The 144,179-nt window shown below is 34.9% G+C and overlaps 1 protein-coding gene across 1 annotated transcript; it reads left to right on the forward strand.

Moving 5' to 3' along the window:
- Positions 1–56,346: 56,346 nt before the first annotated feature.
- Positions 56,347–114,333, forward strand: LOC149550991 (uncharacterized). Its single transcript, XM_089786551.1, has 4 exons — positions 56,347–57,120; positions 74,368–74,915; positions 75,296–75,365; positions 113,492–114,333. Exons 1-4 carry the CDS (start codon positions 56,619–56,621, stop codon positions 114,022–114,024), a joined length of 1,653 nt encoding a protein of 550 aa, XP_089642677.1. The 5' UTR covers positions 56,347–56,618; the 3' UTR covers positions 114,025–114,333.
- Positions 114,334–144,179: the final 29,846 nt, after the last annotated feature.

Genomic DNA, 144,179 nt, shown 5'->3' on the forward strand with positions numbered 1-144,179 from the left:
TATTTTATTTGAATACACACAATTCATTCTTTTAGTGGCTCATAGTAGGAGTCATGGTTAAATAAACAAAAATAAATAAATGCAAAGAGAAGTATAGAACTTATGAAGAGAAAAATAAGAAGGTGAATCATTAAAAATTGATTAAGGTAAGCGAAGGAAAATCAAGATCGAAAGGCAAAGTAGGCGAATGATAAACATGCAAAAATGATAAATAAAGAGGCAATCATAAAGGATAATGAATAGATTGAGAAGTAACAAAAAAGGCAATGCCTTAGAAGGGAATTCATCCTAGAGGCTTAAGGATGGATGTGTTACTGTTCGTAGCAAAAAGTGGAGATACTAAAGAAGAACATCGTGGCATAATTTAGGTCAAAATGGTATCTATGGAGAAAGATCAAATCACCCACATGTTGGGCCTTACTTTCATAAATAATTTACTAGAGATACAACATTATAAGCACCAAGGTTGACCATTTTAATGAAAACTACCAAGAAGATAGGTTCGCCAAAGAGATAGGAAGAATCCAGTAAAAAATCAAGAGGGTTCCCAATACAGGAAGTATGGACTTCCCTCAAGGCAAGAGCCTACACCACAACGGTAAATTGTGAGCCTCTTATGTGGGAGGTCTTGGTTTCAAATCTACTCAAAATTAATGAATAATACTAATAATCAATTAAAACACATAATAATTATTAATCTTGGCTTCAGCCTCTTACCGATCAAAAAAGATAAAGTATGGACTTCGCTCAAATTCTAAGGGTAATAAACAAAAAAGTGAATACGATTACTTGGTAATGAATAATCCAACATCAGAGAGACTATGGAATGAATGTCATCAATAGGTGTGATCAATTTTTGGCATAAAAGTAATATCTCTAACCTTGATTATGCACTTTGGCTTTTAAAAACTTACAAAGGGGAGGTAAGTATTACTAAACTTCAAAATAGTTTTGTTTTTGTTGAATGTTTAAATCTACACATTAAAAATTTTTTTTTTAAGGAAACTACTATTTCTTGCAGAGGATTTTTAATTGCCTTTTTTGAATGACATTCAAATTTTGATTTGTCAAGTATCATGTTCCCTCAACTTATCACTAGGTTGAATTTCTAAAGTTTCTTGTAGAACTTATGAATATAATCGTATTGGAAAAGATTGGGAATATGTTGGGGGGCTTTAAAGCACTACTAGAAAATTTATCACCGTTAAGACTTTCCCACGCATAAAACATTAAGGCCAATTAAGATTATCACTGTTAACTCATTTTATCATTTGTATTCGTCTTTCTTTAAAGGAGTGATTGAATATATTTAAAAAATTGTTGATTCTAAAGTTGTGAGAGATTTCTATTCTATTGAGTTGAATTATGATATCATACAGAAAGAGTTGGGCTTTGAATTTTTAGAAAATGGAGGGTTTAGTTTGTTCCATAAAACTTCTATCTCTAAAGAAGGAGAAATGATTTTTCCCTCTAATTATAAAATATTTGAAAAGAGAAAACATGGTTTTGATCATAAATTGAAATTATTATGTCATGATGTTAATCCTTGAAACAAACTTAGTATTGTTAATAATGAGAAAACTTTAGAAGGTAATATTTTCAAAGCAGACATGAATAGAGAAGATCCTATGAAATTGATGAAGGGTCACTCCACCCTTACTAACTCATAACAATATGTAGACAAAGAGAAGATGAAATGCTTCATAAAGCATACATTAATACTTGAAATTCATTGCAATATTCTCCAAATGAGAGAACTCCAAATTCTTACAATATGAAAGAGCTTCCAAAAAGAAAGCTTCTAACTAGCTTGCACACCAAGAGCTTCTACAAGAAGAACTTCCCAACTAAGATCTTATACACTAAGATCCTTCACCTCCAAAGCTTATATTCAAGAAGAGATCACACCTTGAGAACTTCACTACAAGAGCTTACACTTGAAGAGCTTGATTACAAATGCTCATATGCCTTGCTTAAATAGGCACTTATCACCCAAGACATTAGAAACACAACTAATGTGGGAGAAAAGGTAAATACAATTACCTTAAAAAAAATATTAAATTCCCACCCAAATACAATTAAGCACCACCATGTGGCCCAATTATAAAATTACATTTCTTTTGTGGATCACAAAAAATATTAAATGCATGATTTAAGGAACTTTGTACAAACTTCTAAGATGCCACCTACACACCTTGATAAATGGAATGAAAACTATTTTTCTTATTTTTCTATTTATGCCACCTATGCACCTTGAAAATAGAAATTCTTCTTTCTCTCCTCTTTTTCCCTTTTTATTTTTCATTATTTTTCCTCTAATTTTCGTCACTTTCTCTCTCCTCCAATTTTTTTTCTCTAATCTTGCATCAAAAATATATCTCTATCTTGCCAAAGGTTACTTCTATAGAAATAAAAAATTATAGAGGAATTTTTTGTAGGTTGGAGAATGATCCAATAGAACATATATTACAGGACAAATTGGGTAAGAAGTTCATAAATACAAAGTTATCTCATACAAAGATAGGCAACCCAAATTATAAGACGTGAACAACTTTGACAGTAAGATTGAACATAATATGATAGCTCTTAGCAACATGATGATAGACATTGATGTAATTTGTGACAAAGTATATAATATATTGAAACAACAAGAATTTATAAAGAAAGACTTAGAAGCAAAGATTAAAAACACAAATGAACTTTTAGATCAAATCAAGATTGAGCAAGAAACTGCAGTATCAAACTCCTTCCTTGATCTAGAACCTATTTCATTAAGAATAAAGCTAGTAATGAAGTTAGTAACCAAGTTAAAATAATTAATATAGCTAGAAAACTCTCCAATAGTTCTAATATCAATAATGAAGAGGAGCTAAACATTAAAAAGTGAATAGATCATAATGCTAATAAATCAATAGATCCTCAATTAAAATTCACTAGAACCTAAAGTGTCTAACAATGTAATTGTGTCCAAACCATTTAATGTACAAGCTCAATACTTAGATAACCTTCAAGATGGATTGAATACCATTGTAAGCAACCATGAAAAGGTAAATAAGCTAAATAAAAATCATAGAAAAAACTCCAATCTCTCCTTGGTTCTAGCTTCAAAATCTACTTTTGATTATGAGGTCACAAATGGAGAAGATTTTTTTGAGGATTTTGATTCTAAAGATGAAAATAGTGAAGTCACAATTTTGGAGAAGAGATTGCTAATAGCAAAAATCTTGGAAATTGATGACTCAGAATCAAAAAATGACTAATCTTATCAAAGAAGTGTGTTAATTTAACTTTTAATAAATATGATTCTCAAATTACCTTTAAATATTAATAATAAAATACTATTAGATTTTAAGATTAAGATAAATAAATCTCAAATAGACATTATTCAAAATTCTTAATGATAGTTTATTATGGAGTCAAATAATTGAACATCAGTGGCTCAAATCTAGATATTAAAAATATAAATTCACTTATTATTAGTATAAAAATAACAATTCTTATATGCCTATTGAGTCACTCTATTCAACAAAAATTGTAAATGTACCCTCAACATTTATAATCTCATTAAAAGTAAAAAGGACTTCAAGGAAACTAATAACACATTTAATATGACATTATATGTCTTACCTATCAACAAAAATATCATTATTTTAAATATCAATCCAATTTATCTAACCTCCTCTATTAATCTGCCTAAAAAGTTATGATTTTCCTTTTTATGTACGATATGTATTTTATCTAACAATGATCTTGGTCAAGATGTGTTGAGTTTTGCAGCTACAATCAAATAAGGCGAGGGTTGGACTCTTATTCACATTGTAGCGGTACATTTCTATCAAATGAATAATCTAGTTACAAATGATTTCTAATAATATGACTAATTGAAATATTTTAAAAAAATCATAAGCAAGGGTATGCACTAATATAATTATCTAAAAGGGGGTATGCCTCCTTAAGCCTTGTATATTCTACATTTTGTAATTTGTGTTGGAATTATTTAGAGTAACTAAGAGGGGGGTGAATCAATTATCCAAGGTCCAGATGTACAAATAAAACTTAGTAGACCCATATCCATAAAACTTTATTATGCATACATCCATTAGATCATACAACACTTAAAATTTGTAGGTTATTGTCCTAGCTCAAAACAACTTTGCAAAAATGTAAACATGAAACATAAAATATTCAATAACACATTTGACAAAAGGATTTTACGTGGAAATCCAATTTGAGAAAAACCAGCAGTAACATGCTACTAATTTTCACTCTTCTAAAGTGATGCCATGTGAAAGGCCAACCCTGCTAAAGGTTACAATACACGATGTTAAATATGACCTAGTTAGAGGATTTCAATCACCCTATTAGGAGTGAGCCTTGTTAGAGGACTTTAGATCATTCACTTGGAATGTCACCTGGTTAAAGGATTTACAAATGACTATTAGGTCAACCTTAATCCAAAGGATTTACCCTAGATTGATACAATGATTAGAAAGTAACAATAAGGCTTGATCTGATAACAAATTTCAACTTACTTGCAAATCACAGATCTCTATTTAAGTCCTCCATTTGGCTTGGCTTTCACACACTTTAGCTCTAATAGCTTGTTCACCCTTCAAGAATTCATACTCTTAACCCTTCTTGCTTAGCATGCCAATTGTACTCTCTTCTATTCGGCCACTAAATGAAGCAATACCCTAGACTCCTTGTCTTTCTTAGGTTCTTGCACTTGACAACCTTAGCTTCTAACCAACTCTCTCTATAAATAGAGATTTAAGATCTTTTTTTGCTTAACCACAATCGTCCATTTTAGGGTTAGGTAGGATTAGGTAGGATACAATGAATCTAACCACTTTTCCATTTGGTTCCTCTAGAAACTTCTTCCTCAATCTTCCTTGAATTCACCAAAAAATGGTTTACCTTAAATTTTGTGCCACTAGCTCATCGTAGTTATCTTCCAAACGCTTCACACAATTCAAGAAAACAAAATAATCAGCTCAAATTCCTCAAATCTATGATTTAACATGAATACTGGCACTCAACATCAATATGTTGTCACTCAACTTCCATACTATTCTTCCACTTGGTGAACACTAAAGCTTATTGATGCTCAGCACCAACTAAGATTTACTCAGCTTACACTGTGTTCACTCAACATACACTAAATCTTCACTTTTCTCGACTTGCATTAACTTTGCTCGGCACCTGTTGTGCACTCAGTCAAGCTTGGCAAATACAATTCTTCTTACTTATTTTTCTAGACTTAATCAGCGTATCCAACCTTTGCAGCCTTAAGTAGATAAACAATAAACTATATCATAATTGTCTTAACTGATATTTGTGCTCTTTTTTCATACCATAACTCAACATTTTCTCTAGGTGCTCTTGTTATCTCATTTTATCAAATCCTCTTCATCAATCAAACAAATGATAGTGCTCAAATCAACTAAGTAGTTATCTTACCACCAAGTAGCAGGTTTGACATCAATGACAAAATAATGATTGAAACACATCCTCATACTTGTATCAATCTTTTCTCAACACTTTGGTTTCAGGACTATGTCCCAAGAAAGACTAGAGGTTGTCTTCTCTAATCTTTCTTACTCATGTCTACATGGAACGAAGACTTTGTTTATTAATTTAATTAATAAAAATTGTTTGACCTCGAATTTTTACCGATAATTTAAAAAAGTGTCTTATTTGAATGATTTTTTACAGAGAGGCATAAAATTTGGATCTTTATTTCAAATATTCAAATGGAGTTTCTACAGTTCAAATATATTATTTGTTAATTAGCTTGCTAGAAAAAATAAACTTGTATAAGTATTGATTGGGAATTAGAGACTCATTTTTCATTTCATTATTTTTTAGAGAGGAGCACAAGCGTTGAATCTTTATTTTAATTATTTTGACGAGTTTTTTTTAGTATCAAGTATTAACTAAGAGAAATATTTAAATGAGTTTTCACACTTCATTATTATTATTTATTAAATTGGTGGAGCAAATAACTTATAGAAAATATCATACTAAATTGATAAAAGTTCCTCTGATTATGAAAAATGGCGAGCAGAGTAGTCTTTAATTATGCGAAAAATACAAACTATGCGACAGACGACAAAAAATCATATGAACAAAACTGGAAAGTCAAAAAATCTGGAAAAATTGAAAAGATTGCAAAACCTAACATTTGTGTGGTGCCACATCTATTACTAGATTTTTGAAACCCTAGCAAGGAGAGGAAAAAATTGGGCAGAATCCATCATACTATTACCCCCCTCATTATCAATCCTCCTGCAAAAATCAATTACACTGTTGAAATATCAAATTCGTTCATAGTTCTAGGTGTGCAAAAGGATCTGTAATAGCAAGACGTGAGCCAAGTGATCTTCAAAGACTCAGGGGTAGATTCAGCAGAAACCCCAGCTACCCTAGCTAACAATGTAAAGAGGACAGGAAGCAAAATTGTATCAAATGTGGTTGGGAATGCCAGCAACCGAACCACGGGGGTCCCAAATCAGGTAACTCTATTCTCATCACACTGGGAGAAAATTAATCATGAACCCTCTAATATTTCCAAATTCCCAAGATCATAGAGTATTTGCCCTATCATTTTTTCCACAAAAAGTTTGGATAATCAAATAAGGTTTTCTACCTCACTAAATATTCAAAACATAATAAAAATGAGCTATTTTCTTGGCATATAGGATTTCTTTTTGACTTCATCGTGGATCCTTTAAATTTTCATAAAAGTCAACCTAGGAAGAATGAGCTTTCAAGACTTCCCTCTTCTTATGCTTCACCTATTACATATATTTCACCTTGTCACAGAACCCCTAGTTCCAATCTTTTAATTTATTTGAACATTCAGCCCAGTTCGACCCCTGATCCTTATTCCTACATCCTAGAGGATAAATTAGTAATCATGATAGCGAAGACCGCTGGAAAGAGTGTCAAAAGGTTGGTTTATTTGATTTCTGGAATGGGCCAAAGTGTGAAATGTTTAATCTTATAAATTGGTTATAGGAATTCTGCAAGAACCAGGTAAGTATTTCTAATCACTCAAATAGATTAGTATACATACATTGTAGTGATGAATTTGTCAAAAAATATTTTATTTATGTCTCTGATTGTTATTTTAAAGGTTTTGCTGTGAAATTCTTTGAATGGATACTGGATTGCAAGGAAGAAATACTAAACTTCTTGATTCCAACTTGGATTACCCTTGAATCCCTTCCTACAAAACTTTTGCATGTAGAAATTATTAGAAAAATAGGGCATTCTATTAGTGATCTGATTGGTTTGGATGCATCTTTTAGTTACTGCAATAATATTAAACTTCCGATCAATTGTAAGGTAAATAATTTGGAATTCAAACTTATTAAAGTAATTACAAATATAGCTATATATAACCTAAAATTTCATAGATATGAAGTTAAAATCTTAGAAATTAATAAACTAAACAATGATAGGAAAATCACATTCAAAAAGTTGCAATTAACTGCAGATCTTAAGAACACTTTCTCTATGATGAATATAAGGAATCAAAAAGAGAACTAGAGGGTATCTGCACATAAGGAAGATCAATAGAAGATTTACTAGGATACAACAAGGAAATCAAAGCTAGCTCTTGCGAGGGGGGTAATTAGTATAGATAATAAAATAAGGTCAAACTCACCGATAAAGACCATAAACAACCCATCTCCAACCCTCAAGGAAGTATAGAAGAAAACAACAAAGACAACTCAAGAAGATAAAAAGAAAGAAATTCAAAGCATAGAAGAGGACAAATAGTCAACACTTGAAATCAAAATGAGGAATATTGATGGAAAAAATACAAAGGAAGGTAAAGGTACCAATCCTATTTCAAAAGTATAGACCTCATGTTTTAATCTAAGCCCCAAAGAGCTCAACAGAGATAAAAGGAAAAGTAATCAAGATATGGCTAACATCAGACAACAAGGATTAGACACTAGCAACAATAAATTCAAGGGAAGATCAAGAAAAGTCATAAAGAACAAAAATAAAAGAATAATACATGAAGAGGAAAAGTCATCAGAGAAACTAGTGAAACAACACAACAAGACAAAAAGCAACTAGACAATGTGGATAACAGCATAGAAGAAATAGAAAATAACCTCTTATTTATGGGTGAAGATCCAGAGCAAGGGGAATCAAAGTATACAGAAGATGAAATGGCAACTCCACAGAAACAAATAGAAGATCCTATGAAGGAAAATAGTATCACTAATAAAGAGAAAATCAGCGGGTTTTCCAAATTTTGGCAAACTCCAGCAACCAGCTCAGAATTCTTTGATCCCTTTGGCAGTGATCATAAGGTAAAAAGAAGTGAATAGAGCAACAATATTTTCAAGAATTTCTAAACAAGGATTTGATATGGGATGAAGACTTGGAAGAGGCAAATCTAAACAAGGCTGAAAAAGACAACTTGGATTCACTGGCTGAGGAACTGAACAAGTATTTAGCTTTGAAAATTTAGAAAAGAGCAGTGATGCACTGAAAGGGAGTCTGATACAGTGAGTGTTAAAATTAGGAGGAGACAACTATACTTGTGAAGATTTAAAAAGAGATTTGTTAAGTATATAAGGTAATGACAAAAATAAGAGGGTCTTGCAAATAATCGAAGATACACCAATGATAATACAAGACAATGACCTTGAGGGGATAGCAGAGAAAATATTACAAGATCTAGAATGTGAAGAAAAAGAAGAAAAAGAAGGTAAACAATCTAAAATAATGTTAAATGCATAGGAGAACATAGAATAGCTGGGAATTCAGATGAATCAAGAAGGTATAAACACTCCTAAGTATGGCAAAGTGAAACCTAAAAGAGGCATGAAATCCCTAAAGGAACTCGGAGATGTAGATGGTTAGGCAAAAGATTAGTCAATTATTTTACCCAGGGAAGGGGAAGATCCTTCCCAAGGAAGCATGAAGATCACCACTTGGAATGATAGGGGCTTAAACACACCTAGCAAGAAAAGACTTCTAAAATAAAACTTAAAACTATTTGAATCCGATATTATAATACTACAAGAAACAAAGTTAAATAAGGAAGAAGGAACTAAGCTAGAAAAAAAGATAGGTAGTTAGAACATTAACTTACATGAATCTAGAGGAGCTTCAGGCAGTTTAGGCATTATTTGGAATCCCAAGAAAGTGTTCCTAGATACTCATATAACGAACAACTATTAGACGAGTAGTAGAGTCAAAAGCATCAAAACTAACCTTCAGTTCATTTTAGTAAACATATACGGCCCAATCTATAACACTAATAAAAAAACTTTTATGGGATGAAATCGGCTTATTTATCAACAATCATAAAAATGAACCCATCCTCTTAGGTGGTTACTTCAAAACCATCTTAAATATAACTGAAAAATGTGGTAGTATCCAACAGGCTTCCCAAGCCTCTAAAGATTTAAAAAATTGGTGTGATCTTAACAATCTAATTGGCATCCTGCTTAATAATGGGAAATACGCATGGAATTATAAAAGGAAGGATTTTTCTTATATAGCTAAGAAATTGGATAGGTTCTTTCTCAAAGGAGAACTAAGTGATTTTAACTCCAAATCCACTATTCTTCTAATAGCAGGATCTGACCACTATCCTATTAGGATTGAATTTTTTGAACCTTTTAAACCAGTTAGAAATCCTTTCAAGTGCAAAAAAATATGGGTCTTAGACTTAAACTTTCTAGAATGCATTAAAGAATGGTGGAATCAAGGGAATTTCAAAGGATCTAAAATGTATATTTTTGCCTCAAAAATGAAAATGCTTAAAGAAAACATACTCAAATGGAACAAAGAGCACTTCAATAATATATTTAAAGAAAAATTAGAGTTGCACGAAAGACTAAAGGAACTAAACTTAGAAGTAATCAAGAAGGGTATGAATAATGATAACTACTATCTAGAGAAAGAATTGCATGCAAAACAAGAAAGCATATTGGCAAAAGAAGAAGTCTTTTGGAGACAATAGTCAAGAGAAAAATGGCTAGATAGAGGAGATCAGAACACAAACTTCTTCCATAACTCCACCCTCCACAATAGACTCAAAAGTAAAATAGTTAAAATCAAAGATCCTCTGAGATCTACTATTGAAAATCAGGACAAAATTGCCGAGATTTCTATGAGTCATTTTCATAATACATTAAATAATTATGATAGGTCAAATAAGGTAGCTCAATCTAAAATGCTCGAAGCCATATCTAAAGTAGTTTCATTAGAAGATAATAAAATGTTAAACAAACCTATCACCTTGGAAGAAGTCAAACTGTTGTTATTCAACATGCATCCTGACAAATCCCCAAGTCTAGACAGATTCCAGACTTTTTTCTACCAAAACTGTTGGGACATTATTGGCATAGATCTTTGGAAAGCTGTTGAAGCTTCAAGAAATGGTGGATCATCATTGTCTGAAATCAATTACACATTTCTTACCTTGATCCCTAAAAAGGAGGATCCTAAAAACCCCAAGGATTTTAGACCGATAGCCTTATGCAACCCTATCTATAAAATCTTATCTAAAATTTTAGCAAATAGACTTAAACTAATTCTCCCTAAAATTATATCTGAAGAACAAACTGGTTTTGTTCTAGGTAGATCAATCCTAGATGGTATACTAATTATCCAAGAAACACTTCATTCAGCCAATAGGAATAAAGTGGCAAGCATGTTCATGAATTTAGACATCCAAAAAGCATATGATATGGTTGACTGGAGGTTCTTATGTAAAACCTTAGAAGCCTTTGGATTTTCACACTAATGGATTAACTTCATATATCAATGTATCTCCACCACAAAAATTTTAGTCCTTATTAATGGTACCCCCGAGGGTTTCTTTGAAACCTCAAGAGGTGTTAGAGAAGGAGATCCCCTTTCTCCTTTCCTATATATTATCATGGTTGAAGCCTTTGGAAGAGCACTTACCAAGGATCATTATGAAGGAGAGATAAAAGGTAAAACTGTAACAAAAAATATCCCTAACATTACCCACTAACAATATGCAGATGATACCATTATGCCAAGTGAAAGTACTACAAAAGAGACTCTAAACATCAGGTCTATCATCCAACAATATATGGCAGCCTTAGAACAAAAAGTAAACATAGCAAAATTTGAAATCTTTTTTATTAACACTAAACCTGTAATGGAAATGCAGATCTGTGGCATTATGGGGTATAAAAGGGGCACCTTCCCTTGTAAATACCTAGGTATCAAGTTAGAAAAAGGCAGTAAATCCAATAAGGCATGGCAAAGTATTATGGATAGACTACAAGCTAGGATAGGCGGCTGGAAAGATAAATGGCTTACAAAAGCTAGTAAAATCACCAAGGTCAAATCAGTGTTATCCACTATCCCAACATATCCGCTCTCTTGTCTCCCCCTACCTAAACATATCAATAAGAAGCTCATAGAAAAATTTAGAGGTTTCCTCTGGAATGATTGTGAGAAATCCAAAAAATTGGCTCTCATCAGATAGGAAAACATTTGCAAATCGAAGGAGTCTGGAGGTTTGGGTATAAAAAACCTAAGTTGGCAAAACAAAGGGGCTAAACTGACCTGGCGCCTCTTTGAAGAAAGGGATAAAAAATGGGTTAAAATTATGTACAACAAATATCTTAATGTTGTTGATCCCCTTTCCATCTTTAGAATCAAGACTCTTCCCAAAGGATCTGAAAGTTGGAATTTTATAGCTAAAAGGCAAGCCTTGATTTGCAAATATCTCACTTGGAACATTGGAAAGGGGGATGAAGACTTATTTTGGGAAGATTCATGGGATGGGCTTCCCCCATTAGATAGTATGGATGTTCTTGTAAGCATCAAAGAAAAATTAGTTAATCTTTGGGGAACCAAGGTCGGTGATTATAAAACCAAAAAAAATTGTGAATGGAATTTCTAGCTAGGTATGGAAATATGTGGATAACATAGATCTAGAACCAGCAGCAAAAAAGGCATATGAAAAGATAATCCAAAGTAGAAAAATTAAGCAATTAGAAAGGAATGACAATCTCGTTTGGGCAACATCAAAAGATGACAAGTACAGTGTGAAAAAAGGATATAAAGCTCTCATTCACTCCCAAAATGGGAAGAAGTGGAAATCCCATTTGATCTCTATTGGGATTCACCATGTCTACCAAAAGCAGGTTTCTTTTATGGCTAGCATATCAGAATAAGATCCTCACAGTCGATAGACTTCACAAATTGGGTATTGAGAGCCCTTCAAGATGTGTTCTATGTAGACGAGATAGCGAAGACATTGACCACATCTTATATAGCTATCATGTACACAACATTGTTGGGAATGGCTTAGATACATGCTGGGCTGGAACGCTCCCATGCCTAAATCCTTAGTTGATTTCCTCAAAGGATGGCCTACAGACATCAGTAAAGGGATCTATTGCAGAATTTGGAGCATTTTCCCATCTATCCTCATGTGGGAGGTATGGAAAGAAAGGAATAGAAGAATATTTTGTGACCTGGAAATGCAGCCAGATGAGATTATCAAATAAATAGAAGCATGTATAGTGGAGACTTTAAACTCTCACCTTAGGAACTCCTAGAAAGAAGAAGGATCATTTTCAAGCTGGGATGGGTCAATTAGAGATGGTTAAATCTTATTAATCCATGCTTACCTATAAAAAGAAGAATAAAGAGGCAAGGGATAACTATAGATGGACCCCTCCTCTGATGGGGTGGGTCAAGCTAAATTTTGACGAAGCCTCAAGAAGCAATCTGGGGTTAGCAAGTGGATGTATCATCACCAATGAGTGAGTCAAATGGATTGCTAAAATGGCTAAACATATAGATCCAACAACTAATAATTTGGTTGAGCTAGAAGCCTTGCAAGAAGGACTCCAGCTCTATCGAAACCTAGGCTTATCCAAGATTATTGTTGAACAAGATTCTCAGATTGTATTAAATGCAATTAGGAAAACAGCAATGCCCAATTGGGTATTAAACTCAAAACTAGAAGAAGTTCTCAATATTCTGAACTAGTTCAAAGATACTCAAATTTGTCATATTTTCTGGGAAGGTAATAGGAAGGCAGATCAGTTGGCGAATAAGGGTGTTGATGGTGAAAACTTGGTAGTCATCAATGTTCGGTAGTCTTTTCTAGAGCCCCCAACTCTCGTAATTTTTATCTATATTTAACTATAAGAACTCTTCTTAACCTCTTTTTACAATTTACTATTACTAGAATATGATTTAGTCCTTCCCTGAAGTTCCTCCTTAGTTCCCTGGTCGCTACATTATCAGCATCCACATCTCTAGTGAACCTTTTTAGTACACTTATATAATCTAACTTTTATATCCCTCTTTAATTTGTCCTTATCCAAATATAATCATATATTTTTGCTTATAAAGCTAACACAAGGGATGCCAAACAGTTAATATGAATATAACAAATTAATTAAAATCTTTAAATAGAGTATAATAGGGTCATTCAACTTAGATGTTGTATTCATTAGAGTGTACTGATGCAAATCATTATAAGTATGCCAATTGTATATCAGTCGACTACTCTTCATCGGTTCTAACTCTAATCACTTGATTTTATATCCCCTTTTTTTTGTTTGCACTCCCTTGTCTTTCCAATTATGGTGTTTTCCTCTCCTTCATCATTAGTTTCACAGTGTTGTCATGTAGGTGGCATCAGCCAATGTCGACATGTTTCCAAGTTATTCTAGATCCTTCGCATGTAGTTCTATACCTTTTATAACCTGTTCTTGTATCGTCACTTTCATCTGGCACCTGTACTATCCCTTGATGGACACCAATATCTATGTTTTCCACATCTTAGAAGTTTGGACTATGGCATTTCACGGTAATGTGAAACCTAAAAGATGGAGTCAAGTGTTAAAACTGGTGGACGATATGATGAGAATTGTGATGAATTGTGCCCTAAGAGAAGGATTTTTCAAATATGATTTCACATGGAGAACAAATAGAGATATTATAGGGGCTTTCATTGGGTGTCTGGCTAGAGCCAGAGTAGACAAATGGGCAATGGTCAGACTCTATCGAAATGTGTTTGATTCAGTTTGTTGTGTAGGGTTGGAAGAAGCCATTAAGAGTTTAGATGAGAAACTCTAAATCCCCCTCCCAGAAATGTACATGGCACATCCTCCTGGGAGTTTCCATTTGGCCATAGTTCCAAGATGACCTTCGTTGGTTATTCGTGAACATGCAACTTTTAATTTGGTATGGCCAAAGATGGAATCTAGCATCCAGCTTCTCCTTAGATGGAGAGGGATAGTAGAGGATGAAGGAAAGGTGTGGCTGAAAAACTACTTGGACATTTTCAAGTCTTATGTTCACTCGGGCGTGGAGTTGGAGAATCTAGATGTGTTGGATTTTTGTACTCCCAACATTGAAAAGTCTAGCAAGGAAAAGAGCACCTTCGAATTACTGCCACACTTCCAATCTGATAACCTCAATGATATCACTGAGATTATTATGGTCTTTGGGAAGTAGTAGCATGAGATTTGTACTAAATATGGATTACTAACTTTTGAAACCACAGTAGTCAAGTTGAGGGTTTTTCCTTGTTTCTGCCCTTGGCTTTATGCCCTGGTTTATTCTTTTGTCGGGCCCTTTTCATTTCTTCCTATGATCTATAGGTTTTGTTCTCTAAGTTTCCTAGATGGTGTTGATTAAGATTAGTAAGGAATGTAATTAAAGATGTTTATTTTGGAAGAATAGTAAGGATAGCATGATATGTATTATGTTTGTGAATTACATTAAGGATTAATACTGATTTTAGTTTGTATCAACTAATGTTGGTAGCTATCTCAGAAGCTGGTCAATATGCTAGCTCATAATGTGCAAAAGCTCAAAGATCCCCAAATCTAAATCATTGTTAAATTAGAATGATATTAATATATATTAAGATTATATTAATGATGAGTTTTACTTTGCCCTTGGCTTTCTTTGTTTGGCATTATTTACTCTTTGTTATTATTGCTTGAGATGAATCTTTATTTGCTCATCAATTTTGGGGTATATCTCAGTTGAGATAACAGTAATGTGTCGTGTACTCAAAAGTTAAAACTCTTATCGTGATACGTAGATTGAGTAGATTGGAATAATCTAAAGTAATCTGGAAGGCCAAGTAGGATGGTAAAAAGAATAAGATGCAGAGGATACCCCAGTAAAAACAACTACTAAATTTGAGTTTCATTTTGGCATTACCTAAATAAGTACTAGCAGGACTTTTTTACATAAAGAGAAAGATTTAATCAACAAAGCACAGTATTCGTAATTCATTATACTAGAACTAGTTTTAGTAGAGTTTGGAATAATTGTATTTATTTCTTGTTTTTGTTTTAAAATGTTAGGATGTACTTCTCATTAGGAATAAATATGAGAGAGTACAACCACTAATTAAAATGAATATTGCATTAATGTCTTAGATGGATAACCAAAGTAATTCAGTAATATACTTCTACGAATTTAAGATTTTAACATTTTTTTATTTAACAGTTCTAACATTTGTTTCAAGTTGTATTTATTGAGATAGTAGGGCAGTAAGGAGATAGCATCTCAGGCAAATAACTTAGAAGAGGTTTCTACTAAGGGTCTAAGGCTTTGTTCGAACCATTCTCCTCGGATAAAGGGCTAGGACTGATAGAAATATCTTCAAGATCACATAATTTAGAAGAGGACTCATATCCTCCCCTTGTATTGAAAATAAAATATTTGTAAAACACAATTGGGGTATTCCCCTTTTAACAATGTAATAATATAGGACTATGGTCTTGGGCAAGATTGGAGGTTTCTGTTCTTTTCTATCAGTGCTTGTTTGAATGGAGATACTCTGTTGTATTTTTATTTTTTATTAATTTAATATAATCAAAGGCTTCAGTCATTTACCAATTAAAAAAACCTGTAAAAAAATATCAATTGAGAGATAAAAACCCATTTTTATTAGGTTTTTTAGTTTATTCTTCTTCTTCTTCCTTGGAGTGGGTATTGATCAGAGATAAAGGACTCACTTTTTATTTAATTGCAAAAATAGATGATTTTTTTTTTTTTTTTCAGATAAGGGTGTAATATTTGGATCTTTATCTCAAATATTTAAATGACTATCTGCAATTCATTGTTATGATGGAACAAACAAACTTGTAGCACTAATTGATTAGGAGGTAAATACTAACTTTTCATTTAGTTGCATATATGTTTCCGCATTTCATCTTTTTTATTTTTTATTAGCTTGCTAGAAAAAATAAAAATTTGGAACATAATAAACTTGTAGGAGATATTTTATTTTGTTTTCAATCTACTGACTTTTCACTTTTCATTCAATTATTGAATTTTCTTTATTTTATATTCTAAATGAGATATAAAAAAAATTGGAACAATTTTATAGGCAAATCCTCTTGTTAAAGAAAGGTTGGAAGGTTGTGTCATTGTTCACTCGTGAAAACTCAACATGACACCATAAGACCCAAAAACATAAAAAATATAAATTGGGTTGATTATTATTCCTATGGTTTTTTATAGTTATGAAGTTTGAGGCAACAATACTCGATTTCAAAAGAAAATAAACAATATTGGCCAAAAATTGTGGTACAAAAAAATATAAGTAGAAGGAAGAGTGTGGATGGAAAAAATATATATAAAATGGATGAAAAAATAGGACATTAACATGTAGGAGTGCCTAAACACAAACACATAAATTTAAAGGTATGTAAGAGAGCAAGCTAAATATATTATGTGGCAAACAACTTAATATAAAATAGAAATATTATGTTAAATATTTTAATGCTACATGAAGTCATAAGAGAATTTACTATTTTGGAGAAATGTAAGGTGAATAGGTAAAATTCTAGAAATGAGCTCAACTAAGAGCTACTCACACCATTTGAGATTGAAAACAAGAAGATACAAACTATTGAAAGAGGAGTAGACCAATGAGATTTTGTTCTCCTCAACACAATTATTAGAGGCGAAGTGACACTACATCATGAAGTGTAAGGCATACGAGGAATAGAATTACACATAAATTATTTTTAAAAAAAGATATTCAATGATGACCTTGTCTACATAGAAAAATGAAGCAAAAATGACAAGCTCCTTGATCAAAATCCATAGAAAAAGAAGCAATGCCAATAAAAAAGTTAAAAACCATAAGGTTGTTGACTATTACATATATTTCACACAATTTCAATTCCACATATGACCATACAAAAAAAAATTGCATAAGAAAGGAAACAAAATGGATAGAAAATTTGTTGATTACTTAAATAAAAATTAGCTCACATCAACTTAGATCTGAAACTAAAAGATGTATAATTGTTGCTATTGAACTCAAGAAATGACAAAGACAAAATGATGTTACATGATGAAATGTTAAACTTACAAGAATATATAGATCAATTATATTAAGACTCTAAATGTGAAACCTTAAATAATCATTTAGAAGAAGAAAAGATAATAAGAATTTGCCTTCTCCAAGGTGGTGCAAACTCGACTTTGATGGAGCGGTCATAACTAATATGTAGGTGGGAGGAGGTATTCTAAAGGATCATCAAGGGAAACTCATAGTGTATTATGTTGGGCCTCTAAAGGATCATACAATCAACTAGGCTAAGGACATGACTATGCTATGGGGTTGAACATTGCCAACTCCATGAGAGTTACTAGGATTGTGGTGGAAGGAGACTCAAAAATTATTGTGGACATTGTCAAAGGCAGGGGGAGTGTGAGTTGGAAAGTTAGTGCAATCCTCAATGACTCTAACAACCTTTTAAATTGATTCCAAAGCTACACTATAGGACACATGGTTGTGATTGGGTTACATCTAGAAGGTCTAAGATGTTGGAGGGTGGATAATCAATTGTCGAAGGAAATTCAAATCCTTTTAAGGAAGGAAGAACACAAGGCCAAAAATGTTAACCATGCAGGACACCAATAATATTATTGAAGTGAGTGTAAATAAGGGTACTAATACCTATGGTTACATTTTCCACATTATATTAATGATGGTTATTCACTATTGGGACATTAGGGATGATTTAATGATGACATGGGGTGTTTATGGTAAGAATCCTTCGTCGATTTTATATCTCCAGTATTTAATAATGACAAGGTATGCCAGGTGTTGGCATTATGAATATATTTATTATGTTTTCATTCCCAAGGCTAATACTTATAAAGAAATTAGGGTTCATATCATAAGCAACCAAAATTTTGAAATCTCACACATGAACAGTGAGATGGGACACCTAATGAGAGGGTACTTTCCCAAAGGTCATTATTACAAAAATAGTAGTAATTACGACAATCATCAAAAGACATTTTTGGGCTTTAATATTTTACAACTTTTTGCTTTCATCTATAAACATTCTCATCTATAGTTTTTGTTAGAAAGAAAAGTCCACCAAGATAACTAAGAGGGGGGTGAATCAATTATACACTTAAAAAAATTCTCAATATCTTTATTAATTCTAAAATGTGCGAACAATAGATGCAACAACTATAGAAATATAACCATACACAATAATAAAATATATGTTAACTAGGAAATCCCTTGATTAGAGGGAAAACCCCAGTGGGAATGACGCCCAGAAGATGATGTACTAGCATAAAAGTTCCTTGTGAAAGAATGGACTCTATTAGGAGCCAATGAAATACAATCAGTACATGTGAGCCCTATTAGGAGACTTTGAATCCTTGTTAGAAGATTCCAACCTTGCTAGGGGTTATGCCAACCCCATTAGGAGTTGAAAGGATAACATATAAACCCATTGTCGAAATAGCCTTTGACTACTTCACTAAACAATCTCTAGGATAATCTATCTAGGTTTTGCACTGACTAAACAACAACTTCATTTCCACTATGATTCTTTTGAAGCTCATAGTTCATCCTCAACATCAATATTTGCTTTGATTAAATACAAATTTGCATCCAAGTTTTCATAACCAAACATCACAATGCATGTAACCACATATGATCTCATTGATGATTACAACCAAGGAAATAATATTTCCTCTATACCAAGTCCTATAACAAGTATTGGGGTGAACCCACAATAGTGGTTTACACCTTTTTGCCTAAATTGACACTAAACTGTAATTTTTTAAGAAAACTTTCGCTTTCAAATGCAAATTGTCATTTAACTTTCACCCTTAAGGTTTTCTCAATTTACATTGATAATATAGTACATCATTAAGATATTACATTACACGTCACATTATAACTAAACTCATTCCACAATATTTTTTACAATAGTTAGCTCACAAGAAAAAACACACTGAACAATCTTCACAAGTCAGCTCAAACTACAAATATGATTTTTCCATTTGGAACATCACATTTTGAATATTTCTCTAACCATCCTCTAAATGTACTTAACCAAATTCCATCTCAGCAAAAAGATACAGTTGATTTACCAATACCCGCTTTCTAGAAACTCTCTTTGAAATCTAGCTCCAAAAGACATCGCATAACTCTATCATAACTACATATCTCTTTCTATGCACTTAACTATAGCATCTATAAGAATCTTTGAACATATTTCTAAGAGTTCACATCCCAACTCATTGACCGTTGACCGTGACAAATGCATCTTCCTCTACAACTCTAAAAATCTTCACATAATAAGGTATATGTTGACATCAATGACAAAAACTATCATGTGTGCAACACGTAACCACTAAATCATGCCTCGAACAATGCTATCATACAAGATACCATCAACATTCATGCTAACAATCTCCCCCTTTGGAATTGATGGCAATAGATATGAAAAACATCCAAGTACCATAAATACCATTTTTTTTCTCACCTTCTTTTACTCCCCGATTCATGTTGCCCATGAATGCAATCATATAGTAACCAATATGCATAAGGAAGGTATTGATCTCTCTTGGAATTAAATGATCCAACTCATCGATCATTATCTTCAACATGCTTTCCTTATTCCAAGAAATCAACGTAGTTGGTTGGAAATTATGATTTCTCATAAACAGTTTAAATGTTGTTCCTTGGCCAACATTGTATTCTGATACTCAGTCATCACTAGGTTACTCATTTGCTACTAAACTTCTTGCTCGACATAAACACTGTCACTCAGTCAATGATGATGCTCAGTCAATACTAAATTTTCTTGGCTTGTTCTGACACTCGGTCAACACTAGCATCACTTGACATATACTTCAAATTCTTTAGTCTTTTACTCTTTTTCTTGATCAAACCTATGTGTTTGATCTGTCTATGAACATACTTTCAAGTCTTGAACATTATTGTCTTCTCCACTTGTAACATGATTTAAACAATCTATCTATCTTGTCAAAGTCCAACTAATCAAATGTCCATTTGTAGTCTCCTTTTCATAACTCAACCTATCCTCTAGATTCTTTTGTTATGAACAATCTTCTCAAATCCTCTTCATCAATCAAATAGATACGAGACTTAGATCAAATAGTAAACTATCTCATTAATAGGTTTGACATGAATGAAAACATAACAATTGTTCCAATTGTAATTTCTAACAACCTCCATCTTTGGCATTGATGGCAACACCTCTAAAATATTTCTAGAATACTTCAAGTTACCATTCAATCCAAAACTTGTACATTCTCGAGCAACACCTTCAATGTATTAGATATTCATTGATATTGTTAATTTTATTCTGATTCTGATATGTATTGGAAATACAAGAGAGTAACTAAAAGGGGAGGGGTGAATCAATTACTAGAAAAATAAATCTTAGATCCCTTAGAAAAATGCAAATAGATAACTAAATACTGTTGAAGCTTGGTAAACACACAGAATGTTGTAACTCGATAATAACTGGATTAGCTCAGTAAATGACTAAAACATAAACTTTTAGATGTTATATATGATTACCATTACTTTAACTTAGTTGCAAACACATAAAAGAAAATAACATGAACATATTTAACACCAGGATTTAATGTGGAAACCCAATTTGGGAAAAACCACCAATTGCAACTAGTTACTATTCTCACTCTTCTAAAGTGAGCCCTGTTAGAAGCCAACCCTATTAAAGGTTACAAAACACACTGTTAGGTGTGAACCTATTAAAGGATTTAATCATCCTATTAGGAGTGGCCTTGTTAGAGGTCTTGAGAACAATTCAATGGATTTTTGTCACCTTGTTAGAGGATTTGCAAATAGCTATTAAGCCAACTCTGTTAGGAGATTTAGATCACTACTACAATGGTTAGAGAGTAACAATAAGATGACCTAATTTTAATGCAACTAATTTGTTGATTACAAATCTATGTTCTAGCTTGTACTTGATCCTTCCTAATTGAATATATCTTTGCTGCTCTACAAGGATATTGTGCTTATCCTTCAAATTTGCTTCCTCTTCTCATCATTAAATCTTCAATAACATCTTCATGAATTACACACTTTGAAATTACAACTTGACCTTATACTTGTATCTTCCACTTTGTCAAGTCGGCTCAAATACAACTTAGAATAATCAATATTCATCACTTTAGTCGACTGGAATCAATATATAAATCAATTAAGCAAAATAAGAAAATCCTTTGTTAGCCCACCCAACTCAGTAGAAACTAACTCAGAAATGATTTCCTTTGTTAACCAATAGAAGCTCAATTAACACTTCAAACTTGCAAAAATCCTTTGGCAACTGAGTGAACTCGATTAGTACTAGTTCCATCCAAATTTCTTTCATTAATTGAGTGAGCTTAGTTAACACTCACTTTCTGCAACTTTTCTTTTGACGCCCGAGTGAACTCGGTAAACACTACCTTCTAAACTAGGCAAACATAAGAATGCTCGATAGACACTGAGAACTATCTTCACTGCCCAAGTGAGCTCAACATATACTGACTATTAATGATATAACATTTGTGTAACATCAAAGACAACACACAATTGATTAATTGTATCCAACAATCTCCCTCTTTGGCATTGATGGCAACACAACATGTAGCATAGTGAAATTTTGGATTTTAGACTTGAGATCTCCCTCTGTCAGTATGATCTCTTCCTTTCATTGGATTTTGTTTACAATAGTTGCTACCAAATTCATTCAGAACTTTCTCCCTCTTTCAGAAAACTTCTACTTTGAAAAACTTCTCCCTCTTTCGTCTTTGGTTCCTTACTTTATTCTAGTTCCAAAAACCTCTCATAGATGTGACAATAAACTTCTCCCTCTTTGACAACACATGCCAAAGAAAATAATTTTGTAAATACCAATGTACCTTAAGTATTGATTCGTCTGCAATATGGCCTTGCTAATTTTGCACCAACTGATTGATCTCTAATAGGTTTAGGTTGATGCATGCACTAAGCTTCATTTAGTGGATTCCAAATAGGGGAATGACCCCTAGCTTACCTCTTAGATACAGAAATGCATCCTTGGGTAATGGCTTGGTGAATATGTCTGTAATTTGTTCTTTTGTATTCACATATTCCAATTTGACTTCTTTATTCTGCACTAATTCTCTTAAGGAGTGATATTTTATAGCAATATGCTTTGTTTTGGAATACATTACTGGATTCTTTGATATGTTGATTACACTGGTGTGATCACAATATATGACAGCTAGATCTTTCATTTCTACCTTCATTCCTTCCAACAATTGTTTGAACCAAATTGTAGACACCTAAAAATCCTTTAGAAAATAAAGTATTTTTATTTTCTGAAAAATTCCCGATGACATCATCATTTATTAATTAATTAATTATTTAATTAATTAATTAATTTTTATGCCATTAAATCCTTTTATCTTAATTAAAAATATTTAATTAAGGAATCCCTCCCAAAAATGTTTAAATCTTATTTAAACATTATTTCCTTATTTATTAATTATTTAATTAATAAATTGACCAAAAATCCTAAAATAAATAAAAAATTTATTTTTTTCCCAAAAGTTGGCCAATTTCCTTATGACCAATAACCTCTTCCAAAATCTTCTAATCCTTCTTTAATTTTGATTAAAGGCTAATCCCATCATTTCCTACCCCTAATCCCAACTCAAAATATTTAATTAAAATTAAATATTAATCCTCATGTTTATTAAAAAAGTTTTAATAAATATCTCCTCAACCCAAACCCTTGAAATAAATAAAACTTTATTTATTTCCTAAAAATCTAATTTATCCTCATCCTAAGAAGTTCTAGACTCTTCTAGAAAGTCTCCATCCTCATCCTAGGAAATTCTAGACTATTCTAGAAAGTCTTTATCCTCCTCCAAAATCTAGACTCTTCTAGAAGATGTCTTTAAACCTAATCCTAATCCCCTCCTAACCTTGTCACATTCCATAAACATGGGTTAAGACTTACTAACCCAAGCCAAAGCTAACAAATATCTCCTCCTTCACCCACCCTCATTAAATGCCATCCACTTGCCTATCCCTAAGCTAATCCTAAACCATCCTAATCCATCCTCTAATCATTTGCACAAGCCTAAGAAAGCTTAAAACCTTCCTAATCAAGTCCAAGTCGAATTTTCTCTCATCACCCTCAAAATATCTCAACCATAAAACTTTATGAAGTCCACTAGGTCATAAATGACTCTTACAAGCCCTTTTATTGCTCTTACAAGTCATTATGAGGGTCTTTATGAAGATTTTATCTCTTGAGCCTCCTTTGTTGACTCATCCTTGCCCTTTCCTCCATCCTCTCACCATGTGACATGTGTCACTCCTTGATTGGCTATAAGGAAGCACAATCCATGTGCTCTCCTCTCATGCAATCTGAGCCTTCCATAAGCTTTTTCCCATCCTTGCATCTTAGCCCTCAATCCCTCAAGCCTCTTGCCTATAAATTGGATCCTTCCCCTTTACAAAATAACACAATCCATGAAGTAAAGTTATAATGCTATTTTGAGAGCCAAATCCATACTAAAGCCATTTATCCACACCAAAAATCCACAATCATCCATTGAAGCCTTTGGAAGCATATTGAGCATACATCCTATCCATTTAGATAAAGCTACTCAACAAGAGAGCTTCTTATTGAGAGAGTCCATTAATGGCTCATATTCTCAATTGAGAGCTCATCTTAGTCTATCTTGAAGTTTATGAATTTTGTTTAGTTTGTAGAAGCTTTATTTAAATTTGGTTTCTATTAGCATACTAACATTGCTCATATACATTTTGGCACGCCCTGTGGGACCCCGCATGGGTCATCTTCATTAGCTTTTTTAGTCAAGTTTTGTATGTCATTTGCTGATTTTGGCTAATTTTTCTTGTTTTTGTGATTGGTAGGATTGTATAAATTGGTTTTGTAGGTCCACATGAGCATGAAGAAGACAAAGGAACTCATAATCTATCTCATAGTGTTTGTAGATTTTTCAAGCTTATAGGTGGACAAAGAACTTGAAATTCTTCTTCTTCTTCTTGTCTATATTCTTCTTATTCCATCTACTTCTTCTTCTTCTTCTTGTGGGAGATCTTGGCCATTTTTTTTAAGAAAGCAAAATCATACACACTTCTTTTTAGTGCTTAAAATGAACCCCCAAATCATACTTAAATCCATTGAAAAATTAAAAATTTGCAAAAAAGAAAAAATCTTTTAACAAGTGAAACTAAACCAATCTAATCATTTGCATCCTTGCAACATCAAGGTTTTAGATACATTCATGCAAAATTAGGAACACTTCATTTTTGGGAATTTAAAAAGAACTTCAAGTTTCCATTTCAAAAGGTTCAAAATCAACACTAAGTGCACACTAAAGTTCTTTTAAAAAATCTCATAAAAACTAAGAGTCCTAAATGGTTGCCAAAAATTGTCCTAAAAGCTTTGTTATTTGTTCCAAACAAATGTCTTATTGCAAAATCTTGAATGTTTCTTAGAATTTTCATGCATCAAAACAATCTAGGAATATCATTTTTGGGCTTAAAATATGCAAACTAGAACACAAAATCTTGAATGAAAACCAAATTCCAAAGAGTCATTTTCACTTTTGAGTCCAAAACAATCTTGAATGATCTAAGGTTAAAACAAAGCACTTCAAAGTTCTTAAAACAACACACAAAATCTCAATCTTGAATGTTCAAAAGAAAACACTTGAATGTTTAACCACTTTTCTTTGAATGCATGTTGCTAAAATCACTCTTGAATGCCATGGATTAAAATCAAATTTTCCTTGAATGCATGGTTAAAACAACAAATCCAATCTTGAATTCTAAGGATCAATTAACTATTGCAATATCAAACACTTCATTTGGAGCTTCTAAAAATTGAACGAAACAAATCTCTTTTCCACATGCAATCTAGGTAAAGTTTGATTTTTGGACATTTAAGAAACCTTGTTAAGTTAAAATACAAATTTGCAAAAATCAATTTGAGTAGTTCCTTGGACTCACCTCTTTTCTAATCACCCATCAAATATTAACCATTGGTTGCAATCTCAGCGCCATTTATGAGGATGGGTCTACTTGAAAAAGGTGTTAAATGTTCCACAATCTAACTCACTCACTTGGTCTTTGAATTTTTGCTTTAACTTTATCAAAATTCTTAAATGATCAAAACTCTAGATTAAATCGATCACACTTCAAGTTTGGGCACTAAAATTGAACAACAACTGACGTGGAGAGCCTCCGGGCGCGTGCTTGAAATCGAATCTCACACACTTTTGTTTTGGGCTTAAAACAAACTCACACTCAATCTTGAATGCCTTAAAGAAAATTAATCGATACTTGACGTGGAGGGCCTCTGGGCGCGCGAGTTTGCTTTTGTTGACCCTAACTCTTCTTATTGTTTTCATTCTTCGATCGATTTACTTTTGTTGGCGCTTCAAGTTGGAATAAACATTGTATCTTAAACATGAGTGCTTGCAAAGTCTAGATCAGAAAACTTAAGCGTCAGTTGGTAAAAGAACAAATGTGTTTTTTAGCCCAAGGTCATCCAAGTCTTCTCTCCCCTTGTCGTCTTTCGAGGCCATCTTGGGTGCATAAGATTAGGATCCAAAACCTTGTTTCTTTTTAGGAGGCTTGCTTGGGGATTTCATCACCCCTTGGACGACCTCAACTCCAATGTTCTGGCGGAGTATAAGAATCGGAAGGTGAATCGAAAGACACCTCTCTTGGGATCAAGATTTTGTCACTCGGGCTAAGCCTCAAGGAACTTTATACCCTTGAGAAGTGAAAGAGGAGAAGTGGGTTACCGCTCCTCTCGGCTGTGTGACATCTTTTTGGTCTCATCTACGGATTTGGGCCTCACGTACCTTGGGTATATCGAGGACTCCTTAGCTAAACCAACTGTCAGCCTTGTAGACAACCATCTAGGATGTTAATGTGTTTGAGGTGACTGATCGAAACATTTGTAGAACATACACACTCCTTGGCGCAAGTATCACTTTCTGAGAATCAAAAACTTCTATCTGGTTGTTTCTATCTATTGCTTGATCTTTTATTTGTTGAATGAATGTTTGCCAAACTTGGTCAATCCTAGCTTAGGGCATACTTAGCGTAGTCACTGCCTATTCCAGAAGTTGAATGAGTTGAAGCAAAACAACCAAGATCTCTCAAAGCCAAGCAAATTCAGAAATTGATGTCAGAGCAACTCAAACCCAAACAGAAGTTCCACAAGGTTAAACTCAAACCATCTCTAGCATACCAAGAACTTTCAGCCAAGAGAAAAGAAATAACACCAAGCCCACGAATTGCCAAACTCCACAAAGTAGAGGCAAAAGCTACTGACGAAGCACTTCAAGAGGCCTGGTTAGAGCGCACCATCAAATTTAGCCAACATCCAGGAGTTAATCCTGCTTATGCCTTACCAACTAGGCATGATTTCTATGATTAGACACCCTTGTTTCTCCACATCTTCTTGGATAAGCTTCACTTTAGAGTCATTTTTGTAGAAAAGCCAGCCATCTTAGGTTATCCCCTTAAGCATTATTAGCTCATCCATCTCATTTAGAATCAAACCATCTAGCCAGCAATCAAAACGTCACATCCAAGCCTTCACAATTGTTGTCACTTTTGCCAAAAGTTTGCCACTCCTAAAATCTTCCAAATCCATCAATCTCACCAAGGTTATCCCTTTGACAGAGCTTTGTCTAGGGTGATCCAGCTTTGTCACTTGTTATCACTCATCACCTTAAGCTAAAGGTTGAGATCCACAAGTGGTCAATCTCGTGTCCTTCCTAAAGGATCATCAGTCTATCCTTAAGTTGACACAATCACCACCAAGCTTACACATAGGAAAGCAGACCTTTCGTGCTTTGGCAACATATCTTTGAAGTTAGAATCTCCAACCCAATCCTCCTTAGGTTTTTTCGTATAGCTTTGCCTTAACCTAGGAAATCATTTGCATAGAGAAGCCTTCCCCCTTTTGCATCCATCAGCATTATTGCATCTCATCCCTAAGAGCATTTTTCATGCCACCAGTCACTCGCTTAGCCAAGAAGAAAGAAACAATGGAGCCCTATCATTTGGATCGAACAGCCTCACCCCCCTTGAGCACTCAGCCATCCTTCAGCCCAGAGAAAGCTATGCCATCACGTACTGACATTGAAGCTTTCATGAACCAACCAGGAAATGCAGTATTGGTAAATGCCATTATAGACAAGAACAAAGAGACAATCATGGCTAATTTTCGAAGGGAAAATGTAGGAACCTTTGACTTTGGAAGACCCCCTCCATTATCAGATCCATCTCACCCATTGTTTGGGCAGCTACCACCACCCATAGGCTCTTATGATCCAAATTATCCTCAATATATGCCAAAAGAAGAGCCTCCAGCCAATCCATATGATCCAACAGAACCAAACATACCATCATCCACCCAAGTTGAAATCTCCATGCCGCAAGCCAACCCAGCCACCACCACTCCATCCTTGGTTCATACCTCTCCGCTCCAAACCCCCTTTACCCAAAATAGCTCACCGTTCACCCCCTTCACTATTGCTGCTGCTGCTCCCCAACCCAGCCTTCCAAATCCACCCATCTCCCAAATCAGTGCTAGCATCTTTGGCCAACCTCAGCAATATACAACAGGGATGCCACCCATGGGGCCAAGTAATCAACCTTTCATCACCCCCAGCTTGTTCACTGCAGCCCAACACACAATCCCATCATTTCCATTAGGTCTTGGGAGCTCAATAGCATTAGCCACAAATCTACAAGCTACTACCCTCACTCCACAAAGCTATCAAATCCCACAAGCTACTACCAATTTTCTACCAAGCTCCCAAGTGACCCCAGCCCCTGCCACCACTCTACCAAGCTTCCAAATCCAACCACAAAGCTATCAAACCCCATCAGTTCCATTCCCAAGCTTTCAATTCCCACCACCTCCACCACCAACTAATCCATTACCTCCAATTACCAACTACTTTTCAATGCCACTTCTAGGAGGTAATCCACCACCCCAGCCAACCACCAATTATTTGCAGATACCATCCCAAATGGGGGCACAACCCACATATATTGGTCAAACCCCACAAGCCCCCCAATCCTTTCCCCAAGCCTCTCAACCATCTTATACCTTACCTCCACAAAGCAATTCATTTATCCCACAGCCAGCTTATGTTCCTCAATCCCAACCTCAAATCCCATATCAACAGCAAGCCTCGCAGCACATGCAGCAATATGCGCCACCTCCCCCTCAGCAACCTATCATCCACCATGCAGCTGCCTAAACAATGTACAATCCCTATCAGCAAATCCCTCATAGCCATCCATATTCAGTGGCCCCATCCAGTACATACCTACCTCAAGGCACTCCTACATTGGGGGCACCCCAGCCATCACCTATCAATTCAGAATGGGAGCAAATGAAGATAGCTCTGAAAGCCATCCAAGAAGGGAATGATCCGAAGACATTCAAGTTTGAGAATGTGTGTCCTTACCCATTTGACAGAGCCATTACCATGACACCATTTCCCAAACACTTTGAGGTACCCAAATTTGACAAATTCAGAGGAAAAGGAGACCCTGTCACACATATCAAAGAATTTTACATGCACTGCCAAGATGTAGCATACAATGATGTCTTCCTCTTGCGCCTTTTTCCCAAAAGCTTAGCTGGACCAGCTCTTGAATGGTTTTATAGAATCCCCTATGGTACAATTAAAAACTTTGCTGAATTATCTGAGGCATTTGTAGCCCAATATGCCCATCTTGTTGAAACAGAGCTATCAATAGTTGATCTTGTCCACACCAAGCAAAAAGGTGGAGAAAGCCTTGCCGAATACCTGCAAAGATGGCAAACCCTTACCACCCGCATATCCTGCACCTTGCCAGAACGCCATGTTGTGAAAATGTTTATTGATAATGCCCATCCTAGCTTGGCTCACCACATGACCATGAACTGTTTGCAAACCTACAAAGATATCAAAGAGAAAGGAATGATCCTTGAGCAAGGACTCATCAAAGATGGTGTGGTCAAGCTTTACAAGGAAGCCAACCAAAATCAAACACATTCCAATGACAAGTCTAGGTATTGGAACAAAAACAAGCACGTTGCAACAGATGGCGTCACTGACACCAGACATGTGAATATTGTTGGTCCTTCTCACAACCAGTCCAACCCACCATATCAACCAAAAAATCAACAAGCTATCAACTACCAACAACAGAATAACCAAAGCTATCAAAACCACACTCCAAGACCCAACTTTCAAGGGTCTAGCAATCAAGCTAATGCCATCAATGTAGCTGCAGGACAAAAGCCTAGATTCCAACCTACACCTAGAAACTATACACCCCTTGGTGAGCCATTGGATGTCATTTTTGAGAAATTAGTCAAAGAAAACCTCATCAAATTTCCTCCTACCCAGCAAATTGACCCAAGCCAATCCAAAGCTGCATGGTACAAAGATAATGAGTACTGCAAATTTCATAGGGTAAAAGGTCACACTACCCTCAGATGCATGAAACTGAAAGACTATGTGCAGGACCTCATTGATCGGAAGGAAATCACTGTTGGTGCCCAAACCTCTCCCAATGCAGGCTTACAGATCTATCAAAATGCTTTTCCTCCACACCACAACCAAAATCCTGGAAAAGCACCTATCCAAACCAACAACAACAACACCAACAACCGTCAGCCAAACCAATAGCATGGGAAGAACAATGACCACACTTCATCCTATATAGACTATGGTAGCCTTATAGGTTGTATATCCGAGAAAGAGCCTTCCGTCAATGTTATCAATATCCAAGGACCAAACAATGAGTGTGCAATCACCACTCGAAGAGCGCGATTTAACATCGCAGGCCCACCTGTTACACCAACACCATCAGCTCCATCAAAAAGCCAATACAATATCTTGGAACACCTTGGGAACATGCCAGCCCAAATCTCCATTTTAGACCTTCTTCGCACTAGTCCTATGTACAAGAACATCCTTGACAGTGCTCTCATAGAATCTCGTGTCCCTTCTGATATCAATGCTACTGATTTTCGTAATCTTGTTGGACACCTCTCATCCTCATGTGCCCTATCGTTCAAATCCACCGACATACCCGTGGTCGACCCAGATCACACCCTTCCGCTTCGCATAGCCATCATGGTATCCAACTTTGCTGTAAAAAGAGTAATGATAGATAATGGATCAGCCTTGAATATTTGCACACTAAAATTCATAAAACAAGCTGGGTATACTGAGGCAGATATCATCAGTGAGGTTATCACCATCAAAGCTTATGACAACTTGGAAAGAACCACAGAAGGAACTATTTTGCTGCCAATCAAGGTTGGGCCAGTCATCCAAGAGACACTCTGCCATGTTATTGATCTAAACCTACCATTTAACATCCTCCTCGGTCGCCCATGGATTCATGCCATGAAAGCCGTTCCATCCACTTACCATCAGTGCATCAAATTTCCGCATCAAGGCACTGAGGTAACCATCCATGCCGATCCAGAACCCTTTGCTTACTGCAATGCGGTTGAAGCTTCATATACAAACCATTGCCCTAGAATTGATATCGGCACATCCATCGCCAGCTCATCCCACACTTATAATGACCCAGAAACCATCCTTGCCTCTACCCTGTCTACCGTGAAGATCAATAACAAAGGTTGTGGAGAGTATAGTCTGTCAGATGCATTTGCTGTCGGGGCACTCCCACTTGATCCACATGCCCATGGACGACCGACATATCACAAAGCTAAGGAAATTCCACCTCCTCGATACAAACAGTTTGGCCCAACAACCTTTGTATCCTCAAAAATCCCTCTTCATGAGGAGCTCACTCCAGATATCAACAAATGGTTACATAAGGATGCACCTCAAAGAAATCAAGCACGCCTTGATCACTTCAGCCAAAAGTATCCCCAAGAACATAAGCTCATCACTGACAAATGGAACTATCAAGGTGGTGGTCTAGGACCAGAAGAAAGAGGCATGCAGTGCCCCATCGACGTACACAAGTGGGAATCGAAGTCAGGTCTTGGCTTTGGCATACCCACAACTGGGGGCACCAATGAGAACGGTCACGCTTTTTCAAACATTCACCGCGACCTTGTTGAAATTGAAGACATTCCTGAGGAAGTTGAAAAGAGAGCCTACGACGATATCCTAGACCAAATCTCCCTCGGAGACTCTGTTCTCCAAGAACTATCCATCCACCTCATTGACCTACCACTCGCCCATCCACAACTCATAGATTGGGACCAACCAAGTGTCATACACATCGATGAGTTCACATCAGAGGAGGCACTTCTAAGATTCATGGGAGCTGAAACTCCTCACAAGAAAACAAAGCCAGATTCTGCCTATATCTACAAGCTAGATCCCAAGGGGTATTTTGGAGAAAATCCCCAACCTAGTTCCGATACACCCAAAACTAGAACTAAGGTGAATCTGAGACTAGCTAAGGCAACGAAGAGAACCCCTCAGCAAGAAAATCCAGAGCCACAAGAAGAACATGAGGATTTAGCATTGCCTCCTCAAGATAATCGACCAGAGGTGTCTTCTATTCTAATTGAGGATACTCAAGAAGTCAACATTGGTTCTTCAGAGATCCCCAGACTTGTTCACATTGCTGCATCCCTATCACAAGACCAAGCTGACCTCCTCTTTGAGGTCTTAAGAGAGAATATTGGCCGATTTGCATGGTCATATCAGGACATGCCAGGACTTGATCCAAAGCTTGTAGTTCATCATCTTGCAGTTGATCCAAAGATCAAGCCCGTCAGACAAAAGCTTAGAAAAATGCACCCCAAGGTGGCATTATTGGTCAAAGCTGAATTAGAAAGAATGTTAGCTGCTAAGGTTATCCGACCTATCGACTACTCAGAGTGGATCTCCAACATGGTCCCTGTCACTAAACCTTCCGGTGACATCAGAATCTGCACTGATTTTAGAGATCTTAACAAAGCTTGTCCAAAAGATGATTTTCCCTTGCCCAACATAGATATGATTATAGATCTTATAGCTGGACATGAAATTTTGTCCCTCATGGATGGATTTTCTGGGTATAATCAAATCAAGATTGCAGAAGAGGATCAGCATAAGACAGCATTCACTACCCCTTGGGGAACCTTTTGCTACAACATGATGCCTTTTGGCCTAAAGAATGCTGGGGCTACCTATCAAAGAGCTATGACAGCCATTTTTCATGATCTCATCCATAGCATTTTGGAGGATTATGTGGATGATATCTTGGTCAAGTCTCATACCTTCATGGATCATCTTGCTGACTTGGAGAAAGTCTTTGATAGGTTAGCCAAATATCATCTCATGCTGAATCCCAAGAAATGTGTCTTTGGGGTCACATCTGGCAAGCTTCTAGGCTTCATAGTTTCTAAACGAGGTATAGAGATCGACCCCAAGAAGGTCAAGGCTATCTTAGACATGCCTCCTCCCCAGACACTGCGACAACTTTGCTCTCTTCAAGGAAAGCTCCAATCTGTTCGGCGCTTCATCTCCTAGCTTGCAGATAAGTGTACACCATTTTCACATTTACTAAAGAAGGATGAGAACTTCAAGTGGGATCCTTTATGTCAGCACAGCTTTGACCATCTCAAGCAGTATCTCATCAATCCCCCTATCTTGGTTCCACCAATTCCTGGTCGTCCCCTAATTTTGTACATATCAGCAACACCTACTGCTCTAGGGGCACTTCTAGCACAGCTTGATGACTACAAAAGAGAAAGAGCCATCTACTACATCAGTAGAACCCTAGTTGGTTATGAACTCAATTACACTCCTATGGAAAAAGCTTGTTTGGCAGTTGTCTTCTCAACTCAAAAGCTTCGCCATTACATGCTAAGTCATACCATCCAACTAGTCTCCAAGATTGACCCTCTCAAGTATATGCTCTCTAGAACAGCACTTACAGGCCGTTTGGCCAAATGGGTTATGCTCCTTAGTGAATTTGACATCCAGTATGTGGATAGAAAGGCAATCAAAGGGCAAGCTATAGCAGATCACCTAGCTGATGCACCTCTAATAGATGCTTATCCGTTGATCACAGAATTTCCAGATGAGCATATCTGTCTAATTGAAGAACAACCCCCATGGAAACTTTATTTTGATGGCTCATACGCATCTCATGGATCAGGGGCAGGAATATTGTTGGTCACACCTCAAGGAGATTACATTCCAAAAGCCTTCAAGCTACAATTCCCTAGCACCAACAATATAGCTGAATATGAGGCCCTCATAGCAGGATTAAAGATAGCTGTAGAATGGAACATTGTTGAGCTACAAATCTTTGGCGATTCTCAGCTCATCATCAAGCAAGCCCTAAATGAATATCAAACCAAAGATGAAAAGCTATTACCCTACAAAGAGCTAGTTGATCAGCTAACCCAACATTTTACAAAGCTTCAGTTTACACAAGTGCCTCGAATACAGAACAAAGCAGCAGATGCTATGGCTACTATAGGCTCGCTCTTGGAAATTCCCCAAGCAGCTACACAGTATGAGTTTTTAGTGGAGCAGCTCCTCACACCCGCCTATGCGAATGAGGATTCAAACCGTGTTTGTATCTTGGTTGGTTCCCAATCCCCTTGGTACCATGAGATTCACGCTTACCTTAACGATGGTATCATATCCCCTCACCTCACACGTACCCAATGCCAAAACCTCATCCGAAAATCATCCCGCTATGTTATCATAGCCAATACCCTATATCGTCGGGGTTATCACGATACTCTCTCTCGATGTTTAGACCAAAATGAGGCCGCGATGGTGTTAAAGGAAGTACACTCTGGACTTTGCGGTGCCCACACGAGTGGTATTGTCCTAGCACGACAAATCCTTAGAGCAGGCTACTATTGGCCTACCATTGAAGAATACTCCTGTGACTTTGTCAGAAAGTGTCTCCCATGTCAGCAACATGCAAATCTTGTGCACGCTCCAGCACAGGATCTACAACCTATTGCACCACCTTGGCCTTTCGCTTGTTGGGGCCTTGATCTAGTTGGAACTATCACACCCCTCTCATCTGATGGACATAAATGGATAATAACAGCTACAGACTATTTCACTAAATGGGTGGAAGCAGTCCCCCTTGTCTCAGCTACAGGAGTTCAGGTCTCCAAGTTCATCTTGTACCACATTGTTTGCCGCTTCGGCATCCCATCCACCATCTTCACTGACCACGGAGGTAACTTTGAAAATCTCAACATGGAAGAATTATGCACTTCCCTCCGCATCCATCACCGCTTTTCTAGCCCATATTTCCCACAAGGTAACGGCCAGGCAGAGGCAACTAACAAAACCCTCCTCAAAATTCTAAAGAAAGTTGTCAATGATTCCGGCCGTGATTGGCACCTACAAATAAATCCAGCCCTATGGGCCTATCGAACTTCCTTCCGTACATCCACAGGCACAACTCCATACTCCCTAGTCTATGGTGCCGAAGCAGTACTACCTATAGAGGTTGAACTTCCCTCCTTGCGCATATCTTTGCAAGGGCAAATATCAGATGAAGAATATAGAGTAGCTCGGCTCACCTAGCTAGATCTCTTAGACGAGAAGCGACAACAAGCCTATGATCATCTCACAGTCTATCAAACTCGTCTCAAAAGGAATTTCAACAAGAAGGTGCTTCCACGACACTTTCAGCCAGGTGACATGGTCCTTAAAGAAAACATGAAAGTCCAAGTAGATCGAGAAAAGAAAGGCAAGTTTGAACCTACATGGCTTGGTCCTTATGTTGTCACTGCTTCCTTTGGCTCTGGAGCTTATCAGCTATCTACACCAGAAGGAGAACTCTTGAATGATCCTACTAACATCATTCATCTCAAGAAGTTCTATGCTTGAAGATCCTTGGTATACCAGGCTTTTGAAAAATACAAAAGAAAAAAAAATAGTAAAGAGAAATAAGCGTCCAATGGTGAAAACTTGGCAATTCAAGCACCTTGGATAGGTACCTTGGTGAAAACTGGTAATTCAGGCGCCTTGTGTACTAAAGACTAATCCATTATCTATCACTATCCTATCCCTCATCCATTTACCCACCATCCCATAAGACACACTTGCTTGTTCCCTTGGTGTTCCAACCAAATATCCAAAATCTGATGAAGCTTGTAAATACCTCCTGTACAGCTTGTAAATCTTGTACCAAAGCTTGTATTATACTTTGTAAATCTTGTACCATACCTTGTATATCCAAATCTTGTCCAAAGCTTGTACCATACTCCAAATTGTAGATAATCTTGTATCCTAGCTTGTATCCTATCACATGCACCCAAAGAATTCCATTTTCCTTAAGCTTTTCACAAACCATCTACCTATCCACCTATCACCTATTATAGACATCCCATCCTTCACAAACATTTCCATCTCACAAAAACCAAAACATGAACAAACTTGTACATTTGTAACATATCTTGGTCCATCAGCTTGTACATCCTCTTTAACTTAGTACCATTGTATCTATCCAACGTTCATGTCAGTTCGTCCTTGATCAACATCTTGCACCCATCACACATCTTGGTTAGCTATTCCAATGCATCCTTTAGCTAGATTTCCTGTCACCAAAGTGTTATCTTTCTTAGTTCAGCTTGCCAGATGCATCACTCATCCAAATCCACCAGCTTCGGTGCTCTCCAATAGGTCCTTGCAGGATATAGCTTTCCTCATGTCTGATCTTGGTCCGTTAGTGCCTTGTCCTACCCATCTCGTTGGCAAACGGCTCTCTTTTGGATTTTCACTTTCTTTTGATTTGGGATCTTCCCTTTTGGGTCTTGAAGTATCTTTTCCAAGCAATCTCCTTGTTCCCTCCTCAAGGTTGCCACGATCTTCCATATCATGGTATGCTACGAATGGGGCAATTAGAGCGTAAGGTCTTGATCAGGTCTTTCGTTTGTTTTTCTTTTCTGCTTGTGGGTTCTCCAGTGTCGTTTCCACGCTGTTTCCTCTAGGATTCATGTGTGATGCTGGGGCAATCCTTGTGTGTTTTTTTTTGAGTTAGTTTGTCAGTCCTTTGGATGGTTGGTGAAAAGGCCTTGATGTTCTTGGTAACCTTGGCAATTAACCAATAGTCCTATAGCAAATCTAGTGCTCAACTACATGGTGGTACTTCTCTTTGAAGTATCCCCCCGCTCAAAAAGCTTCAATGGTTTTCCTTCATCTCCATTATCCCCCATCCATATCCAGCATCTGTCTCTCCTACCCCAGCTGATGCATCAGTATCTCTTTGAATCAATCATCACTCTTAGCTTTAGGGATCCACAATCCTAGTCTTAGGGATCCACCAATCCAAATCAATCCACCAAGCCTCATCTTTCGAGATCCACAATCCTAGTCCTAGGGATCTCCGAAACCCATCTTCCGCCAATCTAACTCTTTGAAATCCTGTTGCATCATCCTTATAATCCCCTCATCCATCTCCCTATCCTGGATTCTTTTTTATAGCGCTCCGCTCCTTCATCCTCTGCAATCCCTGAGATCTTAAGCTTGCTTCCTCTTGTGCCTCTGATTCTCCCTTTATCATTCTCCCATAGTAAGAGTTTGAGCTAACTAAACCTCTTCTCTTAATCCAATTTGAGTCTCCTTGCTCATCCCAGATTCTTGTATTTTTCAAGAAGCCACCAAGCCTCGCTTTCTCTCCCCGCTGCCTTCTTGAGGGGGCATCTCATAGTCCATTCTCTCCTCTTCTGCTCTAGCCTTGGGCATCTTATTTTCTTATCTATGATGTCATGCCACTTGCGGCATCACATCAAAGAGGGGCAAAATGTAGCCACCTAAAAATCCTTTAGAAAATAAAGTATTTTTATTTTCTGAAAAATTCCCGATGACATCATCATTTATTAATTAATTAATTATTTAATTAATTAATTAATTTTTATGCCATTAAATCCTTTTATCTTAATTAAAAATATTTAATTAAGGAATCCCTCCCAAAAATGTTTAAATCTTATTTAAACATTATTTCCTTATTTATTAATTATTTAATTAATAAATTGACCAAAAATCCTAAAATAAATAAAAAATTTATTTTTTTCCCAAAAGTTGGCCAATTTCCTTATGACCAATAACCTCTTCCAAAATCTTCTAATCCTTCTTTAATTTTGATTAAAGGCTAATCCCATCATTTCCTACCCCTAATCCCAACTCAAAATATTTAATTAAAATTAAATATTAATCCTCATGTTTATTAAAAAAGTTTTAATAAATATCTCCTCAACCCAAACCCTTGAAATAAATAAAACTTTATTTATTTTCTAAAAATCTAATTTATCCTCATCCTAAGAAGTTCTAGACTCTTCTAGAAAGTCTCCATCCTCATCCTAGGAAATTCTAGACTATTCTAGAAAGTCTTTATCCTCCTCCAAAATCTAGACTCTTCTAGAAGATGTCTTTAAACCTAATCCTAATCCCCTCCTAACCTTGTCATATTCCATAAACATGGGTTAAGACTTACTAACCCAAGCCAAAGCTAACAAATATCTCCTCCTTCACCCACCCTCATTAAATGCCATCCACTTGCCTATCCCTAAGCTAATCCTAAACCATCCTAATCCATCCTCTAATCATTTGCACAAGCCTAAGCAAGCTTAAAACCTTCCTAATCAAGTCCAAGTCGAATTTGCTCTCATCACCTTCAAAATATCTCAACCATAAAACTTTATGAAGTCCACTAGGTCATAAATGACTCTTACAAGCCCTTTTATTGCTCTTACAAGTCATTATGAGGGTCTTTATGAAGATTTTATCTCTTGAGCCTCCTTTGTTGACTCATCCTTGCCCTTTCCTCCATCCTCTCACCATGTGACATGTGTCACTCCTTGATTGGCTATAAGGAAGCACAATCCACGTGCTCTCCTCTCATGCAATCTGAGCCTTCCATAAGCTTTTTCCCATCCTTGCATCTTAGCCCTCAATCCCTCAAGCCTCTTGCCTATAAATTGGATCCTTCCCCTTTACAAAATAACACAATCCATGAAGTAAAGTTATAATGCTATTTTGAGAGCCAAATCCATACTAAAGCCATCTATCCACACCAAAAATCCACAATCATCCATTGAAGCCTTTGGAAGCATATTGAGCATACATCCTATCCATTTAGATAAAGCTACTCAACAAGAGAGCTTCTTATTGAGAGAGTCCATTAATGGCTCATATTCTCAATTGAGAGCTCATCTTAGTCTATCTTGAAGTTTATGAATTTTGTTTAGTTTGTAGAAGCTTTATTTAAATTTGGTTTCTATTAGCATACTAACATTGCTCATATACACAAATATTGTTAGAATAATTGATTGCTATTGCTACCTATTTTGCCTCTGCTATGGATTGAGATGTACAATTTTGCTTCTTGCTTGTCCAAGATACTAGTCTTTTACCAAGAAAGAATGCTCCACCACTAATGCTTTTTCTGTCATCAATACTTCCTACCCAATCAACATCAGTAAACACATTTAAGTCCAAATTGCCTCCAAATTTGTGCCAAAAGTCATATTCTTCAGTACTTTTCAAATATCTCATGATTCTCTTGATTGGCATCATGTGATTTTCTCTGGGATTTGCTAAGAATCTTGCCACCATATTGACTGCTAAAGCAATATTAGGCCTTGTGTGTACAACATACTGTAATTTTCCAATCATTGATATGTATGTGCTCTGATCTACTTCTTTGGAGTCATCATTTTTGGAAAGCTTATGTCTAGTAGACATGGGAGTTCCAACTGGTCTTGAATCTTCCATTCCAAACTTCTTTAATATCTCCTTGATAGACTTGGATTAAGTGATGTAGATACCATTTTTGTTCTATTGTATCTATAATCCAACAAAGAATTTTATCTCACCAAACATGGACATCTCAAATTCTTTACTCATTTTTTCTAAAAATGCTTTACATAAGTCATCATTTCCTATAAATAGGGTGTCATCAACAAATATCTCTTTCAACACGATTTTCTTGTCTGGTCCTTCCTTGATATATAGACTACTGTTATCATTTGTTCTTTGAAAACCAATCTATACCAAGTAATTATGTAGTCTTTCATACCAAGCTCTAGGAGCTTGTTTGAGACCATATAATGCTTTGTGTAGCTCGCAAACCATGTCCTTTTTGCTAGGATCTACAAAATCTTCTGGTTGCTCAATGTAGACTTCCTCATCAAGAATTCCATTCAAGAATGTAGATTTGACATCCATTTGATATACTTTAAATCCTCTATGTGTTGCATATGCTAGTAAAGTTCTAACACCTTCTAGCCTTGCCACAAGAGCAAAAGTTTCACCATAATCAATACCTTCTTCTTGAGAATAACTTTTGCACAATAATCTTTCTTTGTTTCTTGATACATTTCCATCTTCATTTAGCTTATTTCTAAATATCCACTTTGTACCAATTACATTTTTGTCCTTGGGTCTAGGAACAAGAGTCCAAGTTTTGTTATTTTCTATTTGTTCTATCTTTTCATTCATTGCTTCAATCCAACTTTCATTGTCTAGAGCATCTTTAACACTTCTAGGTTCAAATTTAGCAAGTAAACATGTACCTTTTAATTTTCCTTTTGTCATTGTTCCATCTGATTTGTCTCCAATGATCTGCTCAGGTGCATGATGTCTTCTGACATATCTTGCTAACATAGCCTCTTTGGTCTTTGAATGAGTTTCACCATCTTCTTCTTGAATTTTAACTTCAAGCTTGGGTCCTTCTATTTGTGACTCGGGTTCATTAGGCTCAGTTTGAACTAGGTCGGTAGCCTCTAATTGTGACTCGGGTCCTTGTAGCTCGGGTTGCACTATCTACAACTCGGTAACTATTGGAGTTTCTGGGGACTCGGGAGATGAAGCTTATTTTCTCTCAGATAGATTTGGCAGGGTGTAAAGTTCATAGTAAACAAATCTTTTGTAATCTTTAGGTTCCTTGTTGCTTTCTTCTTCACTCTTTTTTGCAAATTCATCAATTCTGACATGTGCACTTTCTATAATTTTATGAGTATAAAAATTCGAACATCTGTATGTTTTACTTCTACGGGAGTATCCTAGAAATATGCCTTCATCACCTTTTACATCAAATTTTCCTTTTCTAGATTCTTTTAATATATAACATTTGTTGCCAAATACTTTTAAGTAACTTACACTATATTTTTAGTCATACCATAGTTGATAAGGTGTTTTGTTTGAATCTTTCTTCAACTAAACTATATTCAAAGTATGAACTGCAGTGCTAATAGATTCCTTCCAATATTTGAGAGCAACATTCTTTTCAATCATTAATGTTCTTGCACAGTCCATGACAGATCTATTTCTTCTTTCAGCTATACCATTCTGCTATGGTGTACCAGAGGTTGACACTTGTCTTTTGATTCCTCTTTCAATGCAGAAATTATTGAATTCATGGGAGATGAATTCACCACCTCTATCTGATCTTAAGCATTTCAATTTCTTTCTGGTTTCTTTTTCTACTCTTGCCAGATACCACTTGAATTTTTGAAAGGCTTCTGATTTTTCTTTTAGGTACATTATTGTCATCATTCTAGAGTAGTCATCAACAAAAAGAATAAAAAACTTTTCTCCACTATAGCTTGCTATTCCAATAGGTCCACATAAGTCAGTGTCAACAATTTCCAAGACTTCCTTTGATTAATAGTCTTTTCTCTTGAATCTTTTTTTTCCCATCTTACCAATTTGGCAATTCTTGCATAGACCCATGTCAGGTTTCTTCAAACTAGGAATACCTCTTACTCTTCTATGTTTGCTTATTTTGACCAAATTATCAAAGTTCACATGACATAGCCTTTTGTGCCATAACCAACTTTCTTCTACTTAAGCAATAAAACATGAACAATCACTGAGATCAAGATAAAATAGATTACCTTTTGTTTGTTTGCTAGACCCAACCAAATTTCCTTTCCCATCCAACAATTTGGCCTGTCCATTCATGAATTCTACCTTGAATTTGATGTTCAATTGTGCCACACTTAGTAGATTATGCTTCAGTCCTTCAACCCAATAAGCATTGTCACATACAAGTTCTTTAGTCAACAAGATACATCCTTTTCCTTTTATGTAACAAGGTTCACTGTTTTCAAATCTTACACTACGTCCATCATAATATTCCATATGCTCAAATTTTGTTTTGTCACCAGTCATATGATGTGAACAACCATTATCAATAATCCATATATCATTTTTGGTAATATGAGAGATAAGTGCCATCTTATCCCCTTCATCATCAGATTCATCTTTCACAATAATATATACCATTTCATCTTCACTGTTATCAGAATCTTTAGCTATAAAACATGATTTCTTACATTTTTCCTTGTAGTTCTTATAGTTCTTGGAGTCCTTTCCTTTATGCTTGTTGTTTTTCTTCTCATCCTTGATTTCCTTATTTAGACACCTAGCAACAATGTGACCAACTTCTTCACAAGAAAAGCAACTCAAAGGAACTTTACCTTTTTACTTCCCTCTTCTTTTGGAGTATTTTCTTACAAGAAAGGCTTCAACAACTTCAAGATCACTATCTAAACTTTCTTCTAATGTTTCATCTTCTCCACTTCCTGATTGACTGGATTTTGACTTTTTACCCTTTTCTTTGATTGTGAGTTTAGTTTTGAATGCGAATTCAATATTCTTTGAAGCAGGAACATAGTTATCATAGTTATCTAATTCAAAAGCTGTCAGTCTTCCAACTAAAGCATCCAAGCCTATTTTATTATTTGGATCACATCTCTTTTCTTGAATAGCAGGCACTCCAATTGTATAAATAGGAAGAAGAGTTTTGAGTACTTTACTTACAACAATTTCCTCCTTAATGTCTCTTCCAGATGCTTTGATTGTACTTATACTGGTCTTGATTCTTTCTACATATTTTGCAATGTTTTCATCTTCTCTCATTTTCATTTGATCAAATTGTCCTCTAAGGCTTTTTGCTTTGGCTCTTCTTACATTGTCATCTCCTCCATAGATATCTTTCAATTTTTTTCACATTTCAAAAGTAGTTTTGCAATCCTTTACCTCATCAAATTCAACATAACTGAGAGCAGATGCAATGTCAATCATCATGATATTATGATTCTTATTTTTAGTAATATCTCTAATTGATAAAGTTCCAGTGGGAATCTTGTATTCAACATCAAGATACTTGCAGCTTGAATCACTGATAGTAGCTAGATGTAACCTCATAGGTCCTTGCCATGCTACAAAATTGTCTCTCTTTAGTTTGGGAATCTCTCTTTTGTAGGACATCCTGATCTTTAGCTTAGGTCCTTAAAAACCTTCTCTATAAGCACCAAAAACTCTAATGCTAATTATTGGAAATATAAGAGGAGTAACTGAGAGGGGAGGGGTGAATCAGTTACTATAAAAATAAATCCTAGATCCCTTGAAAAAATGCAAACAGATAACTAAATACTGCTAAAGCTCGGTAAACACATAGAATGTTGTAACTCGGTAATAACTGGATTAGCTCGATAAATGAACACATAAAATTTTAGATGTTATCTGTGATTACCATTACTTTAACTTAGTTGCAAACACATAAAAGAGAATAACATTAACACATTTGACACCAGGATTTAACGTGGAAACCCAATTTGGGAAAAACCACCAAATGCAACTAATTATTGTTTTCACTCTTTTGAAGTGAGCATTGTTAGGAGCCAACTCTATTAAAGGTTACAAAACACACTATTAGGTGTGACCTTGTTAAAGGATTTAATCACCCTATTAGGAGTGGCCTTGTTAGAGTTCTTGAGAATAATTCAATGGAATTGCCACCTTGTTAGAGGATTTGCAAATAGCTATTAAGCCGACTCTGTTAGGAGATTTAGATCACTACTACAATAGTTAGACAGTAATAATGAGATGACCTAATCTAAATGTAACTGATTTGCTGATTACAAATCTCTGTTCTGGCTTGTACTTGATCCTTCCTGATTGAATATATCTTTTCTGCTCCACAAGGATATTCTGCTTATCCTTCAAATTTGTTTCCTCTTCTCATTATTAAATCTTCAGTAACATCTTCATGAATTACACACTTTGAAATCACAACTTGACCTTATATCTTCCACTTTGTCAAGTCAGCTTAAATACAAATTAGAATAATCAATATTCATCACCTTAGTTGGCTGGAATCAATAGATAAATCAATCAAGCAAAATAAGAAAATCCTTCGTTAGCTGACTCAGCTTGGTAGAAACTAACTTAGAAATGATTTTCTTTGTTAATCAATAGAAGCTAATTTAACACTGCAAACTCGCAAAAATCCTTTGGCAACTGAGTGAGCTTGGTTAGCACTGGTTCCATCCAACTTTCCTTCGTTAATCGAGTGAGCTCAGTTAACACTCACTTTTTGCAACTTTTCTTTTGACGCCCGAGTGAACTCGATAAACACTACCTTCTAAACTAGGAAAACACAGGAATGCTTAGTAGACACTGAGAACTGCCTTTACTGCCCGAGTGAGCTCGACATATACTGACTATTAATGATATGGCATTTATGTAACATCAAAGACAACACAATTGATTAATTATATCCAACAATGTGTAACTCTAATATGCAACTCATAAGTTTTGATCTATCATATCAGATCTAGCAATACCTCAAGTAAGTCTTATAAACTCCCTCTAAGTAATCTCTCCCTCTTACTTAAATATTTCTGCCAGCTTCATTATCTCCCTCTATCATGTTCATCTTCTTCTACTGATAACCTCTCTGATAATCTCTCCCATGATCTCTCTCTCTCTTCATGGTAACTTAGGTAATCTATAATCTCTCCCTCTTTGACAACAATGCCAAAGACACTTTCAACTTTATCTCATGCATCTTTCTCATGTAGATACTTTCATGTCAGTTCTCAATTCAACATCATCTATCATCTTTGTATGACTGATCCATCATTTTGTTCTTCTCCCTTACTACTACCTTAGGCATTTCCTAAAGTAGAACTATCTGCATCAATTTGTAAGATAGTATGATCAACACGTTTGATGTAGAGAAACATCTTTGCTTAAGTAGCTTTGTTTAGGGGAATCACCCCCATTTTACCTCTAAGATATTCATGAACATCTTTAGGTAAAGCTTTAGTGAACATGTCAGTAATTTGTTCTTTAGTATTCACATATTCCAATTTCACTTCTTTTTCTTGAACTATCTCTCTCAAGTAATGATACTTGATAGTAATGTGCTTTATCTTTGTGTACATTACATGATTCTTTGATATGTTAATAGAACTTGTGTTATCATAATAGTTAACCAATGGATCAATAATTTTTTCCTTCGTACCTTTCAACAATTGCTTGATCCATATGATATTTGAACAATTTACTACTGTTACCACATACTTAGCTTCAATTGTTGATTGGGAAATGTAGTTATGTTTCTTGATTCTCCATGAAATCGGTCTCTTTTCTAGAAAGAATTCACCTCCACTTGTGCTTTTTCTATCATCAACATTTCATGCCCAATAAGGATCAATAAATACCTTCAATTCAAATCTATCATTCTTCTTATAATACAATCCACAGTCTTTTGTTGCTTTCAGATATCTCGGTATCCTTTTCACTGCCATCATATGGTTTTCCTTAGGACTTGCAAAAAATCTTGTAACTATCCCAACTGCTAATTCAATATCAAGTCTTCTATGAACAACATGTAGTTTTCCAATCATTGTTTTGTATTGTGTCTAGTTCACATTAGTAGAACCATCATTCTTAGATAACTTGTGTCCAGTAACCATGAGTGTACTAACTGGTTTTGAATCTTCCATCTCAAAAAATTTCAATATCTCCTTGATATATTTGGATTGAGTAACGAAGATACCTTGCTTCATTTGATACACTTGTAAACCAACAAAGAATTTGATCTCACCAAACATTGACATTTCAAATTCCTTTATCATTTCATCAAAAAATTATTTACATAATGCTTCCTTGCCTCCAAATATGATATCATCAACAAAAATTTCAGATAAAAATACCTCATAATTCTTGCCAGTCTTCAAATATAGACTATTGCTATCATTTGTTCTTGCAAAACCAATCTTCACCAAATAGTTATGTAGTTTTTCATACCATGCTCTAAGGGCTTGCTTAAAAATGTATAAATCTTTGTGCACCTTACACACCATATTTCTCTTGTTGGGATCCACAAATCCTTCAAGCTATTCTATGTATACTTTTTCAAGTATCTTATTCATAAATGCAGATTTGATATCCATTTGATATACCTTAAACCCTTTATAAGCATAATATGCAAGCAATTTTTGAACTCCTTATAATCTTACTATAGGGTAAAATGTTTCCCCATAGTCAACACCTTCTTCTTGTGCATATCCTTTGCATACCAATCTAGCCTTGTTCTTTGTAACCTCACCATTTTCATTCAGCTTGTTCCTGATTACCCACTTGGTTCTAATAACATTTTTGTCTTTAAGCCTGTGTACTAGGGTCCATGTTTTATTCTTTTTTAATTTTCTCAATTTCTTCATTCATTGCTTGTAGCCAATCTTCATTATCCAAAGAATCTTTCACAGATTTGGGCTCAAACTCACAAAGTAAGCATGTGTCACTTCCAAGTCTTTTTCTTGTCATAATGCCAGATTCTTTTTCTATAATGATTTATTTAGGTGCATGATGTCTACTTACATATTTTGCTAACACGAGCTCTTTTCTTCTTTGTTCTTCAACATGTTCATCTTGAAAAATGATTTCAAGATCATTTACTCTCTCTTGTTCAGGTTCAGCTTCATGTTCTGCACACTTGGCATTGCCTTTTTGATGTTTAAATTCCTCTGTTTGTGGCTCGACATCATTTCCTTATTGCTCAACACCCACAGTTTGTTGCTCAAAATTTGGCTATTGTAACTCAACATTCCCAGTCTACTAACGATCTACAACTTTGTTTTCTTTTTCAGGTGGAGTGCTAGGAGCATTATCTTTCACATATATGAATGAACTATAGTCTCCAGGTTCTTTCTTACATTCAACTTCATTATTTTATGTATATTCATCAATTTTCACATTTCCACTTTCCACAACTTTGTTAGTGTTAGAGTTCAATGAAGTATCCTAAGAATATGCCCTCATCACTTTTAGCATCAAGTTTTCCATTTCTATTATCTTTAAGTATGTAACATTTGCTTCCAAAAAAATTGAAATACTTAACATTAGATGCATATCCATGCCACAATTCAAAAGGTGTAACATTTGTACCTTTCTTGACTTGCACTCCGTTCAGAGTATAAATAATTGTACTTACAACTTCTCTTCATTATTTTCGTGACACATTTTTCTCCATCATCAATGTTTTAGCACAGTCCATGATTGATCTATTGCTCCTTTCAACCATCCCATTTTGAGGAGGGGTCCTAGGCACTGACATATGTCTTTTGATTCCTCTTCCATTGTAGAATATGTTGAACTCATTAGAAATGAATTCACCACCTTTGTAAGATCACAAACACTTCAAACTCTTCCCTATCTCCTTTTCAACTCTAGCCAAATACCACTTAAATAACTGGAAAGCATCAGATTTTTCTTTAAGAAGTATCACAATTGTCATTCTAGAGTAATCACTGACAAATAGAATGAAATATGTGTCTCCACAATAGCTTTGAATGCCAATGGGTCCACATAAGTTAGTATGAACCAATTCTAAAATTTTATCAAATGAATATGTTTTGCTCTTGATACTAAACTTTTCCATTTTCCCAGTTGACATTGTTCACACATGGCATTGTCAGGTTTCTTCAATCTTGGCAAAACTCTTATTCTTTTCATTTTACTAATGCTAACTAAATTATCAAAATTTACATGAAATAACCTCTTATGCCATAACCAAATATCTTCATGTTGTCTAAAAAAACATGTCTCATCACATAAATCTAGATAGAACAAGTTACCTCTTGTTTGGTCACCACTTCCAATCAGTTTACCATCAGCATCAAATATTTTGGCCTTTCTATGATGGAATTCAACTCTATAGCCTTATTTTTTCAACTGTGAAACACTCAATAGATTATAGTTAAGTCCTTCAACCGAATAAACATTGTCACATTTGATCTTATCAGTTAGTTGTATTGATCCTTTACCTTTCACAAGACATGGAACATCATTACCAAATTTAACATAGCTACCCTTGTATGGTCCAATGTTACCAAATTTACTTCTGTCACCAATCATGTATTGATTTGAACAACCACTATCAATTATCCATCTATCACTTTTATTCACATAAGAGATTAAGGCAGTTTCCTCATGTTCATTAGAATTTTCTTTCATAGCAACATAAATAACTTCTTCATCATTACTTTTAGATTCAGTACCAATTTCCTCTTTAGGAATATAATAATATTTTTTTACCTTCGTCTTTGTAGTCCTCGTTCTTCTTGCTATCTCATTCATCTCTTCTTTCTTTGTAACTGCTTTCCTTTCTCCCATCCTTGTCTTCTCTATCAGGACATCTTGCAACAATATGATCAACCTTGTTGCATGAAAAATAGATTATAGAAAGTTTACCTTTGTATTTGCCTTTGCCTCTTCCAAATCTCCTAACTATTAGTGCTTCAAGTTCATCATCATAAGTATCACTCTCACTTTTCTTAAGTTTTCCTTTTCCTTTCTTGCTAAGAATCAATTGTGACTTAAAAATAGATTCAATAGTGGTAGGAGTGTAATTATTAAAATTAGACATCTAAAAAGCAGTAAGCCTACCAATTACACCTTCTAGAGTTAGGGTATTACCTAGAGTACATCTCAGTTCTTGTATTGTATAAACCCTAATAACATAAATAGGAAGTATAGTTCTTAATACCTTGCTTATTATTGTTTCATCCTCAATCTTTCCATTGGCACCTCAAATAGCATTAACAACCTCTTTGATTCTTGCATAGTACTGGCCTATGTTCTCACCTTCTCTCATTCTCATTTCATCAAACTTACCTCTTAGACTTTTTGATCTAGCTCTCAAGACATTTTCATCTCCTCCATATATGCTCTTCAGTTTATCCCACAATTATTTTGCATCCTTGCACTCCTTTATGTCATCAAACTCAACACAGCTTAGGGTTGAAGCAACCTCCAACATTGCCTGATTGTGCTCTTATTTTTCTTTTAGTTGTTGAGTAGTCAGAGGGACTATTGTAATATTCAAATATTCACTATCTAGAAAATCTAATGAAGCATTAACAATACTAGCTATATGTAGTCCCATCAACATTTTCCATGCAACAAAATTCTCTTTGTTCAAATTTATACCTGCTTTTTGTACACCACAAACTTTAACTTTGAGTACCTTCAAACTTCTCTCTACAAGCACCAAGGCTCTGATACCAATTGTTAGATTAGAATAATTGAGGAGGGGGGGGGGAGGTAAATCAATTATCTAAGGTCTAGATGTACCAATGAACAAATAATCACTTAAACAACTTCAGATCGTGTCATTCATAACTTGGTCTCTACAGTCAACTATCAACAGCATGTCCACTGTCCTAAATATAACAAACTTGTATAATGTAAATATTAATCAGTAAAACACCATAAATAACCTCCACATGAGTTTGAGACTAGGATTTAACATGGAAATCCAATTTGGGAAAAAGCACTTGCAACATGTCACTAATTTTCACTCTTCTAAAGTGAGTTATGTTAGGAGCCAACCCTGTTAAAAACTACAAAACACATTGTTAAATGTGACCTTGTTAAATGATGTATTCACCTTTAGGAGTGGCCTTGTTAGTGGACTTTAGATCATTCTCTTAAAATGACACCTTGTTAGAGGACTTACAAATGGTTGTTAGGTCAACCTTGATTAAAGGATTTCAAATATTGTTTACAATGGTTAAAAAGTAACAACATGTTTTGATCTGTTAAGTACAAATCACTTTGCATGTACAAATCTCTATTTAGTTCATGAGATGATTTACTGTCTAGCCTCCATTTTCATCTTTGGCTTTGATTCGCTCGGAAACCCTTCAAGCAATTTATTTTTTCTCATCTCCTCTCAACCTTCTGCTTAGATTCGCCAATCAATAACATCAGCCACTGCTCCAATCTTCGAACTCTCGAGAACAACTTGGAACACACTCATGCACCTTCTTCGCATACATAGAATTTTCCCTTGTCCCTTCTTAGATAGGTAATTCTAATATTTCACCGCTTAATCAACACCGTATATCTTAGGGTTCATGATTAGATCCATCAAATACAAAGTATCTAATCACCATTTTGTTTATCTCTTATTTTTTAGAATATTATCTTGGAATCCATTCCTTAGGTCATTTACCTAATCCTCTCTTGGAATTAAATGATCCAACTCATCAATCCTTAGCTTCAAAATGCTTTCCATGTTCCAAGAAATCAACTTAGTCGGCTGGAAATTACAATTTCTCATAAACAATTTGTTTATCTCTTCTTTTCTAGAAAATTATCTTTGAATCCATTCCTTGGGTCATTTACCTAATCCTCTCTTGGAATTAAATGATCCAACTCATCGATCCTTAGCTTCAAAGTGCTTTCCATGTTCCAAGAAATCATCTTAGTCAACTGGAAATTACAATTTTTGATAAACAATTAAAATGTTGTTCCTTGGCCAACACCATGTTCTAACACTCGGTCATCGTTGGGTTACTCGGTCACTACTATACTTCTTTCTTGGCACAAACACTATCACTTGGTCAATATTGATGCTTGATCAAGACTAAATTTGCTTGGCTTGTTCTAGCGCTCAGTCAATACTAGCATCACTTGGCATATACTTCAAAAAAATTTAGTCTTATGCTCTTTTGCTTGGTCAAGCCTATTCATTTGATCTATCTGTGGACACACTTTCAAGACTTAAACATTATTGTCTTCTCCACTTATAACATGATTTAAATAATCAATCTATCTTTTTTAAAGTCCAACTAATCAAATGGCCATTTGTAGTTTCCTCTTCATAGCTCAACCTATCCTCTAGATTCTTTTGTTAAGCTCAACCTATCCTCTAGATTTTTTTGTTATAAACAATCTTCTCGAATCCTCTTCATCAATCAAATAGATATGACACTTAGATCAGATAGAGAACTATCTCACCAATAGGTTTGACATCAATAACAACATAACAATTATTCCAATTATAGTTTCCAACAACTCATTGTACTTGTGTTATCACAATGTATGATAATAGGCTTAGTAAACTCAATTCCAATGTCTTTTATCATTTGCTTCATCCAAGTAATCTAATTACAATTATTTGCTACTACTACATACTCTACTTTTGTTGTGCTCTGTTAAATTCAATGTTGTTTCTTGCTCAGCCAAGAAACCAATCTTCCTCCCAAGAAGAATGCTCCACTACTGGTGCTCTTTCTATCACCCACACTTTTTGCCCAATCAAGACCAGTGAACACAAACAATGTGAAATCATGTGATTTTTCATACCATAATCAAGTGTTCCTTTCAAATATTAAACATTTTTTTTTACTATTGCAAGGTTTGTCTCTTTAGGATTTGCTGTAAATCTTGCCACAATGTCAACTACATCTCCTATATCATGTCTTCTATGTTTAAAATACTGCAATCCACCAACCATAGATATGTACTTTGTTTGTTTTGCACTAGGGGAATTATCTTTTCTAGATAACTTACATCTATTTACCATAGGTGTTCCAATAGGTTTACAATTCTCCAATCCAAATCTCTTCAACAAATCTCTAAGATACTTAGCTTGTGATATGGATTTTTTAATTTTATTTTGCACAATCTACAATCCCAAGAAGTATTTCATCTCTCTAATCACACTCATCTCAAATTATTTCTTCATTTTTTCTGAAAATGTTTTGCTACCTTCGTCATCACCTCCAAAAATCATGTCATCCACAAATACTACAACAATTAGAAAACCATCTTCATTCTTTCTCAAGTGCAAGTTGCTATCAACATTACCTTTCACAAATCCCAACTTTGTTAAGTGTTTATCCAATCTTGCATACCAGGCTCTAGGTGCGTGTTTTAGTCCATACAATGTCTTTTTCAATTTGCAAACCATATCCTTTTCATCTATTAAAGGAAAACCATTAGGTTGTTCAATGTACACATACCTCTTCTTCAAGTTCTCCATTCAGAAAAGTTGACTTAACATCCATTTGATGTACTTCAAATTTCTTGTTAGTTGCATATGCCAAAAAAAATTCTTACAACTCGAATCTAGCAACATGTGCAAAAGTTTCTTCAAAGTCAATTTCTTCTTACTGTGAATATCCTTTACAAACTAGTCTTGCTTTGTTTCTCACAACTTCACCTTGTTCATTCGTCTTGTTTCTAAATACCCATTTAGTTTTGATAACATGCTTATCTTTAGGTCTAGGAATGAGTTCCCAAGCCTTATTCTTTGTAATTTTCTCTAATTCCTCTTTTATATCTTCTATCTAATAGTCATCTTTACAAGCTTCAACAGCATTTTTAGGCTCAATTTGAGAAATTAAACACAGCTCTTCACTAACCTTATTTCTTGTCATAGCTCCTTTGTTCACACTTCTAATGATCTATTCAACACGGTGATTCTTTGCAATATTCCTTTTAGGTGTTGCTCAATTCTAATTTTTGCTCTAGTTTCTTCTCTCTATACTTCTTGTAATCCAGTCTGCACATCAATGTCAATTTCATAAAGCAATTCCTGCTCTACATTTTGATTGTTAGTCTTCTGATTAGTCTCTTTAGAAGAATTATAATCAAGTATCATTTCTTGAATTCTAAACCTTTCACAACTCTCACATTAGCACTTTAAACAATAGTCTTCAATCTTTGATTAAAGCATCTATATGCTTTGCTTTTCAATGAATAACCAAGAAACATTCATTCATTGCTTCTAGAATCAAACTTTCCAATATTTTCATCCCTCTTAATATAGAATTTACTAGATTCTAAAGTATTTCACTATAGGTGTATGTCCAAACCATAGTTCATAGGGGGTCTTACCAACACCTTGTCTAATTTATCTATGTTTGTAGTGTATACTATTGTGTTCAGTACTTCTCTCCAAAATATATGTGCTACATTGTTCTCAAACATCATTGCTCTAATTACTTCTATTACTGATCATCCCTTCTTTCTGCTATCCCATTCTACTGTGGAGTTTTGGGGGTTGAAAGTTGTCTCTTTATACCATTATCCTCAAAAAATTGTTAAATTCATTTCAAATAAATTCTCCTCTTCTATCAAATCTCAAGCATATAATCTTCAAACCATATTCATTCTCAACTCTACTCATAAATATCTTAAATTTCTCAAAAGCTTCATGTTTATCTCAAAGAAATGAAACCCACACCATTCTAGTGAAATCATCAATAAGAAGCATGAAGCACCTTTCACCATAAAAAGCTCTTTTTCTAGAGGACCACTCAGATCTGTATGTACAATCTCCAACTTCACTAAAGTAGTAAACATCTTGCTTGGAAATGAACTTTTCTTCTATTTTGCCAACACACATTTTTTGCACATCATGTTAGTAGGTTTCACAATCTTAGGAAAATATCTAACTACAAATGTAGTATTGACCTTCACAATGTTATCAAAGTTGATATGAAAACATCGCTTATGCCATAACCAACTATCATCCACTTTAGCAACCAAACATGTCATTTTAGTAGGGTTTGACTAAAATAAATTATCTCTTGATCTTGTACCAGTGCCAACCAATTTACCACCATTATCCTTGATAATGCAAGTCTTCTTTTGAAACTGCAATGAATATCCCTTGTCACCAAGTTGTCCAACACTCGAATGATTATGTTTCAATCCATCCACAAAGTAAACATCCTTAGTGTTAGTCTTTCCATCACGAGTTATAGAACAATTTTCTTTTATGTGACACACTGCATTATTTCCAACTCTAACTATGCCTCCATCCTAACTATTGTATTCAACAAATTTGTTCATAGCTCTAGTCATATGATGGGAACAACAACTATTTATAATCCAATCAGACTTTTTTCTTTTCTTTTTCTTCTTCGAGGCTTTCTTCTTTAATATCAACAAATCCTATCTCATCATCACTATCTTTTAGAAAGTCCATCATCTTAAAATTAAATTCATCATCCTCATCATCACTATCCTATAGAAAATTCTCCATCTTAAAATCAAATTCATCATCCTCATCAACATAGAAGCAATCTTCATAAGTCAACTCAAATTGCAAATCTGATTTCGCCATCTAGAACATAGCATCTTGAATATGTCTTTGACCATCCTTTAAATGTGCTTAACCAAATTCCATCTCAACAAAAAGATACAATTGATTTACTAGTACCCGCTTTTGATAAACTCTCTCTGAAAGCTACCTCCAAGAAACATTGCATAACTTTGTTGTAAATGTATATATCTTTCTGCACACTTAACTATAGGATCTATAAGCATCTTTGAACATATTTCTAAGAGTGCACATCCCAACTCATTGAATGTTGACCACACCAAACACATATACCTCTACAACTCTAGAAATCTTCGTAGAATAAGGTATATGTTGACATCAATGACAAACATTGTCATGAATGCAACACATAACCACTGAAGCATGTTTCCAACAATGTTATCATACTCTCCCACAAAGATACCATCATCATTCATGCTAACATTTTCATTGTACAATCACTGGTGGAGCCAAGCTTAGTATTGATCCTTACAAAATCATCAACACTATTAAAAACAATTTGAAGGTGATGTTTGTGTGCAAAGGAGGAATTTCACCTCTCATGGATTGCATGGCTAGTGGGCATGACAAAATTATTTCCAAATGATTTTTGTCAACTTGGGTTGAGAGAAGAGTTACGATGTAGGGCATAAGTTTTGAAATAAATGAAGAGGTCATTTCGAAGGCTATTGGGCTCTCCATAGAAAGGTGAAAATGGTAGAAAATGAGCAAAACATCAGACTCTGATGCTCTCAACCAGTTCTTCAAGTTGCATGACAAGGAACCTATTAAGAGGCAAGGAGGGTTTAATAGGGAGGACCTTTTAGGTATTTGGCCACAAATTTGCCACATTATCATCAAGTATTTCACTCTGGAAGGTAAGTTAACAATGTTGTACTTCTATCATCTCCCTTTCCTCAATCATTTGCAGAATAAGGACCTCATTCCCATTTTGTTCTTTTTTCTTCACTCAATTGAAAGTAATCTTGAGGCTATCCATAAGGACAAGGAAAATGTGATTTTGCATCAAGGCCTCATGTTTAGGTTGTATACTTTCCATTATGCCCTATGTCCCCTTGTTAATGTGCTTGTCACTACTTTGCAACATGCTAACCCTAGGCTCTATCCATGAAATTGGTCCCTCTCATGCTAACATTAGTAGGAAAAGGGCTAAAATTGGGTCTTCCTCCCCCTAGACTTAATGAAAGACCAACACTAAGATCACTAGGTTGCCTAAAAAAAGAAAAAAAGAGGTTTCCACAGTTAATTCTGGCGACCACATTAAAACCCTTGGTGCTTATAGGAATTGCCAAAGAAAAATGCAAGTAAATGCAAGTACACCCTGAAGAAAAATGAGTCCATGGAGTTTGACAATTACGTTGTGAAAGCCATTGATGAGCCTTCCACCCACTTTTTCAGCAAAACCCATGACTCCCCTTCCCTTGTTGAGGAAATCCCCCATGTCGCCCCTCTGCAAAATTGACCCCTACCCCCAACTCCTCTCCCATGCAGGGCTCTTTTCAAGAGGATGCTAAGATAGAAGCCATTGATTCCAAAGGTTGGCAAGATGTTGGGGAATATCAAGAACTAGTTGGTGACTCTCGAAGGTGTGGTCAAGGAGCTAAAGAAGGAGGCAGATGGGTTCAATAGGCGGCTCAAGGACTCCAACAAATTTGCCATCAAAGTCATGCACACTTTCTCTATCACTCTTTGCATGCTGCAAGAGAAAATCACTAGCACCAAGGCCAAGACAGACAAGGACTACAAGAAATTGTTTGAGTTCCTTAAGGAAGAGCTGAATGCTACACTACTTTCCAAGTGACTGGGTGGAAATGATAAAAAATAGTTTCTATGGTTTATGCTTTAAAAATAAATAAATCCGTAAAAGCCTTATGATTGTTTAAACTTTTTCTTTAAAAATGGAGTTACCTGCCTTGCATGGCAATGCAATTATATTTACTTTGAGTTTAAATACTTTTATGATAACACTTTTAATACTCTACTTTATGGGGCTTATTATGTTTTTGATAAAAGAGTAGGATTGCTCTCTTTGTTGTGATTGTGCTAACTATGGTTAATGTGCTATTAATACACTAGTTCTATTGTTCCATAGACCAATACCCTCTTTATACTTTTATTTATCAAAAAATAAAATAAAATTTAATAGATATTTTAATTTTTTGTTTTTGTTTAAGCTTACATATTTATTTATTTAAACATCTATAAATTCCATAGACTATTCAACTTCATAGACCTTACATTTATATTAAACATTGATCATTATCATTTTAACCTATTCATAGACCTTACATTTATATTAAACATTAATCATTATCATTTTAACCTATTTTAATAGATATTTTGAATCTTTTCCATCCCCTAATCTTATAGAAAATTTGACCTTACAATCAACGACTAAAAACCTTCACTCTTTCATTCATTTAATTGTGAATTAAAATTTTCTTTCACATTGCACAAACCAAGTAACACAAACCAACTTTAAAACCAACGGTCCCCATTAGCTAGAAGGTAGTGGGATCAAATCTCTGGGGCCCGTTTGTTTGCTGGAATAGGGAAACGGGAATAGGAAAATTGGAATAAATCTATTCCAATTTTGGCCCAAAATGAGAATAAATCAAATTCCAACTTGGAATAGGGAAACGGGAATAGGAAAATTAGAATAAATCAATTTATTCTCATTTTGGGCCAAAATTGAAATAGATTTATTCTAATTTTCCTATTCCCGTTTCCCTATTCCAAGTTAATTCCAGCAAACAAACAGCCTGGGAGTTCCCGGTTATTGTCAAAGGCCAACACGTTGTAAAATGCAATTTTTCATACAGGTAATAGCCCTGTGTAACTGGAGTCTTTCCAGAAACCATTTACTAATATTTAAATTTACAACCTATTAAAGCGAAACTCTAGAAATGGGAACCTTACGAATTTGAAAAACCTCGCAGGAATCAAATTCAGCTTCTCCGCAAGCAGCTCTCCTTTCTTGATTTAATCTCATGACCTGTGGTCAAACGAATGCAATCGAAGCCCAGGGAATTCTAACTGGAGACCTTGGGAAGAATATACCCAAAGATTTAAGACCGAGATTGCGACCATGCCAAACATGACAAATGCTTCCGGCGTTTCTGTAAATAGGATGGCTGTAACGTTAGTAGAATCCAACGGAACGCCTTCTAAAACGACTTCCGCTGAAATTGAAGATTCTGAGTCGGCGCCTCTCAAAACTGGGAATGAAACTCCTCTCGAGGCTTTGAAGCCCTGGCGGGAAATGCAAACGACTGGAAATTTAACCGCCGTCTTACCTGGAGCGAAAGGCGAAGGCCTGCCGTATGCTCCTGAAGGTTTTCCCGGTCCGGAGGACAAGTGGGTATGGAAAGTGGGGAAGAGGATAAATTCCGAGGGCTACTTGATTGACAGGAGCTTAATTGTGCCGAAATCATTGCAGGAAGGTACCAGACAGCTCATTTTTAGCAGCAAGGGTGCCGTGGAAAAGTATATGAGGAAGAAGTTTCCAGAGGTCGATCTGGAGAGTTTTTTCGCTTCGTTCGTCTGGCCAATGCGGCTCGCTGGTCAGCCCAAGGAAAATGGCGGACAAGGTTAGCTGTTTTGTGGACTTTTTTCTCATTTCGATACATTTTGATTGGCTTTGGACGGCCTATTTGAAACTATGAATTTATTCTAGTTGCTAGGACTGTGTTGTGCTGTCTAAATTGAAATGTGAATTGGTCGCTCTTATACATTTGTGCTGTTTAGGAGCAGTCCTTAGGAGTTTTCTCATTTGTTTGCTTTTATTTGACTCTGGAGGATCTGCAAAATTTGTATTGGTGACCTTCATAGAATTGCACTTCCCTAGTAGTTATTGGGAGTTGTACTCGGATTTTTTTTCCTTTGAATTGCCGCCTTATTAGATTTGAATCTGGTGCTGTCAAATAAGTTCACATTCCAGTGTTTAACATTATCAGATTATCAGATTTTCATAATCTATTTGAAATGTATATTTTTATTTCTAGATTTGATTGTGTATGTTTCTTTAGCATTCTGTGATCCATCATCAGGATGCGAGAATGCAAGAGTAAAATTTAAAAAATGATGAATCATGAGTGTGATCTGAAACGTTGATGCTAAAAGAACTTCACAATCGAATTCAGAAATAAAATTATACACTTCAGTGGTTGTTTCTAGAATTCTCACAGTTGAGAGCCTTATTGCATGTGTTTTTAATGTGGTTTCCTTATTTCATTCTTAATTTTTAAGTATAAAATTGTGATTATAGTCTAGTTGGTGACAGTTGGATGCCTGATTGCATTTTGGTTTTGGTTTGGTCATGTGACTCATCCTAGACTACCATATTGCTTTGAGATTTGAATGGAGTTGCTCTCATATAAATGCAAATATTAGTAGTTATTTGAAGTTTTATAATTTTGCATTAATTTGGCTTCATGGTTTCCTATTCTATTTTTAATGTTGTCTGGTGACTGCAACTTTCATTGCCTTGATGCAATTTGATTTTAGGGATTTGTCATGTGACAACCACCTTATTGCATTGTGATTGAATATTCGTTTTGTTATTCCATGACCAGTCTTTTGGATTTTCTTCTGCATTTAGACATGGCTTGTTGCATCGAGATTTGAATTGGACAAATCTCTAGTGTATTCATTGCTGCATTTCCATCCGCTGCATTTTAATTCAGTATCTAGAAAAACATGTTCCAGAGCAATTGTTTGTTTGGCTCAGGCTGCTAAATACAAATATAATCAACATGCCAAATATAACCAGCCTATAGTTTTCATGTCTGAAATGAAAGGCAGATTTACATATAGTTAATTGCACTTGAATTGTAGTCTTCCAGAAAGCATCTAATAGTATTTAAATCATAAACTTATGAAATTGAAACTCTGGAAATAGGAAGCTTATGAATTTGAATGCAACAAATATTTTATAAGTTGAGTTCTAGAAAAACCATGCAAGAAACAAATTTAGCTTTTCCGCAAGCACCTCTCATTTCCTGATTTAATCTCATTACCTGTAGTCAAACACATCCATTTGAAACCAAGAAAATTCAAACTCCAGACCTTGTGGAGAATATAAACAAAGAAATAAGGCCTATATTATGACCATGCCGAGCATGACAAGTGCTTCCGGTGCTTCTGAAAAATATGATTGCTGTAACTTTAGTAGAACTCAATGGAACACTTTCTAAAGTGTCTTCCATTGAAATTGAAGCTTCTGAGTTGCTGCCTCCTAAAACTCGGTGTGAAATGTCTCTCAGAGGCTTTGAAACCCTGGAAACTTCTCTCAGAGGCTTTGAAGCCCTGGAAGGAAATTTAACAGCTGTCTTACCTGGAGTGAAAGGCATAGGCCTGCTGTATGATCCAGAAGGGTTCCCTGGTGGGGAGGACAAATGGATTTGGAAGGTCGGGAAAAGGATGAATTCCATAGCTACTTGATTGGCAGGTACTTAATTTGGCTGAGGTCTTTGCAAGAACGCACCAAGCAGCTCTTTGTTTACCAGCAAGAGCACTGTGGAAAAGTATATGAGGAAAAGTCTCTAGAGGTTGATCAGCAGAGATTTTGCTTTGTTCGTCTGGCCAATGTGACTTCTGGTCAGCCCATAGAAAATGGCATGCCAGGTTAGCTGTTTTTCGGACTATTTTCTCACTTTGATGCATTTTATTTGGCTTTGGAGGGCCTATATGACATTACAGATTTAGTCTGGGTGCTAGGACTGTTTTATGCTACGTTAAATTGAAATAGAATTGGTCATTCTTATTCATTCGTGCAATTTAGGAGCAGTCATTAGGAGTCTTCTGCTTTAATTTGACTTTGGAGGGCCTGAACAAAATTGACAACCTTCGTAGAATCTCACTTTCCTAATAGTTGTTGGGAGTTGTCTAACGTTTCTAAATTATTTGACTTTGAACTTTTGCAGTTCTGTTTTATCATATTGAGATTTGAATCTTGTTGCTGTCAAATAAGTTCGCCCTTTAGTAGCTGTTTGTAGAATTCCTATATGTTTTTGTTTCGAGGGCCTTACTGCACCACATTTTAATGCAGTTTCCTTATTTCATTGTTTATTGTAAAATTGTGATTATAGTCTAGTTGGCGGGACTGTTGGATGCCTGAGGCATATTTTGTCATTTTGTTAATCTATGACAATTCTTTTGGATTTTCTTCTATTTAGATATGACTTATTGCATGGAGATTTAATTCTGGCAAACCTTTAGAGAATTCTCTGCTGCATTTACATATGGTATTATGCTTTGATATTTGTATCTGTTCACTCTATATCCCTCCGGATTTCTCTACTACATTTTGATTTGGTATGGAAAAAAGTACATTCATGAATAATTGTTTGTTGGGCTCAGGATGCAAAATACAAAAAATAATCAACATGACAAACTTAACCAGCAGCTTTTCATTTTCATGTCTGAAATGGAACATCTAAAACCAGTGGAAGTATGGAGTATCATCAGAAGCAACAACAGGAGTAGCAATGGCAGCTGGAAGAGAAGGATCATCAAATTTTTACCCATTGAAGTGATTTCTTATTGTTCGTTTTTCTGTCTCAATCTCAGTAATCGTAGATATTTTATGAGCTTGAAATTTAATTTGAGCACTTGAAAGGAAGCTTAATTCAGAGTTTGTTTGCTTTCACAAACAAAATCTTATCTGGCAACACATTTCTTGGAAGCTTGAACCAGGGGATTTCTTAATACACTGCTTTAAGAAAACATAGAGAGATTGTCTACCATCATATTTGAACACAGGCATATAGAAGCAGACAGAAATAATGATTAATTTCATCCCCAATCTGAATGGAAAACCAGTTGGAGAGTGCACCCTTAACTCTGCTGTGAGGATACCTGTAGAGCCTTGAGTTGCACTAGAGATAGTTACTGTTGAAGATTCATTGCTAGAGCTGTTGCTTGTTCACTATTCTGTCCATTACTCTATGGGAATGGATTATAGTCTAGTTGGCGAAACTGTTGGATGCCTGATGCATTCTGGTTTTAGTTTGGTCACGTTACTCTGGGCTGCCATATTGCATTGAGATTTGAATTCGGTTGCATTCATGTATATGCACACATTAGTAACCATTCAAAGTATAACTGTTTTGCTTTAAGTTGGCTTCAAGGTTTCCTTTTTTATTTTTATTTTAGTCTGGTGACTGTAACTTTTGATTACCTTGCTACATTTTGATTTTAGTGATTTTCCATGTGACAATGACCTATTGCATTGAGATTGAATGGTCATTTTGTTAATCTATGACAATTCTTTTGGATTTTCTTCTATTTAGATATGACTTATTGCATAGAGATTTAATTCTGGCAAACCTTTAGAGAATTCTCTGCTGCATTTACATATGGTATTATGCTTTGATATTTGTATCTGTTCACTCTATATCCCTCCGGATTTCTCTGCGACTTTTTTATTTGGTATGGAAAAAATTACATTCCTGAGCGATTGTTTGTTGGGCTCAGGATGCAAAATACAAAAAATAATCAACATACCAAACATAATCAGCAGCTTTTCATTTTCATGTCTGAAATGAAACATCTAAAACCAGTGGAACCATGGAGTATCATCAGAAGCAACAACAGGAGTAGCAATGGCAGCTAGAAGAGAAGGATCATCAAATTTTTACCCATTGAAGTGATTTCTTATTGTTCCTTTTTCTGTCTCAATCTTATTAATCGTAGATATTTTATGAGCTGGGAATTTAATTTGAGCTCTTGAAAGGAAGCTTAATTCAGAGTTTGTTTGTTTTCACAAACAAAATCTTATCTGGCAACACATTTCTTGGAAGCTTGAACCAGGGGATTTCTTAATACACTGCTTTAAGAAAACATAGAGAGATTGTCTACCATCATATTTGAACATAGACATAGAGAAACAGACAGAAAACATGATCAATATCATCCCCAATCTGAATGGAAAACCAGTTGGAGAGTGCACCCTTAACTCTGCTGTAAGGATACCTGTAGAGCCTCGTGTTGTGCTAGAGATAGTTACAACTGTAGATTCATTGCTAGAGCTGTTGCTTGTTCACTATTCTGTCCATAACTCTATGGGAATGGATTAGAATAATCATTTTATTTCTCTTGAAAATCACTTGACTCTTTGATGGTGATGCTTTCTTGGAGTAATTGTTAAGTTGCTCTATACTATCATGTTACATGATCCTTATTTGTACATGGATTTCTTTATATGTACCAGTTAATTGTGCTTTTCATTTCTTTGATGCAAAAGACAAAACTTTTTTGCCTAAGTCAAATTATCTTAAGTTATAACAAGATTCTCACTTTAATTTTAGTCATTTTTCCATATTCAAGTAATTGGTTGATTGCAGGACAAAGCACAAAATGGATGGCAAGAAATGCACTATTCTCAAGAATCATGTCGTCTTACCGTATATATTTATTGAAGAGAGAAAAACCGCTTTAATAAGGAATAGTGAGATCTATATACCATAAATTTTGAGAAGTGCAAATATTTGTTTGCTGGTCTCATTCCACTATCAGATATGCCAAAATCGTGAAGCAACCTTTATCATAATGTGGAACTTTTGGATAGCTTTCCAACTATATAAATGAGTTAAAATACAAAGCTTGTATGAGAAATCTACGGCATCTAGAAAATTGCATCATAATCTTTCCAAAATGTGAGAAATTTTTAATTAAATAATCACTAAACTAATATGAACAGCCAACCTTAGTCATGAATGCGTCCGATGACTTCTGATACTTGGAATGTATGGCAGTTCAGTCTAAAACATCTGATTTAGTCCACACTTATTAGCTGAAAGAGCTTAGCAAATTACTGGCCAAGTACTGTCCAGAAACTTCCAGCGAGCAGAATTAATTGTTTTCTATGAGTTTTTATTTTACCATGCATATGCACAATATTTAGTAGCTGATCACATATTTTTGACACTTGTATTGGTGCCTTCTGATGACTTCTGATACTTGGAATGCATGTCAGTTCAGTCTAAAACACCTGATTTAGTCCACACTCATTAGCTGAAAGAGCTTAGCAAATTACTGGCCAGGTACTGTCCAGAAACTTCCAGCGAGCAGAATTAATTGTCTTCTATGAGTTTTTATTTTACCATGCATATGCACAATATTTAGTAGCTGATCACATATTTTTGACACTTGTATTGGTGCCTTGGGATGATGTTGTTACTAGGTTGTTTTGTAGGTCATTTGAGCATCGTTATGTTGTCAGAGTACAAATAAATAAGCTTACAATTTGTAAATAATTTTAATATTGATACAGATGGAAGCTTATTTGGAAATGTAGTTTTTTCCTCAAAGGTTTTTTTTTTTTCATGTAAATCTTTTGTGTTATAGTTTATGTCTTAATGATCTGGTCTATCATTTCTTACTGAATTTGGTTGCATTAAGATCAACCTATCTTATTGTATGGTTGCATTTGTTTTTCGTAGCCCAACCTCCTCATTTGCATCTCTTAGCAGTAGGAATTGAAAAATAGTATCCTTGCAGTAATCCGAAGGAAGTAATGGTTCCTTTTATGTGATGTTTGTGATGTTGAAGAGTGAATGATGCCGACACACTCATTTTGTCCTAGAGAGAGAGAGAGAGAGAGAGAGAGAGAGAGAGAGCATAATTCAATTGTGCTTTTTTTGAGTAAACATCGTTGACCTGTAGATAGAGAGAGATAGAGATATTAGAATTCAATTGTGTGGCTTTTGAGTCAACATCATTGACCTAGGTTCAACGAGTTTCAGAAGAACCCATCTCATGAGAATGAATGGAACACGTAGCACTCATTGCATCTAGATGATGTCCATGGAGGGGAAACATGGGGAATTCTGAGGAAGTCACCCATTTGAGTACTGCTCCAGCTCAAGCATGCTTAACAATGGAGTTTTCTTTAAGGTTAACCTCACTTTGTATGCAACCCCATTTGGAAAACCTTCAACAAACCTCATTAACCCACGTTTCATGAGTTGTGGTTCACAAGATTCCATCTCTCATGGGAATGAATGGAACACTTAGCACTTGTTACAAGGTGATGCTCAGAAGGGTGAAGTGTCGAGAATTCTTGGGAGGTAACCCATCCCAATACTACAACTCAAGCGCACTTAACCATGGGGTTTCCTCCAAGGTTAAGCCCACTTTTCTTACAACCCCCTTTGCAAAACCTTCAATAAGTGTTGTGCCTTATGATCCATTCTTTAGAAAGGCCCTTACGCTCATCAATTGATAAGTGAAATATATTTAACATCTCAAGTCAAACTATGATATTTCTATAAGGATCAATTGTGTAGTTTTGAGTCATACTCATTGACCCATGTTTCATGAGTGGTGGTTCACAAGAACCCATCTCTCATGATAATGAATGGATCAATTAGCTCTCATTGCATTTAGGTGATGCTTACAAAGGTGAAGCATTGAGACTTCTCGATAGGTCACTCATCCTAGTACTACTCCAGCTCAAGCGCACTTAACCTTGGAGTTTCCCACTTTGCTTGTAACTCCATATGCAAAACCTTCAACAAGTGTTTTGCCTTACGAACCATTAGAAAGCCATTTAAGCTCATCAATTGATAAGTAGGATATATTTTCTATAACAAGTCAAATTGTAATATTGCTATCAGGATTCAGTTGTGTAGTTTTTGAGTCAAACTCATTGACCCTTAATTATGAGTGGTGGCTCACAAGAACCCATCTCTCATGGGAATGAATGGAACACTTAACACTCATTACATTTAGGTGATTGCATACAGAGGTGAAGCAGTGTGACTTCTCTGGAGGTCACCCATACCAAGACTACTCCAACTCAAGTGTGCTTAACCATGGAGTTTCTTCCAAGGATAAGCCCTCTTTGCTTGCAATCCCATTTGGAAAACCTTCAACAAGTGTTTTGCGTTATGAACTATTAATTAGAAAGCCCTTAAGCTCATTAAGCGATAAGTAGGAGATATTTTCCACAATAAGTCAAATTGTGATATGGCTATCAACATTCAATTATTTAGTTTTTGAATCAAACTTACTGACCCATGTTTCATGAGTAGTGGTTCAGTCAAACCCATCTCTCATGAGAATGAATGGAATACTTAACACTCATTGCATCTAGGCGATGCTCACAAAGGTGAAGCACTAGGACATCTTGAGAAGTCACCCATCCCGGTACTAGTCCAACTAAAACACACTTAATTATGGAGTTTCCTCCAAGGTTAAGCTCATCAATTGATAAGTAGGAGATATTTTCCATAACAATTCAAATTGTGATATTGCTATCAGGATTCAATCGTGTAGTTTTTGAGTCAAACTCATTGACCCTTGATTATGAGTAGTGGCTCACAAGAACCAACCCATCTCTAATGGGAATGAATGGAACACTTAACACTCATTACATTGAGGTGATGCTTAGAGAGGTGAAGCAATGTGACTTCTCTGGAGGTCACCCATCCCCCACTACTCCAACTCAAGTGTGCTTAACCATGGAGTTTCTTCCAAGGATAAGCCCACTTTGCTTGCAACCCCATGTGCAAAACCTTCAACAAGTGTTTTGCCTTATGAACTATTCATTAGAAAGCCCTTAAGCTCATTAATGGATAAGTAGGAGATATTTTCCACTATAAGTCAAATTGTGATATGGCTATCAGGATTCAATTATGTAGTTTTTGAATCAAACTCGAACCCATTTCTCATGAGAATGAATGGAACACTTAGCACTCATTGCATTTAGGCGATGCTCACAAAGGTGAAGCATTAGGACATCTTGAGAAGTCATCCATCCCAGTACTAGTCCAACTAAAATACAATTAATTGTGGAGTTTCCTCCAAAGTTAAGCCTGCTTCGGTTGCAATCTCATATGCAAAACCTTCAACAAATGTTGAAACTTGTAACCCTGAAACTTGTAACTCCATTTGCTTGCAACCCCACTTATCATGCTTATTTTCCTTTAGAATCCATGGTTGTGTTGAACTTGTAAGCATTCTGCATTCCATATTATAAAAGAGCAAATCAAACAGAGTAGGGTGCCTATATTTTAGCTCAATTAGATGTACGAGGTATATGTTTAGTTTAGTTTTGAGTTTTGATATTCATTGCATTACGTGATAGTATATTTCCCCATACACATTAATTTTGGTATAATATTATACAAGACACTGACTATAATATTCAATCAAATTTATTTCATTAAACATAATAAATTGGTAACAACAATAATAAAGTCTTCTCTATAATGATATCTTTCACCATAATTTACATGGATATTTTTAATATAGGCATGCTAGTTTTATTACAATTGTTTTCTCTTCAACCATTTTTTTCAAGTCAAAATTTATGAGACATTTTATTTCGCAAGAACAAGTTCTTTGATGAGTGATGTGATTTCAATCTTATGCAATTAGCAGTTGTACCCTCCTTTATGAATTGCCTCATGCGCTGTTAGAAATGTGCCCAAGTTATGATGCATCAAACCAAGCAACTTCCACAAATTTATGGTAGTATAAATAACAACTAGAATCACATCCAATTTACCCACCTCAAGAATGGATATATTGACAATATTTCTAGTTTTGTTTTGGTTCACAGTGCGAATTAGCTTCAAGATATCTATACCTTGAGAGCAACTTTACAAAACCTTAACCAATGTCCTCTTGAACACTCTAGATCATCAATCACTCAATATTGTGCTAGGTCATACTCTCTTGATGTATTGAAAGAATTTTCTATAAGCATTTGAAGTGGGAGGTATACAGCTTTTGCAAAACTTGACAAACCACTGAATTGCATACTTAAAATGTGGAATCTTGGCTGCACAAAAAAATGGAACTTGAATAAAAGAATTCATCAAGTGCAACATTCATATGATTTTCTTTCGATTCCTGAAGTTCGTTCAGTGTTCCTCTTCGTGATCCACCTATCGCGATCTTAGAGATACTTTGTCATAGGCCCACCTAAATGTTCCCTATCAAATAAAATGACCATAGATTCTAGCAGATTTTAAAACATTAACAAAATCAATCAGAAACTTTTCGCAGCAGATTGACAATTAGATACTCTATTGCAGCGATTACTTGTATAGCTGGGATTCTTGAAAGAAAGATTAATTAACAAAAGGTCAAGAAGTGCCCAAATGGTTATGACCATTAAAGAAATGAGGTAAATAAGAAGTTAAATCAAAGGGAAGGGAGGTGGTGCCAAAAACTGGAGTTTCTAGCATATAAAAGAATTCAATTAAGATTACATTAAAAGCTTATGCCAGCGATTCAGATTATAAGGGGAATGATTCCTTCCAATGTGAAAGGTTGCAACTCCCTAACATCTGTTGTAAATGGGAGATAATTGTGAATAAATGACTTGAGCAATAAATCAATCAAGCAGTCAATTTGGAAATTAGGAAATGACTTGCAAATAAGCAATTGCAGACAAGGATGAAGAAATCCCTCCAAAGTGCATAAAGAGATTTAAGAATGAAAACCATATAGCCAGAAGCTCCTTTGTCCCTTCTTGGGCTGCATATCCTTGTATTGAATTTGGAAACTTATCTGATACAGCCAGGATACACATTAATTATTGTATGCATGACCAAAAAACATGATTTTCTGACTGTGCCGAACTTAGTTACCGATGCTCTAGTCTAGAGCAAGGGGTGGATGCCGTTGCCTCTGGATGCAGATCCACTGGGGAAGCGTACAGGATGCACACATTGCCTGCAAACTATTAATATTACATATTTGAAATCTTTATAAGTGACGATTTTAGATTGAATAGGAAGTATTTTTTCTTTTCTTTCCAACCATCTCTTCTATTATTAATTGCGAGTGTACTGTTAACAGTTTGATAAACCAAATAGCAATTCAATGTATGTTTTGAAATTTATTTCAATCAAATATGTCAGTTCATGTGTCTTCAAACTCTTCTTCAATATATTGGTTTTTCTAAGCAACCCCACAATCATGCGTAGTGATGGCTAGAGTGCCATTTAAGAGTAATTGTTTCACAGGTTCTGTGGATTTTCGGCATGTCTCTTCCATGATGCAGCTCATAAACATCTTCACAAAGTCTCTTCTTAAGGATGTATTCTTAAAGCTTTGTGTTTGGACATCAAGAGGTTCCTTCCAAGTGGAGTGATGTAGATTAAGATGATAGGAGCAGACTGACATTGGCTTTAGGTTGGGATTAATGCAGAGCAATAACACTGGAACTCTCCTTAAGGAATTAAGCACTCAAGGGACTCAACAGCGGATTTCTCTACATCATAATAAAATTCATAATAAGCTCTTATTCAAAGCTGTCATTTCTAATCTGCATTCAGAGGCGACATTTCATATTCACAAATTCTTTCAAACAAAACTGAAATCCATATTTCTGTAGCATGCCCAATTCAACCAAAATCTGAATAGCCAAGCTCATAATAACCATATTCACTTAAGTCCAATCTCATAAATTCTTCTCCATACGAAACATTAGATATTAAATCAATATTATGCCTCAACAATCGATACCCATGATGACTTTGCCGGAACTGTCACCAAGGATTAGAAAATAATTTTCAACACACAAGTAATCTATTCTTGTAAACATTTCTGAACGCTGTAGACCACACAGGGAACCGATATGATATGATTCCCAAATCTGAAATAGATGAAACTTTCCACATTGAACATATTCCAAATTGGATTAATGAACATCATCTGACATCTTTGCATAACCATTCACATCAAAGTTATTATCCAAACGCTAAATGCGGATTTTGCCCCAAAAAATCACAAACAGGCCGTATCACATTGTTTGGTGAATCGACTCTATCCAAAGTCATTGCAAGAACAAGAAAAATCGCTTCTAAAGGAAACCAATATTTAATTTTTAAAACCTATTTCATAACTGATTTCTCAAATTGGTTTCCCATAGTAACAATCCAACATTAGAATAAGAGAAAATGGAATCGATACTCTCATATCTCTAATTTAACATTAAATGATAAAATCAATAGTAGGAGAGATAAGGCGGTTTGAAACAAGACGGAGAAAAAATGAAACTGAGCTATGGAAAACTTAATTGAAAACTAAATAAAACTACAAGAAAGGAAATGGCTGTCGACAGCCAGAGAAAACTGAAAAGACTACATGTTAACTATTCCTTGGTGTCTCTTTTTTGAAAGCTCCAACCCTGTTGTTGATGGGTGGTTACAAAATGATTCTTCTTTTTTCAGTTACCTGACTATTCATATTCCATTTGTTACAATGACAAGTGGGCATCATTTAAATTTTACAATTTTTTATTCTTTAACATTTTCACATGATATAAACTTCTGCATTAATAATATTGTATGTTGTCTTCCTATCGCTGAGGTGCTCCTGCACCATACACCCAGATTTGAAAAAGTTTCCATGTCTCATGGAAAGGTGCTTGACTGAAACCTGCAAAACATGAAACTCTGCCTCTTCATCTTCACTTTCTTTGATGTCTCTACTGAACCATTTCTTCAAACTGAAATTCTCATCACTGAAATTTGTAATGGCTGCCTCCAAACAAAAGTCCACTCCTCTAGTGCTGCATCTCACACACACCAATCACTACTGCCTCACCTGGGAGTTCCTTCCATGCCTCTCTCCCCAAGACTTTTGGCAAACCACCTGGACCTCCTTCTCAGGCCCTCTTGGTAGACCTCCATGTCCACCTTTTGTAGCGAGTGAACAAACACTTGCAACCACGAAAACTTCACTAACAAAAATCAATTCATACAACTCTTTTGTTGCCCAAATCATTTACAAAGCTCTGCATCTATTCATGGGTGGTTACAAAATGATTCTTCTTGTTTCAGTTACCTGACTATTCATATTCCGTTTGTTACAATGACCAGTGGGCATCATTTAAATTTTACAATGTTTTATTCTTTAACATTTTCACATGATATAAACTTCTGCATTAATAATATTGTATGCTGTCTTCCTGTCACCACCAGACTTCCTATCACTGAGGTGCTCCTGCAACAGGGATGTTGCCGTCTATATGACTTGGGTTTTTCCTTAAGAGGGACCTATTTACTTGGTTGCATTCCATACATAAGTATTAAACAAGTAATTTAAAAATTGCCCAAGATAAATGGCGAATGAACTTGAAATTCCTTACAAAAGTGTTAAATATAGACTATACTATAATATAGAATATATCTTTAATATAAAATTTATATTAATAATACTGTTGTGTTTGGTCATTCTTCTTGGGTGATTGATCTTATTTGTCATTTGATTAACAATTGTTATTTTATAATATAAATATTAAATAATATGTATTATATATATATTATATATAATATATTGTATATGATATTATTTATATATAATATTATAATATATAATATATGTTTATAATACATATAATATAAATTTATTATACATGTACACACACACATTAATAAATGTATCTGCATCCCCTCCATTTATTTTCACACATCAACAACTTAGGTGTTGAATACTATGTGATTTGATTATTTCAGAATTTGGCATAAATCTTTCCGAATGTACTATTTAATTTTAAAAAACTTCATTAATGCAATTTTTATTTTTTAGGTATAAATAAAATCTAAACCAAATGAAAAAGAAAAATGAAATGTTTTGCTATTTCAATGGCCTATTTTTTGGGTTGTCTTCCATTGCAGTTCTACTATAATGCATATTGTAAAGCATTAAATTAACTTATAACTATTTATGTAGCATTCTTGTGTCTGTATTGCTTTTGAAGTAATCAAAATCTCATGTAATAACTTAGAAAATTGTGTTAAAATTGTGTATGCGTTTTTTAATTAATGTTGTATCCAGCCGTATCCATATTGGGGATATTAAAAGGTGGCCATATTTGTATTTGATACCATATTGGTATTTGTATTTGCATCCATGTCCATGCAACTCTCATGAAAACCCTTATTTTTCATACCAAGTTTTGGATGAAAATTCAATTCTCGCCCAGCCAAGGAGGTCGAAAATTCTCCAAGGTAATTGAGAGTTCAAGGATAAAATCTGTTAAATTCTCTTATTAGCAAGTCAAGGACAAAAGACCATGATTCGGGCAGCTCTGAAAGCACATCCAAAGTAGGTATACAATAGGAAGTCATCACAATTTGGAGGACAATGATATCACAGAATAAAGTTAAGTTCTAATTAGAATATTATTGCGTAGGCTATAAATTTAAATATTAATAATATTTCATCATTTAAGTAAATTTATATTTAAAAATATAATGCAATTGCCATTTTAAGTTGGACTTATTGTTTCAAATGAGGAACAATAGGGACATTACATATTTGAAGAGAAGACATAAAAGTTGTGGTCAATTCAGATGATTCACTTGTCATGATCCATTGCTATTGTGTTGGTTAACTGTTTGTCCCTCTTGCTAACTTGGCTTTACTTTGACTCTAGATGCCCAGAATGTGAGGAAACAAAAGGCTGTCACCAACAAATGGGTCAGTGTATGTGTTATATCACTGCCCTCTGAATTATAAGGTACAAATCCCTTATATGCAATATATGCAATGAATTGTGTTTTTAATAGATCATTGGGACTGGGTATGCTCTTAACCTGAGAGCAGAAGAGGATAAACAAGGATCCTCATAACTACAAACACCCTAGGCTGAAATAGATTTGGGCAACCTACACCTAGTGGAATGGATATCACAAGCTACCTTAAAGCCCTTTTAATACTACTACTCTAATCTAAATGCAGATTAGTCCTACCAAAATGCAATCTAGGGAGAGAGCAGAGACGCACATGAAAGATGAAATGGAATTCACCATGACTGATAACCCTCCACTAAAATGGAATCTAGTAAGATATCCTCAGCTTCAAATACATCTATCCTTCAATCCCATAGAGACTACTTTACTATGCATGTTTAGCTCAGCTGAAGGAGACAATGAAATGAACCTAGGCATGTTAGTCCTAAATGGAATAAGAACATCACATAACCTAACTGCAAACATCATACAAATCCTTCATTCCATCTAACTCTTTGATTCTCACTCAACATCTGGAAATGCAGGGGGAAAAGTTGGACAAAATTGGCGATTCTTTCTATTAACTTAGAAAATTACACATATATGCCCCCTCTTAGGGTTCTTGGCCAGTTACAGATTCATCAATTCTATTAATAGAGCACATGAAATGCTCATAAATCCAACAGTCATCGATTACAATTCAATACATCAAATAAAGAAAGCAAAAATGATTAGAAATCCTCAAAATGGTTCATATTCTTCTTTGATCTGTTGGCGCCAAATTCATATAATCTAAATCTCAATAATCACAGCAGGTTTAAATCTCCACTGCGGATTTCCTATCAACGATCACGATTAAAACCTAATAATCCTCTTTATTTCTCCCTTGTCGCTTCTTCTCAACTTTCTTTCATTCGATATCTTTACTCGATGCGATGATGTGATCCAACAATTATTATTTCATCTCGCAGATTCGCAACCTGAAATGTTTTGAATTCTTTTTTAACATGCGACCTTGCGATTCCTTTTATTTGCCACTTCGTAGCTTGACATGTCTCCATTTTACTAACCGCAACAACTTAGCAACAACTGCACACTGACATGATTGCGCCTTCGCAACTTGAAACAACTTCAATGTATTCTAACCTGCGACCTTGCGATGACCGTTTGAGGTTGACTGCTATCACTTTTGTTAAGTCGCAACTTAAAATGTATTGTATGCTTCTTAGCTGGCAACCTTGCGAAAACTGTGCACCTTAACTTTTATTGTCTTTTGCACTTTCGCTGCGGTTTATCCCTTAACATTTTCTCAGACTGCTATCACGCGAAAAGGTTTAACTCTATTATTTCGCTCTGTCGCTGCCTTAACTTTGGGTTACCTTAACCACCTGCGACCATGCGATTAATGGCTTTCGCAGCTTCGCTGTGTTGACTCCGGGTTATCTTTAATCACCTGCGAACTTGTGACTGTTCAATATTTGAATGCTTTGGGTTACTTTTTGTAGCTTCGCCACTTTAGGTCAAAGTTAACTTTAATTGCTTGCGACCATGTGACCTTAAGCCTTTTGCTGCATCGTAGCCTTAACCATAGGTTACACTTAACCATCAGCGACGATGCAATCATTTTGTTTTCGCTCTGTCATTGCCTTAAACTTTGGGTTTCTTCTAACCACCTGGGACCATGCGATCATTGGTTTTCACTTGTTTGCCATGTTAACCCAAGGTTGACTTAAACTGCCTGCAACTCTGTGAACACAAGCTTTTCGCTTTGTCGCGACACTAACCTCAGATCATCTTTAACCCCCTGTGACCCTGCGAACAATGGTTTTCGCTGCTTTGCCATGTTAACTCTGGGTCACCTTAAATCACCGACGAACATGCGACGATCGTTGATCTTTATGATCTGATGGCTAGGAAGATACATCTCTAATGACCATTATAATTCCATCTTAAAACACCATCCGTCGATCTGGTCTTCATCTGACGATTTGGATTTAATCTCTGAGCCATTTGACTTGTCAACTTTGTAACGTAGATGTGTGGATTAAATATAAGCCATCGATTGGATTTCAAAGAAAGTCACACCACCTTTGACTGGGTTCTTTCATTATTTCTGAGGATTTATCTGCTTCTCCTGCAGGCGATTCGACTTCTTTGATTTTCATGATATTCCTATGATTTGCACCTTGGACCTGAGCTTCGATCCAAATGTTTTTAATCGCCATCTGTTCTGAATGCAATGTGATCTTCTTTTAGATGTATAATGTCTTCAATGAAATACTTGATCATAGAGTTAGGTTTTTTGAACAACTTTCTTCTCATTTGGGAAATGCATAAACTTACCCTCCCTTTCCTAATCACCTAATGTGAACCAATGCGTTAGATTGCTTTTGAATGCCCACCTAGGTGTACACAAAAGAACAAATGAGAAGAAAAGTCCCTTAAAAACAATCTAGACACAAACATGACATCACATTGACTCAATTTGAATCCTAGAAGTTTGAAAAATATAGGGGACTAAAATCATGGCAACATATTGTTATATTGTTTTATTCCCCATGACTGTACAAGTAACTTTTGATATGATTGTTGCCACACATTGTTTGTTTCCTGCTTTCCATCTCTCTAGCATTTGATATTTCGGATGCTGGAATGCAAAGATTGACATGTAGGATGGACAGCAAGTAAAGTGCCGCACCTCATCTTGGCCTGTGTGGATATTTCCATTAAATTTGTTTATCTACATTCATCTTATTCAAATCTGTCCAACAATTTTACAATAACAAGTCTTTCCATATCAAGGTAAAGACCTAGTCAGAGTTGTGATGTATTGTGTATTCCCCTTGCTATTGCTGGTGGAGAAAGTTCATTCCACTTTTAAGTCTCGTCAGTCTATTACTTCTACTGTTGTTAGTTGCCGTGGATCATTTTTTTTCTGTCAGATCCTACAAACTGGACAAAAATATTTTGGCATATTAAATTTTTAATTTTAAATTTTTTTAAATTTTTGCATGTGTGAATGTTATAATGTTTTACGAACTCAGAAATAGGTTAGAGGATGAGATGGCCTAAATGGTGGATTTTCCAAAAACCAGTGTAGCTCCTACATACTAATTCATGGGAAATAGGCATTATGATTATGGTGATGATTAAGTATAAAAAATACTGATGTATTGTGGAATCATGTTTTAGTTTGTGTTCTTGCTTAATTATAATTATACAACATAGCTAAGGATGTAGTAAAATAATTAACATTTGTTTAGCAGTACAAAGAGCAAAGTGCAAGTTGTAGAAGCTTATTTCTTGCAATGAAGAATATATTATATTTTAAATTTTAACGCAATTATTTGGTTTCTGCAGAGATGGTTGGTTCTTCCGTAAAGCGTCTGAGAAATACAGATATTATAGTTAATGTAAGGACACCTGGCAAGAGGATTTGTAATGCTGGTAATGCAAAATGCTGCTTGGAATCTGGAAAAGGGAAATTTTCTAAATCCATGGATTGTGACATATGTTGTGTTGAACCTGGCTTTTGCCGTGAATGCTCCTGTATACTTTGTGGCAAATGTGTTGATCATGAATTGGATGAGTACTACTTTATCCAGTGTCAAGAGAAGCTCAATGAAGAGTTCATTTGTGGGCATGTAGCCCACATAGAATGTGCTATTATTTGTCAGACAGGAGGAGTTGTGAGGAGCGTTGGTTTAGATGTTGAGTATTATTGTAGGCGATGTGACAAGAAAACAGATCTACTGAAGCATGTTTTAGGTTTGATTACTACACCAGGATCTGGCAAATTGAGGTCAGATGTTGAAAAAGGCTTGAATTTAGCTCTACGTCTTATACAAGGTACACAGCAGGCAAGGTGCAGAAGCCTTGAGAATTTTATACTGAAAGGTTTAAAGAAGGTATGCTCATTGTTCATAACTTTAGTTGTTGTTTCTTACCCTGGCTAGTTTGTAGTACACAACACTTTTAATGTAAATTAATTAGTGCATATAACAATACCATTGAGTTCTTAAAATATATGCATTCTTGAGAGTTTAATAAATCAATAATATTGGATACACTTTGACAATGTCAGCCTGATCTACAAAAACCAAAACAAGAATGTTCAAGGTCATTCATTACTTGATACATATCTGGTGCTGATGATATTTTATTTGAAGGGGAATTCTTCTTATGTTTCTAAAGGGACTTGTGATTTATATTGATTAGAAGCGCACCATTCAGAAGCAAGCTATAGGTTTGTTTAAGCAGCATAGCCATTAACATTGATTTATTGCAGCTTCATAGTGGAGTGGAGCTACAAGATATCTTTGGGGATGCCCAGGATAATTCTGGAACAGTGAATGCAGGTTAGTAATTTTGAAATGTTAGAAATTAGCTTTTTGCATTTCCTCTTTTCAGAAGTCATCACAAAAAGAATGTTTGTGGCGCAGATTATATATAACTAGTGTCTCAGTATGTCAAATGTTGGCCCTCATTTTTAAAAACTGCTGAAGAATGAATTTGACTAGCTTATAATTTATTGGTTGGCAATTGATGTGTAGAACTGCATGCAGTTATTTTTATGCAAATTATTAAATCCAAGGACTCGTTCTGGAGGTTTTCATCCCCTTTTTTGGCACCAATGTACTCTACATGGGGCAAGTCTGCCTTATTTACTGTGTGACACATGTTGCCCCACTTTTCACCCAGTAACCATTTTGCAAAGTGGAAAATTTTGTGTCCTAGTTAAGTCCTAGGTATGTCCGAGTCTAAGTTCAAGTCCCCTTAGGTGGAAGGAGTCTTCATTGGATTTTTCATCTACCCCTTCCCCACATTTCATAGCTGGGTGGTTTTCCTTTACATTGTGAATCGTATGGGTAGCTTAGTAACTAATCGATGGAGATTCCTGTAACATGCAAAGATCATTCACAAAGTTGTGTTTTCTTGCGGCTTATCATATTCTCCATGAAAAAAAGAAGCTTGCGGAAATTTGGATTTCGCCTTCTCCTCAGCGGGTTTTCCACCCATGAAGGCGATTTCCCGCAAAGAGCACCAAATGATGCATATGAGCCACAATAAGAAGAAGATAAAGTACCTTATGATGAATTCTTGTTAGTTTTATGATTATCTGCCTCAGGAGGTATTAAAGATCCATTGCAATCTCCAAATCATCTTAGGTGGAAAAATGAAAATTGACTACTCCTCGGCGGGTTTTCCACCCATGAAGTTTGTTTTCTGCAAAAGGCAATTCTAGGGGAAATGAAATGAGAGGTAAAGTTAAAAGAAGGCCTGGGCGGAAAAATGAAAATCGTCTTCTTGGCAGGTTTCCAACCCACGAGGACGATTTTCCGCATTTTAAAGAAAATCAAGTTTATAAGTGAATTGGACCCACATTTCACATGCAAAATATCTTAAGATAATAATGGAAACAATCTAACCATTGCGAGAGAGATCTATTAGGCAAGATTTGATTTGGTGGATATTCTCTTGCGGAGTACTCTGTTCATAACTTTCCAAAACTTAATGGGAAACGGGAAAGTAAGTGTGAAAGAATGGAAAGTTACCGTTGGGCCAACGAAATAGTGAAAAGACACTGAGTTATCCGTTAAGACCCCCGCATTTACTGTTTCAATGGATTTATCCTTTAATTCATTCGTGTGGCGCGAATCCTGAAGATCAACGGGTGAATTGAAACTCCTATATAGATGGAAACATAAACAATTATACAAACTACCGCTCTTTCTTGAACTGTTATTCTGTTAATTTGCACAATTTTTTCAAATAGTCTGTGTTTGTGCATTCACTATTCTTTTCTTCTAGATTCAAAATTCAATTCATTCTTGGACAGAATGGCAACTAGATTTGCGGGCTTTGACGGACTAAATGGAATCAAGTCCACATTGCAGAATTTCACGGATACTTCTCTTCGTTTTTATGATATGCAAGACTTTCAAAAGAGAGTAAAATTGGAACCAATTCATCCCATAACTGAGAAGCTTTGAGGATGTGGGCTAGTGGAAGCAGCTGGTTTCCCAGTAGCAGTCCAAGCCCCAAAATTGATCTATGAATGCATAAATCACTACAACCCGAATTGATACGGTATTGATTTCCATTGATAGACAAATAGTGGTGAATTGTCTATGAATTCCAGAGTGAGAGGAGTTTTCAGACTTGACAATTGGTGGAGCTATCTTTGAGTTTTCCGCAAAGAAAATGGTTTGGAGAAAGGAGATTATGCAGACATGGTTTCAAAAGCCGCAGAGCGCCAAGAGTAAGGTCCCTAAGACCCTTTTTGGTACTAATCTCAAACTTGAGATTGTAGACATTCTGGTTCTTCTATACAAATTGAAAGGTGAGGTAGAAGCTTTAAATTTCGTTGAGCAATATTTCTTTTTGGTACAAGTTATTTGCTCGAATACCCAATATATTGACTGGGCTCACGAGGTAAGTGAGAATCTATCCAATGCTCTTAGTGCTGCGAAGTTCTACAACACCTTCTATATGTCCTCTTTTCTAATTTACATGCTAGCTTCTCTACAGTTATGGCCGGGCCTCCCAAGGATAGAAAATTTCCCTAACGATGTGAAGTCTTATGAATTCTACCCATGTTTGCTGCTGGAAAATAGTTATGCTGAATATATAAGAGTTAATGATGCGTTTACAATGAGAATTTGCAGGGAGCTTCAAGGATGCCTGGAGAGGAGATTTAGTCCAGAAGCAATGGTGGCTTTTAGTCAGTTTGGAAGCTATTTTATCCAGTTCTCATCTTTCTCGTATTTACGTTTTGCAGCTTTCGATGGATTCCCCTTGAAGTTGCTGAGGTATCCGAGCGACATGATTGTGCTGATCGAGATAGTGAGGCAAGCAATCCAAGTGAATTTGCTGAGCGGGAGTTTGAAGAAGGGATATGAGTTCCCTATGAAGGTGTGAGCTTTCAGCTGTAAATCCCATTTTGATGCAAAGAACATGTTGAAGGCCTTCGAGATGAAATACAGATTGGAAATGTACGAGGTCTTAAGGTCCATGTTTGACCCAAATGGGTATGAACGAGAAGTGTTGCAGATTGGGAGTGTGATCAAGCACATCACCACGGTCAAAGACTACTGGGTGGATTGTAAAGATGAATTTGAGAGTCGGGACTGTGCTTTTGTTAGATTCACAGTGGATCAAGTAAAAATGTATCAAGTCAACCTTGATGTCGAAGGAATTGAAGATGATGGGCAAAATATGTATAGTAATACATATTTAACAAAGATAAGAAATACCCCTATTATTTTAGAGCCCTATCAAGATGCTGGGGATGATCTAGATATTATGATGGCCCGAATTGTTAAAAGGACTGGGAAGTGGGTAGATGGACTACAGCGAGAAGAAGCCAACTCAAGCTCCTTCAGCATCTGCTCCTACCTCCTCACAAGTTGACACATTAGGTGTGACCCTGGCCATCACTCAAGGACCAGCTTAACTGGCGGGTGGAGGTGATCAACCTCCAGAGAAGAACATTCCTTTGAATAAAACTTGTCAAGATGGATCTTCTCCAGTGATTGGTGCTCAATCAGAAGCTGAGGAGCCAAAAGACAGTGTTGTTACTCCAGTTCCTTCACCACATATTAGTCCTATTCCAACTACGAGTGCTACACTTCTCTTGCCAAGTAGCTCTCAAGTGCAAGTAGTAGATTTGGGAGATGGAGGAAGCAGTGATAGTGAGTCCACCGAGTCAGACGAAGCAGCTAAGCAGACTCCAGAGATGAAGAAAGGTCAAGAGTCTTCAAAGCTTGTTTCTCAAGCCCAAAAGAATTCATTCTCTTCGATCACGAAAACAATTACTCTGGTTAAGAGGAAGATGTTTAGCATAGATTCACTTGGGATGGCTTTCATGGTGATAGGCACTAATTCCTGGTTGGAGGACACTCTGGAGAGAGAGAAAGAGAAAGGATGAAGGGGCTCCCAATGAGGACACCTTATCTCTTGTGGTTTGCTCTGGATCTGCATTGAGTAAGGTCAAGAAGCAGAAGACCTTGTCTATTTTCGGACAAGACTCGGAAACAGGACACCTAACAATGGAGATTGCGAAACCCACCAAAGATGAGAGAATTGAAGATATGTCCGCCCATGATTTTACTCTACATTCGGTAGATCTTGGGGAGGCCAGACACAATACCAAGTTTGGCTTGTGGAAGTCAACAAATGAGGTAATTGAAGGACTATTAGAGAGCCTCAAATTGTCAAAAGGTTAGGATGAAGGCGAAGATACAAGAGTGAACAAGTTTATCAGACAATTGGTCACTTCGTTGGCGAGTATCTCTGGAATGCCCATGACGAGTAATCCTACTGCTGCAGATGTTCAAGTACTTATCTCCTAGCTTCAGGAAGATAAGCATTTTGGCCAAATTGGAAAAGAATGGAGTGACAAGCTTAAATCACAAGTGCTCTCCATTATAGAGCAAATCGGAAATGTTATCTTAAGACTAGAAATAGAGAAAGATAACATTTCATCTAATAGAAATACCTTGGCAGCGGAGAGAACTAAGAGTGATGATTGTGTATCCCTATTGAAGATGATTATTCAAATGAAATCTAAGGAAGTTGTCGAAGCTAAGATTTTGCCCAAAGGAGATGAGCCTTTGTTCGAATGGTTACAAAGCATGCAGTTCAATTCAGAAATGATCTTGGAGGCAGAGAAAGGTCTAAAGGAGACTGAGGATAAGGTAAAGAAAGATCAAGATAGAGATTACGAACTCCTAAAAGGATTGCACACAGATTCACAGAATAGTGGGCAAGGAAAAGGAGTAATTGGAATCACTGTCATGCAAACCAATTTCTCCAATTTTATAGATAGCTTGACAAGCATATCTTCAGGGCACCAGAACAGAGTTTCCGAACTTCAGAAACTTGGCGGATGCATACATGTGGCTATGGAGGAATTGCAAGACACACTGAATGCTGTCAAAGATTTGCATAGGGAACACTCCAGATGGCTCTTGAGATATACTGATGTGCATGTACAAAGACATGAAGAGCTGATTCCGATTATTGTTGCCGCCAAGGTCTATAGGGTAAAAGCAAAGAAAGGGAAGAAGGCGAAGTGATTCATATTCTGCCCTTTCCATTTTTATTTTGTAGTCATTGTAATAGACAAACTGGCTCTTTGCCATTTGTCAGTTTTGAGAAGATGAACCGGTTAAACTTCCTTTGTAATGGTCATTTCGGAATCCTATATGTATGATAATGAAAGATAAATAAAAGGTCGGCAAATTTTTGGTATGAAAGACTTGATGTTGCAGAGTCAATTGAATGGTATTTTTGTATCAATCATTTTCTGTTCCATTTGAAATAGTTGTTATTAGCTTGTTGTTTCTCTTTAACTGGAATTGAAGCAAGGAATAAACAAAGTTTTACTTCCCCTGTTTTAATACAGTGAGTTGAATGTGATAGGAATTGTCTCTTAAAATTCAAAGAGATTCTTTAGATATTTCATTCAATATAACTTTCTCTGCAAAATTGGTTACTAGATAGATCAATTAATCTCAGTGCATATTAGCTATGAATTCATAAGATGTGTGAGTTCGTTAGATTTGACTAATCCTCAAAACCTTACTTCTTGCCTAAGTTGAATTCTGTATAGGTTCGACTTAGTTTTCCTCTCTTGTTCTCTGGCTAAGAACATACCCTGTTTAGATTTAGGAATAAACAAAATTCATTGCAAATTTTATAATAGGGAGGTGTACCTAACAATTCAGAGGAAAGTAAATCTTCAAGAAGCCACTTTCCAAACTGTTGTAATCAGAATTTGTTCATAAATTGGGGCATTTGTGAGTCAGAATTGGAAAGAACAAATCTGTTTACCAACAACACACAGCTGTCCTACTTTATGTATCATGGCTAAATCAGAGTTTTGAAATTGCAATCGGCACACATTTCCTTCAATGGCACTTAAAGCAGCGCTTTTAAGATAATTAAAGCTTATTAAACTTTAGTCTTTCTCTTCTAAGATTAGATTGTTAGCAGCATATTAATAACTGCAATTAATCTGGACCATGCTGTGAGGAAATATAGAATTGTTTGCTGAATTAATAAATGTAAATGTTATTCTTTCAAGTATGGATATAAATCATTGGCACTGATGCCAGTTTTGCATAGCTCACACAAAACAAGATGCACTAATTCTATGTACCCAAAGCAAATTTTCCTTATCTGATCAGGTGATCACAAAATAATATTTAACCTGTATATAAATCTTGAGCAGCTTGATGCCGAAGGACGCACAAGGTTTTGCGGAATTCAGAATCATCAGCCAATTGTAAGCTTCCCAGAACGGAGAATTCAAAGAAAGCCCTATGTCTAACAAATTAAAATGTATTTGATCTCGTTCAAATTCAAAAGTTCCACATACATTCATCTCTTGAAAACAATATATAAGACTACGAGATAGGTTATCCTCTAGCCAATATTTTGTATATCATATAGTCACCTAGCTTGCCACAAGAGGTGGCTACATACTTTCAATCAAAAGACCAGTGTTCCATGGGGATGAATTCCGCCCCACTCCAAATGAACTGTTTCTTGTCCTGTAGGGATGTTGGGAGGACTCCCTGATGCCCCTGGGCCAGCTGGGGATATCAGGGCATGCTTTGCTGTTTTGGGGATACCAATAAGTTCTCATGCTGAATGAAGGCAAACGTTACGTTGTAAATGTTTGTAAGTTTGGAGTGAGTAAATTCTTATTGCTATTTTAAATTATCTTCAATACCAAGCATTAGGAAAGATTTGTTGATGTAGACAGTAGCTGAGTGTGACCATAGGATGATGTTGTGTATGCTCTCTTTGAGCTTATTGTGACTAGTTTTAACCAAATGAATAAGAGGAAGCTAATTTATTATTGCTTCTGTTGCCCCCCCACCCCCCCGCTGTAGTTGTTATCATCTTTTTCAAAATTCAGTTTTCATTTTAACTTATGTGGTTTTTGTACTGCATCATCTCTAGTTACCTACAAATACTAATTCTTCTACTATCTGTATTTTATTGCCTGTAAATTTAAAGTATAGTTCAAGGACTATATCATAGATGTGTGTGTCTTGTTGGGTGGATATTTTGCAACCGACAGTTTGGGTAAAATTTAGTCACAAAATGGGTAGACCAGTCACATCGTGTGAGATGGAGTCTCTCCTACCTTAAAGGGAAGGATCCCCCTTATCACCGTTCCTTGGATCAACTCAAGGTAAGCAAGAAGTTGATAGATTTTGAAAGGGTATTACGAATATTCTTTTTTCTTAACTTTCAGAAAAGAATCCATTTACCTGTGGAGCGAGTAACGGGCGAGATGAAACCTCTAAGTACACTTCTATCTAAAGTTGCAAACGGTGATACTGATAAACCAACACTAACTCAAAGGCTAGCTGAAAGCGTACCAATTTGACTCTAAGTCCGGTCTTAATATATGCTATAAGAATAATCTTTAATATTGGGACACAAAGACTTCCAACAGTAAAAAATTCTAAGTATTTTTGTGAATTAAGAATGAGATACAAGCTACAGTCAAAGCTCCTAGTTTATATATCACCACAACTGCTCCTAGTCAAAGCTTCGACTCCGATTGCTTCTTAACTCATTATACTCAATTATCAAGAAGACAAAAACACATGAATCAAAGATAACAAATGCAAATCACAGTGAAAGCTTCCAACTTGCACTAATCACAATTGCACTCAATCAAACTTCAGCTTTAATTGTCTCTTTGTATCAAAGTAATGTGACTTGGAGGCTCGGACTCGATAAGGGTAACTTGACGCATGACCCGGCTCGGACTCGCTAGTGACTTGACAAAATGAAAAAACCTCAAAATTTTGAGGTTTTTTAGGATTTAAAGAACATTCCATGCACCCATTATTGAATAAAGCTTAAATACACAATAACATCATGAAATAAAAAGGTAATTTTATCACAGTGCACACACTTAAACATACATTGATTACATAAGTACATAGGTAAATTGCTAAATACTAAAATTTAAATAGTAGCTGAAGGAAATAGAAAAGTAAAACATAGAATCATAGATATATAAAATGATAAATCCATGAAACCCATCAAAATGTATATCAAATCTATGAAATCCAACACATCAATAGTCATCATCAAATGTTCCAAATTCCAATCATATGTTAAGTTAAACAAAAATTTAAAACAAGACTATAGCTATGGCTCCTAGTCCTCATCCTCATCCTCATCCCCAACTTCAACCTCAGGCTCAATATAATCTATAAAATGCCTCATAGCAAGGTGTCTAAGGTAGGTCCTGGATGACTGATTAGCCATCGCATTTAGCCTGTGAGGTGCCTCTAGGATCAGTTGTAGTCTCTGCCAGCGCGTGTGAAGTGCCACTAGGAACAATTGTAGCTCTTAGGTCCTTTGCTGCCATAGCCACGGCCTCAGCCTCTCTATCTTCCTTGTCAACCCACTTTAGGTCCTCATCATCAAAGACAAAATCAATAGCCTCAGTGATCCACTCAGACTCTGGATCAAGCTCCTTTAGAGTAATCGGAGAGGTGTCACTATCCAAAATCTACCCGGTCCTAATGCACAGGTTGTAATGCACAAAGACTAGCTTATTCATTTTCTCCATAGACAACGTATTACGCCTTTTGGAGTGGATATGCTCGAACATGCTCTAGTGCGCTCACATCTAGAAGTGCTACTTGGCTGGCTCATTATGCGGATGGCAATTTGCTGGAGGTTTTTGGTTGAAGGCTCAAACATTTGCCACCATCTATCTAAATTTTGAAAAAAGGAAAAGAAAAAAATATTAGTCTCATTTCAAAATTTGAACTTTAAAGCTAGAAATTTAGAAACTAGATTGTATAAGGCTTAAGTTGCAATTTTTACTTGGCTGCAATTTTGTATGACCTTTGCAAATTTGACTTGAAAAAATGGGTCCTGTTACATTATTATAGGCATCCATCTCAAGCAATATATTTGTGGCATTAGTGGCCATATTCGATATGCCGCTAAGAACCTCCTCATTTGCCTTGAAATCTTCAGGGAAACAGTATGCCGGATTGAGTAATAGGCTTTTGCGCGGATGGCTTTATGAAGCCGATTTTGCCATCTACTATCAATTATGTTCCAAATAGTGCCATACTTGGCCCCATCCATGCTCTCATATATGTAGCCCATAGTAGGCTTCTCTCCATCAACAACTCGTAGGAGGGCTACAAGGGGCTTAGTGATCTACAAAACAATTTAGTGAATGATGAAACTTTGCAAAGTTGCACAATGAAAATAAAATAAAAATATGTATGAGAAAAATTAATTTATAAAATGTAAGACTTAAGCTTTTAAAATTTAAATTACCTCCACAATCTCCTTACATGGCTCCCAAAAACCTTCATCATAAATGCATTTTGTTGCATCTATCCCTGCAGGGGTGGTGGCAAAGGAGGAGGAACTCCATTGTGGACCAACAAACATGCACCTCAAAGCTAACCTTGAACTCAACAAAGATTTTAGTGTGATAACATTAGGGGCAAATCTTGTGATACCGAGACAAGCCAACTCCTTTACCTTCGTGTATTCCCTCATAATGCTGAGGACCAAGGCATGATTATAGATGAACTTGCAAAGATTTTTGGCCTTAGCAACACATGATTTCACCCATTCAAGTCTGCTAATATGCTCCTGCAGCAATTTTAAATTAGTTAGTAAACAATTAAAAATTAAGATGTGTTAAAAAACTTTTAATTTTGAAAATTTAATGAAAAACTAAAATAATTTTTTTAGAACTTAGAAGTTAAAATTTTACTTGCAGAGCATAATTAGTTGTATTATCAGTCACCACTTGGACAACATTCTCTTCCCCCACCTCCCTTATGGCCTCCTCAATAGCGTCACATAAGAAATTTGCATTTTTGACATGTGAGGAAGCATCTATAAACTTAAAAAACATGGTACATCCTGAAAGTGAAAATTAAACAAAATAATTATTATTGAATAGTCAATAAAACAAAATTTTAGTTATTCAATCATACAATAAATTTTAGACTTTGAGAAGTAGAGGATGATGAATTATCTTTGCTAGAACAAGAAAATTGAGGAGAGTCCTATTCCTCCTATTTGTCCATCCATCCATCATAAGGGTACACCCGCTTTGGCTCCATATCTTTCTAGGGTCCTCCAACTCAAGTTTCATCTCCTCAACCATTTCTAGTAAGAGGGGGCCACTCAACTCATCTTCAGTGGGAGCTTTAAACCCCGCACCACAGATGGAAATCCCCTCAATCATCCCCTGCCAACAACGAGTCCTGTTACATTTATAAAAACATTTTAATTAGCGTATTTCAACATCAAGTTAAAATTATAAAATTTTATTTAAAAAATTGAATTTAAAATTTAAAATGTAAAACAATCAAATATAAATGAAGTTGAAGAACCTGGCTGCTATAAATGGAATGTTGCAGAAATACCAAAATTTGCAAATTGCTCTTCTTCTAGCTTCATGGATCTCCCTATTCCAAACCAAGCTTTCAAGTGAGGGTTGTGCACCAGGAATGGAACTTGGTACAAAAAAATTGTCCAACTTAGATTTTCTGATTCTAGGACCAAAGGTAATGTCAGTACTACTAGCAGGGGCAGCGCGACTAGGAGTGCAAGGAATAGATGTAGAAGAAGTACAACTAGCAGAAGCACTAGGACAATAGGGGGGAAGGGAAGCACTTTCTCCAACACAACCTATTGAACTTAGGGGTGTAAAACTAGATACAAAAGTAGTTCCAAGTGAGTGTGGAAAGGAATTGGAACCAATCTGAGCTAACTCTGCTAATTGTTTTTGTTTTAATTCATTTTCTTGTTCATACTTTTCTAAGGCAACATAACAAAAATGTTTAGCCTCAGGAGTTGCAACTTTACAAAGCTCAGCATCATGACCACGTATGCCAACAATATGGTATTTCAATCTATTTATCTGCCTACTATTAACAGCCTTACAAAATAGGCATTTTGTTTGAGTTCTACCTCTACTCGAAAAGTCTATGGTGTACTTCCAGCACTCATATTTTTTATTGCCTCTAGAGAGCTTGGGTTGTTTAGCTGGAGGAGCCATTATGAGTAAGGAAAAATGTCAAGATTGCTGCAATAAGACATTTTAGACCAAATATTACCATTTAAGCATTGTATTTTATGAAGATCTAAAGTAAAACATAACCCATAAACATACAAAAAAAATTCATCCAAAAAACCCATAAGCATAGAGAATAGAAACCATCAAAATCCAAAAAATCAACTCTTATCTCTTTGAAATGATTTGAGAAGTGTTGAGAAGAGCTCCTATAAACTCCTTGATGATCTAAATGCAAGCGTATAGTTACTCCAATGTTACAAATGCAAGTTTTTCTCCTCTTCCTTTCAGCTGGTTGCAAAACAATGACACTCTATTTCTCTTCTTCCTCTCTCTCTCTCTCTCTCTCTCTCTCTAAGTATTATGAAATCTCTTTTAGGGTCTTAAAGATAAAGGCGAGTCACCCTCCCTAACCCATCGAGCTCGAGTCATGGGTCATTTTGACCCGGCAAGCCCTCCTTGACTCGCTGACTTGGAAGATTCGCCCGACTTGCGGTGAGTCTCATTACTCTACTTTGTAATCAATTTTCTTTCAAAATAGTACTACACAATCAAAGTTATGCTTGCACAATTTCTCCAAAGCTTTCTTGCATACAATAAAAGATGATTTTTACAATGAAGGGACACTCCTTTATACAGGCAAAGGAGTTGAGAAAAAGGAGGAAAAAGTGGGGGCAACTCAACCAACTTTGACCTTTTCTAACTAAATGAGAGAAATTATTGGATTACATGTCATAAGGAAATGTGAATCATATTACATGTAATTACACAATTTCATGCAATACATCCTCTCCAATCTACAAAGATGAAAGCGAAACAAGAAAGAAGACAAAAAAGATTTGAAACAATCCTATGGACTGTTCTTAAGTGCCTTAAAACTTGATGATGACATCACACACTGGAGGAGGATTTGAGATTTCCATTGTCTTTGATATAGCCTCTATTTTGACTACATCGGCATATGCTGATTTTACAACTTTGCAATTTGCTGCGAGGGAATCCTGCATTGTGTGAGAACCGAGTTCTTCAGAATCTAAATCAACATTAACTCTGACTGTATATTTTGAAGTCGTCTCCTCTATTATGACCAAGTTGTCATGCTTAGTAAGAACTTGACATCCCATTTGTTCCAAGTTGCACATTACCTTAGTTTCAATTAACTAACAGTCTTCTAAGGCTGCCTGCAACTTTGTTACAAGTTTCCTCAGCGTCTCTTTCTTGTAACCCATGAGTTTGTGGCATCTGTAGAACATTTTGTGAGATGGGACAACATCACATGCAACTAGGCTGTCCAAATCAGAATTGCTGATTTCATCCCAATAACACAAAATTTCTTTGAAGGTGTTAGCTTCTTGATTTAGAGATGCAATCATGTCATGCAACATCTCTTCAATACCTCTAACATGTTCAAGGATTTTGAACGCATCTATAATGGCTTGAACTCCTTCAGAAACAACTTCTCCAAACCAAGTCTTTGCCACTTCTATTATCCGTTTCTCTCGAGGTGTCTGAGATCTAGTGATTGCATGTTGTGAAGACTATTGTTGAATAACCTCATTTAGGCGAGCAACCTCCTACTTGAGCTGATTTTTCTTCTCCCATAACTCATGATTGCTCTTTAATACATTGAAAAGTGCATCATGAGCATCTTGTAGCAACCCAACCATGATTTCTTACCTAGTTCAATTTTGGTGAACTTGTAATTTGAACGGTTAAGTTCTTCATCCGGTTTGTCCACCAATGGGTCAACAACCTCTACAGACTTAGTCTTTTCATAATCTACTACAATTCTTGAAACAATCTTGTCTTTCAGAGTTTTAGACTTAGTTTTCTTGATACGAAGATTATCTAGGGGCAGCAAAACCTTTCTTCTCTTCAAAGTGATCTTGCCCAACCATGCAGGCAAACTAAAACCTTCATTTGCTGAATTAGGTACAGTAGCAATCATTTACATTGATCTTGATTGTATTTCTGTTGCTACTGAACATGTTTCAGTTTCAATAGCTGGACTGAGAGGTACTTGATGAGGACTTCGTAATGAATGCTTCAAAACCAATTAGCGAAGTGTAAAGTTGGGAAACTTGACCTTTTGTGAGAATTGGAAAATCTTCAAATACATTTCCCAAATTCTTGCACTGCTCAGCTATAAGAATAAGAGTTGCTGAAGAGAGAGGAAGTGCCAATGTGTTTACTTCCGAGACAGGGATTGTACATGTGAAAACAATGGAGAAAGAATCCACATCATCATCTATGACACCCAGGATAGGTGTTTCTTGAATGGATGGATCTTGCTAGTTTATTGGTCGCGGAGGGGAAATGATCATAACCTCTCCTTTTTCCTCTTCATCTTCCTCATCAAGCTCTTCCACACATTCCTCCTCATCAGGTTCTTGAGCTTGCGCAGATGCTTGTGAGGGTTTTGGAGGTGATTTAGACCCCTTTTCGCCTTTCAACTTAAACTTGAGGGATTTAGCTGAAATGGAGGAAGATGCACCATCTTTGCTTGAAATTTCTAGTTGAGATTTCCTTCCAGGTGGTCCAAAACTACCTAGTCTACTCCAAGCTTAGGATTCACCCTTTTTAGGCTTTTGATTTTTAACCATTTGTTGGTATTTGCCAAGATAGACTGAAATCTATCAAAGATAGATATGCCTTCTTTCTACTGCCAATGTATGGGAAAAGGGCACTGCTTGTTAAAACCAACACGGTGGTATTTTGGATCAAGAATATTGCCATCATCTTCAATCTAGAGATTGGATGGGATTTAGAGCATGTTAAAATCAATGATCTACTGCAATGTGAGTTTGTAGTAGTCCATCCTCATGATGTTCACCTCTGTGCGTAGGTCAATTCATATGTTCTCTATCTGATGAACATGGGTGAATGCTCTTTTGATCATTGAGTGCATTCCTCGATAATCAAAATCATAACTTTCACGAACTTCTTCAATGTGATAAGTAAATTTTTGCCTCCATATTTTTCGCCTTGTAGATTGAATTGATCATATACTAACCAATTACCAAGGGCTTGGTTGTAGTGATACCAAATCTTGGCCTATGTTGAGTATTTTAATATGACTGCACTTCCATGTGCTATCTGGCTAATTCCATTAATATGATTTTATCAGTAGCATATCTCAGTAGAGTATATGGTTCTCCTTTGAAACAATAGACTCTCAAACAAGTGAAAGCTGGAAACTGCAAAAAGATAGCAACAAATTGATTTACTCAATTCCAAGCTTCATCTGATGCTCTCTTGATTATCAACTGTTTATTAAGCCGACACATGAAATGTCCAAAAAATGCATCTTGGGCTCTCCTATGGTGGTATTTGCTCTACAACAAGGTGATTTGATCATATATTTGTAAATAGGAACTTGAAGCCAATCTCCTTTGGTTGAAAGCCTTGAGAAAGATCCAATGGATGCAGCAATGTAGACCAAGTAGGAGTTTGTGTAAAATGGTGCTGAGGTTCCCACATTGAGCAACTGTTCACAAAGTGCGGTACTGATAAGTTCTCCCCAGAAGATAGTTTCTTCATTATCAAAGATCTAGAAAATGAATTTGTACATTCATGGGTCGAAGTCACTGGAATCTTTGAGACTGCATATCCTGCTAAGGAGAGTAATCAAGTCCTTGCCATTTTGGATTGAAGCTAGATCTACGAATGGTTTTGGGCCATCTTGAATTGTATACTTTTATATACTTCTGATAATTTGCCTTCTTCTCATTCCATAACTCCAAAGATGTCTCTTTTGACAAATCCACACACTTTGCATTTTGAGGAACTTTAAAGATCTATTCAATAACCTCTGGGTCAAGGCTAATGATGACCTTTCCATCTGCATCTTTGATTATCTTGGTCTTTGGACTGAAATGCCGTGCACATCCTAAGACAAATTCTGGTTCCAAGGCAGCCATAGGAAAAGTAGACACCAAATGAATATTGCTCTTCTTGATGTGTCTCATTTCATGATTTCAAGGTGCTTCGACTCTTTGTATGAAATTAGCCATGTCAACGTGTTTGATCTCCGTGTCAGAAACATTACCTAGAGGTGATGAAACTTGAGATGCAATCGCATGAGCTAACTCTTTGTCATATTGGTACTTCATCTTTTCTTTGGATTTCGTAGATGACTTTGCTGCTTCTTGCTTTGTTACCTTCTCTTCCTTTTCTGTGGTTGGCCTGATACAATAGGATCTAACACTAGCACTGCAATTGGACGAGACGGAGCTGTACCATTCTATAGTTAATTTGGATCTACTGGCAGCTTTGCAACTAAATATCAAACTGGAAGGGACGCCATCTTGACTTCCCTTGCCTCCTTTCCCTTTGCCTTAGCTGCCGTAGGTGAATCTATGGGAGGGCATGTCTTGTGCTGCAACATGAAAATTCCAAAATGTTAACACATCACTAGAGGATATCAATTCCATAAAGACGTTGATTATTGACTGACAACAATGGATCTATGAAGGACAATATGTTCGGAGTATGGATTCAAAAGGTCCTTTGTAATGACTTTGAATGGAAATGGTAAGCATATGTAAAGGGCTGAAATGAGATTCAAAGAGATGGAATATATGTGGGTGAAGGATGAGTCCTTATGTAAATGCTTTGAGGATGAAAGCTAGACATATGGGAATGCATGCAAATAAGAATTTTGGCTTTTAAAGAGTGACTTTTAGCTAAAATCAGGTTGTTTGGATGCAAACATATAATCATTGTTTTTATGTGAAAATGCAATGAGGTTCGGGGGATGAGAATGTATGTAAGTGAGAATGAAGAATGAGAATACATGTAAGTGCGGATGAAGAATGAGATTACATGTAAATGTAGATGAGGGATGAGATTACATGTAAATGCATACGGAGAATGGGATGCAATGTGCTGTGACATGTAATGATGGATGTGGAATGAGAAGATGCACTTGCATGAAAAGGTGAAAAGTAGAATGAAGTGAAATGATCTTGCGTTCTTGGGAAAGAACGTGCAACTTCTTCAAAAGAAGAAAAACAAAACAACAAGCAAATGACCAACAAACTAAACACAAAATGAATTGGTCTTTGACTCAAACATGACAAGAACAAAGTTGCCTCTCTCTCTCTCTCTCTCTCTCTCTCTCTCTCTCTCTCTCTCACTCATGCAAATTTTAATTTAGAACTTGGGGAAATTCTAAACACTAAAAAATGGAAGTTCTCTTATTTAAAATAAAAATTGCACTTTTCATGGCTCATCTTGGAACAAATGTACAAGGATGAATGGAAAGATGCAATGAAATAGCAAGATAAGTATGAATTGACGAGCAAAGTTGAAAATGTCTACTTACTTGGAGATCAAAGAGCCAAAGACTAATAGGTTTAAAGAATGAGTCTCCAAATTTGAATCTTTAACCAACTATTTTGATCTCCTCCTCAATTGCAAATAATGGATATTAATGAGCAATCAATGAGGCGTCTTTGTATGGATATGCCCAAAATGTGCTCTAAGACCCCCAATACACAAGGCGTTTTTGCAAAACACCAAACTCTTAGACGTTTTTTGCTTTTTTTTTGTTGTTGCACAAAACATGGTCTCAACATGCTATTACGTGAGTCATTTTTGGCATTAAATGGCAAAAACGTGTTAACCAACAACAATGACATGGATTGAAATGCCAACATGATTCCTCCTTGAGCAAAAACGTGACCAAAAATGCCCCAAATTTGGGTATTTTCACCAAAACATAGCTTCAAAATGCCATGAAATGAATAAGAATGCATTAAGAGGTAAAAATGACCCTAGTTGGAGAGATTTCATGCCATGGAAAGGGCAAATCTGAAGATTTTTAGCAAAAACATGCTCTTGGAGAGCAAGAACATGAATGTTTTGCACTTGGAAGTCCAAATCAGGCTCTTAAAATGTAGTTGTATGTGTTTCAAAGGAAAATTGCACTCTATAAGGGAGTTTGCATGTTTTAAATGGCATGAAACTTAGTGCAAATCGCATTTGGAGGGTGACTACATGTTTTAAAGAGGCCTTTAGATGCAAGTCGCATTCTAGGAGACCCATCACATGTTTTAAAATACATGCATTTACATGTTTGGAATAATTCAAAATAGCTTTCTAGTGCAAAATTGTGGTCTCTTGAGGCATTTACATGTAAACATGTAAATAGGTTGAAAAATATGTATATGCACAACTTAATTGATCAATTAAGCACATGTCTAATTGATTTTTGAGGAAATATCACTCAATTGGGTAAAAAATAACATTTACACTATATAGTTTAATTACTATGTGCAAATATCATTTCAAAAAGTAATATTTAACTTAGATGTCTTAAATAAAGAATAAAGTAACTCAAAATAAAATCAAACTATATAGTTAATAAAGTCACTTAAGTGAAAAATTTAAAAAACAATTCAACATGAAAATATAACATAAAGTGCACTATAGTCACTTAAGTGATAAAATAACTTAAAAACATAACATAAAGCGAATTTATGTTATATTTTTCAAAAAGTGAATGTCAACATGAAAATATAACATGATTTTTTAAATCATGCAATTGCATTTGGAGAGTCCACTTTTTGGGCACTTATTTGGTCATATCGTTTTATTGCCAAGTTCAATTAAGCCCTAAGATATATTGAATCAAAGGGAAAACTAAAAGCATGCTCTTGGCAAAATATGTGTAAGCTTTAGAGCATAAAAGTAATGTTTTGAAATCTGAAGCAAACTTAATGAGCCATCATTAAGACTAGACAATGTTTTGAATTTGGTTGTAGTGTTTGCTCCCTAAAAGGGAGAGAAAGTATTGTGAAATTCAAGAATCGTAAGAACTTTGAAACATTAAGAACAAATTAAGATAAAGACAAAAAAATGATGGTATAATTCTCAGAAGCTTTGTTTGGCCAAGTTAGGGTTTGGTTTGTGCTAATTCTTGGTTTGATGATAGCTTGCTTGTAATCTAGGAGCGTCCAATGTGGAAGAGAAATCTTGCATCACCCAAAGATATTGTCTAGTTTTTCACTAAGGACTATCTTTGGGTAGGGTTACTATTTTTGGGAAGTTTACTATTAATAAGTTCATTTGTGTACGGATTGTTCCAATTGTTTCTGTGGAGGTTCATTTTGGATATATAAGTCTTCCAGTAAAGTTTTGCGGCAAGATCAAGTTTGATTTTGAAGATATTTAAGGTTGATTTTAAAGATATTGAATTTTTTGTTTTGACATGGTAGTGCAAAAAGTTTGAACTTAGTTTTGAAGGGCTTAGAGGCTCCAAAAGGGGGTCAAACTCTACTGGTATGACACTTCACAATCTTATATTGTAGAGCGCTTTGAGAGGTTTCTAAAATGTGGTTATGGGCTTGATACACGGTTCACAAGATTTGGCCTCTAAAAGTTAAAAAGTGTATAATAAGGTTTCTAAAAAGATTTGCCCAAGAGTATATAGAAAATTTCTATCAAGTCCTTTTTAGAATGGGTCATTTTGATGCTGACAAAGATAATGTTGTTCATTACATAAATGGGTTGAGGCCGAGTATTCAAGAGAAGTTGATAATGGCAAGATTATATACCATTGAAGATGTATATCAATTTGCTTTGAGTATAGAAGAACAATTGAATAAGAAGTTTGAGAGCAAACAAAATGGATGAGGTCATGAATGGAAGCTTAGTCGATGGTCTTAAAGAGGCCGAAATGAAGATCATGTGAGAAGAATAGTGACTTTAGTAGTAGTCAAAATCAAAGGGAAATAATGCATGTCATCCTCGTGCTCAAAACAACAAGGAAGAGGAAGAAGACAAGGACAAGGAAGAGGAGGTTTTTGTGTAACATGTTTCTAGTACAAAGAGGAAAGACATTGAGCTTATAAGTGTCCCAACTTCAAGGGAGGACGAACAGGAGTCTAGAGAGCCATTTATGAGGTGCCCATGTAGATGAGGATGCCGAGTCTTCACATTTTGAAGATGCTGAAAGAGAAGAGGTTCTTGTTACTAGAAGAGCCTTACTAAATGATAAGATGGAACTTGAGCAAAAGAAGAATCTACTTCACACAAGATGTAAGTATAATGACAAAATATGCAATATCATTATTGATGGTTGTAGTGTTGATAACGTTGTTTCAAAGGAAATGGTTAGTAAATTGAAGTTAGAGAGATGGAAGCAATCAAATCCCTACCAAATTGCTTTGTTGTGGAAGGATCGCAAGGCTTTGGTAATTGAACAATGTTTGGTAAAGTTCAAAATTGGGAACTATCAAAATGAGGTATTTTGCGATATCATGCCTATGGATGTTTGTCATTTTTTGTTAGGGAGATTGTCGATTTGATTATCATGCAATACATGATGCGCATGCAGGTACATATTCTTTGACAAAGGATATAGTTCGACACAAGCTTAAGCCATTGAAGGAAACATAGGAAAGAATATTTTGTAATGTAAGAATATGTTTAGTTGATGGAAGGAAGTTTCTAGAAGGCATGGACCATATTTGATTTGCTTTGATTCCAAAAGATGATAAAGAGGAAGTAAAAGATGTACCTGTGGAAGTTGCAGATTTGTTGGATGTGTTTCAAGATATTGTATCTGATAATGTTCTTGATGAATTGCCACCAATAAGAAAGACTAGTCATCAAATGTACTTGATACTTGGAGCTAGTTTTCCAAGTAAGGCAGCCCATAAAAAGACTCCAACTGAACAAAGAGTTGTTGCACGAGGGGTTTATTCGAGAGAGTTTGTGTCCTTGTGTAGTACCATCAGAATTAGCACCAAAGAATAATGGAGAATGGAGGACATGTACAAATTCTCAGGCTATCAAATATGATTACTATCAAGTATATGTTCCCTTGCCAGGGATGGATAACATTATAGATTGTTTGAGTAGGGTTGAGTACTTCACAAGATAGATTTAAAGAGTAGATATCACCAAATTTGGATTAGAGAAGGAGATGAATGGAAAACAACCTTCAAGACAAAGTAGTGCGTGTATGAGTGGTTAGTCACGCCCTTTGGGCTAACCAACATTGCACACATTCATGTGGCTCATGAACAAGGTATTGAAAGAATTTTTGATTATTGTTTACTTTGATGATATTTTGATCTTAATTAAGACACTTGAAGAGCACGTAATGCATATTTGTAGGGTCTTTGAAAAGTAAAGGAAGGAGAAATTGTTGATTAACTTGAAGAAATGTAGTTTTGTGAAGGAGATAGTGTACTTGGGATTTGTTGTCTCAACAAATGGTCTTAAAATTGATCTAAAGAAAGTGAACGCTATCCTCGAATAGTCGACACCAAGTGGTGCTACTGAGGTAAGATCTTTCCATGGCTTTGTTGATAAGTTTGGATATGTTGCCATTGATGTCAACATGTTTAGAGGTACAATGAGGATTAGTTATTGTGGATGAGGAGTCACACATTTGAGGATATGATGTAGAGGTTGTCTACTTGGTCCATGTCAAGTTTTATGTGTTGACATGAAAGATTTGGGTGAGTTATGAGATCACATATGGTGACTAACTATATTCCTATCTGCTAGTGAAGTGATAGTCTCAAAGATTGTTTTAGTGAGAACACTTAGGTTGATATTTTTGATTGTGCATGTGGGAGCATAATTAGGACATGATGAGGTGTCCTCAACTCAAAAATTTTGTGATTCAAAGATCTACAAGGCAAATTTTTTGTTGTCAAAGAGTTAGTTGGTAGTTTCTTGAGGTATAAACACAAATGTTTCAAATGCAATGAATGGTGTGGATTTGATTTTTTGAGTGTCATTCATGATGCCTAAGGATGTTCTTCGATTGTGTTCTCGCTAAGTTGACGATCTACATCGATCATGGTGATGAGATTTGAAGTGTTTTTCAGTTGATGTTTTTTCGTGTGTTCTTTGTTGACATGATTGGAAAAATGTTGTAAGGTGGTGTTAAGATCTCAAGGTGTTTGATAAGGATCAAGCTATGTTTTGGTTGACAATATTTGATCAAAATTATTTGTTTTTGGTGCAGTGAATTGGAAATTTGGAAGTTAGTCTTTGTCGACCTAGTCCTTGATTAAGGTTGATGAATTAGGGCAAAGATCATGTGTGCACAAGTGTGTAGATGGTCATAGATGCCTGTTTGCTTGGAGAGCAATTATGTAGATCTAGAGAAGTTGAATCACTTATCTATAGGTGGGAGAGAGGATGTGAACGAAGATCTAATTGTACTTCATTGGAAATGACCTAGGCATAGGGTAGATGCCATTCTACTACAACTCGAAACTTATCAGATTATCGTCTAATTTGTTATTGTAAGACATTGAGTCCTCCTAGGGTTGTACCCTCTTGTAATTGAGTAGTGATCTCTAGGCATGTGCATTCCCTATTTGTAATAAGGCTATACTTATAACAAGAACTTAGTCTTATTGTGGGTTTAAGCCCCATCGTGGTTTTCACCCTAGTTTAGGTTTGCAATATAAAAATGCCTATGTTATGTGTTGTGGATGGTTTATGATTAGGGCATACTTGCTTTATTCATTATAAATTAGACATAAGGGTTTTATGCACAAGAGTTTCAAGATTAAGTTTTTTGAAGAGCTTGTGTTTTAGGAGTAACTATTACACCTCGCCCCCACTTGGTTGCTTGCTGCATTATTTACTACAATTGGTATCATAGCTTGGTTCCTTGAAGGAAGCCTAATAGCTTGAGGGAGATCCAACTATATGTTGTGCAAGAGTCTTATGATAGTTCATCTTAGATGCATTGATGAAGATTATCGGAACATTACCAAGCCATCTTACAATCCTCCTACAACCCCTATTACTCCACTAGAGATCATGATGCCAAAGTCAATATTAGGGCAATAGAAGCTTTGTTGATTGCCTAGACAAATGCTGAGATGACCAATATCATGGAATTGGAAATGATTAATGAGATATGAGAAAAGTTGCAAACTTGGTATGGAGACAAAGAAGTGAAGGTTGCCAAGTTGCAGAGCTTGAAAGAAAAGTATGAAGCCTTGAAGATGAGTGAAGATGAAAATATTTCCTCTTTTATGCTTATGGTAAATGATGTGGTGTATGCTATCAAATGTGTTGGAGGTACTTTGGAAGAAGATGAGATTATATAAAGGTGTCGAGTTCTTTACCCCTTGTCTATAGACATAAAGTTGCAACCATTGCAGAAATAAGAAGAACGACAAATGTAGCAAGAGACAAACTGGTTGGTAAGCTTATAACCTCTGAATTGAGTAAGTGTGGAGGTGCATTACGTAAGATTGAGACAACATTTAAAGCTAGTATACATGGGAAGGATATGCAAATTAGATCAGGGAGAAGGATCTACAAGAGAATGTCAAGATACGAGAAAGAGATGAGAGAGCTTGAAGGAGAGAGAGCTTCAAGAGTTGGAAGCACTGAGTGCAAGGATAGTACTTAAAGGTTCTGATAAGTACAAAGGAAGTAATCCTCATAAGTGTTTCTCATGCAATAAGATTCCTTGTAAATATGTGGAGTTTGAAATGTTTGGGTTGGAAGACTTAACATTGATGGGTACACCGATTGTGACATGATGCAAGTTGTGAAGATACGCTGAGTCCCCTAAAGTTAATTAGTCTAGATACAAATTTATGGTTTGTGGATAATTGTACTTAACTCATACAAGACATTTATCATCAATGCAATGTGTCTTGTGGCAAGATTTCAAGCAGATCCTAGACACAATCATTAGGTAGCAATGAAGAGGATATTCAAATATCTAAAAAGGATGGAAGACTTTGGGATGAGGTATCCAAGAAATGATTTCACCTTGTGTGTGTATACAAATGCATATTGGGCCAATAATGTTGATGATAGGAAAAACACAAGTGGTGACACTTTTGTTTTGGGAAGTTGATTGGTTTCTTGGATGGGTAAGAAGCAAAATTCAATTGTTTTATCTACTGTAGAGATCGAGTACATTGCTGCTGTTAGCAATTATATGTAAATAGCTTGGGCGAAGTAGATGTTATCAGATATCAAAATTATATATGAGGAGCCTATTCTCATACACTGTGATAATTCAAGTACTATAAAGATTTCAAAGAATATAGTGCAACATTGAAGGAAAAAACCTATATCAATTAAGTATTACTTTTTGAGACAAAGTGACTCAAAAGGAGGTGAGACTAGAGTATGTTCCTGCTAAGGAACAAGTAGTTGGTATCTTCACAAAGTCATTCCCTAAGGATACATTTGTGTATCTTAGAGGCAAGTTTGGGGTGATTGCCCCTCATGATTAGAACTAGGATGCATAATGTTGCATCAATCCATTGCACTTCATGAAGATATCTTTCAACTTCATCGGTGTTTCAGTGATTACTACTCAGGAGGGGGGGGGGGGGGTAATACGCATGGTAATTTAGTTGTTCAATTTTGATGTGTTTTTGACTTATATGGTTCACAAGATGTGTGTGCGTCTTTGCTATTAATGTCATAGGGGGAGAAGAGCATGTGAGAAACAAGTGATATACTTGTTCATAAGAAAGAGCTTTAGATCATTGTAATGTCCCCTTTTTGGGTCCATTACAATTATTGTCTTTTAATCAATCCTAATATTCATAGTAGTTATTTTAGTTATCAATTGAATTTATTATTTGGATTTGTGTAACGAAGACTATAGATGTTAGCCAAGTTGCTTGGATGCCATCTAAGGACTGTCAAAGTTTACAAGTCTAAGCATGTTTCACAAAGATTTACGGATCGCTAACCCCTACCATCTATTGGGTAAACTCCTAGATTGGATTTATACAAGCTTCTCCTTAATAACATAATACACTTCTTACCAAAAAACCAAATAATAATAAATATAAATAAATATATACATATTTTGTATATGTTATTAGTCCATATGTATACATATATAAAATAAAATTCATTTCATATTTAATTACATATAAACACACTAATTATTTATTTACGATTTAAAATTATTTCATAGTCATTATAAATTATTTCTTACTACAATTAAAACATTTTCATTTATTATAAGTCAATTTATATTTACTTTAATTCATTCTAGTCTTATATCTATAAGACAAACAATAAATAGGAATATGTTCTAATATACCTTTATGGGGGTTCTTAATTAAATTTACTTGCCTTTTTGGCACTTCCTATGTATAAACATAATGGTCTTATTTTAGTTTGAATTAGTGCTATTTACGTTGGATAGGTTTGCTTTAGTTCTAAATATATATTTTTCCTATTTAATGATTGCCTTTTACTTGCCACCATGACAATATGCATTTGAGCATTCCCATTGTATTTAAATTGCCTATACTTATGTAGATTGGTTCGTATAGATATAATTCTTAGGTCAAATCTAGGCCCTACCTTGCAGGTATTTGACTTGGTTCTATCCTTTTATATTTGTTAAACCTTCTTGTAATATAATGTGTTAGTAAAATTCGGCTAGTAAAAGTCATTGGTTTAAGTATATAATTTGTTCTATTACTTTTTGTTCAGTATTTGCCCGTTGGTGGGTCCTTATTCATATTGGAGAATGTGGTATATATACCACTGATACACTATGAAGGATTGTGTCTTTTGGCCCATTAGCCACTAATGTATATAATTGTTTAGATTATATATGGTTAGAATATAATTGATTTAGATTATAATACGATAGTATATAATTTTTTATTAATGAATGATTATTTTTTGTTTATTTAATGATCAATTGAATTAGTCCATTTAACTAATTTTTCCTTAATAATCATAAATAGTAAATATCATAATTGATGTTTAATCTTATAATCATTACGCTATTTTAATTATTTATTTAATTATTTCAACTATAGGTGTTGACTATTTAATATTGAATTTTATTATTTAGAGGGAGATACTACAATAAGGAGAAGAGTGCATATGTAAGGGGGAAAACCAATGGAGAGGAGTATTTCATCAAATTGGAATGGAAGCTTGCTTCCATGGAGATCATAAATAGAGAGATCCTAAAGGAAGATGAGTTAGAGAGACTCTAAAAGATAATGATGATTATTGTGGATACTATTGGTAGTATTATTGATTGCTGACCTTAGAGGAATCTGTGTTGGTTTTTGATTGCATTGCTTGTTTTTCTCATCACATGTTGCCATTAATGCTAGAGTGGGAGATTGTTGAGGAGTCTGGATTTGTTGTCATTGATGTCAACATGTTTGTTAATCTATTTGGCTAGTGGTGCAATGTTTTCAGAGGCATGGTGAGGATTGGTTACTGCAATGAGGAATCATCCTATGCCAAGTTTCAAGGGTTGACAGAAAGAATTGGGTGAGTTATGAGATCATAGAGGTTGATAGGCTATTTTCTTGTTTGCTAGTGAAGTGACAGAATCATAGAGATTGTTTTGGCGAGAACGCTTAGGTTGATACTTTTGAGTGCACACGTGGGTGTGTAATTAAGACATGGTGAGGAGTCCTCAACTCAAAAGGTTTGTGTTTCAGAGATCAATAGAGGTAGTTGACAATGTTCTTGAGGTTTAAGGATAAAATGTTGGCAAATCCAATGATTGGGGTAGATTTGATTGTTTATGATGTGTAAGGATGTTCTTGGATTGTGTTCCTACTGAGTTGGCGGTCTATATTGATCATGGTGATGAGATTTGAAGTGTTTTTCAATTGATGTTGGTTTTTCCTATGTTCTTGGCCACCATGATTGGAAAAATGTTTTATGATCGACCAATAAGATGTTATAAGGCAGTGTTATGATTTTGAGGTGTTTGATAAGGATCAAGCTATGTTTTGGATGACATACTTGATCAAAATTATTTATTTTTGGTGTGGTGAATTGGAATTTTAAAAGTTAGGCTTTGTAGACCTAGTTCTTGATAAAGGTGGATGAATTAGGGAAAAGATCACATGTGTGCAAGTGTATGGAGAGCAGTTGTGTAGATCTACAAAAGGTTGAATCACTCATTTGAAGGTGGTAGAGAAGATGTCAACATAGGTCTAATTGTACTTCATTGAAATTGACCTAGGCATAGGTAGATGCCAAGGTGGTGAATAGGAGTTTGAGAAATTTGTTGAGATGACTAGTAGGTGATAAATCAAAGGGGTGGGATTTGATTTTACCACAAGTAGAATTTCCATGCAATAATTTAGTCAATAAGAGCACTGGTAAATTGTTGTTTCACATTGTATATGGAAGTAGCTCCGTAAATTCTTCTGAGATGAGGAAGTTGGACAATAGAGAAAAGAGTTGTGTTGTGTTGTGTGTGTGTGGTTGGGTTCAAAAGGGGAGTACTCTTCATTAGTTTGTGGGTTTGGACTAGGCTTGAAATTTGACAGTCAACTCTCCTCATATGATTTTTTATAATGATAATTTGGACATTTAAATGCCTTTCAAATAACGATTTAAGAAAAATACCGATTTTCAAGCATGTTGATTAGCAATATATGCAAAAAATTCAAATTAACTAAGCAAGTTTATTAGGATTCAAAATTAATATAAATATATAATAAACAACATAAAATTTACTCATCAAATTTCAAAATTTATATGTTTTATTTATATAAGATTCTAATTTAATAAAACTATACAATATATTATGTAGAAACCTTAATCTGTGATAAAAATAATATAAATTAAACTCCATATGTTTAAAAGGATTCTGAATTAATATAAATATAATAATAAAAATATGTATATTTGCACACTAAAATTGTAAATCAGTAAAGCAAGTTTCTAAAATTCATATATTTTGTTTCAAAAAGATTTTAAATCGATATTAATATATAATAATAAAAATAGAAAAGTATATATTTTAAAATAATGGTATAAAATTGTGTTATATTTATGGTTTAATAAAAAATTAGTTGATTAATCCATACAGTCCAATAAATATTCAGCTTCTTATATATGATTCAAAAGTTAAAAATGGTCAATACAACCATTAAATTCTAGGGTTGGTTCGGATCACACCCAAATGGTTTGATCTTGCCAGACCCAATTTTGACTTCGGCCGGACCATGACAAACTTTTATAGAAAAGTGACGCCTATGCCTAACAAGTTTTTTCCAAGATATTTAATGAAATTTTAACATTTGGAAACCTATAAAGTGAATTTAAAATGACTTATGATGATGTCTTAATTTGTGTCCAAATAGATTGTTTTCTTCTGAGGTGGAGCAAATAGTTAGAATAATATCTCTATTTACTTAATGGTCAATAATATAATTAGTTAGTTTAAATTTCTTTCAGTCTAATTAGCTTAGGATGTTTCTTTTCTTGTTTTTAGTATTTAGTAGTTTCATTTAGAAATTTCATTACAATTGCTTATAAATGATTCCTCATTTTCTCAATAGTAACCATGCAATTACCAGTGTTTCATTTTGTTTCACATGATATTTGAGTGGGATTTTCCTAGTTAATTTTTTTGGTTTTTTTCCCTAAGCCATCTGTTGAAATTTTATGTTCTTGTTTTTCAAAAAACTGTACGTCTTTTGTGAGTTTTTCTCCTTGCAAATCGTGGGGATTTCTAGTTGTTTTTTGAGTCACATTTTAGTTTTCTTTTTACTTGCATGCATGTGTGATGACCACTTCACTTTTCTGTTCTTGATTTTGGTCGCCAGTGTTTTTTTTTTGTATAGAAGCTTTGGCTCTTTGTTTTTATGTGCCCTTTGTTCATGTCTTCTGTTGTGTTAGCCTTCAACAACTCTATATTTAGTGGTTTAATTTTGCATACACATGAAGTGTTTTGACCTTCGGTCTCCTTGCATGCTTGTATTTTCTCTTTATATGACGACTCTCTTTCTATGCTTGTGATTTTCCATGCTTGTTTCTAGCAACCAGTTTCTTGGTTTTGCTCAAAAGGGTGCAAATATTTGTGCCAAATCTAAGTTTTCTAATATGCACAACCCAAAAGTTTAAAGTTTTTGGATTTTTCATTGTTTGTGGCTAGGATTCATATTCGACCCTCTGATCTAATGCAATAATATCTCTATATAGTTAATGGTTGATAATGTAATTAGTTAGTTTAGATTTCTTTTAGTTTAGTTGGAATAGAGTTTCTATTTCTGTTTTCACTAATTAGTGTTTTCTTTTGGAGACTTTATCATTCTAATTGATTATAAACGATTCCTTAGTTTCTCAACAATAATCATGCACTTACCAATTTTTTATTTTGTTTCACATGTTCTTGCATGGGCTTTTATTGAGTTTCTTGTTCCTTGCATCTGCTCTTTTTTGCGTGAACGTTTTCTTGTTTTACCACATGTTAAGTCCATTTTACCATGTGAAGTCTAGTGTTTTACCACTTGAAGGTTTTTCATGTTACGATTTTTCTTGCCGTAGCGACAACCTATTGAGAAAAAGTTTGGTTGAGAAAGAGGGAGTTAGAGGGTTCGTTTATGATATTAGAATATCATAATATTTCTTTAATGGTCATCTTAGTTAGTCTTTAGTTTATTAGGTAGTTTCTATTTCTGTCTGTCTTTGTAAATCTGTATAAGGAGCTTTCACCTCCTTTGTTTATTACCACTACAATAACATTGATTTATCATAATATGGTAGTAGAGTAGGTTGATGGGATTCATAAAACTTTTGGCAGATTTTTTAAGAAAAAATTGAGTCTCTTTTTGATTTGAAATTTTTTCTAGATATTTGTATTTCGATTTTTAGAAATAAAAATCATTACAGTTATTTTATGAAACTTTTGTGGTTAGTCTTTGAAGTTTTTTGCTGGAAATCACAAGCCTGGTGAAGGGTTTTGATCTTGCAATTTCTCGGTTGCAGCAAAAGTCACTGTTTTTTTAGGGTTGCATGTTGCTTGCATGTGCTGGTTTACCATGCAAAGTCTTGTGTTTTGCATCTCTTAAAAACTTCTGATGGGTTTTCTTAATTTTTTCCCTTGAAAAACTTCTTATGGGTTTCTATAAAATTTCCCTTAAAAATTCTGATTTTGTAATTCCCAAAGTTGCATCATATTCCTTTGTGGGTTTATAATTTTTTCCTCAAAAATTATCTTGTGGGTTTTACCATTTTTCCTTAAAAAAATGAAGCTTTGTATTGTGTGGATTTTGATCAAATTTTCACCTAAGAAATTGTGTTGGGTTTTTTGTCAATTTTTCTCCTAAAAAATCATGGCTTTTGCAGTTTGTTTTGGGGCATCATGCACACCTACAAAGTTTGGAGGGTTTGGCAAGTTTCTTTGAAAATTGTGCTATTTGTTCTCAGTGTTTGTCTTTGTCTCTCGGGAAGAGTAGCTTCGTTATCCAACATGAGGTTGGATATTTTGTGATGATTTTTGGTCAAATTTTTTGCTGATTTTGGGAGGGTTAGTGGCAGACTTATCTCAGTGGTAGAGTCAGTGGCAGGCTTTTGTCTTTTGTTGCAAAGCATTTTGAAGAAGGTGACACCCTTCTCTATCTTTTTTTGGACGAATTTTGACTTCTTGGTCATTAACATTTTGTAAATTGAGGGAGGGTCTCAAGAGAAACAAAATGTTTAGAAATTTTTTTGACCAGAAGACAACAGTTGGTGACCATTAAGGGAGGGTATTAGAATATCATAATGTGTCTTTAATGATCATCTTAGTCTTTAGTTTATTAGGTAGTTTCTATTTCTGTCTTTAGTTCACGATTGTTTCTTCTAGAGACCCTCATAAAGAACAATTTATATGAAAGATAGAAGTTAAACATATGCATGATAGGGGTTTAGGCTAACTTTGCACAACAATTTAGAATTCATCAAAACACCATCGCATTCTCCATTGCAATCACAGCAATTTAACTAAATTAAATTTAAGAGAACAAGCAAGCACGAATGGCCAGGATGATCACAATAACCGATGGTCCAAATTGTGCCACATTAACCCTAGTTAGGTTAGGGCAAAGAAAAGGAATCTACATCAATGCAATAAGGAATCCACTACTATAGTGGGTAATAAATGCCCACTATGCATGCTCGTTCAGGAAGGGAGTGGGGTGCAATAAATGACCACTAAGAACACCCACTATGCATTAAATGCATCTATCATTGATTCCCCCTCTTGAAGGCATGGAATCGATCCAACACCGTCTCCAACTCTTTTGTACTGATGCTTGGTGTCGATTCTTGCTTGAATCCAAGAATTGCAACTGCTCCTTTTGCCTTTCCTAAACTTTCCTCCCAATCTAGTAGCAAGTCCTGAGTGGTGTGCATGGTATTTGAGAAGATGGAGAAGTTCTCAAAATCATCTCTTTCAAAAACTTACAGCTGAAAGAACTCCTCCAACTTGACTTTCAAATTGTTTGTTGTCATTCCATCCTCTACTAATCTTTGTGACAAGGATACCTCTTTCCCTTTCCTAATTCCTACACCTTCTGATGGAGTTCCTCTTTCTTCAATAGACCCTTCAGCTATTTGTCCTGGTGTTTCATCCCTGAGCGGTCATTTGTCAATTAATCTATATGTAAATTCATTTGCTGGCACTACTAGTTCAGTGAGTTTATGCTCAATCCACAACTTTGTAAAATCCAAGATTGGCTTTGAAAGAGCATCCATTTCTTTGACCTCTTTCTTTTTCCAATCATATGGATGAACTGTCATTTCTAGATTGAATCCTTTTCGCATCACATTTGGACCCTCCTCCATCTGATTAGGAACTTGGAATATGTTGTATGCTCTAACAATGCTCAATGGCAATCTTGAATGCTTCCTCTTTCTAATCTCGTGCTCATCTGCAACAGTTACCCAAAAAATCCTTAAGGTAAACTTTATGTTGGTAGTTTGATACCACTACTGATGTGATCTTCTTGTAGGGATCAAAACTGGACCTTTTTAGATAAAGTGGAAGACAAAAGAAGTGGAGCTCATCTGATGATCTCTCTGTTGCCTTTAGACATGGGTACATCTCAGTTTAACCTTCTCCTATGGAAATTGGGAACTGCAATCCCAACTTCCTCTTCCCTTTTTGAATCTTGCCATAGACAGTGAGTTGTCGAGTAAGCTCTAACAAGACCATCTTATCCGTTGGGTACCTGGGAAGTTTGTACGGCTCCATGGAAAATCCTTGAACCCGAATGTATGAAAAGCTAGGAAATTGAACGAACCAAGCACCATAATCTTCCACCAACTTCATCGTGCCAACTGACAATCTCATATGTAGTCTCTTTTGCAGTGTTCTAACTATACACATGGCAAAGACATCATTAACTCTTACATAATCATCCCTAGAGTACAAATGCAATTACGGGTAGCATTCGTGAACTTTCAAGTGTTGGGTTCCACTCCCAATTGGTCCTTTGCATCTTAGTCCATCATAATTCACCCTTTGTTGCTAGCTTATAGGCAAGGTAAGAGCTCATGTAAAACTTTCTTGTGTGCTCGTGATTCATCAATTGTTCTTTTAGGTTATCACTTATGAGTCCAGCCCAATCTATCCTATCACCTTCTTTTGCCACTTGCTCAACAAAATACCACATCCAAGATTTAAATTTATAGGAATGAGGCATGACAAAAATGCGACCAAGCATCATGATCATGTTGTGATACTCCTATTGCAAGTCAAGCCATACAAGCTCCTTAGGAATCTTGGAATAATGTGATCTATTCTTTTTTAAACATCTCTTGCTGATTATTTATTCATAGAATTGAATAACAACAATGTAGATTCTTAGTGCCTGCTCCTGTGTTTTCGTCACCATTCTTGGGTGTGAAGGAATTCCAAATGCTTTAGATATGGATGCTGGAGAAAACTTTGCAAGAATATTTTGGTCTGGATCTTTCATTGTTCTATCCCTAGGACTATAGTGCTTGGCACATTCCACAATAAACTTTGGATGCTAAAAGGTGGGAGGGAAACTAGCCACAACAACAATTCCACTTCTCATGATCCTAGTGGTCAAGTGTGTAGGATGATGGTCGTTGTATCTAAACTTTCTTCGATTGAATTCTTTCAAATCAAGGCCACCAAGGCTTGTATCTCCAATTTTTGACCACTTTGACATGATTTTTGATTTGGGGTAGAATCCTCTCTTTTCATTCTTTATCAGTTGTTCCCACGTCTCTCCTATTCCTCGAGGTTCTAGCATTCCTTTATCCTGCAAAATAGAAAATGGTCGTATGTAAGAATGCGCCAAAAACATTAAAAGAAGAGATAATTCCTCCAAAAGACGAAGATTTTGGAACTTTATCAAGATTTCTAGATCTTTCTCCTCAAGATTGACTCTTCACGCTTTTCTCAAGAAACATGTAAATTTCTCCAACTTATTGAACGAGTTCCTTTCTAATGAAGTTCAAAATCCTCTTTCACAAATTCCAAGCAAATTCCTTCTCTCCTCAATGATCACAAAAATTTCTTCAAAAATCCTTCTCAGAAACTTCCTAAATTTCACTCTTTTCTTTCCTCAATTTACTCTTCAAATTTTGTGTAAGAAGGAATGAATGAATTGGTTTCTTATATAAGCCATCTTTCCGAAAAAGTTGCCTTTAAAGTTGTAGGCTAAAATCATGTAGTTGCTTTACTTAGTCACCCAGATTCCAATTTTTGTGCCACTTGTCGCTTTTTCTCCTGTTTTTCAAGAAGCTTCCAATTTGATTCCATTCACATCATGATGAAGCTATATAATTTATTTATCCAATTTGAATTGTTTTGGAATTTAATTAATTAAAAAAAAAATCAATATTTAATTAATTTTCTCGATTTAAATGCAAAAAAAATCAATTTAAATCCAAAAAACTTCCTGAAAGAAAATCACTTTTAAATCCAACCTTTTCATCATTCACGAATTTCTCCAACTTCTGCTTTTTCCAATTTCGATTGATTCTACACTATTTTGCTTCTTCCGCATATATCAAAATTTCCAACCTTTTGCAAGATTGATTTTTTCTAATTTTCCAAATATTCAGTTTTCTGCCTGTTTGGATTTCACAATTTTTCACACATTGGAATTTTCACTACATTTTGGATTTTTCCATGACTTGCATTTGTCTGAGATTTTTATGAAATATTCAACTTATTTGAATTTTTCCAAGTTTTTGAAACTTTTCCAAATTTCCGAAATTTCGCAACTTTTCCCATTTTGATTTCAAAATTCTCACACTTTTGGATTTTTTAATTTCTCTCAAATTTTCAGCTTTTGGATTATATATTTCTTCCAAATTTTGTTTTCCAAGTTTTCAACTTTTGTACTTTTCAACATGGAATTTGGGATGAGAAATACTTCTTTTGGAACACTTTCTGTGATGGGGTATAAACAAAATCATCAAAGTGGAAAGGGGGGTTTATACTTGCAGCGGATTTTATCCATTTGACCACTCCTTTGGATACTTTCCCTAACCTTTCATCATATTCATTGGCTAGGTGGATTTCACACTTGAAAAAGGGTCTCGAGTGGGAATTTAACCACAGATTTTGCCCAACATTGTGTATATCAAAAACATCATAACATATCAAGATTTTGAAGACTCAAAATTGGCAAGAGAGTACTATAATAATTGGTTTCCAGAGATTGCAAAAAGTCTGTAGCAAATAATTCATCATTCCAGCCTGCAAGGACATATTCTATAGGTGTATTATCAATAGAGCCTGTTTAATCTTCATGGTCATTTCTAGCAGTGGCATAATTCTGAGTATCATTGGAGATGTTTAAATCTTTTATCACCTTCTCCAACTGGAGTAAATCAGCAGGATCCATCATGTCTTTGTAATGATCCAGATATTGAAAAGCTTTGACTTCTTCTTTGTGGATGAGTAGTATACCTTCCTGAACTAGCATCATAAATTGAGCCATAGAGATCTCCAAGGAAAGAGATACCTGTGGCATTATAAGAAAATGGACGTGACTTTGAAATATTGTTTATTATTGATATACAAATGCATGTACATTTAGTAATTTACAATCTATGAAGAAATGGAAGCATTATTTGTTGGGAAATGAGACAGTTGTTCATACTAACCGTAAATCTTTTCAATTATTTAAAGAAAGAAGAAAATTGCAACAAGCAAGGCCTTGCAAATGGATGGGATTTCTTTAGCAAGTAGTTTGGTGAGTATGTGCAAGACGAAGCACAAATATAGTGGGGGGTGTATTGCTAGACCACTAATCTCAAAGTGAATCCCAGTTTTATCGTAGTTTCACAACTTGATTCTTTCAATCAAGCTTCATAAGAGTAAGCAAGTGCTTAATATATATGTTTTAGGGAGATATTAGCTTTTAAGGATAACAGAAATAGATGTCGAAGAGGAGCTATTTTTTCTTATTGAAAATGGGGTATTCTACAAATTTACAAAGGGAAGAACATAATTCTATAGTTATGGGAAGTAGGTTGTACATGTCTTTACTAGTACCAAGCTCAAAAGAAGCATATTCTAACCTTCCATCCTAATGGGCAAGTGAAAGTTGTGGGTAGAATGTTAATACAATTGATAAACACTATAACAGAATTATCCAAGGATAGGCATCTTCAGCTTACAACCCTATCTTATGATAGGGCAGTTTATAGCCATTACTAATTGACTTCTTTAAGAAAATTTGGGCAATTATCCTACTACCATTGGATGTTACATTGGGACATCAAAGAGAAGGCTATGAACTAGATTTAGATGCAATACGCCCTGCAAAGTCATTTTAGAGATTAAACAAATCCATCACAAAGTTTTGGATTAGTTAAGCTATGGATAAGGCTGGGTGTGAACTTTATTGACAAGTAAATATTATGAGGGTTAGAGTAAAGGTGTGGCTGTAGTTGAGTAAAGAGAGTCGTTAAGGCGAAGATGGGAAGCTCAAACCCCTAAGATATGGACCTTTCACCCTCTTGTAAAAGGTTGGAGAGAATGGTATTTTACTGGAGTTAAATTCTTTAAGATATGGCATTTCATTGTCTTGTACTAGGTTGTAGAGAATGCTTTTAAGCTGGAACTATTTTCATTCACGAGGATGAACTCAATAGTCAATTGTAAAATCATACATTCATGTGTTAGAAGAACAATAGGAAATAGTAATAAGGTAGATATGGATAATAATAATTTGTACAGTTAACTTAAATCTAATAAGATGAATAACTAATCCCTTTAGGGGACATTACAATCCAAACCCCAATTGATAAGTTTAGGATAAATTAAAGTAGGTCTTAAAAGGGGACATTACATCAGTGCCAAGAGATGCAAGCATTGAGTAAAAATGTGTTGAATCCAAAATTGTAGCATTGACATGATGCCATTACACGAGGATTCCATCTATTAAAAGCCAGTCAATCAGCATTCAAAATCAGCACCTAGTTTATGAAATATAGTAAATTAAAATATCAGAAAGGGAGGTGCTACCCTATCCTGATTGGCTAGATCTACAGATTTAAAGCAGGTGACATTTTCTTTAGGCTATTTTGTAGTGTTTATTGTCTCTCAAAAAAAGAACGGTTGGATTTCCTATAAAGCATATTTTATTATTATTTGAGCCTTAAAATCTGCCTTTGGATGCCTAAAATTGTAGTATAATTGAACACACTGTATCAAAGAATAATGGATTTAGATATATGTTGTAAAGTGTGTGATTTTGAAAGTGGGACTCGAGTCATTGTTATTTTACGCAGTGAAAGATAGTCAATGCTAAGCTTAAGCATCGGAACTTGTCCAAGTGTAATTCAACAATTGTTAAATCCGCACATGTAATTTCTTGAAATAAATTGAACAGACTGTTTTTTGTCAGACTTTACATTGACAAATTGTCTATGCGAATTATAGCGTTGAAGGCAGTCGAATTAATCCTTCATGAAATTGTGTGGTGTGCATGATTTAATCATTTTCTGTTGATGTTGGTCTTTGATTTAGCTTGCAGTCAACATCCATGGTGTTATTTCATTAAAACTTTGTTTACAACTGAGTACTGATCTCTAATTATCTGATGGAAAGTTGTGTTTCTCATGTTGCAAGTCGTGATTATCAGAAGCATTTACATCCATGGCATAAACATTGCCAATTAATTATTTATATTAAACACAAAACACTCATAGTGTGTATAGTTGTATATTTTTTTAGTTATATGTTTGTTTGTATCTCAGAGAGCTTCCATAAGAATGATTTTGTTGTACACAGTAATGCATTTTATAATAGTTATATATAATTCTTCCAAAACCTCCATTGAAAAGACGTATTGTGTGCTTACGAACGAATTCTATCAGTTTTAGTTGTACTTAAACCTCAGGGGTGAATAACAGTTCTACCATACACATTTTGTGTTGCCTCAAGAATCAAAAGAGATAAATTTAAATGTCAACTTCTTGTTGCTTGTCATGATCCTTAAGAAAGCATTGAAAGACTACTAGTACTCACTGGAAATGAGATATTATTTTTTCTTGTATAAGCAAGGCGAGGAGCATAACCAAGCACAATGATGCATGTTTTTGTGCAATAGTTGGATTTGGGCAAGTATTTATATTTTGTGTGCATAATCTATCAATTTATATGCTGACTTTGACAAAAATACATAACTCTATGGACATCAAGATGGACATTTTTCAGGAAAGTTAACAATAGATCTACACATAAATGCACCAATTTAAATTACTTCAACAAAGAAGATAGTAAATCTAGACCCTTTTGTGATTATGTACCAACCTAATGATTCTGTTTCTCAGCATGTGTTTGTTTGATTTGTGCATACTAGGAATATATTTGCTGGCCTATGGGCATCTCAGACATTTTGTTCATACCAGATACACAAATTTTGTTTTTTGAAATATAGACAAATGAATTACTTTCTATTTGGGCATCCACTATTCATCTAATCTTCAGCAGGAAAATTTGCAATCTTTATTTATGGGCATCCACTATTCATCTGATCTTCAGCAGGAAAATTTGCAATCTTTATTTATTGATTTAAAATTTTATGTATTACTTTCTTTTCCCTGACAAGAAAATGGAGTTAATTTTATGTATTATTTTCTTTTCCCTGACAAGAAAACAGAGTTACAATTACTTATAATTTTATGCTCTATATTTGCTCTGTTATAAATCATTATGCCTGGGAATACTTGCAGATGTGATTTTAGTCTTGAGACTCTAGGATAAAGAATGGCATTAGTTACATATACATACTCTTATATTTTACATCACCTGGGGATCCAAAATATTGATGCCAAAGTCTGTTCCAGGTAATAAAGACACCAACTTCCTTGCTTTTGGGTAGAGCTTCACAATTTTTAATGCTTACTAAGACAGTTTTTGTAGGCATGTTAATGTACACAGTTTTGACTTTAGCCTTTTCTTGTATTCTATTATAGTTATTTGATGATCCAAGTTGGATTCAAAGTAATTTTTTCATAACTACAAAGGTCTGTTACCGGATTTGCATCAAGCAGCCTGGGTTCGGGTCCAGGTTTGCTTGGGTCCAGATTTCGGACTGTGGGTCCGTCCGGGTCCTTGCTGGCACGAATCTGGGCAAACGCAGGAGGACCCGGCAGCAGTAGGGTCCAAAAAATGCAATAAAACAATTTAAAATAATGTTTTTTTCAATATTGTTTTATATAAGCCTAAAGGAGCCTAATAAAAAACATTTCACTCATCTAATTTCTCATTTGCTCTCTCATTTTGGTGTGCCCAATTTGCAAGTTTTAAGAGAAGATTGTGGAGATTGTTTGTTCCAATGATGAGGATTTAGATATAGTTGCAGCCGGGGATGAAACCATTGATCCCTTATGGTTTGATGACCCATTTGACCCATGAAGGGCATTTGATATTATGACCGTTGATAAACTATTAAACATCTGCCATTTATCATTATGTTTCAAACCTTATTATTTGATGAACTACTTCTATGTTTTGAAATTTAATTTTGCAATCTAGTAATTCAATGTATGCTTTTCTTTACAATCACGAACATAGATTAATGAGCAAGTATTTAATGTTTGTCTTTGACATTTGGCATTGATCAATGATCAAGCAACATATATTCATACTATGAAATGACTAAGTTTTGCAATTATGCACATTTTGCTAATTTTTTTTTGTATATATACTCACGAACCCACCCATGAACCACAGGGGGAATTCGTTTTTTGTCTGAACTCACGAACCCAAACCCGTCCTCGAACTTGAATCGGTAACTTAGCTATATATTAGGGAATGTTGTTAACTTTTTTGGAAGCATTGGTGTGCCTAATGGATGAATGAAATTCAAGCGAAGTTTCTTTTGGGGAAAGAAATTCAGAAACTAATGACAATTCAGTTGTTTTTTGAACAATGTGTGATGATAATTCTTCCCTTTAATAGTTCAAAGGTAATCAATGTCAAAGATATGTTGTCTGAGGATACGAGTTTTAATGTGAAAGAAAATACTCACTTTGCTGAAGCCTTCAACATAAACAATTTTTCCTAAAAAGTCCAGTTGTAATGAGGACGTTCTTTGAATATGACGCAGCATAATACCTTAATTGTCATGTACATTGAAGAGTTTTTCTCTCTTCTAAATGCAGGTGATATCTTACACCAAGAAAATTCTCTCGTCTGTACCCGAGGTGACATGAATGAAGGATCTGAAGTATTATCCAAGAGTCTATTTACATCAAGCAAAAGGCGTTCTTGTCGTCTGCAATCAAGAGGTGTTACACATGATGTATGTTCAAAAAAGGAAACTGCAAATATTCTCGATCAATTCCAGCAAAAAGAATCCATTTCAGAAGATATTAGCACTCATTCTGATTTGCAAAATGTACCTGCTAAGTTCAGAATTTTAGAATTTGAGAACAGGATTTACCAGGCGCTTCACATCTTAAGACAGTCTCAGGAAAGAGAATACAAGATTGTGCAAGAGAAACTATTTGCTCAGAAAGACTTGGTTCTTGCTCTATTCCAACAAGCGGACAAGGCACACAGTAAATTCAAAAAGAATACTGCTTCCATTGAAAAGGCTGCTCTGAAAGAACATGAAAAACTTGTGCATATGCTGGGAATTCCGGATAGGTTTGGCAGCACCTCGACAGGGTTATTTAATGGTTCTTCAGAATAAGACGAGGAAGTTATTGGAAATTCTATAAATGTGTATCTAATTTTATTTTTTGCCCTCTTAGGGGTAAAGAAGTTTTGTGCTTGTATAGAAGCGGTTCTTTTCTTACCTTACACAAACTAACAGGGAATCATAATGTCATCAAATGTTGAGAAATTTTTGATCCAATTTTCTTTTCTTAGTGAAATTGGAGTATACTACTGAATCGGCGACAGTTCAGTACTTGATAAATTGTTTATTCATTTCCGGCTAAGATTGCCAACTTACTTATAGACACTGGATAATAACAAAACCTTTCTTTTATGAACTTCATTATGAGTTGCATACCTCCTAGTTGCAGTGTTGCGTTCTATGCAAGTTTACATGTTTGTTAAATATGGGCAGATCTTTCAATGCACCTACTAATGCAAGAGAGAAATTTGAGTCATTACAAGAGCGATTTTTAATCCTTTTTAACAACTAGTGCTTTATATGAAGTGTCCAAACCTTAAACTTGGAAGCATTGGAAACTATTTAAGAGGGAGTAACCTAAATGAATAAACTCACGACAACTTGGTGGATGCAAGCCTAGTTAATAAACTTAATCCTGAATGAGAGTGGTCATCAGTAAAACATACTGAAATCAGAGCATTAGTATGCATTATATTTTGGAGCACAAGAAGGGTTAACATCTTCATCTTTAAACATAAACATTCCTTTGGGTTAGCCTGCACGGGTAGCAGAGTTGGCTGGAACCTATAGTCTCAGGTTAACTCATGCTCCTTGGGTTAAGAGGCGACAGATATTTCGGTCAGCTGATCTCATCAATGGGGGACTAGTCTTGCCCTAGCTTGCAGAGGTACTCAAGATATGTGCTACTGGTTGCTGGGTTAGGAGGGAGGCCTCTCACGTATGTATATGTATATAAAATAAATCTCCTTAGACTAACTTCCTCATCTTTAAATATTGATGATTTGTTATGAATAGAATATTATTATAATGGTAAAATTTGCATACCTGTCAATATATGATAAAAAAAGTTAAGCCTATAACATCATACACATTGATTTATGATTAGGTCTAGTCTTCTTTTAATTGAATCTCTTAATATAGCTGCATAGTAATACATGATGCACCCCTGTGCAAAGATTCATTACCAAATCCTTCACTTATTTTTTATGACTACTATTGCCTTAGTTTACTAGATTGATCCTATGCCACATGGAATTGATTCGTAATTCAAAACATTAACACTAAGTTGACAAGTCATGTATAGTGGAAAGGACCTAGTAATCGTTATGGGGTCCAATAATTGTGATGTTTTTGTCATAATTGGCTCCACTTTCGCCCCACCCTACACAATTTTTTTGTTTAAAAAAAAATGTTGATAGCCGTTTCCTACAAAATATAAGTGCCAAAAGTAATTTACTTACGATACCTAATAAATGTTCACCCTGCCATTAATAAATAAATATTACATGTGCACACCTATTGGTACATTTATATTTCTGCTACACATCAACTTTGCACCAAAAGGGTTGCATTATTAGTAAAAAAAACTTAGTTGTTTACAATTGAAATTACAATGGATTGCTCTAAAAATATGAAGATATTCAATTGATATACAAAACATATTCAATTTATGTACAAACATGGTGCATAATATTGAAATATCTACATATATGCATATCCATTGGTGCATAATATGTTTTAATACAAATACAGTTGAACTTGCGATGCTCTAATATGCACATTTGTCCACAAATACAATGACATTCTCAAGCATTAACTCCAACTATAAATTGTACTTGCATGGACAACTATGGTGTAAGGCTAGCCAATTGAGCAAATAAACAATGCATAATTAATATACAATTTTGACCATCGTATGAATTACAAATGAAATGCAAAAAACAAGTACAATCAAGTGCAAGTGCTACCTAAAATGACTAATTTTTTCTTGCCCTTATTTAAATTTCAAATTTACCAACCACAAAAATAATGAAGGATTTTCTATTAGAAGTCAGTTTCTCTATCATTTTTTAGTGTAAATTCTTTGTTGTGTCGATAATTCTCATTTTGTGTAGAATCCAAAGCTTCTTTCGAACATTCTACTCATGTTCAAGTTGGTGGCCTTGATCTACTATTTATTTCCATTTTTGTGTCCTTAATAATGTATGTTCATATCTATTATAAACTATTTTCATTACTAATTTATGCATTCTTACATTACACTTCGCAATTTCTAATGTCATATTTCCATATATCAAGCTAGTGTTTAATGTGCTCTTTAGTTGGACACATTTAAATTCAAATTATATTGTTTTCAATTACTTATGTCATGCTTTCAAAAAACAAACTAGGCTTTAGTATATGTGTTACATTAGTATGTTGTATTCATGTTTTCATTTAGTTACATGTATTTGAAGTCCATTCATTGAATTCATGTTTTCAATTAGTTACATGCATTCAAAGTCTGTTAATTGAATTCATGTTTTCAGTTATGTGCATTCAAAGTTTATCATTGTATTCACATTTCATCCAAACTTTACTGTTTCTAGTTACTAATGTGTTCATTTCCAATTTTGTCCCCTTATTGTATGTTTATATATATATATATATATATATATATATATATATATATATAACTGTTTTCATTATTAATTTATGTGTTCTCACATTACACTTTTCACTTATTAATTTAATGCTTTCATTTTTCAATCAAGTGTTTACTATATACATTAGTTAGACACATTCAAAATAAAAATATATCGTTTTTAGTTACTTGTGCTTTCATAAATCAAACTAGGGTTTAATGTACGTCTGTCTTATTTTAGTTTAGTGTAATCATTTTTTAGTTGGTAACGTGCATTCAAAGTCAGTTCATTGTATTCACGTTATACTTATGTTCATTCAAAGTTCATTGTTTTTAGTTACTAATGTGTTTGTAGTCTACATTATTTTACATGCATTCATAATTTATTTTCTCACGTCCATTGTTTTGGGTATTGTGTTTTCATCAATCGAGCTATAAATTAGTCTGTATACATAAATATAAGATATTTTAATTTTGGGTCTGCTCATTATGACTATATTGTCTTTTAATGTTGCATTTTAATATAACCACGTTACTGCCTAAACCTAATTCATTACCTACCTGCAACTAGTCCTAATGCCCCTTACTTCAATATTTCAATTATTTACTTGAAACTTCATCTCCTGCAAGTGCTTCTCGCCAACTTCATTTTTTTTGGCATGCGATGAGGGTTTCAACCCACCACTCTCATTTGCAAAGCTCACATTGATAGTGTGCATTCTTAATTTGTCCTTGAATTGTTTGTGACATCGATTCTATTCATTTTTAAAGTTACATTGACTATATGCATTCGTCAATTGACATTGGATAGTTTTTCACATTATTTCTATTCATTTACTATGCCTACAATGACTGTACATTCTTAATTTGTCATTGAATTCTTTCTCACATAGATTCATGTTATTTTCTAAGCTTACATTGTTTTTATGCATTGTTAACTTGACATTGATTGTGTTAGGGAACAATTTTTTCCACTTCAAAAATATTTATCACAATTGAGTCTATAGCCCTATAAGAGGAAAACCTTTCACTTCTAATTGAGCTCAAAAACTCATAAATGAACTCTTTGCATTGAGGCACAACTACCTTTTAAAATATGTACATTCATTCCCTTTATTATGAAAGAATGGTATTGAAACATGCACTTTTAATCAGAAAGTACTAAAGGCATTATCATATTTTGCTACAAATTTGTGATTAGAATACACCAGATTAATGTAGTTAAAATAGATACAAGCCAACAAACTTGGAATTGAAAGAAACAAATGATTCAAACAGATTCAAAAGTTCAACCTTAAATTATTAACAACAAAGAAATGTAACAACCAATTCAATTACCACATTAACACTTCAATTCCAACACAAACCATAAGATGTAAATTCCGCAACCAATTGATAGAAATTTTCAGGTAATCAAATGCATATAACCCACTCATTAAATTAACCATGATGTTTAAAGTTGTAATAAAGTTAAACCACAAGAGTAGATTAAAAAACAATTTTTAGAGCCAACTCCCTCTGGAGTAGATAAAAAAACAAAAGCTACTTTCTATCCCCTTTCACATAACGACTATCCCCTAAAATCTATTCCCGAAACTAAATTAATCTATGATATAATCTTCATTTCCCAGTTGGGGCGGTAGAACCGACTGCACTTTCTAGGGTTGTTTTAGCTGGTCGCACCGCACTCCATTCCTTGAAAGCTTCTATGAAAGTCATCAGGACCTGCCTACTGGGCACACCGATGATCTTTAGCCTTTGTGTCCAAATGTGTTTGCTCCTTCGCACCTCCTCCAACTTATTTTTATGTGTTGCCAAGTGATCTTTTCCCATTATAACCAAGGAGTCAACCCTGCCGATCCTGGTGAAGTCTTTGAGCGCAATGTCTTTGACATGCTTCTGATCCTTCATCTTTTCTCTTAGGATGGTGATTGCCTTCACCATCTTTGGGTATGTGTTGGTGTATTTTCCATCATCTTTACATTGATAACTTTGAGGTCGTTATCCATGATTTCATGTATGCACTTAACCTCTTTTAAGAATTCTATGAATTCTTCCATGCCTTCTTCAATTACCTCGTTCTGCCAACCCAAATTGGCATTCACTGTGAACAATACATTTTCATTGACTTCAAACACAAGCTTTTCAATCAAGAACCTATCGACATCATAGACCAAAACTTCAATTATCGCTACAACTTGATCCTCCCACTCTTTTTTTCTCTTTGCTCCAAGCCACAACCTCCGTTTCTAGTTCTTGAATGGCTTTGTGTCTTGACAGATAAGCTTTCTCCAAATTGGAGAGATAATTGACTACCTCTTTGGTAACCACATCAACACTTTCATCAAACATTCCGACCATAGTTCTATCTCTCTAAATCTGGTCAATGAACTTCTGGTTCTCCAAAGATTTCACATCAATACTCAAGGGCATTTTTGATAGTGGTTGTGGTGATAGGCTCTAGATCCCTTGAATATACTCTACCATTTGTTGCAGATATTGCTTCAAATATCTCTGGTCTCTCCAGTCTTTCCATATCTGGTGGGCAATCTTCTTATTGCTTGAATCAAACACTTTCATATACACAACCCTTGTTGCTTTCCCTACGTCTATCTTTTTTACCTGGAAATCTTGCGGTGTTACTTCTTAACTGGTTTTGTCTGGGCTTGGATTGAAGATATCTGTCATCCAATGCCCAACATATTCATCCACATCCATCATTGCCTCTACCTTAGTTTTCTTACTTTGTGGTGTCTTCCTAAGGCATTTACTCACCATATCTCCAACTGACATGTCTTCCCAACGTACTTCATCAACACCCTGGATGTGCATTTCTAGTTTGAAGGTGACTGTTTGCCCTAAGGTGAATCCGACCCACAATCTCTTTCTCACTTCATATTCATTAGTAAACTCTGCTTAATAATTTTCTAGCTGAGGCTTATGACTAAAATTTGCCTCTAGGCGGTCGTGAGTAGTGGCAAAACTTTTACCGTCAAAGTCACATCTAGACAAGTACATCCTTAGGTTCATGGCTCCTATTTTAGGTTCCAGGCATGTAGAATCTTGGATGGTGTAGCAACGTTAATGAGCAAGTTCCAGAGAAAAATACATCTTGCTCCTCATCTAGGCTTACATTTCTTATCTACGTAGGACAATTGTCTACACACCTCCACCAACATATATCTGTCTAGCCAATACCTTGTTAGCTTCATTGTTTCTCTGTCAAACCCTCCGATTCTCAAGTAGGTGAATCTTGAAAATTGTATAAAGAAACTACCATAGACTGTGATCAACTCAATAGCCTTTTTAGCCATTCTTTGGTTTTATGTTCCTCTCAATTCAAAAACCAGTTTGGCTAGAAACACATCTTTGGACTCTCAGAATTTTTTTGGGCTTCTCTTCTTTTGTAACAAGGGGTGATATTCATAAATCTTCATGTCTTTGGTACACGGCTGATGGGGAAACCCTTTCCATTATCTGCGACAAACCAAAATGTAGAAGAGATATGAAAACAAATAAAAGCTAGCTACCTTAGTCCATTGTGATAATTCTTCATGTAATCTATCAAATATAATCCCAACCCAGTCAACATACTTTCCATCATCAAGAATAGCTTGAATGAAACTATGCATCCAATCTTCCCAGATGTCATGTGGGTTTCCTTTTACTCAGTTAAGCAGGATGACCATATCCCGTAAGTGCTTGATTACGTGGTCTTTCTTTAAAGGCTTAAGGAGGCGGGAACCCCCTATTTCTGGTCTCAACATCCAATTCTTAGCTATGATACTTTTGAAAACCTTTGTCTTTCTATCAAACTCTATTGCGACCTTAGTGATGGTCCAGTCTCCATAGATTTCTATGGGAGGAATTCTTAAGGCTACCATTACTACTTGTTTCTTGATATGTACTAATACATCATGAAAGAAAGTGTGAATGCACCCACCTTATTTATTATACCTATTGCTGCATTTTATAACCAATTTGGGACACGGTGTTACTCCTGGGAAGCTTGCAGCTTCTAGTAACCCACTTTCGATAATCTTAGCAGCCACAGACCTTGCTTCTACCTCCCTAAATCTATTCACCAATTTCCCCATATCTTCATCTACAAGGACTGTATCCCCCATATCCGGGAGGCAATTGGTTATGGGCGACAGATTGTTTCCTTTGGGGGTTTTCAATTCACTGGAAGAGGTGACTGAAATACAAGGACTCCAAAGATAAATCATACGACAAATAAAAAACACCCTAAAAATTAATCTGCAGAACAGACAAGATTCCAAATTTAAAAATGCTGGGGGGTTTTGCTAGAAACTCACTGTTGCTTCAACACCCACTTTCTAGAAGAGGCAAATTTTACCTTCGTCTTTGCTCACCTTGTTCGTAGCAATTGAGCACTTACACATGCAGGGTGAACAAAATGATGAAAAAGCAATGATTTTAATGTACGTTGTTCACTTTGTTTGTCATACCATCATTTAGGGAAACTTGCTTGGATTGAATGTCACTCATTGCCCTATTAATTGTGAAATAACTATTTGCATGTACCTCCCTTATTACTCCATTACCTCTGTAACCATGTCTACACCACTTGTCTTTTAAATCATTACACCAAAAGGTGTTGCATGAGGTTGGCTCGTGTCACTCCAATATGACATATTACATGTCCAAACCTTGAACTTTGAAACATAAAAGTTCAATTTCAACATTCAATGTGCTATTAAAATTAGGACTAACAATGCACGAATGAGACCCACCAGTGATGTAGTGAAGTGCGTGTTTGATCTTTGAATCAAAATTTCTTGAGGCTCAAGTTTAAGGTTCCATAAGAGCATATTTAGAAATTCCTTGACACATCACGAACACTGAGTGGAAACCTATGAACTTTGAACTTTGAACCATTGGGTTCAAATTTCAAGGTTCAACCTACAAGACACATGTCGCATTTAAATAATGTGAAGATGTAGTCAACCAATTACTTAGGACAGATAACTAATTGAACTTTGAACTTTGAACTAAAAAGGTTCAAGTTCAAAAGTTCAAGACACAAACTGATCATGACCAAATTTTGCATAAGTGAGAATCGTTAAGGGTAGTCCCAAAAGCATGCAACAAGTGGCTCTGATTAGGGACTAGGTCTGTAAGGGACTAAGAAGGGACTTAGAATCTCTAGTTTTGCGCGCGCGCGCACACACACACACATGAAAAATTGAAAGGGCACAACAAAACTTCCTAACTCCAAAATACAACAAAAAGCTATGTACAAAGGGAACAAAAAGAATAGCAATTGATAGAGTTTAAGACCTTGTCCGTTAAAGGAAAGGAGTAGTTCTATTTCATCAAGATACCTCAATTTGAAAGGATTTGGCCCAAGTACCCTATTGGTTTCAAAAGGCCCTTTCCACAATGATTCAAACTTTGCATGAACTCCTCGAGGTTCCCTTTTCTTATCCTAGAGAAGAACTTTACCATACTCCATAAATTTCCTTGGCCTGGTCCTATGGTCAAAAATCTTTTTGACTCTTGCTTGGTGATTAGTGATATGATTGACTACACTCTCCCTTTCTTCTTCAATTGAGCTTTTGTACAATATATCAACTCAAAAGGTGTCATCCCAATCCTTTGGATTCTCACTAACCAACTATTTCATTATAGAGATGAGATTCTTGTTGGTAGACTCAGCTTGTCTGTTCCCCTGTGGGAAGTAATTTGAAGAATGCAAAAGTTGAATCTCATTATCATAACATGATATTTGTAGTTCATCTGAAGAGAAATTTTGTGTGTTATCAATTACAACTTTTGTTGGTACTCCAAATCAAACCAAGATGTTCTCCTTTAAGAAAACACTAACTTCTTTAGAGGTGGTTCTCTTGATTTGGATGGCCTCGACCCATTTAGTAAAGTAGTCAGTGGTCATCAAGATGCGAGTGTGTCCTACACTAGATGATAGGTTTAGGGGCCCTATGAAGTCTAATCCCTAGTGCTTGAATGGTTCTTTATGATGGTATAGGTTAATGGGAGGGTGTCCAATTGAAGTTTTCATGGAAATAATTTAAATTTTTCACATTGACCTACCTATTTGTAAGCGTCTTGAAACATCCCTAACCAGTAGTAGTAGTTTTTGACAATCTTCAACATCGTGATAGTAGTAGAATAGTAAACCCCATAGGCTTATTATGGAATGCTTGTAGCATCTTTTTATGTTGGTATTCATCAACACACTTGAGAAACATTCCATCAAAACCCTTATTGTATAATAAATCATCAACTATGATGTACTTTATAGATTTGAGTCTTAGAGTTATTTTCTCTTTACTAGACAGATGGTTAGAGCACTCGCTATATGCAAGATAATACGTAATATCCAAAAACCAATAATCCTTTAACCCTATCAATAGACCTAGTGGAATGTTCTCCTTTGTAGATTCTTTGTTTTCTATCATTGGCTTGCATAGGCCTTGGCCTTTGACTAACTTGGTTGGTTTGATCTCTTAATCAAACTCTTTCATTCATGCCAACCATGTAGCCAAGTTATTCACGACTACTTGTTGAGTGTGAATGCTTTTGACCGCAACACTGGAACATAAACCATGGAGTAAGAATGGAGGATGTAATAACAAAATTGATTCACTGCTTTTATCACTAAAAGTGCCTCTTTCTTCGTGACTGAATACCTTAGCTTGTGCTTTTTCAAAGGCATGGCCATAAAAGAGATTAGGACTTCTTCATCTTCATTATTTTTTTGTAGTATCAGCATTTCCATAGTATGCTCACTGGCATAACAATAAATCTCAAAATATTTTTTGTAATCAGGATGAGCAAGAATTGGGGCTTGAGCTATAACACTCTTTACTTTATCAAAAGCCTTCATAGCCTCCTCACTCCATTTGAAAGTATGTTTTTCACTTAACAAATTTGCAACGGGCATGGTGGTCTTAGAGAAAACAGGTACAAACCTCCTTAAGAAATTAAACTAGCCAAAAAAAGAGCGTACCCCATTACGGTTTGATGGTAGGCATAGTTGTTGAATTGGCCTAACCCTTTCGGGATCAATCTTTATGCCTTCTCTTGACACAAGGTGCCTGAGTAGTTTACCTTCTAAGACACAAAACTCATATTTCCTTTGATTCAAAGATATACCGTGATCTCAACACCTTTGGAGAACCATCCTTAAATAAGACAAGTGTTTCTTCCTCTTGTTGGAAAATATTATCATGCCATCTAAATATATTGGAATCACCTTATTAATCAGATGCTCAAAGGATGAGTTCATTGCCCGCTAAAAAGTGGCGCCTATGTTTATAAGTCCAAAAGACATTTGACTACATGCAAAGGTTCCCTGGGGAGCAGTAAAATTTGTCTTGTGTTGGTCTTCAAGAGGTAGGTTGTATCCAAAAAATCCATCAAGCACAAACATCATCTCTAAGCCTACAACAGTTTTGTAAGATGCTATCAATGTTTGGTATGGAAAAGTTGTTCTTTATGCTTTCTTGGTTTAGGTTCTTGAAATCAATGCAAATCATGATCTCTTCATTCTTTTTATGTATAGATATTATATTAGCAACCCATGTGGAGTGGTGGATGGGGTAGATTATACGTGCTTTCAACATTTTATCCACTTCTTTGAAAATTGCATATGCTACCTTTGGGTTGCAGTTCCTCAACTTTTGTTTGAATGGGGAAGAATATGGTGTTTAAATTGACCTTATATGAAATCATTCAGGTCTTCATAAGACCAGAAGAACACATCTATGAATTCCTTGAACATATTAAAGAATCTCTCCTTCTTGATTGAACTACAACAGGTGCCCAAATTTTCCTGTTTTGCATTATCTTCAATACCAATGTTAATCTTCTCACATTTTCTGGTTTGGCTCTCTTCGCTTCCTATGGTTTTTCCAACAAAATGATTTTGTCCATCAAAGTGTGTCTCTAATGCCGCCAACTCTTTTGGAATGTGGTTTCCTTTCAATTGAATAACGTCATCATTTTCTTCCATACAAGGATTTAGGCAGAACTCTTGGCATTCTGAATCTAAACCTTTAAAGAAGAAAGAAGAAAACTTCAAGATACCTTGTAATAATGTGATTATATGCACACCATCACTGAATACTTTCTAATAGGTAGACTTATCAGGCACCTTGGGGTGATGTATCAACCCTATGGTATAATGACCTTGTTGAAAGTCGAGATGGGCTATTAATAAGATCGTCAACCTTACCAATGCATCTACCTTGGAATTAAACTCTCTGGGCATTGCTACTATGGAAAACACATCAAATCCTTCCAATTCATCCCATACCTTATTTCTATAGTGCTTCAAACTCTCATTCTTGACAACAAAAATATTCCTTACTTTTTTTCAGCACCAATTTTGCATCGCCTCGGGCTCTCAAAAGTTTGATTCCTCTTCTTTTCACTTCTTTAATGTCAAGAAACAACACCTCATATTCAATGGTATCATTGGTGTTCTAAAAATCCAATTTAAAAGAACAAGGAGTCATGTCTCCAGAAGGAGGTATCAAGACTACTCTGGCACCCAAATGAGTTGAGGAGCAAATATCACCAAATTCCAATTTCCATAGTCCTTTATCAACCAATGGATTTGTATATGTTACATCCTCTTCAAGAACGATAACATAGTGAGCAAAATCAGTCTCCTTATACAAGATGTGGGACTGGGGATGTTCAGAAGGGAAGGTTTTGTACTTAGATTTGGTTTTGAGCTATAAAATAACATTTTGATTACCAATAGGAATAGTGGCTTGTGACCAATCTAGCTTATTCTCACCACCTAAATCCCTATCAAATGTCATGCTCAGTAACATGTCTTAACTAGTTGGTATGTCTGCAACTATGATGGTCAATTTCAATTTGTTATTAGGAAACTCAACTAATGATACACGTGCATCCTTGATTTCTCTAATCAAGGGGACCTACTTAGAGTCCATTGAATAACACTTACCAAAGGTTTTTGTCAAAGGAAAATTTAGGGCATTGGCAACAAAAGAAGGCATTATATTATCGGATGCCCTAGGGTTGATGATACAAGTATATAGTTTATGACCATGGATGAATAAGGACACATAAAAAGGGTTCAACCTCTAAACCACATGGGAGGTTTTTGAGTTTCCAAATAAACCAAGTTTTCTTCTAATAGGTATTTTTCTTTTGGGTCAACAAGAGGTTCAGGAGAATATACAACATTTACAATTGAATCTCATTTACAAGAGTAGAGCCCTTCACATAACTCACTAATCTATCTAATTCATTAGGGTTGAGCTTCAAATGGTCACTATGTGAAATTTGAATTTTTGAAGACTTACAAAATTCAACAATGTTTAATATAGGCTAGAGATCACGCCTCTTCAATATTTTTGCCTTTGATTTTGAAGCTTTATGAGCCTTTGGATCACCATTGATTGGTTCACTAGTTCTTTTCCTTTTTTGAATGGTATAGGGGAGGGAGTTTGACTTGAACCTCTACCCCCATATTGGTTCCTTTTGAGTGTGGACATGATGGTTCCTCAAGAGTGAAAAGAATATCCCCACCATGCTTAGAATTTGATTCATATTCCAAGTAATAGCTGACATAGTTTCCAGGTCCTTCCGAGGTTCCTTCATTAGCAGGTACCATCATCCATGATTTTTTTATTTTCTTCCATCTGCTTGTAACACACCATATCTTGACAGGAGGCATCGTCATGGTCGTCTGTTAAATAGAATATGCACATATTTCCCTTATTTCTATGAACCAGGCAACACATTGGGTTGGTTTCTAAATGTTCCTCCTCTTAGGATATTTTCTAGGAATATCTTGATATGGTGTAGGCATCTTAGGCAATTTCCTTTTCACCATAATCATATCATTGACCAATCTTTGAACTAAAGGGTCAGTTAAACCTGAAGTAGATGGTTGTGTAGTGGAAACTTGAACATCCCTTTTCCATTTCCCTACTATTATAAGGTCATTATTTATTTCAATGGAAAGCCTTTGTGCTACATCTACATCTTTCGCCCTTCCATGCCTCAAATGGAAACTAATTTCAGGTGACTTAGTGTTCACAAAGAACCATTTTTTAATTTTTCTACATTAGGCCTTTGTGTTGTAGGGATTTTATGTAGGGTTTTATTAAACTTTGCTACAAGGTCCCTCATGGCTTCATGAGATTCTTCCTTAAGTTGTGACAACTGCAAAAGAAGAGTATGCTCATCATCTACCATGTTAAATCATGATTCAAAAGTGTTTCTCATTGAGGCCCAATCTGTAATTGATCCATTTGGAAAATGATGAAACCAATTAGCAGCTGCATTGGTCAAGATTTGAACAAATAGTCAAACTGCCATATTTTTAGAGGGCACAACAATTACACCACATGTTGTATTGAATGCATTCAGATGTTCGTCAGTAGACTTCTTTCCATCACCACTAAATTTGGGAAGAATCTCTCTTGCACCCTTAGGGAGAGGATCAATATTATTTCCCAAATTAAGTGAGCCAACTTGAGCACTCTGAGGTTGATTGGCAGTTATGTAGGTAATACAATGTTCAGGGCTTGGACTTCAGAATGAGATGGGACTAAGGTTCCAGGTAATATAAAGGCTTGTAAACTGGTAGTAATAGGTGTTGATTTTTGGGGAGAAGAAGGCCTAATCCTAGATTTGACTAACTTCTTTCTTTTGTTAGTGTGATCAGGGGAAAAAAACTTTTTTTTTAAGGCTTTGTAATCATCATCTACAAATCCCTTGTACTTGTCACTCTATTAATACTTCTTTCCAACCAGTTTATTTCAGTAGAGTTTTTAGGGTTTCATTGTTGAACAAGGTTGGAAGCATCAACTCTAGGTTGTTGGGATAATCTATCAAAAATTATTGTTTCCTGTCTAAAAAGTACCCCTCTCAATAGTTCTCCAAATTCCTCTTCTTCCTCTAAGACTTGCCTAACTTGCAAATATTGTTGAAGGCTCATTCTAGAATTTGGGGAAAATGCATTCAAATTGGATATAATATCTTCTTGAGTATTCTCAAATCCTAGATTAGGCTGGAGGACATGAAAAGTATCTTTGTGTGACAACACCATTATATATCATTTCACAATATTATGCCAATGGCTTTTGACACTAGTGGCTTCCCCAACAGAGTCGCCAAAAATCTGTTAACAAACATATTTTTCCTCTTCAAAAATATTTATCACAATGGACTTTATAGCCCCATAAGAGGAAAACCTTTCACTTCTATTTGAGTTCAAACACTCACAAATTAACTCTTTACATTGATTCAAAACTACCTCTTAAAACATGTACAATAATTACCTTTATTAAGAAAGAATGGTACTAAAACATGCACTTTTAACTATAAAGTACTAAGGCATTATCATATTCTACTATAGTTTTGTGATAAGAACACACCAAATTAATGTAGTTTCAAACAAACACAAGCCAACAAACTTGGAATTGAAAGAAACAAATGATTCAAAGTAGATTCAAAAGTTCAACATCAAATTATTAACAACAAAAAAATATAACAACCAATTCAATTACCATGATAACACTTTGATTCCAATAGAAACCATAAGATGTAAATTCCACAACCAAGTAATTTTAGAAATTTTCACGCAATGAAATGCATAAAACCCATTGATTATATTAACTATTATGTTTAAAGGTATAATAAACTGCAGGAAAATAAAGGTCTTTTTTAACCAGAGAATCATCCTCTTCAAAACCAATGAAAATAGTTTATATAGCCACATAGGGCCAAAACAATTTTTAGAACTAACTCCCTCCAGAGTAGATAAAAACAAAAACTACTTTCGATCCCCTTCCATATAACTACCATCCACTAAAAACTACTCCTAATACTAAATTAATCTATGATATAATATTTAGTTCATGGTTGGGGTAATAGAACTTGTTGCACCTTCTGGGGTTGTCTTAGATGGCCTGTTGCACTCCATTCCTTGAAATCTTCCATGAAAGTCATTAGGACCTACTTATTGGGAACACTAACAATCTTTAACCTTTTTTCCCACATGTCTTTGCTCCTTTGCACCTCCTCTAGCTTATTTTATGTATTGCCAGGTGATATTTTCCCATAATAACCACATAGTCAACCCTACTGATTATGGTGAAGTCTTTGAGCACTATGTCTTCGACATGCTTTTGATCCTTCATCTTTTCTCTTAGGGAGATGATTTCCTTCTCTGTCTTTTGGTCTATGGTTGGTGTATTTTCCATCATCTATACATTGGTAACTTTGAGGTAATTACCATTATTCCATGTATGCAATTCATCTCTTTTAAGAATTCTATGAATTATTCAATGCCTTCTTCAATGAGCTCGTTCCACCAACCCATATTTACTTCCAATGTGAATAGTACATTTTCATCGATGCCAGACACAAGCTTTTTATACAAGAACATATCCACATCATAAACCATAACTTCATCTAACACTGCAATTTGATCCTCCCACTACTTTTTCTCTTTCCTTCATGTCACAACCTCTATTTCTAGAGTTCTTTAGTGGCTTCATGTCTTGACAGATAAGCTTTCTCCAAATTGGATAGGTAAAAACATCAACCCATTCATCAAACATTCTGGCCACATTTCTATCTCTCTAAATCTAGTCAATGAACTTCTGACTCTCCGGAGATTTCACATCAATACTAGTCAAAGGTATTTTTTGTAGTGGTTGTGGTGATGGGATCTAGATTTCTTGAATATACTCTACCATTTGTTGTAGAGATTGCTTCAAATGTTTTTTTGTCTCTCTGGTCTTTCCATATCCAATGGGAAATCCTCTTATTTATTGCATCAAATACTTTTATGCTTACATTCCTTTTTACTTTCCCTAGATCAATCGTTTCTATCTATAAATCATGTGGTGTTACTTCTTCACTAGTTTTGTTCGTGGTTGGGTTGAAGTTATCTTCCATCTGACGCCCAATATCTTCATCCACAATGATCATCAACTCTACCTTAGGCTTCTTAATTCTTGGTGCCTTCCCAAGGTATTTACTCACCATATCTCCAACTAGCTTATATATAGGGACTATGCTACGATTCTTATTCACAGACAAATCCAGCTAGTTTGGGGCTTTGGAAATGCTCTGGCTCGGAAGATTTTGAAAGTCTATGGGGTTACCTAGTGCCAGGGGATTCTTCTCAATCGCCTCCACTTGCTTACCCTTAGTAGGTTGACTCTACTTCATACTATCCATGAATGACTTTTCCACTTCTTCTTTCTTATTCTTAGATATTTTTAAGTCCACAATGACACAAGGTCCTTTAGTGGGTTTGTTATTCTTCTTACTTCTTGAACCTGTCACTCTCCCAATTGTTTTTATGGCTTCAGTTCAAGCTCTTTAGGCCAAACCTATGTTTCTAGCTATGGTCCACCTGCAGGAGACACTTATTTATCTTTGTCAATGCACATAGGCAGGCATTCCATTTGTGGAGGTTCTAAAGTTTCTTTGGGTTCAGGTCTAACACAATTTTCCTTCTCCACCCTCCTACTTCTCAATAATTATTCTATCACATTGATCAATTTTAAGGTTTTGACATGAATGTCACGTTGGAATTCTTTAGAATAATTGAGGAGGGGTGGGGGATGAATCAGTTATCCAAGGTCCAAATGTACGAATAAAACTTTTCACAGCTTAGTGAACATATATCCATAAAACATTTTCATCATGCATGCATCCATAATAGTATGCATCAATTTGCAAAAATTTAAACATGAAACATAATAGATTCAATAACACATTTGACACAATGATTTAACATGGAAACCCAATTTGGGAAAAACCACCAATAACATACTACTCATTCTCACTCTTTTGAAGTGATGCCCTGTGAAAGGCCAACCCTATTAACAGTTACAATGCACACTGTTAAATCAGACCTTGTTAAAGGATCCCAATCACCCTATTAAGAGTGAGCCTTGTTAGAGGACTTTAGATCATTCACTTGAAATGTCACCCGGTTAAAGGATTTACAAATGACTATCAGGTCAACCTTAATCCAAAGGATTTACCCTAGTCTAAACTTTACTGGTGCTTGGCATCAACTAAACTTTACTTGGCTTACATGGTTTCACTCGGCTTACATTGAAATTGACTCTGCTCGGCTCCAACTGATTTTCTACTCGACTTGCACTAACTTTTATCGGTACCTACTATCCACTTGATCAAGCTTGGCAGACAAACTTCATTTATCTTGTTCTTCTACTTACTCACTGTAACCAACCTTTGCAACCTTAAGTAGATTATCAATGCACTATAATATCATTGTCTTAACTGATTCTTGTACATCTTTTCATATCATAACTCAACCTTTCTTCTAGGTGCCATTGTTACCTCATTTGATTAAATCCTCTTCATCAATCAAATAAATGATAGTACTTCAATCTATAAGCAATTGTCTTACCAACAAGTAGTAGGTTTGACATCAGTGACAAAACAATGATTGAAACACATTTATCATACTTATATCAATATGTTTTTAACAATCTCCCTCTTTGGCATTGATGGAAAACCAAACTGACCAGACTTAATAAATAAGACCAACAAAATACCACAAAGAAAATAATTCCTTGTATTGAAATCTCTCCCTCTATCAACAACTTTCATCTTTTGAATAGGTTACAAAATTTTGTTTTGATCAACAGACAATCAATCAACTCATCCTTATGACTCCTTGTTGATCACTTCTTATATCTCCCTCAACATTATCTTCCTCTTACTAGGTAGATGTAATTAATAGGTACACTTGTACACTTTCTCCCTCTGAGTAGATATTCCATGGTTCTTTATCTTCTATATTTGGATTTCTCCCTCTATGATTTCCATACACTTTTCTTAACAACCAATCTATTTCTCCCTCTTAAATCTCTCCCTCTTTGACAACAATGCCAAAGACATGTCATCTTCATATGCAGATATGAATATTTTCTAGTTTCTCCCTCTGTCACCTTGCTTGTGACTGATTGACAGCTCCAACTCTTTGATTACTTTAGGCAACTCCTAAAGTAAAATCCACTGCATCAATGTGTAACATATTTCAATCAACTTGTTTGATGTAGAACACTCCTCATGCTTCTTAGATATCCTTTGATAGGGGTATCACCCCTAGCTCTCTTCTTAGATACTCATGAGCATCCTTAGGTAATTCTTTTGTGAAGATATCAGAAATTTGTTCCTTGGTGTTGACATATTCCATCTTCACCTCTTTATCTTGAACTAATTCTCTCAAGTAATGATACTTAATTGCAATGTGCTTAGTCTTTGTATGCATCATAAGATTCTTTGATATATTTATAGCACTTATATTATCACAATATTGTATCACAGGTTCAATGATTTCCTCCTTCATACCTTTGAGTAGCTATTTGATCCATATAATGTTTGTACAATTTACTACAGTAGCAACATATTCAGCTTCAACATTAGATTAAAAAGTATAATTTTGTTTCTTGCTAGTCCATGTAACTAGTTGTTTGCCTAAGAAAAATGCTCCTCCATTGGTGCTCTTTTTTTCATCAATATTTCCAGCCTAATCAGCATCCGCATAGGCTCTTAATTCAAATTTCTTCTGTTCCATTTAGAAACTCACCATTACTTTGACACCCACCTTCTAGAAGAGGAAAATATACCTTCATCTCCACTCACCTTCTTCGTATCAATTAAGAACTTGTGTATGCAAGGTGAACAAAATGATGAAAAAGCTATGATTTTAATGTAAGTTGTTCACTTTGGTTATCATACCATCATTTATGAAAACTTTTCTGGATTAAATTTCATTCATTCCCCTATTGATTGTGAAATAATAATTTTCTCACACCTCCCTTATTACTCCATCACCTCTATAACCATGTGTAGGCCACTTGTCTATTGAATCATTACATCAAAAGGTGTTGGATGAAGTTGGCTCATGTCGCTCTAATATGACATATTGCATGTCTAAACCTTGAACTTTGAAATATAAAAGTTCAAGTTCAATGTTCAATATGCTATAAAAATTACGACTAACAATGAATGATTGGGACCCACCAATGACATGGTGAAGTGACCATTTGAACTTTGAACCAAAATTTATCAAGGTTTAGGTTCAAGGTTCCATGAGAGCATATTCATAGCGCGAGAAAGAAATGCCTCGACACATTGCGAATACTGGGTGAAGACATAAGAAACTTCAAAGTTTGAGCCACTAGGTTCAAAATTTAATGTTCAACCTCCAACCCAACTAGGGAACATCCCCAACCCAACCTATTATATTATAGGATAGGGCACTATAAATATAGGGCAATAATCACCATTTTTTATTAAGGGGAGCCCTAATAAATTCTTGTGAGAACAAAGAAAGAATCAATGGGGTTCAACACCTACGTGTTCGCTTCAGCTTTACTTACACCTATTTCTTTCTTTATAGTGCCTGTTGTCAAAGGGTGCATGCCACATTTCAATAATGTGAAGACATTGACAACTAGTTACTTAGCACATATGACTAATTGAATTTTGAACTTTGAACTGAAAAAGTTCAAGTTCAAAGGTTCAGGACACACAACTAATCATGACCAATTTTTACCATAAGTAAGAATTCTTAAGAGTAGTCTGAAAAGCGTGCAACATATTGTATACATTTTTCTTATATTAATCTAGTGACTTATATGGAGCATAATTAAATAGGATACATTATCAATAATATGATTAAATTTGCTAATTTGATCATGAAAAGTTATAGTATTCTTTTGCTTTTACAGTTTCTTGTTTGTTTCTAGTGTTTATGTGTTTTTATTCGAGGGTTTTGTTGACATGATTTATACATTCTAAAGTTGACATTGATTGTATACATGTCTTATATTAATCTAGTGACAATATTACATGGAATACTGAATAAATAGAGTACATTGCTAATAATATGATTAATTTTGCTAGTTTATTCATGAAATTTTCTTATTGCATTCATCTCCTAGTATAATAATGAAATTTTATTGTATTCATTTTCTATAATAATTTCCTTTGACTCCATGCATTCTTAAGATTTCATTCATTGTATTCTTTGCAAATTTATATTGACTAAATATACATTGTGTTTGAATGCTTACATTTATTGTTGTAAGTGTGCAGTTACATACATAAATACAAACATGTGCACATGTGTATTTATTTGCACATATACATACATAAATATATCACTCTTTACTTACAACCACAAATAGTTGCATGCACATTTAATGTTTTTGAATGATTCAAAACGAATTCTTATTTTTAAACAAGTAAACCTAGATATGTGGTGATTGATTTACAACTAATATGTACATAGTGGTTGCAGCTTTAGTCATAACCATGACACCCAAATGAAAGTACAAAACAATAAACACTTGGAAGAGAAGTATGAGAGTGACTCATGGAGAGCACTTTACATACACAAAGGTTAATGCAAAAGAAGTCTTGGTAATACTAAGGTTTCCATGTATAAGAAGTCTTAGTTGATACCCTTGATGTAAATATGGAAGAGGTGAATGCACAAGAATACAATAGAGGGGAGTTTGCCTCAACTGCCAAGGCCCCTTGAGCCCCATTAATACAATGGACAATTGAAGGAATGGATATTGTAGTTAGCAACATTGAAGAAGGTGATTTATTAGTAAGGGTTGCGATGAAGTGGAAAGTACCTACTTCTAGCTTGCAGGTGTGCCTAATGGGAATAATAATGACCTAGAGGAGGGGTCTACAAATAGTTCAAGTGTTGAAGATGAGGCATAGGTTATGTATTGGTGCAAAGACATGGAAAATATTAGGTGTGGCCTCCAAGTGTCTTTTTTTTAGTCGTTTGTTGTCCAAATTACAATGAGAAGGGTTAATCCTTTTACTAGTGGCTTGCTAGGGAGATCCTAGTGGAACGATTTCAGACGCTACCACCGTAACTTGATAATTAAGACATATAAAGGAGTGGATATGCACATGGCTATAATGGTTGAGAGACTTGGGTTTTACATATTCAAAGTGAAGAGACACATAAAAATTTACATTTTCAATTACAAGCCAGAGCTGTGCATGTCAATACAAGAACACACTTAGATGACAAAGGAATTGTTTATCAATTGGCTGGAACACTTTGCTAGAAGAAACCCTAGTAGGTCTCTCCCTCAAATAGGACACTACTCATATTTGATAGTGATAGTAGCCGTGTGGTGTGGAGAAAAATTAAAGAAGCAAGATGCTTGGGAAGATACCTACTAACACTTCTGACACATGTGAGCCACAAGTTGCAACCATTGGATGTGAGGGTGTTTAGGCCTTTGAGAACATACGTCAAACAACATAGGAATGTGTGGTAAAAAAAAAAACCCATAGATTGACATTGGATGGGAAGATCTAGCAAATCTAGCCAACAAAGTATTCAAGTTGACATTATCATCGAGCAATGTAATAAGTAGGTTCTACAAGACCAACATTTGGCCTTTCAATCAAAATGCCTTAGTCAATTATTTGAGGCCAGGTTAGGCTTTTGACATAAAGATAAAGATCATCTGCAAAAAGACAAGCCTTAATTAGAGTCAAATGGTGCTACGAATGTAGTTAAAGGTGGCATAGAGGTTATTGTAGTAGAGGTATTTATACAAATTTTTTTTTTTTTGTGAAGATGTAATTGATAATTTTGTGAGAAGGTACAATGATACCAACTAAGAGACATCATATGATGCATTTAGGGTCTTAATTTGTGTCTACAACCATCCCAACCTTAAACAAATGATGAGAATGTAGCTAACAATGATGCAATGGACACTACAAATGGCTTGATTTTTCCAACTCATGCATCACAATGTGATTGGTTACAAGAGACATCCATTAATATTAGTCAACCCATAAACAATGTCAAGGAGGATGTCCCATTTAAATGTCCCATTACATTCTAACCTAGTTGAGGAGGTTAACTACTTTACTAATGCCTCAAATTGGGATGAACCAAATAGTCAATTGTGTGATAATAAACAAGAACCAAGTGATGATGATGTTGAATTTGTATTATGCACTCTGTATGACAACAAACAAACAAATACAAATACACATCTCATGCAAAGAATGAAACAATCTACATGTGGAGCTCATTCAAGGTTCTTTCATCTAAGAAAAAAGTCACAGACACTAGAATATGATGAGTATGTATAACACAAACTCACCAACATGAGTATATGAAGAAGAAAATGGAGGAGAATAGACAAGGTGAGGATGATATGAGGGTGAGGAAAGCTAAAAAAAAAGTAGTAGAAATATTGAGGGTCCTTAATTTCAAAGAGGAAAACTCAAAAGAAAATTCTTGGAGCAATTGCAAAGACTCCATTAAGGAGGAGTTTGAGGATTCAACAGGAGACAAATCAAGTTGAGGTTAACCCTAGTGGTTCATAGGAGGAAAATATCCTATGATTAATATCTTAGAAGAAGAACAAGTTGTGGAAGAGAAAATTGAGACAATAAAAAGAGACATCATTATCCTCTCACCCTTCTTCTGAGAGTGAACAATATTATTTGACCAAGAGAGATGTAGATAATCTCTTAATGAATTATAATTATATTGAAGATGTCATGTCCAAAATATAGGGCAAAAGCACAAGTATTTTTATTTTTTTGGTTAATTAAATCCACTAAGTTCAATATAATTATTAAATTTGTTTCACAAGTTAAACTACATGTATGTTGAAAGATAGGTATAGTTTCCCTTAACAATACCTTAACACTTGATTTCAATGGTTTTAACATTTCATGTAGGATTCAATTGTTATATTTACACATTCATTATTAAATCGATTATTTAAAACAAAAACCTAACACAATAACTTGAAGGGTCTAAGCATTAATGCTTTTTAAGTCGTATACTATTTAACATACTAACTCATCTTTTAAAATAAATCTTAGATTTCACTATATTAATATTAATTAAATCTTATATGACAAAATAATAAGTATATTTTAATTAAATCAATTTAACCTAAAACAATATATGTTATCTTTATTTACTTTTCAATATTCAATCATAAATCAAAATTAAAATAAACCTGCTAATAAACATAAAGTTACAACCATTCAAAATATTAATTAACATCCTTAACTAATTATAATATTAATATTAAAACAATAAACTACACTAACATTAACATACATTATATTCTAACTTTAACTTATTAACATTAACTAATAAATTTTTAAAAACTAAATAATTTAATACAACAAAAATAAACAAATAAACTAACCCATCTTAACATCTATCATTTAGCAACTAACTTCAAAACTTTAAACATATTAATAAAACTAACTAAATTCCTAAAACATCAAATCAACTTTTTAAATTAATTAAATCACTTAAATTAACTAAACTATACAATTTAAATCTTACTAGATTCCTAATACCCCTTTTAAAAAATAAATAGCAATTTCTAAAAAAAACTAACATATCCTAACATTAAAACTTAACTACAATATTAAAACAAAATTTATAAAATAACTAATTACAGCTAACTTAATAACAACACTTTACACTACTTACTAATAACTATCATATCTGATTACTAATTTTACTATCCCTAAACACCTACTAACTAATCCTAACACATAACATCCACTAACCTCTAACCATTAACTACTAACTAACTAAACAAAATCATATTTCAAAAAAAATACTAACTAAACCTCCCTACTAACTATCCTCCGCGCGCCCAACCCCCCACCCCCCCCCAATACTACCTACCTGTCCCACCTCCCCATGCCGCTCACATGGGCACACTGCCCAAGTTGTCCTCCCTCCATGTTGTGCACTGACCCAAAAAGGTAGGGAGTGATGTCATTGAAAGGAGATGGGGAGGGGGAGTTTATTGTTTTAAAGGATTTGATTTTTTTTTTGAAAACAACTTTATACTTTTTTACTTTATCTCATTAAACCTCCCTTTGTACCTGCTTGTTGCTTTCAAGATGAGGTGACAGGAGGGTGATGTCAGCCATAATATTGATGGCTTTTTTTTTAACGCGTAGGTTAAGATGCAAGCAGGTAGATGGGATTTTAGGGATAAAAGGGTAGTTATGTTAAAAAGTTTAGTGGCTAGGATATATATATAGTCTATTTAATTTATAATAATATTTAAATTCAAACAAAAGATTTTTTAAAAGAGAATCTATGAGAATATTATCTGTTTCAACAAGGAATTAATTTATTTTTTCTCATATAAAGAGGAGAGAGTTTTTGCCCAAAAACGATAAAATTAAATTTCAAGACCCACATTTTCTAAGTTTTGAATTTTTAATGCAAGATATATTTTCTTGGCAAAAGATTTTTTTTTTTGTGCCTTATTTTTCTAAGTATTGAATTTTTTAATCTACTTAGTTAACCAAAGGGGACATTTTTTTTTTTCTAAAGTTGATTATAATATTAGTTACTGCTTATGTTGATACAATAACGTAGGAATACTCTTCTTCCTAATAATCACAAAAATACCAATAAAATACTAATCATAACATCGAATTTCTTAACATAAGTTAGGATCAATTTTGCATAACTCTATTTTATCATCATTTCCTCTAATTACGATTTAATTCATGAATACAAATTTGAAGTATAAAAATGCCATAGTAAAGGTAAGATATCATTACTTCCATTTCCAATCAACATATGCACATAAATTCAATCACATGGAAAATCATATGAATAGGAAGTATTCCATTTTTTTTTATTCATTCATCTGATTCAAGGACTCCCTTGGGAAAGAACCAGAGAAGAAAACCTGAGATCATAATTGTTTCAAAGGTAATTTTATTAATAAAATTTTTACAACAGGATCTTAATCCCAAGGAGAAAACTCCGAACACATTTGAATTTAAATAACAACTTTGAATTTCCTGCTTGGCTCCACAACAGGGTAGCCATTATGAAAATTTGCAAACACATCAAGGTAACCATGGAGAGAATGAAACTAACCAAGAGACAAACAATTTAACATGAAAACAAAATCAAACATTTACTCCCATGTAGGTTTGCATAATAGGTTTGTCATTGAACCAGACTAGGGAGAAGGTGGATCTTTCTAGATAGGAGACATCGGTCACAACGCCATAATAGGTGCCCTTTAGGGGCTCTAATCACAAGAACTTTTGTTCTTCCATTTCTTAATTTCCAAAACACAAAACATGGTTTGTATTGATGAGTGGAGCCAATAACACCCTACTCTCTCCCTCTCCTTGTCATGAGAAGAGACTCTGCATTGCCAGAGTCTAACTGAAGCCCTCCTCCCATACATGGCTACTTCTGCTCTATCCAAGGGTGAGTAATGCCAATACAACCCTTACAATCCCTTCAAAATCAAATGTTAAAAATGAAGAAAAAAACATTTAAAGAAAACCCATTACAATCCCATCCCAAACATTTTCATCAAACACACGAACATACATATGGAAAAACCTACTTAAGAAATGAAACACAACATGAACAAAAATGAGCTTGAAGGATTCCTACCTTCACAATAAGGTTATGACAATTGAAATTTGAGAAGAGCTATCCCTTCCTTCTCCTTCAATCTTAAATTTTCTCTCTAAAACTAGAGGTTGGGTGAACACTCTTCTACTCTCAAATCTGCCACTAAATAGGATCTCAACTCAACCACCTACAAAAAGCAATAACTCCCCCACTTGACTAAAGGCTTCTAGAGTCTTCTAACTCAATCTTGTCATTAAGGCTAACCTCAAGGTGGATTTTAACTTATCCAACTCATGGTGAAACTTCAATTTTCACAATAAAACAAAAATGGGATATTTAAGTGATCACAAAAAAGTCAACAAAAGGTACTTATACCCCCTAGGTACTTCGTTTTCATAATTTTTGACCTCTAGGACTATTTAGGGACCTATAAAAATGCTTGAAATATTTGGACATTCTAACAACCCTTAAAATGAAAATTTATTACTAATCCTGATTAGGGTAATTAATCTTGATTACTAATTGATTAGTAATAAGCCACTAATCTAGTACAACTTAGACCTTTAGGTTACTTGGTTAACCCTAACTATCGTGTTGAAATGCATATACAAATCACGAGTGTCAAGCGACACTACAAAATCACTATTACAAAACATTAAAACTTAATGATTACAAAATGATGCACACGTTCAAATTTAAATTACAACAAAAATACAAAACTACGGGGTCTACATCTTTCATTAGATTCAACCCTAATTTTCACAAACAATACATAGGGTCTAGTTTTGATTCTCCATTAGATTTTTCAACTAATAATATTGCACACTTATTTCACACATTAGTAGCTAAAGAAAAATCGTGCATGCATATACATAAACTCATCTGGATAGTCACATAAATCAAAACATAAATCTTTCAAATAATTAACTATTCATCTCGTTTCTGCTCATATACTTAACCATTAAAATTGCATAATCAAAGTGTTAATCATAGTCCTAATTCAGCATTCACTTACTGTATTACATCATCAATATACATGTTCATAAAACATTAAATAACATAATTAAACATCTCAAAGTAAAACATCACACGACATAAAATAAAATAATAATGTCTAGTGTATCCAACAATGTCTCAACATATCGAGTCATGAGTATCAAAATAATAATATATCAACTATGTTATGATGGGTCACGGTGAGGCCTCACATAAGAAGGAACCCCTTACGAGACATCTATTGAAGAGATATATAAAAAGGAGGAAAGAGAAGAAAATAGTCTTGTGTATCTACATGTAAAGAATGAATCATAAATAATTCCACCTCTAGTTGAGGAGAGATTCAAATGATTAGCAAAATTGGTTGTTGCAGTTATTGAGATTGCAACACCTAAAAATCATTAGATTGATTGAGTACAATGGAATAGGGAGGTAGGAAATATGGACAAGGTTAATGGTTTATTTGGGAAACCACAAGTTTATAATCATACACTTCCTAGTTATTTAACATGTCACTCAGTATCTTTAGATTTTTATAAACAAATGTAGTATTAACATAGTATGTGGGAAAGAGAGAAGGACAATATGCAAAAGGAAATTGAGAAGCATAAATCAGAGGTAGAACATTTGAAACATAAACTTGAAAATGTTATTCAAATAATTCCTAAACTAATGGAATGAAAACCACCTCCTATGCCATATGCATTATGTTTGAAGGATGAAAAAATTGTTGTTTGAATCTTTATCTGCATAATTATGTTGTGACATTGAATACTAAGTGGAATCCTCTAAATTTTATTGGTGATGTACATTTGAAAGCATTGATGTCCTAGGAAAGGAATGAAATCATCTTTGGCAATCAACTTGGAAGGTACTCAAAAAAAAAATGTAGCTTTACACTTTAGACCAAAAATGCCATGCCCTGCTAGGGAACATATTAGGACAAGACAAAAATGAGTGATAAGTGTAAACATTTTCCTTGGTTAAATTTTATCCATAAATTGAAGATCATATCAGATTTCCTTACGAGTTTCTTTCGTTCATTATTTTTAAAGACTTCTGTTAATTCCTAAAGATATCACCATAAGTTAAATGTAAGATCTCCTTTAATTTATTTCATTTACTAAGAAATAGAGTAAAGAAGAATGCTATGTTTACTAATAATTTATTGCTTGTTTTTTTCCAACATAAAATAACATTATATATTTAATTCATGATCTTTTTAACAAAAACATTTTGAAATTCATAATTGAAATAAACTTTCAATAATAACACTACATCATGATTCTACTTCCCATGATTTTCCTAGATATACCCATCTCTATTTACATGATTGGTTCCAATACACCTTCTACAATATATGGCCTTGAAGGTTTACATCAAAACGAATATCACTCAATAATAGAAATTTCCTTATATAATTTCCCTCTACATGGTATAGAATGCAGAATATAGAGAAGTGATATCTTCAACAACTTTAGATGCCCCAAGAATAGCCAAAACATGATCAATACCTCAAAAAATATTCACCACCTAGCCACATGGATCCACAAGGGTCCACTCCCTCATGCTAGGAGACAACACTATAGTTCACATAGAGGACCTAGGGAAGTCTAGTCTAGAACCTATTCTAAACAAAAATCAAATACAATAACTTCCAAAAGAAATAATCAAATAAAACAACCAAAATCATAGGAGAGGTGTTCCCTAGGTTGGGATTCTTCCTAATAGTCATGTACCTTAATGCCTTTGTGACTTGTCCTAGTAGCTACTATGACCCCAATACTCCAATAGGACATATGTAGACCATTATCCAATAATTTATCTTTTTAAAAGTTTAATTATTTACCCATTCCCATCCAGTTTGAAATTCTATTAGGTTTTATTTTCCAAACTCACCCAAAGGCTATCCTTCTGACCTCCTCGCCCTTGACCCTGCGATGAGCCACTCACCTAGGGCACCTAATATCCTTACTCAACACAATAGCCATTGAGGAAAATACATGACTCTTCAACAAGACACCTCTTCCTTGGGTTCTCAAACATTTTCCCTCTTATCTACATCATGAAGACAAATCTTAACCCTAAAATACAAAATGATTGAAATAAGGAAAAGACCAACAAGGGATGCAATTTAGATTCTCAATTTACATAAAATAATATACCATCTCAAACAAAAAGGAATTCTTGGTTCATGTGAGGACTCAACTAGTGTGTAATATTAGAACAATATATTACAAAAATGTTGATAAGATCTTAGCATATAAAAAACCCAACATCACAAGTGTTTGCGAGGGATAACTACTATAAATTTTTGGTTTATAATGATTATTTCCATAAACACATTAGATAAAAAAAATATTTAAATTCCTAGATTATTATTAGTCCTTAACTTATGGTAATTAACTTTATCATTACTCTTATTATAACCTAAGCTGAGACTTTAACTTATTTTAAAAAAATGTTTTTCATTTATTAATTTAGATTAAATTAAGTTTAAACCTTATTAACTTAATTTTTAATCTAAAAAATAATTGCAATTCATTTAAAATAATTAAAGTAAATTTATTTATTTATTATTTTCTCTTATCCCACTAGCAACTTGGGACCCCTTATAAACATGAGGTCTTGAGTTCCACTCTTGCCTGTTACACTAATACAATTTATAGTTTTAAAATATATATATAAACTGAAGTAAATTAAAATTTTAAGTTTCACCTCTTAAAACTTAATTCATATATATTTCTTGATTTAAAGTTTACATTAAATTTAAAACTTAAAAAAATCTATTAAAACATTTATCTATATTCAACTACTCCCATTTTTGTATTATTTTCTTTTCACCTAAATTTCTCTTAAATGGCTTTTGTAGTACTATCAATGTTTCCTTTTTTAATCCTCTAGTTATGATTTTTTAAGAAACTTTGTATTTCTTCCAGGAAATTAAACATACACATAGATCACACACTTAATTGATTTAATGCAGAAGTATATTTTCATTATCTTTTATTATTATTTCCTATTTTCCACTAATCTTAAAATTTAAAATATGAAAACAAGACCAAGCAAAGGGTAAACAAGTCACAAAGACTCAGAGAGAGATATTTGAAAATATTGAGAAGAATTTAGAAGGAATACAAAAACCTACTTGGGTTCCTGCGAAGATCCCTTAATTAAGAAACCTAAAATCCTATGCTCTTCATGCAACAAACTCTCCTTCCAGTCTAAATCCCCTAAATTCTCAAGAATTTCTGATATATATAAACCTTTGGGTGGTTCTAGAGGTTGAGGGTGTTGCTTGTTGTAAGCAACATCCTCTCTTAATGTCTCTTAAAATATTTATTAAAGAATTTATTTATTAATTGACCAATAATTAGTTTTACCTCCTTAGGTAATTGACTTTTACCTACCCTTTCATGTAGACATCTACCGCTAACACAAATATTAATAATATTAACTTCACTTTTAAAGTTTTATTAATACTTTTTATTAAAAAATTGCAACTTAATTCTAATATGAATACATTATACTTGGGTAAGCTTCCCAAGGAAGTCACTTAGCACAATGGTAACTCGGGACCCCTCATAAATATGAGGTCCCAAATTTCACTTCCACTCCCTACACTAACTTGGCATACTAGAGAGATAGAGAGAGGGAGAGTGAAAGCAAGAGTAAAGATTGGAGTGGGTAATTAGTTTTAGATACATTTATATTTTATTATTTATTTAATATTTTACATTTTTTTATCTATTTCTTTATAATCAAAACCACAATATGCATTAAAATATATAGAGTCGCTATACACATATAAACATGAATACACGTAATTACTGATTACATATAGAAGTCACACTCTTAACTAAAACACTCATTTAAATATAAAAACATACACATCTATAAATGAATATATATATATATATATATATATATATATATATATATATATATATATATATATATATATATATATATATATATATATGTATGTATGTATGTATGTATGTATGTATGTATGTATGTATGTATGTATGTATGTATGTATGTATGTATGTATGTATGTATGTATGTATATGTATGTATGTATGTATGTATAATATATGAATATCTACACACACACACATGTAT

The sequence above is a fragment of the Cupressus sempervirens genome, chromosome 6, assembly GCF_028749045.1.
Source record: "Cupressus sempervirens isolate cs-2001-9-10 chromosome 6, ASM2874904v1, whole genome shotgun sequence".
Taxonomy (NCBI): domain Eukaryota; kingdom Viridiplantae; phylum Streptophyta; class Pinopsida; order Cupressales; family Cupressaceae; genus Cupressus; species Cupressus sempervirens.

Bases quoted from the DNA above. Each gene is read 5' to 3' on its own strand.
- LOC149550991 (XM_089786551.1), top strand. From the start codon at position 56,619: ATGCCAAACATGACAAATGCTTCCGGCGTTTCTGTAAATAGGATGGCT. The intron at 57,121-74,367 runs GTTAGCTGTTTT...TGGTTTCTGCAG, and splicing joins CAAGGAAAATGGCGGACAAG to AGATGGTTGGTTCTTCCGTA. The intron at 75,366-113,491 runs GTTAGTAATTTT...TTCTAAATGCAG, and splicing joins TTCTGGAACAGTGAATGCAG to GTGATATCTTACACCAAGAA.